Consider the following 121,896-nt stretch of genomic DNA (forward strand, 5'->3'; position numbering starts at 1 on the left):
GTCCCTATAAATTTTCCTAGTCTAAGTTCTTCATATAAGTGGAATCATACAGTATTTGTCCTTTTGTGCCTCTGATGGATTTTTGAAGGACGTGTTTTCTCAATCTGCCTTCCTGTAGAATCCATGCTCTGAATTTTGAAGTCTCTGAGGAGCTGGCTGTTATCCCTCTCCTTGGCCTGGACAGGAATTAGGTCTGAGGTGGTGGCCTTTTATGACATGCAAGCTCTGTAGGCTTCTGACTGTGTAATTAACAAAAGCAATCATCACTTTCATTCCCTGTGCGCCTGCTGCAGGCCAGCACTGTACTGCACACTGCCCTGTGAACTTGGAAAAATGGCCCCCATTTTACAGATACAGACACTGAAAATCGAGAGGCAAAATGACCTTTTTGCTTTTATTAGTTAGGGACAGAGGTGGGTTCTAGTTAGGTCTGACTCCAAAGCCCCTGCTGTTTCACTACCTAGTAGTCTGGCAAAGGAAAATGCAATCATTTCCAGTATTTTTTTAAAAACAACATTCCGATTAGTACAGGTAGAATTTAAACTAAGCACCCTGAAAATGGAAAATGCAGATCCATAGCCAAAATAACTGAGGTATTTGCTAAGCAAAAGAATTCATCACAGAACCTCTCTTGAGCACAAAAGCTTCTCATTTGTTACTTAGTTTCTCAGATGGGGGCATTTTCAACTGCTTGTGTGTTTGAGAGTAGATTTACACTGCCTGCTATTGTCCAGTCTCGTTTTAACAGAGTCTCATCCTCATCACAAGAGTATGTTGATTCAGGATGGCAGTTAAGCAAACAAAGGACTTCAGCAAACAGTTCTTTATGGAGCTAGCCCTATCCCCCCGCCAAAAAAAAGCTCTGTCCTGAAGCAGCCATTCCCCTCAGTGCTCCACGAGTAACAAGAATGCTGAGGCAACCTCTGAGTGATCCCTGACATACGGAACAAAAGTCAAAATGCTAGTTTGATTTCTAAAGATACTTCCTGGGCAACTAAATGAGCACGCATTTGTGTGTGTGTGTGTACACGTGTATCCAGTTACTTATGGAACTAGACTCAAATATTCCACTTGATGGGAAAATCCTTAAACATGGCTATTACTATTACATCTAAATATTCCCTTCCTCTTTCCTGCAGGGTGTCTTTTGTCTCTTGTTTTTGCCAAAAAGAAAGAGCGCGGTCTATGTTTTGCATCACCCTCTTCACGTGCTCAAGTTCAGGATCATCTTCACTGGCTCACATGCTGTTTTGGCAGCACACATGCATTCTTTCCTGCGGCCGCCCCTTAAAGGAGCCACATTCAGCCAAGAGGAACTGCGACTGTCCTCCCAGCGGCTGCCGACTGGATGTAATGTGTGTTGTGATTGTGTGATGTTATGCTCTAGGTCTGTTTTAACTAGCTGGATATTAGATTGGGGTGATTAGGGAAGGCTTGATAACATCACCTGAATGCAACTTGCAAGCTGAAGCCACTGTCTTATTATTCATTGTGAACACCAACAAGACAAAAAAACCCAAAATGGTAATATCCCCAATGACTTCAGAAAGAGATATTGGTCAAAAGGTCAAGATTTTCCAGATCTGATGCTTTTTTAACATTTTTTTTGAGACGTAGTCTTCCTCTGTCACCCAGGCTGGAGTGCAGTGGCGCCATCTCAGCTCACCGCAACCTCTGCCTCCCGGGTTCGAGCGATTCTTCTGCCCCACACTCCCGAGTACCTGGGATTACAGGCATGCGCCACCACACTCAGCTAATTTTTGTATTTTTAGTAGAGGTGGGGCTTTCCATGGTGGTCAGATTGGTCTCGAACTCCTGACCTCAGATGATCTGCCCGCCTCAGCCTCCCAAAGTGCTGGGATTATAGGCATGAGTCACCGTGCCTGGCCAATATTTAACATTTCTGTGACAATGATTGGTATCCAACCCCTACATAGTTACTAGGGATTTTGTAATTAGACAAACTTCTAAGTTGTTATTTAAATAAGTCTGAAATTCAAATCACATGTAGCTCCATACACTGGATACCTTTGAAGGATTTGTGAGAAACAATCCCCTCAAACACCCTGGCTGTGATACAGTAAGGGATTGAGGCTACTGAGCACACTAGGAAATCGGTCGTACTATTTTCTTATTGCAGTGAAGGTTGCTGCCCTTTTAAAGTTTGATGCTGTATCAGAACATAATCTTAATCTTTGATCCCTGTTTCAATGCTTTGTGGGAATAACTGTGCATTCACATTCAGCAAGATCCTCAAAATTACGGGGCTAGTATGATGCACAGGGTTCAGAAAAACAGGGATATAAATAAAGCCATCCCTCTAGTTTTATGTGCATGTCACTGATTATCTATTCGGGGTCACTGAAATATGTTGCACATGTATTCTGGGGTCCATGTGTTCTGGAGAAATCGTGGTTACTGTAAATGTTAAATTATAATTCAGCATGTATTTATTGAACGTCTCAGTGCTGTGCTTGCTCTCAAGTGAAGAGAGTGAGCTAAGCAAAGAAACAGATGAAATAGCTAGTGGCCACCGTTCTGAAAGGGTTTCCATCTTCCCCTCTTCCTGTCAATATCATATCACTCTGCAACAAGGGTAGTTTTCATCACTCAACAAGCACGTGAAACACACAATGGAGTGTATTTGTAAGGAACTTACTATCTAGCTTAGGAGAAAAAAATGTATATATGAAAAAGCTAGAGGCTGGGTGTGGTGGCTCATGCCTGTAATCGCAGCACTTTGGGAGGCCAAGGCAGGCAGATCATTTGAGTTCAGGCATTGGAGACCAGCCTGGCCAACATTGTGAAACCCCGTCTCTACTAAAAATACAAAAATTAGCCAGGTGCGGTGGTGCGCGCCTGAAATCCCAGCTATTCGGGAGGCTGAGGCAGGAGAATCACTTCAACCCGGGAGGTGGAGGTTGCAGTGAGCCGAGATTGCGCCACTGTACTCTACCCTGAGTGACAAGAATAAGACTCTGTCTCAAAAACAAAAAAAAAAAAAAAAAAAGGAAAAGAAAAAGCTAGAGACCAGTGCAAGTTCATATAGAATCAAGTACTAGAATGTGAGTGGCAAAGACTGAGAATGGGTTGGAATTTCAAAAGAGGAGAAAATAGCTGGGCTCAGGTTAGTGAGGGATTTCTGTGGAAGGAACCTTGAGAGCTGGCCCTTGAATGGAATGAGGAACTGAACTAATGCAAAGGAGAAAGAGTGGGCATCTCAGACTGGAAAGTAGCTGAGCTAGAGCAGAGCATGGAGGTGAAATGAAAACACTGTGCATGACTGTTTACATTTGTCCCTCCTTTATATTTTTCCCTGCTGCCTCACACAGGAGACTTCCTTCAACTCCAGCTAATAAGCTGCGAATTTATAGAATAGCCACTCGTACTTTACACCATCTGTTCAGGGAATGTTTTGTACCTTCTCTCTCATCTTTTGGGGGAGGGCAGGATAACTGTATTTAATAAGGAAAAATGGAAACATTAAAGGGAAATGTGTTTCTTCCTTTCTTATCCCTACCCTTTCTTCCTGAATGATTGAGTCCTGAAGTAATAGATGGGGCAGAATGAGGTGGGCATTCACAGAGAGAGGAGAGGCAGGGCTGCGGTGTGTCAGAGCCACACCAGGTAGAGGGGTCTCCATGCAAGCGGGGAGTCTGCCCGGGGAGTCAGAGCCTACACGATGAGGGGCATCCACTCACAGGTGTGCTTGATGTGTGTATCCGAGCATCCTTACCTGGGGGCAGCCTGACATGGGGCATCAGAGCCTGAGCGGAGAAAGAAAAGCATCCATAAGGGAGAAAAGACAACTGTGGAGTTTGGAGATTGATGCAATAAGAAATGTATTAAGGTTTCTGTTCGTGACCAGCCTGATCAATATAGTGAAACCCACCTCTACTAAAAATACAAAAGTTAGTTGGGTGTGGTGGCGGGTGCCTTCAGTCCCAGCTACTCGGGAGGCTGAGAAAGGAGAATTGCTTGAACCCAGGAGGCAGAGGTTGCAGTGAGCCGAGATCGCATCATTGCACTCCAGCCTGGGCGACAGAGTGAGACTATCTCAAAAAAAAAAAAAAAAAAAAAAAAAGTTTCTCTCTTTATATATATAAAGGTTTCTCACTTTCAGAAAGGGAAGTTAAAATTATGGAAAGGAAGAAAACTAAGATGAATATTGTGGTTTTGGTTTAGAATTGGGTGCATTAGTATGAATCAGAGTTTTCAAGATAGATAGATGAATAGATAGACTTATAAACATAAATGAACATCCATATATCTGTATTGTGGTGGGTATACTCTAAGATGGCCCCCAATTATTCACTTTGGGAGGCCTGAGTCTCCTCTTGCATCTACCATGTGTTAAAGATGCTTCTGAGATGGCCCAGAATGATCCGCACCCCCTGTATTCACCCCCAGTATTCATGCCTTCCCCTTGAGTGTGGGCAGAGCCTATGACTCACTTCTAGCCAAGAGAATATAGCAAATAGAATGGAATGTCATTTCTGTGAGTATGTTACATAAGATTATGATGTCCATCTTGCTTGGAGACTCTCTTTTGCTTTTTTTTTTTTCTCTTTTGAGATGGAGTCTCACTCTGTTGCCCAGTCTGGAGTGCAGTGGTGCGATCTCAACTAACTGCAACCTCCCCTCCCGAGTTCAAGTGATTCTCCTGCCCCAGCCTCCTGAGTAGCTGGGATTACAGGCACGCACCACCAAGTCTGGCTAATATTCGTATTTTTAGTAGAGATGGGGTTTCACCATGTTGGCCAGGCTGGTCTCGAAGTCCTGACCTCAGGTGATCCGCTCGCCTCAGCCTCCCAAAGTGCTGGGATTACAGGCATAAGTCACTGTGCCTGGCCTCTGCTTTTTTTTTTTTTTTTTTTTTTTGAGACAAAGTCTTGCTCTGTAGCCCAGCCTGGAGTGCAATGGCGCCATCATAGTTCACTGCAACCTCTGCCTTCTGGGCTCAAGTGATCCTCCTGCCTTAGCCTCCCAATTAGCTGGGACTACAGGCATGTGCCACCATGCCCAGCTAATTTTTTTGTATTTTTCGTAGAGATAGGATTTTGCCATGTTGACCAGGCTGGTCTCAAACTCTTGGGCTCAAGTCATCCTCCTGCCTCGGCTTCCCATAGTGCTGGGATTACAGGCGTGAGCCAGCTCATCTGGCCTTCTTGCTGACTTTGATGAAGCAAGTTGCTAGGTGATGAGTAGCCCTATGGAGAGGCCCATGTGGCAAGGAACTGAGGGTAGCCTTCAGCCAATAGCCAGTAAGAGCCTGAGGCCCTCAGTTTAGCACACCCAGAAAGACCTGAATCTTGCCACCACATGAGCTTGAAAGTGCGTCTTTCCTCACATGAACCCTGAGATAAGCCCATAGTGTCAGCTGACGTTTTGTGAGACTTTAAAGCAGAGGATTCCACTAAGCCATGCCAGGACACCTGAGCCACAAAAACTGTGAGGTAATGAATGTGTGTTGTTTTAAGATGCTAAATTTGTGGTGATTTGTTATACAGCAATCAATGCCTAACATACATATGTATGTATATTACTTAGCTTTCGCTGAAAAGGCCTAGAAGAACGACACTCCGATAGCAATAAGCACACTGAGCACCTAGATTTTGGCTTCAAACACCATTTGCAATTAAAAGGAATTATGGCTCCTTGGAGAAATGGCTGATTCCAGGGCTGCAGCATGGAAAGTACAAGATGAGTCTGGAACATCTTGCTGTGACTGAAAGTCAGGAAATGCTCAGAAATTGTTGGGGACATGTCAGAAGGCATGGAGGACAGGTAGAGGGGCTCCTACTAGCCTACCGATGGACATTCTGAGTATCAAAATAAATAATAGCAATGATGAATTCTAACCCTATTGAATAAAATTGGAAATCACATCCATAGAGGTAAAAATAAATAAATGAAAGTTTGATGAGGAATGGAATATTTGGATTATTTCAAAGCATCTCTCCACAAAATATTTATTAATTGCAAAGAGGAAAAGAATAAGTTTATAGTTGAGAAGACTGACAGATAGCACCTTTATTAAATGATAAAAGTTAGCATCATCAGAAATGCAACACATTACTATTATGTGGCACCCGATACACTGAGAAGAACACAGAGGCATTTCTATGATATTCCTGCCCAAGATTCATAACCTGAATCTACTCATGAGGAAATAGACAAGCCCAAATTAAGGGACACTGAAAAATAACTGGCCTGTAATATTCAAAAGTGTCGGGGTCAGGAAAGTCAAGGAGATACTGAGGAACTGTTTCATGGCTAGAGACATATGACAAGTAACTGCAATGCATGGTTTTGAACTGGATCATTAGGCTGTAAACAATGTTATTGGGGCAATTGGTAAAATTTGAATGGGTTGTGAAGATTAGATAGTACTAACGCATCAGTGTTTCTTTCCTGATTCTGATGGTTGTATTTCAGTTATGTAGAATATCTTGTTTGTAGAAATTCCACAAAGGTGATGTCAGCAATTTGCTCTCAAATGGCTCAGTAGAAAGAGTTCTTTGAATTGTATCTCTGATTTCCCTGTAATTTTGTGATTGTTTCAAAAATTAAAAAAAAAAAATTTCAAAGGAAGAAATGCTGGTCTCCCTCAGAACTTGTTGGAAATGTAGCTTCTTGAGCCCCACCCCAGATCAATTCCTCAGGTGATTCTGATGCACTGAGAACCACTGTACTAGCCCATTTATTCAAATTTTAACATCGAAAAACCATTTCTTAGCTGAGTGTGACTCTCACTGCTGGACACAAATAAGATTGGTCTTTTCAAATTTCTACTCCTGTTTCCATTGATAATTCATTATAAAGTTGAAAAGTTTGATACTAATAAAGTAGAATAATACATTTTAGAACTGTTTTGAAAAAAGAGGGAAGGAACTGGTATTTATTGAGAGCATGCCATATGCCAAGCTTCATGCTAGTTTCTTTCTTGTAGGAAAGTAAATCCATGGATTTTCAGGATAGCCTCCAGAAATTTAAATCAGAATCCTCCAGCTGAAACCCATTCACCATTCCTTCAACAAAAATCTATTGACGGCCTACTATGTGCCAGGAGTGAGCAAAGCATTGAAAGTTGTATGCAGTAAATTCATGTACATGGTATTTGGTGCTTATGACAAAAACCTTCATAGTGCACGTAATCTTTTTTAAAATAAGAGCTTTATTGAGATATAATTCACATACCACATAATTTATCCATTTAATATGTACAATTCAGCGGTTTTTAGTATATTCAGAAAGTTGTGTAACCATCACCATCATACCTTTTAGAACATTTCACCACCCCCAAAATAAATTTTCTACCCACTAGCAGTCACTCCTCACTCTCTCCTCCCCCCAACTCCTGGCAACCACTAATCTACTTTCTGTGTCTATGGATTTGCTTCTCCTGAACATTTCATATAAAATGAAACATAAAAAATATGTGGTCTTTTGTGATTGGCACCCTTCAATTAGCATAATATTATCAAGGCTCATCCGTGTTGTAACATTTATCAGAACCAGAACTCCATTCCTTTATACTGCTGAATAATGTTCCACTATATGAATAGACAACATTTTATTTTTAAATGTTTAATTTAATTTAATTAAAAAATTCTTGAGACAGGGTCTCCCTCTGTCACCAAGACTGGAGAGCAGTGGCAGGATCACAGCCCACTGCAGCCTTGACCTCACAGGCTCCAGAGATCCTTCCACCGCAGCCTTCCGAGTAGCTGGGACTACAGGTGTGCACCATCATAACTGGCTAACTTTTCTATTTTTTCTAGAGACAGAGTTTCTTCCCAGGCTGGTCTCAAACCCTTGGACTCAAGAGATCCGGCCTCCCAAAGTGCTGAGATTACAGGTGTGAGCCACTGTGCCTGGGCAACATTTTATTTATCCATTCATCCATTGATGGATATTTGGATTATTTCCACTTTTTTACTATTATGAATAATGCTGCTATGAACATTTGTGTGCAAGTTTTTATGTGAACATATGTTTTCCTTTCTGTTGGGTATATACCTAGGAGCAGAATTGCTGGGTCATATGGGAAATCTAAGTTTAAGCTTGGAGGAACTGCCATACTGTTTTCACACCTGCAGTGTCTGAGCGTATCAGGGCTTTGATTTCTCCACATCCTTGTCAACAGTTGGTATAGTATATGTAATCTTTGCATCATAAGTAAACTGCGAACACTTAATTCTTAGAATGAAGACCGTCGGATGGGTTATAAAGACTTGAAATCAAGCATTAGGAAAGTAGCTTGCTTGTGTCATTAAGAAGTATTTAAGGAGTGCCTCCTAGACATAGGGCACTACAATAGGAAATGGGTTCTTTGAAGGTGTTTTTTGTGGTTGTATTAAGTAAATTGGGCACCTATGACTCAGATTTCCCTGGCAAGCCAGGAAGTATCTCAAAATCTCCAGGTCTGGTTCTACAGGCAGGGCAGCATGACTGAAAAATCTGGTATTTCAGATCACCCACGGTAGGCAGGGACAAGTAATGATAGCTTTTGGCAAACGTAGGACAGATCCAGGACACCAGTAATTGGCCTGAGTTTCCGGCTTTGAGTTCAGACCTAGCCTTTAGGCCACTAACTGGTGAACCATTGGCCAGATCTGACCCACAGAGGTGTTTCATTTGGCCTGTGAAGTGTTTGGAACATTTTGATTTGAAATTCCTTTATGCTCTCCACTCTGTTATTATTTTATACCTGACCTGGTTCACTCTTTTACATTATCTGCCTGGCTCATGGAGGTATTTGAATTTGCAAGTCCTGCTCGGGATGATGCCTTAGTCATATGTTTAAGGCCTGGGCAATTATCAAATAGAATATCATTGCCCTAATAAAAAAGCAGAGTTACATCCCTACGTCAACAAGAAGCAGTTGTTAAACCCATAATTGTGCAACATGCTACATAGAGAACAATAAATAGTTGTGACCTGTACCTATGAGGACCTTATAAACTAAGGTAAACCATGCTGACACAGATAGACTTTCACATGGTCAACAGAGAATAGAAAAAGGCATATGGACCATGAAAATAAACATGATGAAGGTCAGTACTGAGCATGGTGGCAACAGCCAAACTTACGGGCTTGTGTTCCTACTTACACACGTATTCTAAAAATGGTTTCTTTATGAAAGACCCTCTTCCCAGATTAAACCCATTAAAATGTGAACGTATTTGATGAACACATTTGCAGGACTTGTGACATTCCAACATTGCTCAGTAATGCCAACATTCAGAGAGTTCTCTTAAGGCAGATGTAGTCATTGAAATGATTAGGTGTGTGATTAGAAATGTGACTTGAAGGCCAAGCACGGTGGCTCACGCCTGTAATCCCAGCACTTTGGGAGGTCGAGGCAGGTGGATCACCTGAGGTCAGAAGTTTGAGACTAGCCTAGCCATGGCAAACCCCATCTCCACTAAAAATACAAAAATTAGGCTGGTGTGGTGGCAGGAGCCTGTAATCCCAGCTACTCAGGAGGCTGAGGCATTAAAATCATCTGTATCTGGGAGGCAAAGGTTGCAGTGAGCTGAGATGGCACCACTGCACTCCAGCCTGGGTGACACAGCGAGATTCCATCTAAAATAATAATGATAATAATAAAATAAAAAAAGCATCCTTGGATGCTCTCGGTGCCCTGAGCACTTCCTGTCACCTGCTGGTGCACCCATCTCAGGCCACTGGGAATGTTGCCAGTGACTCATAGCCATACCCTCACCTCCTTACCCAGAGATCCCTGGGATGTTATACCACCCCAGGGAAGAACGTGGTCTGCAACTAATGAGTGGTTAATATAGGCTTTAAAAGCCCTGGACTCTTGCCTTAAGGTGGGATGATTGTGTGATGCACACACACTCCAGAGCTTCCTGTGGGGTTAGGCTGGAGCCAGACCTCACTGAGCCTACATCTTCGCCTGGCTTCTTCCCCTGTGCTAGTCTACTTCCCTTATTCCCCTACACATTTCACTTGAGAGCACGCTCTCTAAAGATCACATGTACCAGAAACCCCATCTCAGCCTCCGTTTCTAGGAAACCTGATCTGGGACACCTAACCTATCCTACAAAATTGTCCATTATGGGGTCAAATTTTTAAATGGTTATTAAAGCATAATACACATGACATTAGGCATGTAATAGTTAGATAGTAACAGCCCTGAGCTGTAGCAGTCATGGTGACCCTCTAATAGTCCCTTGAAGGCAGTTTTATGGCATTAATGCCTCTGCCCAGTGGAAGAGCCATTTCAGTTCATACTTCAATCATAAAATTACTTTTCCATCAAACCAGAGTGCTTATATAACCCCTTCCTTTACTGAAATGTGACCAGAACCCAGAGAGAGAGAGAGAGAGAGAGAGCGCTATAAAATTATGAAGACAAGCAGTGAGCCTAGATGCCTTATTGACGTACATAATTTATATAACCAAGCTCCATATCTTACAGAAAAATACTTTCAAATAGAAAGTGCTTTGATTTTGACGGGAGAACTGTGATTGTTATATCACTCTGGCTTCTACAATGCACAGTATACCTCATTTTCTTCACAACTTTGTGCAACGTTTTTCCCAAAACCTAAAAAGTTTGAAGTGTGTGTATGTGTGGATTCATTTCCAAGGGCTGCTGTAACAAACGGCCACAAATTTGGTGGCTTACAACAATGGAAGTTTATGCTCTGACACACTGGAGGCCAGAAGTCTGCAGTCAAGGTGTCATAGGGCTATATTTCCTCCAGCTCCACAGGGGAGGGTCCATTCTTTGCCTCTTCCAGGTTCTGGTGGCTGGTGGCATTCCTTGACTTGTGGCAGCATCTCTCTCGGCTCCATTTTCACACGGTCTTCCCTTCTCTGTGTGTCTTTTCTGTCTGTCTCAAATCTTCCTCTGCCTCTCTCTTATAAGGACACTTGTCATTGGATTTAGGGCCTGCAAGGATAATCCAGGATGATCTTATTCAAGATCCTTAACTTAATGACATTTGCAAGGACCCTTTTATCAAATAAAGTCACAGTCACAGATTCTAGGGATTTGAGGTGGACAGCTTTTTAGGGTGCTATTTTCCGATCTACCACAGTGTTTATAAATATCGGTGTGCACAACCACAGGAAGATCAAGATGAGTGTATACATTTGAAGAACCTGATCAGAGCAGTACTTGTACATTTAGACTCACATTGAACATCTGCAGTCTCACTCTGTTGCCCAGGCTTGACTGCAGTGGAGAGATCTGGGCTCACTGCAACCTCTGCTTCCCGGGTTCAAGCGATTCTCCTGCCTCGGCCTACCAAGTAGCTGGGATTACAGGCACCTGGCACCATGCCCAGCTAATTTTTTGTATTTTTAGTAGAGATGGGTTTTCACCATGTTGGCCAGGTTACAAACTCCTGACCTCAAGTGATCTGCCCACCTCAGTCTCCCTAAGTGCTGGGATTACAGGCATGAGCCACAGCGCCCAGCCAGTCTTGACTCTTTAGAAGCAATGCAGAAGGCCATTTTGCCATAATTTTACCAAGCGCTAATAGCATCCCATGTGTGTTAAGGTTAGTGCACTGCATGGAAACATGTAGCCTAGCCAACCACTCAAAATCCACATGTCAGTGTGGCTTTGTTGTTCTGCAATCATGTAGACTATTCAAATTATCCTCACTGAATGTTATGGGATGATATAGTATTGTTTCATGAGATTTACAGTTTAACGATTCAGAAAGATCTGGGCCTCTTAAGAATGTCAAAGATCTATTATCTATGAGAAGTTTTCATATGGACAATGGCATAAGGCACATAAGGGGGACTGTTGGTGATATTAGAGCCAGACTGGTAATTCCACAGACAGTGCTACCTCTCTCTAAATAATAGATGCTTGTTTCAAAGTTAAATATTTGCAAGATAGACTAATTGGAGCTGAAGCAGAAAAATACGAAAAAAGTCTTTTGAAGCCATTTTATTCTTTATGCTTCCTTTATTTTTTTATTTTTTTGAGACTGAGTCTCACCCTGTCACCCAGGCTGGAGTGCAATGGCGGGATCTCAGCTCATTGGAACCTCTGCCTCCCGGTTTCAAATGACTCTCCTGCCTCAGCATCCCGAGTAGCTTGGATTACAGGCACCCACCACCATGCTTAGCTATTTTTTGTATTTTTAGTAGATATGAGGTTTCACCATGTTGGCCAGGCCAGTCTCAAACTCCTGACCTCATGATCCGCCTGCCTCAGCTTCCCAAAGAGCTGGGATTACAGGAGTGAGCCACTGTGCCCAGTCTATGCTGCTTTTTAAGAGACAGATGTTCTGACATCTTTGAAATACTGTAATTTTGGAAAGTCTCACATATTGCTGAGCATATTTTTCCTGGCATATCTTTGGAGGCACTTAAGGAAAACAAATTAAAATGTTTTTTAAGAATTAATTACCAGGCATAAGAAAATATATGGCCATGGTGAAAGAAATAGTGATTTATGAAATAAATTGCTTTACTAAACAACTTTCTTTTTATGTTTACTTAGATTGCAAATTAGGCCTTGTACTTTCTTTGAGGACCATGATGATAAGAAAATATTTGTATCAATTATCTCCAAGCTGTAACCTAGATAGAAAGAAACTTAGATTGAAGAATTCATTTTACTGGTAAGAATGGGTTACATTCTTGCAATAGGCTGGACAATTACTTTTCCTAGAATATTAGAAAAAAACCTGACCAGGCCTGGTGGCTCATGCCCACACTTTGGGAGGCCAAGGTGGGCGGATCACCTGAAGTCAGGAATTATAGACCAGCCTGGCCAACATGGTCAAACCACATCTCTACTAAAAATACAAAAATTAGACAGGTGTGTGGCCGGCGCCTGTAGTCCCAGCTACTCTGGAGGCTGAGGCAGGAGAATCCCTTGAAGCCAGGAGGTGGAAGCTGTAGTGAGCTGAGATCATGCCATTGAACTCCAGCCTGGGCGACAAGAAAAAAAACCTATGGCACTTTTTGTCTCTCTTATAACACTTTTCATATTCTACCTTGAAAAACTGGTTGTGTGAGTAAATTTCCTACAAAACTATAAACCAGTTGAGGGTAAAGAAGTTAGTGTCCTTTAAAAAATGTTTTCCCCTATGCTTCCTAGCACTGTGTACACGCAATAGGCACATAGTAGGCACTCAGTAGATAATGAACGGAATGTAGCCTGCATCATGGGGAACTAGGAGGCTAACCCACAGTGGGTTATTCTCCTCAATATCTGGCACCTTGGGGAGCTATTTATCATTTTCTTACAGAATGATCATTTTCTTCTTTTTTATTTTTTCTATGCTTTCTATTTTTATCTTTCGTCTTCCTTTCTTCCTGTTTCTTCCCTCCAAACTATGCCTTTGGCTGCCTGCATGATATTTCAGCCACTGCACCCATAGGCATTTCCTAGGCCTGCAGATGGCATTCCCCGGAGTTCAGAGACATTCTGGGGCTTCCCATCCCATGATTCCATCAAGAACTTGATCACTATAGCACCAAGGGAGGAAATGAATTCCTGCTCTCTGTTCCCTATAGTTACTCTATTTTTACTTTTTTTTTTTTGGATGGAGTTTTGCTCTGTAGCCCAGGCTGCAGTGCAGTGGTACAATCTCGGCTCACTGCAACCCCCACCTTCCAGGTTTAAGCAGTTCTCCTGCTTCAGCCTCCTGAGTACCTGGAATTACAGGTGTGTGCCACCACGCCCAGCTAATTTTTATATTTTTAGTAGAGACAGGGTTTCACCATGTTGGTCAGACTGGTCTCGAACTCCTGACCTTGTGATCTGCCCGCCTCAGCCTCCCAAAATGCTGGGATTACAGGCATGAGCCACCGCGCCCAGCCTCTACTTTTACTATTTATTTATTTATTTATTTATTTATTTATAGTAGAGATGAGGTCTCCCTGTGTTGCCCAGGCTGGTCTCAAACTCCTGGCCTCAAATGATCCTCCCACCTCAGCCTCCCAAAGTACCAGGATTACAGGTGTGAGCCACCATGCCCTGCCATTACTGCATTTTGAATGCACTTTTAATGTCAACCATCAAGAAATGAGAAAGAGGATCAGGCTGGTGGCTCATGCCTGTAATCTCAGCACTTTGGAAGGCCAAGGCAGGAGGATCACTTGAGGCCAGGAGTTTGACAGCAGCCTGGGCAACATAGGGAGACCCTGTCTCTACAAAAAAAATTACAAAAAAAGTCAGCCAGGTGTGGTGGTGCATGCCTGTAGTTGCAGCTACTTGGGAGGCTGAGGTGGGAGGATCACTTGAGCCCAGGAGGCCAAGGCTGCAGTGAGCCATGATTGTGGCACTACATTCCAGCCTGGGTGACAAAGTGAGACTCTGTCTCAAGAAAACAAGAGGAGACATAGAGATCAGTATGGATGGAAGGATGTGAGTTCTGGCAAATGAGGAAGGACTACCGTGGACTAGAACAAGCAGAAGGAAAAATTAGGAGGAAAATCAGAAGGAGTTTGAGAGCCTATTAATTTGTCAAAAAGTCATTAACATAGGTTATTTCAGCCCAAATTGTAATTTTTGTACAAATTCTTCCAGAACAGATGATAAAAACAGTTTCCTCTAAATTTAACTTTTGGTTTTTCACATAGATTTTACTTAATGAACACTGAATTGTAACCACTTTTATTCACACACGAATATGAAATAGTGTATTTATGTTATTCCATGTGGTCCTGCAGAACCTTTTCACCCTGAACCCCAAACCCCAGGGATGCAGTCTCTTGGTTTGTGGTAAAACAGCCAGCACCCGCTTCGTGTTCTCTTCAAGACAGCACGCAAATTCTGATGCAGAGTCCTCCCTCACTAGACCTTTTTCTATCTGCCCATGGACTCTGGAACACTTGTTTCTAAAGAGCATCAACTGAGGCTGGGTGTGGTGGCTCCTGCCCATAATCCCAGCACTTTGGGAGACCAAGGCAGGAGGCTCCCTTGAGTCCAGGATTTCGAGACCAGCCTGGGCAACATTGTGAGACCCCTGTCTTACAAATTAAAAAAAAAAAAAGTAGCTGAGCACTGTAGCATGTGCCTGTAGTCCTAGCTACTTCAGCAGCTGACGTGGGATGATCCCTTGAGCCCAGGCTTTGGAGACTGCAGTGAGCTACAATCGGGCCACTCCAGCCTGCAGGACCGGTTCTCCCAGTCCTTACTATTCAGGGGCTAATCCATGGATCAGGAGCGGCAGAAGCCCCTGGAAGCTTGTTAGAAATGCAGAGTCTTAGGTCCCATTTGGCAAATCTCCACCTTCAAGTCTGAAAAGCACTGATCTTTAATTCATGTGTGCAGTCGGCCCTCCCGTGTCTGAAGGTTTGCAACCTTGGATTCAACCGAAGACCAAAGATGTAGTTAGACCTATGATTGTTCTGTCTGTCCTGAACAGACTTTTTGTCCTTGCCATGATTCCCTAAACAATACAGTATCACAACTACACAGGATCACATTATATTCAATATCGTAAGTAATTTAGAGGTGATTTCAGTATACAGGAGGATGTGGGTAAGTTACATGCAAATTCATTTTATTATCCAAATTCTTATATAACATCATGTTATATAAGAGACTTGAGCATCTGTGGATTTTGTTATCTACAGTTCTTGGAACCAATGCCCTATGGATACCCTAGGGACTACTGTATTAATCTTGCCACTCTGTATTAGTCTGTTCTCACGCTGCTAATAAAAACATACCTGAGACTGGGTAATTTATAAAGGAAAGAGGTTTATTTGACTCACAGTTCAGTATGGCTGAGGAGGCCTCAGGAAACTGACAATCATGGTGGAAGGGGACGCAAGCAAGTCCTTCTTCACATGGCGGCAGCAAAGAAAGGTGCAGAACAAAGGGCAAGGGAAGACCCTTATAAAAGCATCAGATCTGGTGAGAACTCACTCACTATCATGAGAACAGCATGAAGGTAGCTGCCCCATGAGCCAATTACCTCCCACTGGGTCCTTCCCATGACACGTGGGGATCATGGGAACTATAATTCAAAATGAGACGTGGGTGGGGACACAGTGAAATCTTATCACCCTCCAACTAGACTCTGTTCACTGAAGGAGTAGATTCCATACTGCTGTTTTTCTTTGTAATCCGTCTTGCCTCTTTTCCTTACTCCCTGCCCAGAGGAGAAGACAGGACCCACGGTTCCAACATAACAGGTGCTTAATAGATGCTGACTGAGAACTTTCCCAAATTTGGACCCTTTACTGCTATAGTTTCCTAACATTGTTCAGCCATTTGCCATCCATTTCAATTTGCCACACTCTAGCTGCAGAAATATCCTGACTCCACTCATGTGTGGCATCAGGCTGCCCAGGACACTGGAGTGCAGCAGCATTGTGGGTAATAAAATGAATTTGTTGACTCCTAGGATTTCATTGCTAGTGACTTGGCCTTGCTTTTTAGTGTTGAGAATGGTTTATAAGGAATGTTGATATGGTAGTCTAGAACAGGGATCACAAACTGAAGCCTGTAGGCCAAATCCAGGCTGCTCCCTGTGTTTATAACAAAGTTTTACTGGATCACAGCCATGCCCATTTGTTTATGTATCATCTATGGTTACTTTCAGCTACAATGGCAAAATTGAGTAGTTGTGACAGGTAACTATGTTCGGCAGAGCCTAAAATATTCACTATCTAACCTGTTACAGAAAAAGTTTGCTGATCCCTGGTCTAAAATCCATGTTTGATGTGAATGTGGAAAGTGCAGTTCCCCAGGGTCACTGGAAGTTATAATGACCCTGTATGAGTCAGATTCCAAAGATGGCCTTCAATGATCCTCACCCTCTCGTGTTCGTGGCCTTGTGTAATATGAGATGAAACTAATGACTCACTTCTAACAAACATAGGGCAAAAGTGATGGGATGTCACTTCCATAGTTGGGTTACAAAACACTGTAACTTTTGTCTTGCCACGATTGCCGCCTTGGCTTGCATGCTTTCATTAAGCAAGCTGCCATGTTGAAGGGGCCCACGTGGCAAGGCATCACGGGCCACTTCTGGCCAATAGCCAACAAGAAACTGAACCCCTTAGTCCAGTAGCCCTCAAGGAACTGCATCAATCAGTGCAATAACCACATCAGTGAGTGCGAAAGTGGATTCTTCCCCAGTCAAGTCTTGAGATGACTGCAGCCCCAACTGACACCTTGAATGCCCATGAGAGACCCTGAAGCAGAGGATCCAGTAAAGTTGTGCCAGATTCCTGACCCAAAGGAAATGTCTGATGATAAACGTTATTTTAAGCCACTAAGTTTGGGGATTATTTATTCTGCAGCAATAGATAACTAATCCAGACCCTAAAATCATACTATGGATCTTGGCACACATTGCCATAACATTTTCCAGTACCCAGAAGGATACTGTCATGGGCATTGACTGAAACAGGCTGGCCAGCATCTTACCTCTTTCCTGGTATCTTTCTTAGTATGGAAAATCCTCTACCGTGGGCACCAGTGGCCCTTTTCCACTAGGGCAATGTGTCCTAAACATTTTCATGTTATGCCATGCACAGAAAATAAGATGTGAATGCACAAGACTGCTCACTGTTGGAAGGGACCAGTTCTGGAGGCTGTAGCTACTCAAGGCCCACCCTGAGCTGAAGTTATCAATAACATAGCATCTCTGTAACCCAGTCACTGGATAAGCTGGGAATCTCTGCTCGCTGGTGTACTCTGGCATGGGCACACAATCTAGGCTTGGTGACTCTGAAACTTGAGTGAGTGGTGTAAAGGCTGGAGGTCAGAGAGATGAGAGTCTAGGTGGTGAAGGTGACATCTGGCAGTGATTTCTATGATCAGTGCTGGGGTCCAGGCCAGTCTATTTATGCAGCCTCTCCTCCTTTGGCCTTTGTTTTCAGGCCTGCTTGTCCAGCCTTCTGGTCAATTCTGAGAACCATCTAATATCTTTCCAGTAAGTTCCTTTTTGCTTAAGAGAGCCAGAATTGGTTCCTATTGTTCGATACTGAGAAACCCAGCAGATACAGATACTGAGTAATATTAGAGCAATACATGGTAAAGACTGAAAACATAGGTTCAAGAAGGGCATGGATATGTTCATGGCTAATGGATTTTCACCATTTACATCTCTATGTACAATTCTATTATTTTCATAATAAAATTTACTTTTATTATGCATTATAATAAAAGTACATTACTTTTAATAATGCATTATAATTGTCCATTATGGAAACATTTTACAATTTGTCCTTCATGTCTTTTTGGTAATGATTTTGGCAGTGCTGTAATTATTGTATTGCCTCTTTTCATTTAGCACATCATAATCATTTTTCTATGTCTTCAATAACATATTTTTAAGAGGCCATAAAATATTTGTTTCAGAGAGTAGGTCTGAAATTGGGCCCGAGATCCACTAAGTCAAGAGGAAGGGGTGCCTTTTTCTAATTGGTTGGCCTCTTTTTACACTTCCACTGCCCAGAAGGGATACCTTAAAAAAAAAAAAAAAATTGGCACGAATGTGCTATATGTGCTCCTGTAGCATAACTCCACTGAATAGGGTATGTGATAATTTCTTCGAGTCCCTTCAGGTTGGGCATTTGATTTACTTCTATATTTAATCTGCCATTAATACTTCTTGTTGAACATTTTTTGGCCTGAAGTATTTTCATATTTAGATTGTGTTGTTTGGCTTTTTTTGTTTTTGTTTTTGATAGATAAGTCAAAAGGTATGAATTCCTTTATGTCTCCTTATAAATATAACCAAGTATATAGCTTTCTAAAAGGACATTATCAATGTTCTCTATCTCCTTCTGAGTGAGAAAGTACCCATTTCACAGCATCCTCCCCCACAACTGAAATCATTAATTTCTTGATGGAGAACAACCAGTCCCCCTTATAAAATGCTTCCAACAAAATGTTAGACAATTCTATTCCTTGAGCTGTTCCTAAGATACGGAAAGTTCTAGATAGTTCCTAAGTGTACTGACAGAAAAAAAGTACATCTTCATAAATGTTTCAAGTAAGTTTAATGAGGCCTGGAGCCCATTTATTCTACCATGGCTATCGTACATTCAAATAGAGCTTGGCTTACATTGAACTCATTGTGACTGTAATATAAATGAAAGTGTTAGAACACTGTAAATACAGTGACATCATGTGATTTAAAGTGCAGTGGTTTTAAAAAGTCATCAAACAGGTTAAAATTAATGGATATTTCTATTAAAGTACAACAGAGGCCAGGCGTGGTGGCTCACACCTATAATCCCAGCACTTTGGGAGGTGGAGGTCGGTAGATCACTTGAGGTCAGGAGTTCGAGACCAGCCTGACCAACATGGTGAAACCCCGTCTCCACTAAAAGTACAAAAATTAGCCAGGTGTGAGCACAGGCCTGTAGGCCCAGCTACTTGGGAGGCTGAGGCGGGAGAATCGCTTGAACCCGGGAGGCGGAGGTTGTAGTGAGCTGAGACCACGCCACTGCACTCCAGCCTGGACAACAGAGCGAGACTCTCTCTCAAAAACAATAATAATAATAATAAAGTACAACAGAACATCTAGTTGTCTGGGTAACTGAGGGAGAAATTAGGCCGAATGACTGTTATTTGTTCTGGCCAGATAATGTTGGCCTTAAATTAAATCACCTTTGGCCTACCTTCTTCAAAACGAAATAATTTTCTCTTCGGCAAAACATTTATTTGACCAAATGATTACCATCGTATCTTTGGAAGCAAACAAAATATCAGAATTTACATCATATAATTTACACATGCAAAGCCCGATTTTGCCAGCTAGGGAGGGATACGCTAAACAAAGGGAAGTGGTGAAAACAAAGTAGTAATGTTATGATGGGTCAGAGAGCAACACTTGGCAAGTTGTGCCAAATTAGTCGACGAAGCACTCTATTGGGAATTGCAAAGTAGGAAGTCCTATTTTTGACTCTGCTGACCTCAGTAAATATTTCCTTGTTTTAAAAATGGGCATAATTTTCTGTTACCTAAGAACAGTTATGAAAATTAACGAGTCTATAAAATGTTCTGACGTCTCTAGAAGCCCTTCCTAAACACACACTATAATTGTGTATTCATACAGTGCCTGCTCCTGGTATTTGAAGATATGCCGGTTTTTATTAATGACACCTTCTACCACTAAGTTCACTGTGAGTCCTCGTAAAATTAATTAATGAAATAGCCACTATTTTAACTGGGAGACTGCCTTCAGAAGTGGTTTCCCCTGCCCATATGGTCAATGTTACGAAATTAAACACTGTGAAGTACCAAAGGCAGTGCGTTCCTCTTTGGAGGGAGGCGGCAAACGGGAACCGGACTGAGAAGAGAGCTAGCGGCAGTGCGCGGGGAGCCTCAGCCGCTCCGCACGCCCCGAGCCGACGGGTCCTAGAGCGACCCGGGGCCCGGGCTCGCGGCGGCCCCAGCGGGGCTCGATTACTCTCGCCTGGGCGAGAAGCGGCGTCTCGGCTCGGAGGAGCCCTACGGTGGGGAGGTGGGGCGACGACAACAAAAAGAAGTCAAGTGGGAGGGGATTCGCCGGCGAGGGGGGAGACGGCGGCCGCCTAGCGGGAGGAGGCGGACATCTCCGAAGGGACCTGCGGCGCCGGGAGCCCAGCGATCCTGCCCACGAGCGACTGGCGGGTCCGGGAGGGCGCCTCGCGGCGTGCAGCCGGGAGCCCCGCGGCCCGCCCCTCGCGCAGCTCGCGCCTCTCTCGCGCCTCCGTCCCGCCCCCTCGCCTAGCACCGCCCGCGCGCAGCGTCTCGCGCCGGCCGGGCCCGCCCGCCGGGAAACAGCCGCGAGAGCAGCGGCCGCGGCGGCCGCCAGCGCGCCTTCCCCTCCCGCGCTACCGCGTCGCCCCCGCCCTCGGCACCTCGTCCCCGGGCCGCGCGCCCGCGCTCCGGCCAACGTTCTCTCCCGGCCTCCCGGGCCCGCCGCCCACTCCCGCGTCTCCGAGCCCCTCAACCGCCGCGGTCTCCCTGGGCGCGCGGCCCGCCGCCTGCTTCCGGGGCGGGCGGACTGGGCGCCTGGTGCCGGCGGCCGCAGCGACAGCGCCCCCGGGAAGCAGAGGAGGAAGGAGAGAAGAGGTGGAGGTGGCCGCAGGCTGAGTCGCGGCCGGGATGTCCGGGCAGCCGCCGCCGCCGCCGCCGCCGCAGCAGCAGCAGCAACAACAGCAGCAGCAGTTGTCGCCGCCACCGCCGGCGGCCTTGGCTCCAGTGTCCGGAGTCGTCCTGCCGGCGCCCCCGGCCGTCAGCGCCGGCTCCTCTCCAGCCGGCTCGCCCGGCGGCGGCGCGGGCGGCGACGGCTTAGGGGCCGCGGCGGCCGCCCTGCTCCTCCACCCCCCGCCGCCGCCGCCCCCGGCCACCGCGGCCCCGCCGCCCCCGCCGCCGCCCCCGCCGCCACCTGCCTCAGCGGCCGCCCCCGCCAGCGGGCCCCCAGCGCCTCCGGGCCTCGCCGCGGGCCCCGGCCCGGCCGGAGGCGCCCCGGCCCCAGCTCTGGTGGCGGGCAGCAGCGCCGCGGCCCCCTTCCCGCACGGGGACTCGACCCTGAACGAGCAGGAGAAGGAGCTGCAGCGGCGGCTGAAGCGCCTCTACCCAGCCGTGGACGAGCAGGAGACGCCGCTGCCTCGGTCCTGGAGCCCGAAGGACAAGTTCAGCTACATCGGCCTCTCTCAGAACAACCTGCGGGTGCACTACAAAGGTACTGGGCTTGTGTCCTGCCGTGGGAGTGGGGCACTGACCCGACGTGGCCGGCCACCGCTGCGCCGCTCTCGACCCGCCCCCGACCTCCCCCGACCCCCGCCCTCGCGGGCTCTGCCCTCGGAGGCCACTCGCCGCTTGTTGTGCTGCTCCGGGTGGGCGCGGGGGTCGCGGTGAAGGATCCGAGGGTGAGGGGCGAGATTCTTGGAAGAGGAGGGTGAGTAGAATGCTCCAGGGTAGGAAGGAGCTGGTAATCTTAGGCCAGGAGCAGGACACCTTGAGGGAATCCGGGATGACAGGACAGAACTGGCTTTCTGATTTCCCTGGGAGATAAATCTTGGGGCTTGGGTAGAGGAATCCATGGACTCGGAGTTGGGTTACATTGTTCTCCAGGTGGTGGGTCAGGCGTTCTCCTCTTACAAGGAGGGAAGAGAGGCACGATTCTGAGGTATGATTTCTAATTAAGAGAGAGCAGGGATACGCAGGGGGAGGAGTAATCAAAATTAGGCCAGAGATTGTCTAGGGGGACTAAAGGACAAGGGACCCAAGTTTGCCATCAGTATATCTTAGTGAAAGCAACCGGGAGGGTAAGAGAAGGGAACCCCAGGAGCACCATTTTTCTTAGGGGAGCAGAAACCTACCTCTCCCGATTGGAAGTACTCTATACAGGTCCTTAGGTGTTGATGTTATATGAAGCCTTGTTGAAAACGAAGATGGAACAAAATGCAGCTTAGTATTTTGAAGAAAATTGGCTTATGTTTTCCACCTGCAGTTAAAAACAACAACCTTAGGTTTGTGCTTGCCCCCTTCCTTCCTCACCTACCTCTCCTAGGTTAAAACAAAGCTTGAAGCAAATCAGTTGTATATAAAATTATGAATTGCTATGGGAACTATTGAAATGTGGCCCAATTTAATAGCGTGTATCAAGTTTACTTGTGTGGAAGAAAAAAAAAAATCAATCTAACGTATCAGTCTGTCTGGAAACAAATCCAGGGTTTTAGGCCCCAAATCTAAAGCAGGAGCTTTTTACATTCACGGCAGCCTCACTTTGATTGGCTACAAAGGGGTCTGCTCAGATCCTAGTGACATGTATGTAGAGGGGATAAACAACCTTGTGGTTAAATTCTTATATGGGACTAAAATTTAAGAAGAAGCTTGATAAGTAAGTTACTATTTAACCAGAAAGGCGAATGGCAATACAAATCTACCAAATGATTTGGCTGCAAAGAATCACGCACAAAAATAGGCCTTGAACATTTTTTAATTCTTGCATACATCCAAAGAAGTACTTCTAAGTGTTATCTTCCTTAATCTAAACGTCTAAACATTTCATTCACAATATCAAATCTTTGTTTTATCTTAAGTTAGGACATTTTGTTAATTTCCTTGTGAAATATTTCTACTTTTATGTTTTAATTTGTGTGAACGGTGCTATGTTATGAAGTGTTTACTTCTGATCTGGCTGCCAGAAAGCTATTGTTAGATGTGACAGAATTTTATAATTTTAAATTTATGGTTGACAGTAATTTGCTCATAAAATCAGAGCCAGTATAGATGAACAAAGAATCCTAGATTTCCTGAGTTCTGCAGTCGTTTGTGGTTGTGGATATTTTACAAGACTGGGCCTCAGTTTCTTCCTCTGAGTGATGTGTAAGTTGAGCTGGAAGATTGGTAGGGAAATTTACAGCTCTGAATTTCCGTGATGTCTACGATTCGTGATTACTGTTTATTTAGTACTGTAAGGTGTCTTGATTAGTTTTAGTCTTTTACATAAGATTCATGATTTAGGTCAGAGAAAAATATATGTTTATGTGAAATTAGTTGGAGTTTGAAATATTTCTGACACTGCTACATTCCTGACACTGCTGTCTCAATTGTTTTTATTCTTGGCCTCTTTATTACTTTCTGTTGTGTAATACTAAGATTCACTTTCTGGGAACATAACTTTTATAAACATAAATCATTATTTCTTCCAGAACAGATTTTGTTCTTCCAGAAATTTTGTTATCCTTTTTATTTTCTTTCCCTTTCTTCTGTCTTCCTTTTGTCTCTCCCTTACCCCTTGTCAGAAAGTCTTTTTCTCTTTCTACTGCCTCTTCCTCTTGTCTTGTTACTGTAGATTGTGTGTGTGTGTGTGTGTGTGTGTGTTTTCTGTTGTTACTGTTGATTTTCTGTGTGTTATCTGAGAGAACCACACCGGTTGTAGTGGGCAACTCTGTCCCAGTAGCAGTAGCAAAGAAGTATCATAGATAGTGGATAATACTTTAAAGACACAGAATAAGAAGGGTGAATTTTTATTTAACCTATCATTGTGCTGCATTGATTTTATCTAAGTATTATAAGACACTTTTAACATTAAAAACTGTTATTCATATATTCATGTATTACAGAATTTCAAAAGAGTGATTTTATTTTCCAGAGTGATGAGAATTTTCCTTATCTTGAAATAGAAGTATTTTGCTTTCTTTTGCTCCAAAGGTATTCTGGTTTTTTTGTGGTTGTTCTGGTGTTTTTTTTTTTTTTTTTTTTTTTTTTGATAGGGTTTCAACTCTGTTGCCTTGTTGGAGTGCAGTGGTGCGATCATGGCTCACTGCAGTCTTGACCTCCTAGGCTCAAGGCATCCCCCTGCCTCAGTTGCCCAAGTAGCGGGGACCACAAGCTCCTGTCACTATGCTGGGCTAAGTTGTGATTTTTTCGTGTGGAGATGGGGTCTTACTGTGTTGCCCAGGCTGGTGTTGAACGTCTGGGCTCAAGTGATCCTCCCACCTTGGCTTCCCAAAGTACTGGAATTACAAGCCTGAACCACTGTGTCCAGCCTGTATTCTGTTTTTAAGATATTCTAAATTGAAATTACTGCTTTTGGAAGCAGTATTGTTCCTTAAATGATTTGAGGAGATTAATGTTGAATAATACTGGACATGCAGATAAGGTTGATTGGATTGCAGAGGAATAACTACAGGTTATGTGTAGTATATCTGAAATTTTTTGGAAGGCCTTTTGCTTCGCAGTCACACAACTGTTGAAAAACCCAGGGATAGCCCCTCTTATTTTTGAAATTGTTGTCAGTATTGGATAAGTACAAATGTGACAAGTTTAGACTTAGTTATGATGATAACTTTATTTTACTTTAAATAATTTTAATGAATATGACAATGAATTTAGTCTAAATGTTTCAACAACAGATTGCATTTTTATATTTTTTTAGTGATTACCACTATTTGGATATTTTATAGAGTGTTTTAGATATACACACACTAGTGGATCTGGACAAGATCCTGGAATTTTCATTTTAAATTTTAGAGAGCGGTAGAACCTGGAGGTTAGATCTTCCCAGTCATAAGTAAGTGAGGATTGAAAATTTTCACTAACTTCAGATCTAGTGTTCTTTTCACAAGACCATAGTATTGCCTGTTTTAGTTCATATGAGACTTAATTATCTCAAGTAGATAAAATCCTGTGATTACATTTAGAACTTTTAAAGAATAGTTGAGATTGAAAATGCTTACTCTGGGGGAAAAAGGTAACTGGAACACAGTGCTTCAAAAAAGTCCAGACACCTTGATTTTACTGATTTAGGACAGTTTAGGAGATATGTAAGATAAATGAAAGTTGGGAATTATAAGAAGCAATGAAATAGAGAATTTCAGTGAGTGTGGTGGCTTACACTTGTAATCCCAGCACTTTGGGAGGCCAAAGTAGAAGGATCGCGTGAGCCCAGGAGTTCTAGACCAGCCTGGGCAACATAGTGGTACCCCATCTCTACCCCTAAAAGCCGGACTAAGTGGCACATACCTGAAATCCCAGCTACTTAGTATTAGTAAGCTCAGGGAGGAGGATTGGTTGAGCCCAGGAGGTTGAGGCTTCAGTGAGCCATGATGGCCTGGGTGGCAGAGTGAGACCCAAAGAAAAAATAGTGAATTGCATTTTTTTTTTTTTTTGAGACAGAGTCTTACTCTATCGCCCAGGCTGGAGTGCAGTGGCACAATCTCTGCTCATTGCAACCTCTCCTGGGTTCATGCAGTTCTCCTGCCTCAGCCTCCTGAGTAGCTGGGATTACAGGCACTCACCACCATGCCTGGCTAATTCTTACATTTTTAGTAGAGACAGGGTTTCACCATGTTGGCCAGGCTGGTCTTGAACTCCTGACCTCAGATGATCCGCCCGCCTCGCCGCCCGAAGTGCTGGGATTACAGGCATGAGCCACTGCACCTGGCCTGAACTGTACTTTTTTTTTTTTTTTAAGATGGAGTCTCGCTCTGCTGTTGCTAGGCTGGAGTATGGTGGCGCCATCTTGGCTCGCTGCAACCTCAGCCTCCCGGGTTCAAGCAATTCTTCTGCCTTAGCTTCCTGAGTATCTGGGACTACAGGCTTGTGCTACCACACCTAGCTAATTTTTGTATTTTTAGTAGAGAGGAGGTTTCAACATGTTGGCCAGGATGGTCTCGATCTCTTGACCTCGTGATCCACCCGCCTCGGCCTCCCAAAGTGCTGGGATTACAGGCGTGAGCCACTGTGCCCGGCCAGAATTGCGCTTTTTAATTGAAATATTTTGAACAACATCTAACCAAATAGGTTGAACTTTTGTTATACTTACTCTGTCTTTCCCACCTGTACCCCCAGTCATTAGTCCTTGAACATTTCCTAAATATAATTGCTTATCTAATTTCCTGCACTTTTTAAGGTTGAACAAATATTTCAACATGCTTGCTTACAAGCTTACAAGTACAAATGTCTGTTAAGCATTATGGGGTCGATACAAAAAATGTTTCTTTTGTGTGTGTGGTTTTTTTTTTTTTTTTTTTTTTTTGAGTCGGAGTTTTGCCCTGTCGCCCAGGCTGGAGGGCAGTGGTGCGATCTCCACTCACTGCAGGCTCCGCCTCCTGGGTTCACACCGTTCTCCTGCCTCATCCTCCTGAGTAGCTGGGACTACAGGCGCCCGCTACTACGCCTGGCTTATTTTTTGTATTTTTAGTAGAGACAGGATTTCTCCATTAGTCAGGATGGTCTTGATCTCCTGACCTTGTGATCTGCCCACCTCCGCCTCCCAAAGTTCTGGGATTACAGGCGTGAGCCACTGTGCCTGGCCTAAAAATGTTCTTTAAAATGAAGGAATTGAATTATTACTTGCCAAATTTTGGGAAATTAGGTTTAAAAATGCCAGTTGGTAACTGCAAGAATCAAGTAAATCTAATAATCATGCAGAATGGTAGACAATAATGATGTATATTCTTTTTTTTTTTTGAGACGGAATCTTGCTCTGTTGCCCAGGCCGAAGTACAGTGGTGGTGCTGTCTCGGCTCACTGCAGCCTCCATCTCCTGGATTCAAGTGACTTTCCAGCCTCAGCCTCCCAAGTAGCCGGGATTACAAACGCCTGCTACCATGCCTGGCTAATTTTTGTATATTTAGTAGAGACGGGGTTTTGCCCTATTGGCCAGGCTGGTCTGAAACTCCTGACCTCAAGTGATCTGCCTGCCTCGGCTTCCCAAAGTGCTGGGATTATAGGCGTGAGCCACCACCCGGCCTGATGATGTATATTCTGCTAGAGTAGACAATTTATTTGTGTTTCTCACTGTTCATTTCTTCATTTATTTAATAAGGTTTTAGTGAATGTTTACTTTGTGCTAGGTTCTGACACGCAAAGGTGAAGAAGATACTGTCATTGAATTCAGAGAGCTCGGAGGACATAAAATAGAGTAGTAAGGGAAATATTATAAAGAGTACTGTGAAGATAGGAGGAGCGTCTAACCCAGACTGACACTGGAAAGAATGAAGGAAGTTCAGGTATCAGGGATAGCTTCTTGGAGGAGTCGAGGCTAGTGGTCAGTCTTAAAAGATGAGTAGGATATAGGAGAAAGGGAGGCTCGGTGTTGCAAATGAAGGAAGAGCAAAAACAGAATTACTTTATGCGTCTGGTTTTACAATTTTGGGTTAGCATTTAGAGTATGTGACAAGGAGCATCTGCGAAAAGATCAATTAGGAGATTTTTTTATTTTTTATTTTTTTGGGACGGGGTCTGACTCCTTCGTCCAGGCTGGAATGCAGTGGTGCGATCTAGGCCCACTGCCACCTCTGCCTCCTGGGCTCAAGTGATCCTTCTACCTCAGCATCCTGAATAGCTGCAACTACAGGCATGCGCCACCACACCCAGCTAATTTTTTGTATTTTTTTGTAGAGATGGGGATTTTGCCATGTTGCTCAGGCTGGTCTCGAATTCCTGAGCTCAAGCCATCTGCCTGCCTTAGCCTTCCAAAGTGCTAGGATTATAGGCAGGAGCCAGTGTACCTGGCCCAGTTAGGAGCCCTATGGAATATTTTGTTGAGTTTAGATCTTATTCTGTAGGAGATGGAGAATCATCAAAGGATTTTAAATGGGAAGGGACTGGCTCATATCTTCATTTTTGTCAGATTACACAGCTGATTGGAAGATAGATTCAAGAGGTTACACAAGAGTGGAAATAGCAAACTCATTTAGAAGACTGTTGCAGTAGACCATGTTAGAAATGACCTCAGCTGGGTCAGTGGTAGGGACAGAGAAAGGCAGATATATTTGTGAGATATTTAAAAGTAATACTGAGAGGATATGAGGAATGATGGTGAGAGAACTCAAGGAAAATGGGTTTCTACCTCTGTTAGGATGATGTTTGGGTTTTTAGCTGTTAGGCTCTTGCAGTGAACCATGAATAAAATAATGATTGTGAAGAAGACTGTATTACAGTATAGTTGGAGATAAGTAAGAATGGGAATCTCAGCCCTGTGATCTGACTTCAGGGAAACCTGAAGAAGCCAAAGGAACAAGCCTTACAGAAAGAACAGGAACAGGTCTTTTGAAGTTAAGGAGGCTCTGAATGGTCTTAACAGTTGGATTTCATGACTTCGTTCTATTCTATTAAACTGACTCAGCTCCAATCACTAGTTTCCGGTTGTTTTCTTATTTCTTTTTCCCCACTGACTGGCTTATCCTTTCCTTCCCATGTCAAATTCCTGAGAGACTTAACAGATTGGCCTGGCTAATTGCTATGATTGTTAGTTGGGCAGAGTTTTTCGTTACAGACTATGTTGTGAATTGGCGGCCTTCAAGTCAGGTGCTAACCTGTGTTGAATCAGCTGTAGGAGTGGTGGTAATTATAAAATAGAAAATACCCTTCTGGTACAAGGATAGTCTGGGTCTTACTTCTTTCAGTAGGGACAATGTGTGAGACAGTTTCTCCTAGGAAGGGTTGATAGTTAACTATAATTGACCTGAAGCTTGGGAGAGAAGTCTAGGTCATGACTGATTTAGGAGTCACTTGTAGGTGGTAGTTGAAACTCAGAGTATTTGAGAGAGAGAGGGAGAATATGTAATAGAGTGAGAAAAAGCAGTGGACCAAAGATGGGACCCTGAAAAACACCAACGTTGAAAGACTGGAGGGAGCCCAAAAGAAATGGTAGGTCCCTAGACATCAAGGAGATTGGTATCACAGAAGCTGAGCGTGGGAAGGTGCAGTGGCTCACACCTGTAATCCCAGCACTTTGGGAAGTCGAGTGGGAGGACTGCTTGAACCCGGGAAGTTGAGGCTGCAGCAAGCGGTGATCATGCCACTGCATTCTAACCTGGGCAACAGAATGAGACACTGTCTCAGACAGCCTCCCCACCCTTCCTAGTAGAAATGAGGAAGTGATAGTGTGTATTGCAACAGATAGGTTTAGTAGGATAGGCACAGATAGTTTTCCACTACATTTGGAAATTAGATCATTGTGACTTTAGGGAGAGCAGTTTGAATTGAGTGATGGGGCAAAAACCAGATTTTAGTGGGTTGAAAGAGTAAATGAAAGGACCAAGTAGAGAGGATAGTGGATAGAGATTATCCTTGAGAAATATAGATGAAGGAAGAGATTAGGCATTTCCTAGAGGAGGATAGAGGTTAAGGTGGAATTTTTTTTTTCCTCTAATTTTTAATAGCTGATAGCGGAGTTACATTTTACCTGGAGTTTAGCTTCTGATGTCAGTATAGAAGATGAAAATTACACATAACCAAAATTATCTTTAAAAATTCCTTTGGAGAGTATTGTGTTAGAGACCATTGTGTCATTTCTTAGTCAATCTTGTTTTATTGGTTATGTAGGTAAAACCGAAGCGACATAAATTAAATGAAAATACTATATTAGTCCAAGGTATGGTGTTCCAGTAAATGTATACAAAATTTAACATTTTAACAAATAAAATTGATTAGCCTACCTGGTTATTATTATTATTTTTTTTTCTTGAGACAGTCCCGCTTTGTTGCCCAGGCCGGATCCCAGGTTGAAGCAATTCTCCTGCCTCAGCCTCCTGAGTAGCTGAGATTACATGCACCCACCACGATGCCTGGCTAATTTTTATGTTTTTAGTAGAGATGGGGTTTCGCCATGTTGGCTAGGCTGGCCTCGAACTCCTGACCTCAAATGATCCACCCACATTGGCCTCTCCTGGGGATTTTTTTGTTTGTTTGTTTGTTTTTTTGAGATGGAGCCTCGCTCTTGTCGCCCAGGCTGGAGTGCAGTGGTACAATCTCGGCTCACTGCAACGTCTGCCTCCAGGGTTCAAGCCATTCTTCTGCCTTAGCCTCCCAAGTAGCTGGGAATACAGGTGGGCACTACCATGCCTGGCTACTTTTTGTATTTTTAGTGGAGATGTGGTTTTACGTTGGCCAGGCTGGTCTCAAACTCCTGACCTCAGGTGATCCACCTGCCTTCACCTCCCAAAGTGCTGGGATTACAGGTGTGAGCCACTGCACCCAACTGGACTCCTGTTTTCTTGATAAGAGGTAAGGTACTTTGCTTATGAATTTGAGTAGAGGATGTAAAGCTTAAAGTAATGATGAAAACGTGGACTAGCCATTGAGAGGAATAGGGAATGAACTGACTGAACATTTCTAAAAATATTGTTGGTAGCACTGAGAGTGCTCAGTTGACATCATTAGTTCATAGCAGTGACTGTTAGTAAGATTTTGAACTTTATTCAGTGGAAGTCAACTGTCCAGTGAGGAAGTAGTGAAGGTAGATTATAATATTGAGAGTGTTGTTTTGCTGGTTGGATATGATAGAAGGATGGGCATATGAGGGAAATCAAGGATATTTGAGAGCTTTAAGTGATTACCATGTAGCCTGTCCTGGAAGAGGAAAAAGGGAGAAAAAAACACGAAGAGTTTGAGGAATTAGAGGTCCCATGATGTTGAAGAGGAAGTATAGATGTGAAGGCTTTAGAAAGAGGATAGAACAGGATGGTGTATTCTGGAGGAAGATACCGGTGTTTCTGCAATAATGTCATGAATGCGTGGCTGGAAAACCATGTTTTCCACAAAATCAGTGCGCTAAAAGTAACAGGACTTACGTGAACTATAAATAAAGCTGGAGCAACCACTTAAAACCTTGGGAACTTTGTAAGCACTAATCAGAACACCACAAAAATTACAGTCCTAATAAAATAAAAGCGCAGTTAAATTTTCACTGTGCCCGATATTACAGGTGGCTTGGTCCATTGCAGCTTTAGACTCTGGGTCTTGGGCTTTTGCTTCTTCAAGAAGGAATGATTGTAGTTAGAGTGGAAGTTAGTGGGAATAAAGAGGTTCAGGAATTAAAACGCAGGGAAAAACTAATTACACATGAGTGTTAAGTGTGTGAATGTACAGGAGAGATAAATGTTTGAGGGCTTGTAAAAAGGAGCTTCAACCAAGTTGGAGAGATTAGAGAAAGAATATTTGAGGAAGTAAAGCTTGAGCTAAGATTTAAAGTGTGAGTAGGACCTACTCAGGCTAAGAAGGAAAGGTGGAGGGTATAGCATGTGTACAGACTCTGGCCTGATCAATGTGAAGAATCAAAATAGTGCTGATGTGACTAGAGCAGAAAGGAAGTGGAAAGTGCAGGTGGAGAGCAAGGTCAGACAAGGTGTTCAGGAAGCGTGTCTTTTTCTTAGGCCAAAGGGGAGGCTTTGGAAGGAATCTTCATTGTATTGAGAGCTGGTGATATAGAAGGACGACTGATTTATGTTTCCAGAAGGGCACTGGCTGGCTGCATGTTGGAGAAGGGATGGGAGTGGGAATGGGGTAGAATGGTTTATTCAAACTCTTTCCATCAGATTGTTTGAATAAAAAGAGCTAAACTTGCTAGCCTTAGAATTAGGACGTATTACATATGTTTTCTTCTAAAGCCACATAGAAAACAATACCGAGGACTTTGTAGTTTTAAAAGTTGAAACTTTGGTAGTATGAGGTTGTCTTTTGGTTACCACAGAATTTAAGGTAATAAACTTTCAGGTGATAAGCATTGTTAGAGATAGGCCCTTTGCTGCTGATATTACAAGTTTGAGCATCCCAAATCTTAAATTCAAAATGCTTTCAGAATTCAAAACTTGATTTTATGTATTTTTATTTTTGAGACAGAGTCTCACTCTGTTGCCCAGGCTGGAGTGCAGTGGCACTGTTGGGTCACTGCAAGCTCTGCCTCCCAAGTTCAAGTGATTCTTGTGTCTCAGCCTCCTGAGTAGCTGGGATTACAGGCGCACACTACCATGCCAGGCTAATTTTTGTATTTTTAGTACAGACAGGGTTTCACCATGTTGGCCAAGCTGGTCTTGAACTCCTGACCTCAAGTGATCCGCCCGCCTCAGCCTCCCAAAGTGCTGGAATTACAGGCATGAGCCACCACGCCCGGCTCAAAGGAAATGCTCATTGAAACATTTTAGATTTTGGATTTTTGGATTTAGGATGCTCAACTGGTAAGTATGTGCAAATATTGTAAAATCTGAAAAAATCTAAAACACTTGTGGTCCCAAGCATGTCAGATAAGGGATACTCAACTTGTACTGGTCTCATTTAAGAAATAGTATGAAACCTTTTAATCTTGCATTTAAACTTTTCCTTATACCTTTTACATCTAATTTAACTTTATGAAACAAATCTTTTTAGTTTTAACATTTACAGAATTTATCTGCAGTGAATCATAACAAATACAATGGATACTTGAAGATTTATAACTGGTACTTTATAGTAATTTTTGCATAATGGAAAAATGGGATTTTAATTCATGCATGGATTTAATATACGTTTCTTCCAGTTTGGGGCAGGGTGTATAATGTGTAAAAATTTTTATTATTTTTTTCTGTAGGCCCATGACAGATTAAAAATTTCTTCATTTCAAAAAGTGAGGTTAAATAATACCTATTTCATAAATGTTGAATGAGAAAAATCCATACAAAAGCACCTAAGTCTTTGAGAGACTGTTTACTTTCAAATATTAGTTTCTTTCTCTTTTCCCATCGAAGTAGCCAGAATAGAACATGGGGATATGTGAGGTGATCCCCGAAAGTTCATTGTAACTAAATCCTTCATGTGGGTTCAGAGCTCCCACTAGATCAGGTTTCTTGAATTTAAATCCCAGCATAAATCCTGCTTTGGAATTCTCATTAAGCAGTATGACTTTGGGCGAGTTTCCTTATCTTAGATTTAACTATGAAATGATAATAAATGGTACCTACCTCATGGGGTTGTTTTGGATATTGAATGAGTTAATAAACTTAATGCGTTAGAACAGTGCCTTTCACACAGTATTAAATATATGTAACTATTATTTGTTATTAAGAATACTTTGGGATTACTTTATCCCTAAAAGTTTGGGTCACTCCCCTTAAAAAAAATTAGTGGATTTAGGACTGCAGTTAGATTCTGTTTAGTTTTCTATAGATTTATTTGTAACTCTCTAATTTTTAAATATGTAGTTTCCATAGCCTTTTCTCAGGTAACTTATTGGAACATATTTTGACTAAAAAATGTGTTTTACTGCCACCATAATTAAATTTTATTAAAAAGTGACTAGGGCACAGATTTGTGCAGTTGTTTCTTTTCTGCTGCTTAGCTCAGTGTAAATCTATTACCTGCATCATATGTTAAAGTAGTTTTGATGCATGTAAATATTGTTGCTTCCATTTTTGTCTTCCTAGCCAAGCTTGTTGACTCCTTATGGTCACCAGGCTAAAAGAACTTCTGCCCATAATCCAAGTTTTCATGGTAATGGAAGGAGTGGCAGAATTCATTCTTTTTTTTGTAGGGGATTGGGGGGTGTGAACATGCACTAATTTGCATTGCAAGTGTAAACTTAAGTGTTAAATAATAATAAGGCATGTGTTGGAAATTTGGTAAATTTGGTGAAATGTATGGTAAGGGAGGATATGATCTCATTCATGTGTGATGGTTGTGTATCTTAAGATGCAATTTTTGACTTAAGGCATTTAGTTTTAAAACAATCACAATAAATTTGAGGAGAATTCTGCTACCCATGAAGATAATTTTATAGTATGACTGAAAGATTAATGCGAAGTTTGTATTGCGTGGAGCATATTTAACTAGAACACCCAAATAATGATTTAGAGTATTGTGTCTCATGCAGTCCTTTTGGGGATTATGGAGACTTGTCTCACTCATGCTCTTTGAGTACTTCTGACATGCTACTTCAACTTCTGTCTTTATTCTCCCATGGTTTTATGGACATATTTTCTCTTAATATTGTCCACATGCTAGCTTTCAAGGTAGTTTGTGTCTTGGGCAAGAGGCAGGGGAAGTGATTGTGAGTTTAGCAAACCCTATGGGATTAGAATTGAGGAATAGCTGGTTTAAAAAGTTTAAAAGGCATTATCTAACAGATTTTCTAAAATGTCAGCAGTGGCATGGTGTTATTTCTGTTGTTTAAAAAGAAAAAAAAAAAACGTTTAGAAATTAGATGTATTTCTCAATAGGCTGTTATTGGCCCAAGAGATTTTATGAATCAGCTTTAATTAATAAGACTATACCAAAGAACAAAATTGTAAATTCTTAAGAAAGCTGTTTTGCCAATTCAGTAAAGGTTTAACTTAGAAATATACGATATAGATGCTTCTGGTTTAAAGAGCAGGCCTTTGGCAAGAGTGTACAGAAATTATATAAGTTATATACAAATTTAGACCTGATAAAATTAAGATCTTATGTTCTTCATACAGCCTTTTTCCTCTTAAAAATATAGTGTACTCTATAACATCTTTTATTTAATTTGTATAAAAGGCTGCTAGGTTCAATTTACATATTCGGATTCTGCAATCTTAATAAAACTAATAATAGTGTGAAGAGTTCTGTGGTTAACTTGGGCTATTTTGCATATTGGGTTCATGGTGATGATAAACATTTTATTGAGTATTTGAACTGATAGCAGAAATTATACATCATTCCAAAAACCTGTATCTTCCTGAATTGTTTAAGGTTTTCATTTTTCAGTGAATATCTCATGTGACTTCTTTTTTCCTTCCTGTTTCATGTGCAGGTCATGGCAAAACCCCAAAAGATGCAGCGTCAGTTCGAGCCACGCATCCAATACCAGCAGCCTGTGGGATTTATTATTTTGAAGTAAAAATTGTCAGTAAGGGAAGAGATGGGTAAGTGTAAATTTTGGTGAGAAAAATCATTTGTTAGTTTTTTTGTTTTGATTTCATAATGTTTATGATGTAATTGGAAAGTTGGAATCCTGGAAATTTTGGTAATTGGAAAAGTGGAATCTGAATATTCCAGTATAACAGACTGGATCTGGTTATGCTTAAATACTAGTTGAAGTTAAAGCTTGAGTTAGTAATATTAACTGAGCTTTTCTGGTAGGTTTATTATTAAAATGGAGAATTGAAATTAAGGAATGGAGGGACAGTGACTCATTTTCCATGACTTTTCTTACACTGCTTTTTCCTGAATTCTGCTAAGAAGTTAAATCCTCTCAAAGCCAGTAATCATAGTCAGTTGGTGATTCATGGGTATTTTACAGATGTTGGGCTTAGAATTTTAGGTTTTAGCTGAGAAATATGTATTTGTATGCTGTCAACCAGAGGAGATTTTCAAGGTTTAGGATGTGGTTTAGAAAGTTCCAAATGAGAATTCCATGGTAGGGCCTGGAACCAAATTTAATATCATTGCTTTTCAGCTTGGGATTGGTGTGTGGTTTGTGTGGATATCAGAATCACTTATGAGACTATTAAAAATATAGTAATTTTTGGGCCTTACCCCAAAAGTTCCTAAATTAGAATTTTCGGAAGTAGAGCTTTGGGCAAGATAGGCATTTTGAGAAAGCACCACACTGAATTTTGGTGCCTATCCCTGGTTAAGCACTAATTACCTACAGTCATTGGATCTATCCTATAGTATTTCCTCATAACTTTATTGCATATCAGAGGTCTCTTAAAGCAGCCATAGGGTTGTTAGTTGAGTTACCAAGACAAAGCTATTGGGCTGTGTGGGTAAGTTGCTCCGTGAGGTCGGTCAGATGGACCTCAGATCAAACCCCTCTTAGTAGTCCTCCTGTGTTTAATTAACCAGTTAAGTGTATTCAGTAGATTACTCCTTTATCGACTGAATATTCTCGATGTCAACAGTATGAACAACAGAAAATAAAAACTTGGAATTCAGTGACAGCTTTTTATGTAACTGCCTCAGTTTTCTCAGGGTAATCAAGCCAAAGAGAAAATCAGAGATGCCAAGGATAGAGTGGTTGAGAGAGGCCCCATCATTGAAATAGGCACACGATTGTCACCATTTCTCACTTTACAAGCTGTATAATCAGTAAGCTGATACTTTTTATACTTCAAATTATATGAACTTGACCTCATATTTGCCTGCGAATACCTTGATGATTCTTGAATCTAGTGCTACATCTTGGTTTATTCCCTTGAGCTCCAGACAACGTGTCTAACCAAATGTTTGCATTTGAATGTCCCGCAGGCATTTAAATTTAGCTTGTTTAAAATCTTTTTCTAAAAAAAAACCATTTGGTTGGTGGTTTCACTATTGCTAGAAACTTGAGAATTTCTTGCTTTTAACTTTTCTGTTCATCTCTACTGCTTCTCCCTTAGTCAGATCTCAATTATTTATCTGCTGAATTACTCTGAGGTAGTTGGTTGATGGGCCTCCAGTTGCTCCCTGTTTTGCTCTTATTCTAGTCTATAACTGTTGTCAGGGTTCTTAATAATGTGGAACTGAATTGCCACTACCCATTTTTTGAGATCATTTGGGACATCTGTTGCTTCATTGTAGAGCTTCTTAACAGGACCCCTCAGATATGACTAGCTCTTACATCATTTTTCAGTCTCTTTGTAGCTAGGATCCCTTATCCTTTTTCTTTTGTTTTTAAATTTAGGTATATTTTACATATAGTAAACTTTATTCTTTTTAGTATATGGTTCTGTGAGTTTTGAGAAACATGTATAGTCATAAAACCACCATCACAGTTGATATGGGAGTCTCCCGTTATCTGTGGGGGATACATTCCAAGACCCTTTGTGGATGCCTGAAACTACAGGTAGTACTGAACTCTATATATACTATGTTTTTTTTCAGTCTGATAATTGAGAGGGCTAGTCAGTGACTGAAGGGCATGTGGTATATACAGCGTGGATATGCTAGACAAAGGAATGATTACCAGGTGGGGACAGGGCGGGACTGAGTCCAATGGCATGAGATTTTATCATGTTACTCAGAATGGCACACAATTTAAAACTTATGAATTGCTTATTTCTGGAATTGTCCAATTAATATTTTTGCACCTCAGTTGACTGTGGGTAACTGAAACACTGAGGAAAGCAAAACCACAGATAAGTGTGGACTGCTGCATATAGAACAGCTCAGTCACCCCCCAAAATTCCGCCATACCCTTTTGTAGAAAACCCTTCCCCATCTCTAGCTCCTGGTAACTGTTGACTGGTTTTGTGTCACTCTAGTTTGGCCATTTCAAGAATGGCATATAAATGGAATCATATAGTTTGTAGCCTTTTAAGTTTGGTATCTTTCACTTAGCATAACACATTGGAGATTCCTCCCTGTTGTATATATTCATAGAACAGTCCTTTTTAATCTAATTGTGTAGATGAGTGAACCAAAGTTTGCTTACCCACTCCCCAGTTGAAGAACTTCTCAGTTGTTTCTAGTTTTTTGGCTGGAACTGTAAACATGTATATACAGGTTTTTGTGTAAACATAAGTTTTCTTTTCACGAGTAAGTATCTAGGAGTGGAATTGCTGGATTGTAGTTAAGTGTATTTTTAACTTTATGAGAAGCTGCCAAATTGTTTCACAAAGTGGCTGTACTAGTTTGCGTTTTGTTTTTGTTTTTTTTTTTCTTGAGCCAGAGTCTCGCTCTGCTGCCCAGGCTGGAGTGCAGTGGCATGATCTTGGCTCACTGCAACCTCCGCTTCGTGGGTTCAGGCAGTTCTCCTGCCTCAGCCTCCCAAGTAGCTGGAATTACAGGCGCCCACCACCATGCCTGGCTAATTTTTGAATTTTTAGTAGAGACGGGGTTTCACTATGTTGGCCAGGCTGGTCTCGAGTGCCTGACCTCAAATGATCCACCTGTGTCAGCCTCCCAGAGTGCTGGCATTGCAGGCATGAGCCACAACACCTGGCCTCTAGCTTTTTCATATATACGTTTTTCATATATACATTTTTTTTCTCCTGAGCTAGATAGTAAGTTCCTTACAGATATACTTCGTGTGTTCCATGTGCTTGTTGAGTGATAGAAACCAGCAATACTGTGGAGGGATATGATATCCGCTGCCACCCCCGGCTAATCTTTTGTATTTTTAGTAGAGACGGGGTTTCACCGTGTTGCCCAGGCTGATGTCGAATTCCTGAGCTCAGGCGATCTGCCCGCCTCAGCCTCCGAAAGTTCTGGGATTACAGGTGTGAGCCACCCTGCCCGGCCCACTAGTTTGCATTTCTCCCAGCAATGTATGAGAGTTCCTGTTGATCTTAGCACTAGGTATTGTCATTTTTTTTTTTTAATTTTTAGCCATTATAATAGGTTTCTAGTGATTTCTTGCTGTAGTTTTAATTTATATTTCCCTAATGACTTATGATGTTGAAGAATCCCTAATCCTCACCTGCTCTTCACCTATAAGGTACCATTTGGAGTTCTCTGACTACGCACACTGGCTTATATTTCTAGTTCCTTATGCATGTCCTTCCTTCACCTTCTCTTACCCTTTTCTCTGTTTGCCTAGCTAATTAATTAGTCTTCAAGTCCTAGTGTAGGAGTACCTTTCTTACGGCATTTTCTTCCTAAAGTAGGAATATGCCTTTTCTATGCCTCCTTTACATTTTGGCCAGACTGTAATTATGATATTTATATTGTTTCAATTGTCTGCTTACTGCCAACATGACCCTACAGATTTAAGCGTAAGGGACTATTTTATTTTAATTTTGTAACTCTAGTGCTTAATTTATAGCTAGCTTTTAAAGGTATGAATAAATGAATGGATTAGAAGTACTATTTCTTGTATGTTCTTGGAGAAAACTGTTTGTTTGTTTGTTTTGAGACGGAGTCTTGCTCTGTCGCCCAGGCTGGAGTGCAGTGGCACGATCTGGACTCACTGCAACCTCCAACTCTTGGGTTCAAGCAATTCTGCCTATCTCAGCCTCCCAAGTAGCTGGGATTACAGGCGCGTACCACCATGCCTGGCTAAGTTTTGTATTTTTAGTAGAGATGGGGTTTCACCATGTTGCCCAGGCTGGTGTCAAACTCCTGACCTCAGGGATCCATCTGCCTCCGCCACCCAAAGTGCTGGGATTACAGGTGTAAGCTACTGCGCCCAGCCTTTTTTTTTTTTTTTTGAGACGGAGTTTGGCTCTTGTTGTCCAGGCTGGAGTGTGATGGCATGATTTCAGCTCACTGTAACTTCTGCCTCCCAGGCTCAAGTGATTCTCCTGCCTCTGCCTACCGAGTAGCTGGATTACAGGCATGTGCCACCATGCCCAGCTGATTTTGTGCTTTTAGTAGAGACGGGTTTTTGCCATGTTGGCCAGGCTAGTTTCGAACCCCTGACCTCAGGTGATCCACCCTCCTCAAAGTGCTGGGATTATAGATACGAGCCACTGCGCCACCAAACTATTGTATTTCTTTGGTCACATTCATTTCTCTCTCTGGTAAACGTGTCAAACAAAGTTCTAGGCCCAACCCATTGTTTTTGGAAGCAAAGAACAATTCATTTATGGAAAAAAGCAACTCCTATTGCTAATTTTTGCCAAGTGATGTTTTTCTGGAGAAAAGATGCTTTCCTGAAATCCCAACATCTTTGTAAAGCATGGACCAGAAAGAGCAGCCGTTAGTCACCTTTTGTTTGCAATGATGTGTGCCCATCTGAGAGTTTATTTCACTTAATTTAAAACTGAATTTTCTCCGGGCACGGTGGCTCTAGCCTGTAATCCTAGCACTTTGGGAGGCCGACGCCGGTAGATCACGAGGTCAGGAGTTCGAGACCAGCCTGGCCAACATAGTGAAACCCCGTCTCTACTAAAAATACAAAAAATTAGCCGGGCATGGTGGCAGGCACCTGTAATCCCAGCTACTTGCTGGACTGGGGCAGGAGAATCACTTAACACGGGAGGCACAGGTTGCAGTGAGCCGATATCGCACCTCTGTACTCCAGCCCAGGTGACTGTGCGAGACTCAGTCTCAAAAACAAACAAACAAACAAAACACTGAGTTTTCTTTTAAAGTGTTTATCCAAGATCTCAGTTTTTAAAATAAATTGTCCTTGGCAGCAAATTTTCTCATGAAATGCAAGAGTTGGGCGTGAATTGCCTCTTTCAATAGAGTAGAAAGAACTGGTGTTAATGTATTATGTGCTTGTAAAGACTTTTAATTTCTCCTGTGGTGTACGTTATTTCTAGGTCTGCCTTGGAAAATTAGGAATATGACTGTCATGATTGTTACTTGTATTTCTTTATTGCCTAGAAAATGAGACTTGAAGAAAGTTCCTTTTATTGAGTGAAAGAACATTTCATTTTCTGCCCTGAGTTTTCATTTAAAGTGAACCTAATTTTTGTACATATGCAGCTAAATAAATTTATTAGGACAAAATAGTCTTTAAATATTATTAATTTAAAAATAAATTCTAATGTATTTCACAACAAAAAATTAAATCACTTTATCTGTCATACTCTTGGGTCACATATCTGTCATGATTTATCAGTCATAAATCATGACTTTTTTTTTTTTTTTTGAGATGGAGTCTCTGTCTGTCACCCAGACTGGAGTTCAGTGGCGTAATCTTGGCTCACTGCAACCTCTGTCTCCTGGGTTCAAGGAATTCTCTTGTCTTAGTCTGTCCTAGTAGCTGGGATTACAGGTACGCCACACCACACTCAGCTAATTTTTGTATTTTCAGTAGAGATGGGGTTTCACCATCTTGGCCAGGCCAGTCTTGAACTCCTGACCTCAAATGATCCACCCACCTTGGCCTCCCAAAGTGCTGGGATTACAGATGTGAGCCACCATGCCTGGCCCTGCATAACTTCTTTAGGGCATATATTTAATGGGTATGTGTTTACTTTCCCTTCTTTTTAGTGATCATTGAGGTGAATTTCTTTAAGGAGTCTGTATCTTATGTACTTTCAGTTCAGGGATTTCATTCAGATTTTAAGTTATGCATATTAATAGAGGCAGTGGAGATACAGTTAATTCTAAATGTGAGAGATAAAATTTTTATTTGAAAGCTTTTAGAATTATAATTTATTATGAATGGTATTTTTAGCTCTTCAAACAAAATATTGATGCCACTCTTTGACAGTGTTTCAGTGAGAACTGGCAAGTAATGCAGTCTCTCTGTTCTGTTCCTAAATTCTTCTGCTGAGAATAACGTGCACTCTTCCAGAATGTTCCTTCTATGCTTGCTGACTTTCTAGATTATTTCTTGGGGGGAAGAGGAGAACAAAGGTCTTTCTTCCTGTCTAGCCTTAAAAGGCTTTGAAAACTAGAAGGATCTTTCTTACTAGGTTTGATTGGTTGTAAGCAGCAAATGGAAGCACAAGGTAAATGTGAACAAAGAATAAACAGTATATTATTATAAGTAAGCAATATATTTATTTAACAAATATATGTTGAACACCTATGATATATCACATTGTCAGCAGCTGAGTGAAGATAAGAAATTATTTTATTCATTTGTCTTATTCATAGTTCTTACTAGAGGACCTGACATTTAGTAGAAACTCAATTAATACAGTAAGTGAACTGAATATGGTCCCTGCCTTTGAGGAAGATCAAATTTAGTATAGTCATATGTCGCTTAACTATAGAAACATGTTCTAAGACATGAGTCATTGGGCGATGTTTTCTTATGAACGTAAAGGGTATTTATGTAAACCTAGGTGGTATAGCCTACTACATACCTGGCTGTACCATTGTATATATAGTCCTTTCTTGGTATATGGTGTTTGGAAGATATAGTGGGACAAGGCAGGAAGCAGAAATATGCAACTCTAGGACATAATATACTAAGTACTTAAGAATGAGACCATATATGGGAAAACTGAGGAGAGAGTAGTTAATTTTGGCTCAAGGAAACAGATTTATACAGGAAGTAGTAGTTGGTAGACCTTACAAAATGAGTAAGAATTTGAGAGGCCTTTTTGGGGAAGAACAGTACAGACTATGGTAAATGGCCAGAATAGTCTCACAGGAAGAGTGCAACTTTGTGGTCTTTGGCAGAGATACATGGTTCAGTGTTGTTGGGGACTTGGATTATAAGGAAGAGTTATAAAAGTGAGAATAGGCCAAATGTGGTGGTTCATGCCTGTAATCCCAATACTTTGGGAGCCCGAAGCAGGTGGATCACCTGAGATAAAGAGTTCCAGACCAGCCTGACCAACATATAGTGAAACCCCATCTCTACTAAAAAGTACAAAAATTAGCTGGGTGTGGTGGCACACGCCTGTAGTCCCATCTACTTGGGAAGTCAAGGCAGAAGAATCGCTTGAACCTGGGATACAAAGGTTGTAGTGAGCCGAGATTGCACCACTGTACTCCAGCCTGGTGACAGAGTGAGATTTCATCTCTCAAAAAAAAAGAAAAAAGTAAGAATGGAATCAGATATTATAGAGCGTTGATGATAGTTATAGGGTGAAATATACTCTATAGGTAGAAGGGAGCTTTCAGTTTTTGTTTTTGTTTTTGTTTTTGTGGCACAGTCTTGTCTGTCACCCAGGCTGGAGTTCAGTGGCACAATCATGGCTCTCTGTAGCCTTGACTTCCCTTGCTTAAGTGATCTTCCTGCTTCAGCTCAGCTTCCCAAATAGCTGGGACTATAGGTGTGCATCAGCATGCCCAGCTTCTTCTTTTTTTTTTTTTTTTTTGTAGAGATGGGTCTCAGTATGTTGCATAGGCTGGTCTTGAACTCCTAGCCTCAAGCTATCCTCCTGCCTCCCTAAGTGTTGGGATTACAGGCATGAGTCACTGCACCCAGACTGCCTTCAATCTTTTTGAGTAGGGAAGATATATGATGCCTGTTTTAGAAAGATGATACAAATTGGGGAGAGGATGAAGTGTGATGGCAGGTCTGCAAGATTGCTGGAGAGTGTAGGGGCTACAGCTAGGAGTTAGGTTGTGAGGCTGTTGCCTGAGGATAGAGAGTGTGATAAGAGATTAAAAAAAAAAAAAAAAGAAAACAAAACAGGAGGAAAATAACAGAAGAGGAGATTTAATTTGTCGAGTACCTGTTATGTGCCAGACACTCTGCTAAGAACCTAGGATTGACAAAGATGGAGACAGCGCTGTAAACATGGCTGAGAAATGGTACCTACTCTGTAGAAGTTTGCAGGTAAAAAGGGAAATGAACATGTAAATAAATAATAAAATCCGGCCGGGTGTAGTGGCTCACGCCTGTAATCCCAGCACTTTGGGAGGCTGAGGCAGGTGGATCACAAGGTCAAGAGATCGAGACCATGCTGGGTAATATGGTGAAACCCCGTCTCTATTAAAAATACAAAAAGTCAGTCAGGTGAGGTGGCGTGTGCCTGCAGTCCCAGATACTTGGGAGGCTGAGGCAGGAGAATGGCATGAACCCTGGAGGCGGAGCCTGCAGTGAGCTGAGATTGTGCCACTTCTCTCCAGCCTAGGGGACAGAGTGAGACTCCGTCTCAAAAAAAAAAAAAAAAAATCCAGTATGAGATACACAGCAGTAGACCTATAAACAAATTAGAGAAGTATATTGGAGGAAGTAACCAACGCTGTTGGAAGACGGTGGTGATCAGGGAAGTCTGTCTAGGAAGCTTACATAAAATTACAGAAGAGGAATACAGTTAAACATAAGCCTCTCTGTCCTTCAGTTGCTCAGGTATCCTTCACAAGATAGGATATGAACAGATTTTGAAGATTAGTAGCAGTTTTAGAAGCTGACTAGTTACTTTTTTTTTTTTTTTTTGAGACGGAGTCTTGCTCTGTCGCCCAGGCTGGGGTGCAGTGGCCGGATCTCAGCTCACTGCAAGCTCCACCTCCCGGGTTTACGCCATTCTCCTGCCTCAGCCTCCTGAGTAGCTGGGACTACAGGCGCCCGCCACCTCGCCCGGCTAGTTTTTTGTATTTTTTAGTAGAGATGGGGTTTCACCGTGTTAGCCAGGATGGTCTCGATCTCCTGACCTCGTGATCCACCCGTCTCGGCCTCCCAAAGTGCTGGGATTACAGGCTTGAGCCACCGCGCCCGGCCCTGACTAGTTACTTTTGTCGAGAAATATAGTGGAGATATAAATCTTGGCTCTGCTACTTAACTAGTTCTGTGATTTTGTATTTTTTGACAGACTCAGTCTTATCTGTGAAAAGGAAATAATAGTGCCAACCTCATAAGACTAAATTACGTAATTCACTTAAAGCACTTATTAGAGTACCTGGTGTGAAGCAAACTCAAGATAGCTTGATGCTGCTCTGAAAAACGATGCCTGGTGCACAGAAAACTCATGTCTTACCGCTGCTTGCTGCTGCTTGCTGCTGCTGCTGCTGCTGCTGGAGGAAGCTCAGCATAAAGTTTTGTGGGAGGAATGTGTCTGGAGATGATCATGAAGGGACTTCTCATGCTAGTGGGTGTTACCTTTTATCTTTCAGGTGGTAGTTTTTAAGCAAGGGAATTATATGGTTGGATTTGCTTTTTAGGTAGGTTATCTGAGGGTAATATAGAAAATAGATCTGAGACTGACTTCCAGAGATCAGTTGGGTTATTGTAATAATAAATTGAGGGTTTAATCTGTGTAGTGGGGTTGGAGAGGAAGGTAGACAGATTTGTTAACTAATTAGGACTTAATTTTTTTTACAAGAAATCTGTCTTTATTTCCTTGATTAGGAAGTAGGAGTGGTAAGTAGGTAAAGATAGTTGTTGAGAGAGTGTTAAGGATGACTCCCTGGCTTTTAGCTTAGAAGATTAAATGGATAGTGGTGTGACTAAACACATCAGAAAATACCAGAAGGTTTTTTTTTTTTTTTTTAAAGAGATAGGGCCTAACTTTGTTGCCCAGGCTGGAGTGCAGTTGTGTGATCATAGCTCAGTGCAGCCTCAAACTCCTGGGATCAAGGGATCCTCCTGCCTCAGCCTCCCAAAGTGCTGGGATTACAGTTGTGAGCCATCACAACTGGCCAGGAAGTGGATCTTTAAAGAAGACGATGATGAGAACAGTGTTTGAACTGTTAGGGGACTCCCAGAAAATTAATAGCAAAGACTTTGACTAAAAATAAATGGGATTTAGGAGAGTAGGGCTGAAGGTAGATTTTGGAGTTGTCAGAAGGTAAGTTGTTAAAGCCATGGGAATTGATAGGCTCACCCAAGCGTGTAGTGTAAAAAAAAGAAGGCGGCTAAGGCGGACACCTGAAACACCATATTTAAAGGACGTATAGAAGGAGAGAATTTATCTGAGATTCTTTTCATGTACTTACGAATTTTTTAAAAAAATGTCTTCCTTGTTACATAATCATCTAAGATTCTATAAAAGAATGGTCAGAGAATTAGAAGGCAGATCCTAGATGGTTTCAGAAGCCCTGGAAGTCAGTTCAAAGGAGGACTGCTAAGTCTCCACTGGTTTGTCATTTGGGATTGGGGTGATAGCAGGTGCAGTGTGTCGGAGAGTTAGAGGTAAGGAATGGAGATAATGTGCTAGTGGACTTAGTAGCTGTGTTGCTGTTGTGAGGAACAGTAATTTACAACCCATTTAGAAAAGTAATACACTGCCAATTTGATAATGTAAGGCCAGGCGTGGTGGCTCATGCCTGTAATCCCAGCACTTTTGGAGGCTGAGGTGGGAGGATTGCCTGAGCCCAGTAGTTTGTGACCAGCTTGGGCAACAAAGCGAGACCCTGTTTATTAGACTGGGCATGGTGGCTCACGCCTGTAATCCCAGCACTTTGGGAGGCCAAGGTGGGTGGATCACCTGAGGTCAGGAGTTCGAGACCAGCCTGGCCAACATGGTGAAACCCTGTCTTTACCAAATACAAAAAAATAGCTGGGCGTGGTGGCACATTCCTGTAATCGCAGCTACTCGGGAGGCTGAGGCAGGAGAATCCCTGGAACCTGGGAGGCAGAGGCTGCAGTCAGCCAAGATCGCACTGCTGCACTCCAGCTTGGGCAACAGAGCCAGACTCCATCTCAACTAACTAACTAACTAACTGAATAAATAAGTAAATAATAAAAATAATAAAATTAGCTAGGTGTAGTAGTATGCGCCTATGGTCCCAGCTATATGAGAGGCTGAGCCAGGAAGATCGCCTGAGCCCAGGAGGTCAAGGCTGCAGTGAACTGTGTTTCTGCCACTACACTCTAGCCTAGGCTACAGAGTGAGACACTATTTTGGGGAGGGGAGGGGAAAAGAAATTTTGGAAATTCAAGAAAAAAAAAAAGGTACAGAAAAATGTAAGGGGGAAAACTAAACCATAATTTTGTATGATTAATTGCTATCAATACTTCTGCTCATTTCTTTCCAAATTTTGTATATACACTTATGTTTTAAGCTTAGTTGTACTCTTTTTTTTTTTTTTTTGAGACAGTCTTGCTCTGTTGCCAGGCTGGAGTGCAGTGGTGCAATTTCAGTTCACTGCAATCTCTGCCTCCCAGGTTCAAGTGATTCTGCCACCTCAGCCCACCGCGCCCCCCCACCCCACCCCAGTAGCTGGTACTACAGGCTCACGCCACCACACCCAGCTAATTTTTGTATTTTCAGTAGACACAAGGTCGCACCATGTTGGCCAGGATGGTCTCTATCTCTTGACCACGTGATCCGCCCACCTCGGCCTCCCAAAGTGTTGGGATTACAGGCGTGAGCCACCGCGCCCGGCCTAGTTATCCTCTTTATACAGGTTTTTACATCCTGTGTTTATCATTTATTTAATATTTTTTGGGAGACAGGGTATTACTCTGTTGCCCAGGCTGTAGTGCAGTGGCACAATCATAGCTCACTTTAACCTCAAACTGTTGGGTTCAAGTGATCCTCCTGCCTCAGCCACTCAAGTAGCTAGGACTACAGAGATGTGTCACCATGCCTGGCCTATTTTTAAATTTTTTTGTAGAGGATTATTATTGATTTATTTCTGTGTAACAGTTACAGTGTATTTCTTACATAATTATAAGCATTTTTCTATGAGATTAAAAGCTCTGAATATCTTTTTATTTTTAGCTGTGGCATAGTCTGTTATAAGTTTATTAAGGCACATCCATAGCTCTTCTCCTGTTGCCAGTTATTTAGATTGTTTTAATTCTTTCACTATCCTAAATAATCTTTTTTGCATGAAACTTGTCTTTATTTCCTTAGGAAAGATTTCTTGAAGTTGAATTGTGGATCAAAAGAAGGGATATGCACATTTTTAAGGCTTACGATACGCATGGCCAAATTACTCTCCAGAAAAATTATTCCAATTTATGTTTGGGTGGGAGAGACTTTGTTGTATGTATATGCTGAGGAGAAGGAATCACTAGTGAGTCCAGGAGAAGACTGAGGAGGCGAATGAGGCAAGTTTCTTTGTCCAGCAGATGGGATACGGGGATTTAAGTATAAATTAGGAATGTGGGATGCTATATGGAATTTATTTGTTGGCACTTATCACTACTTCTGGAAGCCTGTCTTGACAACCATTTCACTTCCAAACGAGATTAGGCTCCTCTGTTAACGCCCTTTCGCGGCACCTTGTACTTCCCCTTCATAGCATTTAATCACATTCATAATTAATTATTTAAGATCTGTCCTGCCTGTTAGAGGATCCCCTGTAGGGAGGGCACAGACTTTTGTCTTTGCCACAGCTTTATACACAGAGATATTTAGTAAATGTTCATTGATCAGAGAAGTGGAAGTATTGAGGAACTATGAGATTGAAAACCACAAATTTGAGACAGCAGTTTATATACTTAAAATTTTTCACTATATACTCAGCTGGTTAGAGAGGAAAGTTGAATTGTATGATTGATGCAAAATGGGAAACTATAGGTTAGGTAAGTTGGAAGAACAGTCGTAGTAATTGAGGTTACTGGTGAGGGAATATCTAAATGGACCATTTTAGTTCAGGCTGGGTAAGGAAAAAATGAAATCAGCATGGAGCTGATAATACTCAGAATGAGAGATTTATATATTGGTGTTTTTAGTGAGTTTTAAGGAGATGCGGAGGAATTTCTGAGGTGGATTTGCTGCATTGGCTAAGTGTAGGGCATAACAATGAAAGACAACTTAAATGAAGAGGAGCAAAGCTTTATCAGAGAGGCTTTTTTGGTCTGTTTTGTTTACTGCTATATCCATGGTGCGTCGAACAATGCCAGACGCAAAATAGGTGCTGCATAAATATGTTAACTGAGTAGAGGTGGGTAGGGATAATAACATCTTTTCTTTTGTAAACCCCTAGTGCTTACTGTGCGTAGTACAGAGTACAGATATTCAATATTTATGGAATGAACAGAATATGAGTCTTGGATTTTGGATATGTTCTTTACCTACATTTTGAAACCATCAGGAATGGTAGGAGCCGCATTTTTGGTGGAAGGGAAAATTGGTTAAGAAGGTGTGAAACATGGGAAAAGTGACCTAAAGATATATAACCATCATGTTTCTCAAATTATTCTTGAGTTGGTTATCTTTAGTGCGGTTTAAATCCCAAATCACCCTTACCTCTTACTCTGTCTTACTCTGTTATTTTATACTTAACAAGTGTAGGTACTTTTTTTTTTCCTCCAAGAATTTTTTTTTCCAGTTACAAGGTAATGCATTCTTAATGCAAAAGGGAAAATCAAACAGACAAATCCTGTGAAATAGAAAAAAGCATGTATATTTTTAAAAGGATATGCAATACTACCACCCAGATTAATGGCAGTTGACATTTTGGAGTATATTCTCTCCAGCTTTTTTCCTCTATTCAGACTGCTTTCAACATTAGTCTAAGAAAGAAAAATTGGTTTAAGATGTATTCGAGTCACATGAGAGGTTAAAAAAAATATTCTCATGGGTACCAGTACTTTTACTTTCACTTCAATGTAAATTTAATTAAAAATTCAGGGAGAAAATTTCATTTTAATGTCTTAAAGACACCCATGTCATATAACTTTAAGATTGTATAGTTTTGTCCTGATGAATATATTACTTGAAAGTCAAGCAGGAAAACAGTTTATAACCATTCTATTTATGTTTATCTCAGATATATTGAGTTCTTGCTCTTTGCCTATTGCTGGAATCACTTAGGTTGATTAACATTCCAGGATAAGGAGAAATGATCTGTTGGTCCTAGACTTTTTGGCGTTGTGGATGATTTGGTAGTCTGGATAGTGTTTTTGGAGGAGTGGTTGAAATGTTTTAAAAATGGTCGTTGAGAACTAATTGTTGTCAGATGGAAAAACAGATTGGTTAAGAGTTGAGATTCATCCCAGTGCTTCTTCGTGATTTGTATAATACAGAATCTAAGGAGTTTTCCTTGCCAACATTTGCAGACATATAGAAGAGTTAATACAGTGAATACCCTTGTACACACCACCTAGATTTTAGAATTAGGATTTTGCTGTATACTTTGTTGCAGATCTGTTCATCCACACCCCACCTTTTTAAAATGCATTTCAAAGTGAGTTGCAGAGTTTTCAAATCAGTTTTAAAATCCTCATTTTATACTTCTTTCTTTTTTCTTACTCTGAGAATCTTTGATTCTAGTGATATTAACATATTTATTTGCCTTAGCCTAGGATATTTTGATACATTTTGAAATTAAAATACCAGTAATTTGGGAGACCAAGGCGGGTGGATCACCTGAGGTCAGGAATTTAAGACCAGCCTGGCCAACATGGTGAAACCCTGTCTCTACTAAAAGTAACAAAAATTAGCTGGGCCCAGTAGCGGGTGCCTGTAATCCCAGTGACTCGGGAGGCTGAGGCTGGAGAATTGCTTGAACCCAGGAGGTGGAGGTTGCAGTGAGCCGAGATCGCGCCATTACACTCCAACCTGGGCAACAAGAGGAAAACTCTGTCAATTAAAAAAAAAAAATCAGTATTAACAAGAACATTAAATACTGTATGATTTTTTGCATTTATTTATTTATTGTGCTTTGGTTTTTAAAATATATCCCATTAGGGATGGATATTCAAAATACTATGTTTTAAAGTCACTTGAAGTAATTCTTTTTTCTGTATTTCTGCCACCAACTTGATATATGCTAGTTTCACTTATTTAAAATTATCTTCCATTCATAGGGACTGATTTTTAAATTTTTGTTTTAACTATGTAAAACATTTACATTGTTCCAAAGTAAGACTGTTTAAGAAGGCACTTGGCGGCCGGGCGTGGTGGCTCAAGCCTGTAATCCCAGCACTTTGGGAGGCCGAGATGGGCGGATCACGAGGTCAGGAGATCGAGACCATCCTGGCTAACACGGTGAAACCCCGTCTCTACTAAAAATACAAAAAAAAAAAAAAAACTAGCCGGGCGCGGTGGCGGGCGCCTGTAGTCCCAGCTACTCGGGAGGCTGAGGCAGGAGAATGGCGTGAACCCGGGAGGCGGAGCTTGCAGTGAGCTGAGATCCGGCCACTGCACTTCAGCCTGGGCGACAGAGCGAGACTCCATCTCAAAAAAAAAAAAAAAAAAGAAGGCACTTGGCCCAGGCACGGTGGCTCACACCTGTAATCCCAGCACTTTGGGAGGCTGAGGTGGGAGGATCACCTGAGGTCAGGAGTTCGAGACCAGCCTGGCCAACATGGCGAAACCCCATCTCTACTAAAAATACAAAAATTAACCAGGTGTGGTGGCACGTGCCCGTAATCCCAGCTACTTACTACTCAGGAGGCTGAGGCAGGAGAACCGCCTGAACCTGGGAGATGGAGGTTGCAGTGAGCCAAGATTGTTCTACGCATTCTGGCCTGGGTGACAGCATGACTCTCAAAAAAAAAAAAAAGGAATTAAGGCACTAAACAGAAGGTTCACATCATCCTTCTCTCCCCCCCCACCCCAGGTAACCATTTTCATTAGTTCCTGGTTTATCCTTTTATTATTTCCTTTTGAAAATATAAGCAAATATGCCATCGAAAACTTTGAAGAGGTATCACAAGTAGCTGATGACACTAGTTGACTGTAGGTAGAGGAAGTGGTTAAATGGGGATGGGAGTGAAAGGAAACTTAACATTTTTGTTGCTTTTGAATATTTTTATTTTACCTATTTTCTTTGCTCTCTTTGAGAGGTTTAATATATTTTTACATTGAGAGAGGTACATTTATACTACTACCTATAGTCCACTCCTTTTAAGGTACTCTTGTATTGTGAGCAATAATGAAATTAGCTAATAAACTCTTCTGTACCTTTTCTTCCCTTTCCCCAGTGTCTCTGGGTTTTTTGCATTTAAAATTTATTATTGATTAACATGCAGTAAAATACATGTTTTTCAGTATACAGTTGTGAGTTTTGACAAATAGAATTACCTAACAACCACCACAACTAGAATTACATAACAACCACCACAATCAAGATAAAGAACAGTTCTCTCACCTCCCCAAACTTTCTCTTGTTGCCCCTTTATTTGAAACCCTTCTCCCACCCCTAACTTCTCACAACCATTGATCTGTCTTCTGTCCCTATAGCTTTGCCTTTTGAAGCCAGAATGTTATATAAATGTAACCTTTTGAGAATGGCTATTTTGTATTTACTTAGCATGATGCATGTGATACTCATCCAGGTAGTTGAGTGTATCAATAGGTGATTACTTTTTCTGCAAATTCTCTTCTTTGTGAATTGTTTTATATCTATGTTTTATGAGCATATAACATTTGCATATACCATGCTGTTATCTTTATTCTGATCAGGTAGTGTTAATTTTAAATTATATTCAATACTCTTCACCAGACCTTAACCCAAAGATACTTTTAGGATTTTTTGGTTGTTTGAAGCTCACATTCTACAAGTGAGCTCATGGGAACAATATTCTTTTAAGTCCTTTCGGTTCAGACTATTTGTATGTGACCATTATACTCATTATATTTGAAGCTTTGGTTGGATGTAAAATCCCTGGCACATGTTTTCTTTCTTTCTTTTCTTTCTTTCTTTCTTTTCTTTTTTTTTCCAAGACAGACTCTCACTTAGTTGCCCAGGTTGGAGGGTTGTGGCACAATCATGGCTCACTGCAGCCTCAACCTCCTGGGGCCAAGCGATCCTCCCGCCTCAGCCTCCTGAGTAGCTGGGACTGCAGGTGCACACCACTATGCTCAGCTAACTTTATTTTTTATTTTTATTTTTTGCTGGGACAGGGTCCCATTGTGTTGCTCAGGCTGGTCTTGAATTCTCGGGCTCAAGTGATGATCTTCCCACCTCAGCTTCCCAAAGTGCTGGGATTACATGCATGAGCCACTGCGCCCAGCTATGTTTTTTTTATGAGCTCCGTGGGTATTTTCAAAGTCTTCTGCCATTTTATTCTTCCAAGAAATTTGGTCATTTGCCTGGATACCTGAAAGATGTTTCTTTTTCTTTGAAGAGCCGTTACTTGAATATGTCTTGGTGTTGATCTTGCTATGGCCTTAAGTAGTAGGTTCAAGTATTTTATTTCAGAAAAGTTATTTTGTGTGATGGTTTTCAATATTTGTTCTGTTCTATTACATGGGTTTGTTTTTTAGGGACTCTAATTATGAATGTATGTTGGATCTATTTGACTAACTTCTTTTATTATTTTATTTTTTTGAAGGGTTTTTTGATAAAAACTGGAAAGCCTGCTAGAGAAAATCTAAAAAGGGCTGTAACACTTGACTAACTTTGTTATTTTGAAAATTTCCTCCATTCTCTTTCCGCTTTTCTTGTGGGGTCTGTTATTTTGTGCTCCATTTGGCTTGTCTTTATTTCTGAAATAATTTTCTTTTTTTTTCTTCTAATTCTTATGTTAATAAGAACACTTTTTTGACCAATTTATATTAAAAATTGGAGACTTCCTATGAAAAAGTCTTGAACATCCAGTGTAAATGTTAAGTTATAGCACTTGTGAAAAGAAATATTGTTGAAAAACTAAACAGTAAAATGCATCTCAGTCTCCATAGTTTTATAGGTACACCTCATTTGGTACAAGTAGAACCTGTAATGCTTATAAAATTGAAATGTAAATCACTTTCTTCTGAACTTATTTGTGTGATTTAAAGTTGCTACTTTTTATTGTTTATTAATCTTATAGGGATATGTTGAAAAACAAGATTTTAAATATGGATTACAATATAAATAATTTTATTAACCAAAAATGTCAGTTTATTAGAAACATAAGCAATTTCATGTCTATTGGGTAAAAAGTAGAATTTGTTGTTTTATGCGTATGATAATTTTCCTTTACATTTAACACTGTAACAGTTTAGCAGATCAGGAAACCAAGTTATTTTGTGTTTTGTTGTTGTCATAGGAGTTAACTACAGATGGAATTATTTGACAAAGAATTGTCAGAGGAACTCTCAAACTAATAGGCTTTTCTTGTTTATAGAGCCTTATTGTCGTAGTTATTAAAAGGCAGGAAAAATGAATAGGTCCTTGAAGTCCATCTTAGTAAATGTAGCCAGGCCTTAATTTAAGGTATTGTATATTTATATTTTTATAGCTCTTTGAGAGGTAATGGGAGAAAGATGCAGCCGAAGAAAGATGCAGCTTGCTGTATATTATTGTGAACTTTCCGAAGGCAAGAAATAATTTCTGTTATCCACGATTCTTTATGCTTTGGGAAGAATGTGGTGGAGAAGGTGCAGTGTAGAGAGAGAGATAAGTAGCAGCTTTACTGTCAGCATAGAATTAGAATTGGAACAAATTTTTTAAATCACGGATGATAAAGCGAAATGTTCTAGGTTGAAATAGTAATCTTGAAAAAGGACTTCTGTTACTTTAAAGTTTCTTACCTCAGTTCCATTGGTGCAGATAATCATCTGGTGATTAATATTTCACTTTGCAGTATTTTGAGCATGCATATACTTAAATTTCTTTTGTATATTAATAGCGGCTATTCTAAGAATGTAGGTGTTGGATACGGTGTGGTAAAGTCTGTGCAGCTGCAGGGGGATGTGCGAATAAGGCTTAGAAGGAAGAATTTTATTGTACTCACAGGTCTCAGGGAGGGTCACTGCATGCCGCACAGAGGAAGCACCAGGTTTTAGTCAGGAAGCAGAAGACAGGAGCCACGGAAAAGTCGGCCAGAGTCTTTATTGGTATTTCCTGGGAAAGGCAAGGGAGGGCAGAGTAAACAGTTAAGGATTGATGAGTTTGGATGATTCCTGCAAGCTTTGAGCTGTAGAGGTGTCTCTAATTGCCTGATACCTGACTCTGGAATGATTTAGGGCAGGAAATACTGGCTTCGTATGTGAGCGTTAGATAAGGAGGTGGGTTTGGCTGTAGACTCAGGATTGGTTGGTTTGTATATGGAAGACATGCTCCTGTGAGCTCTCTTATCTGTAAGAAAGTGCTAGCCCTGGTCAGCAAGCTTTTTAAGAAGCCAAAACATAATATAGTAAATAAAAAACATGATTTAAATACAATGGCCATCTGAAGTTCTGTTTACCCTGTCAAATAATTTCTGTGTTAATAATCTTTGAGAACCATAACTTTCTCAACAATTGCTTTCTTTTTGGTTCTTTATTATTTTTTATGAGTTCTCATTTCTTTTAGATAGTAATTGCCTTTTTTAAACCCTGAAATACATATCAGGTATGTAACCTGATTGAAATATTTTCACAGGAGCATCTGTAATTGTTTTTTGTTTGTTTGTTTTTTGAGATAACGTTTCTGTTGCCCAGACTGGAGTGCAGTGACGTGGTCAGTGTTCACTGCAGCCTTGAACTCCTGGGCTTAGATGATCCTCTCACCTCAGCTTCTTGAGTAGCTGGCACTACAGGCGTGTACCACTATGCCTGGCTAATTTTTTATATTTTTTATAGAGATGGGGTTTTGCCATGTTGTCCAATCCAGGCTAGTTTTCGAGCTACTGGGCTCACGTGATCTGCCCACCTCAGTCTCCTAAAGTGCTGGGATTATAGTCTTGAGCCACCATACCTGGCCTGCAATTGCTGATGGAATGTTTTTGGTTTAATTTTATAGCACTACTATGTGCATCACCAGTTGGTATATATCACTTTTAATATTATTTCACTTTTGATGGTTGAAAGATAGATGTTAAAGTTTGTTCTTTTACATGAGAAAAAAATAGGTATGTGTTCATAAGTTTAAATATTTAAGATTGGTAACTTGTGAGTTATAGACAAGTGCCCTGAGTTTCTTAATAGAAATAGATACATATACATATGCTAGTGCATCTTGCTGTAGTAATTAACTTTTGGTGCTCTTAAGTCTTACTATATTCATAATGACATTTGTCAGAAATAAAAGCATTTTATTTCAAAGGTATTAAGTAATTTTTAGGTCTTGTAAGATTAAAAAAAAAAAAAGATCCCTCTTACCATGTCAGTAACTTACATATGTGAATAAACTATTCAGAATTTGAAATTTTAAACATCAAGCAGGGAATTTGATAGATACCATTAGACCCATTAGATTAATGATTTAGTATAATTAGAATTTTCTTCTGAAATTAATAAACACTTGAGTAAAGAAATTACATTTATAAAAATGCTTTTGAGTTTCAAATAAGGCACTGGTCAACTAACTCCAATCCTACGGGACAAAAATATCTTTAGCTTACCAATCTTTTTGAAACTGCTAAAAATGGAATTATTTCACTCAAAAGGGTCATTATCTACCTTTTTGGAAAACATTGTTACTTTACATTTTCAATAAAAATTAGCACTGTACAAGCTGTTTTATAACATGCTTTCTAGCCCATTATTGTGTTATATCTTTTTGTTTTATTAAAAACTATTTTTATAGCAGGATTTATAATGACCTCATAGGCTTGTTTTGATTTTAAGACTTTGAGGATTCTAGCAGGACCTGGCCAGAGTTTGAGGGCTTCTCAGTTGCAGGGCCATGTCTTCCTCCATTGAGCCATTGAGTTTGTATAGTGGACAGGGCCTGGGTGGGACTATTTTAAGATGGAGGCAAAAGTACCACGTACTTTTAATGTATGCATATATAGTGATTTATTACCTGTCCTTTTTTGTTGCACATAAAGGTTAGTCTCAGTTTCATTTAGAATGAAAAGAATGTTTATTGAACATTCTTGTGTCTACCTTTGGATATGTCAATGATTATTTTCTTTAGAATATATTAGGTAAAAAGGATTTGCCATTTTAAGGATACTTTCTTTGAGGACTAGTGAGATCTAATATTTTTTATGTTTCTTTTCATGTGCCTGTGTGTGTTTTCCTGAAGCGCCTGTTCAATTATTACTCATGTTTTATTGGAATATTTACTTTTTAAAAACTTTATTTTTAATTAACATGCAGTAAAGTTAACTTTTTTTTTCGTTTGTACAGTTTTGTGAGTTTTGACAAATGCATAGGGTCCTGTAACCACTACCACAATTGAGATACAGAACAATTCCATCGCTCTCCAAACTTCCCTTTTATGCCCCTTCATTAATCCTCCCTCTACTTTTAACTCCTGGCAGCCACTGAATGACTCTCTTTTCCTATAGAGTTTCTTTTTCCAAAATGGCATGTAAATGGAATCATTGAGTATGTAACCTTTTTTTGGTGGGGAGAGGGGATGAAGTCTCGCTCTGTTGCCCAGGCTGGAGTGCAATGTGGTGTGATTTTGGCTCACTGCAACCTCCGCCTCTCGGGTTCAAGCGATTCTCCTGCCACAGCTTCCAAGGTAGTTGGGATTACTGGCATGCACCACCATGCCCAGCTAATTTTTGTATATTTAGTGGAGACGGAGTTTCACCATGTTAGCCAGGCTGGTCTCAAACTCCTGCCTTTAAGTGATCCTCCCACCTTGGCCTCCTGAAATGCTGGGATTACAGGCGTGAGCCACTGTGCCCAGCCAGGATGTAACCTTTCGAGACTGACTTCTTTCAGTTAGCATAATACCTGTTAGATTAATCCATATTGATGCTTGTACCAATAGTTCATTACTTTTTATTACTGAGTAGTATTCCACTTGTCAGGGTGTAAGTTTATTCATCTCTTCCCAGCAGAAGACTTTGGGTTTTTTGCAGTTTATGTAATTATGAGTGTAACTGCTGTAAACTTTCACAGGTTTTTGTGAGAACTTATTTTCTTAATATTTTTAAGCATACTGTATATTAAAGATATATTTTTTTGTTATATATGTTGGAATATTTCTCCTAACTTGTTTTCCCTTTATATTTGTTCATTTTGTTTTTATTCCCCTAATTAACAAGCTTTGGTTTTTAGTTTTAGGTTTACAGAGAAAGAAAACAGTAAGATAGTTCCCTCCCATATGTGCCCATCTTCCACACACAGTTTCTCTTAAGAACATCTTGCATTAGTATGGTACATTTGTTACAGTTGGTGAACCAATATTGTTACACTATTATTAACAAAAGTCTATTAGATTATATAAGGGTTCACTCTTTTGTTGTACATTTCTGTGAGTTTTGGCAAATGCATAATGTCACGTATCCAAATTGTCACATAGAACAGTTTGACTGACTGAAAATCCCCTGTGCTCTATTTATTCACCCTTTTCCCTTCTCTCCTCTCCCCCTACCTGCAGACTGATGACACCCACTGATCTTTTTGCTGTCTCCATAGTTTTGCTTTTCCTTTAAAGAGTGTCATATTTTGGAATCATACAGTACACGGTCTTTTCAGACTGGCTTCTTTCACTTAGCAGTGTACGTCTAAGACCCATATGTGTTTTTTCATGGCCTAATGGTTCATCACTTTTTGTCACTAAATAATACTCCATTGTATGGATGTACCATAGTTTGATAATCCAGTCACCTGTTGAGGGACTTCTTGGTTCCTTCCAGATTTTGTTATTTATGAATAAGTTGCCACAGACATTTGTGTGCAAGTTTTTGTGTGGTCGTAAATTTCCAGCTTGTTTGAGTAAATGTCTAGGAGTGTGATTGCTGAATCATATGGTAAGACTGTGTTTACCTTTGTAAGAAACTGGCAAACCATCTTCCAAAGTGGCTATACCATTTTGCATTCCCACCAACAATGAATGAAATTCCTATTACACCACATCCATCCTCACCAGCAATTGGTATGTCAGTTGTTTGAATTTTAGCCATTATAATAGGTGTGTAGGGGTATCTCATTATTGTTTTAATTTGCATTTCCCCAGTAATATATGCTAAGCATCTTTTCATATGTGTATTTGTCATTTGTAGATCATCTTTGGTGAAATGTCTATCCAGAGCTTTTGCCCAGTTTTTAATTGGTTGTTTTTCTTGTTGAGTTTTAAGAATTCTTTTTATATTTTGAATATACAAAGGTCGTTTATCAGATATTTGTTTTGCAAATACTTTTCTCCCAGTGTGTGGCTTATCTTTTTGTTCTCTTAATAGTGTCTTTCACAGAGCAGTAGTTTTTAATTATAATGAGCCCTATTTGCTCTTTCTTTCTTTTCATAGTCCTTGCTTTTGGTTTTGTATGTAAAAAGTCATTGCTGAACCAAAGGTCACCTAAATTTTCTGTGTTTGTATTTCTCCTATGTTTTCCTATGTTTATAGTTTTGTATTTTACTTTTGGGTCTGTGGTCCATTTTGAGTGGATTTTTTCTGAAAGGCGTAAAATCTAGATACATTTTCCCTGTTGTACTGCTTTTGCTGTTTTGTCAAAGATCAGTTGACAACTACAAGATCAGTAATTTTGTAGATCTATTTTTGTACTCTGTTCTGTTTCATTGATCTGTATGCACACTTTTGCCAATACCATGCTCTCTTGATACTGTAGCTTTACAGTAGGTCTTGAGGTTGAGTAGACTTGAAGTAAAATTCTCTAACTGTTCTTTAGCATTGTGTTTTCTATTCTGGATCTTTGCCTTTCTATCGAAACTTTAGAATCAGTTTCTTAATATTCATAAAATAACTTGCGGGGATTTTGAGTGGAATTATGCCAGATCTGTGGATCAAGTTGGAAAGAAGTGACATCTTAACAGTACTGAGTCTTCTTGTCCATGAACATAGGCTATTTTTCTATTCATTTAGATTTTCTTTGATTATTTCAGCAGTTTTATAGTTCTCATGGAATCAATTTTGTTCACATTTGTTAGATTTATGCCTAAGTATTTCCTTTTTTGTTGGTGCTAATATAAGTGATATTGTGTGTTTAAAATTCCAGTTCATTGCTGGTGCATAGGAAATCGACTTCTGCGTATTAACCTTGTATTCTGCCACCTTGCTATGGTTGCTTTTTTTCCCCAAGAGGCTTTTTTCTCCATTCTTTGATACTGTCTACATAAACAATCTTTTAAGCTACAAAAGTAGGTTTATTTTTTCTTTCTCAATCTATATACCTTTTATTTCCTTTTCTTGTCTCATTGCATTAGCTAGGACTTCCCCTATGATGTTGAATATGAGCTGTAAAAGGAAACATCTTTGCCTTTTTTCTGGTCTTAAAGAGAAAGTGTCTAGTTTCTAGCCATTAAGTATGAGACTAGCTGTAGGTTTTTTGTAGATGTTCTTTATCAAGTTGAGGAAGCTGCCCCTCTATTCCTAGTTTACTGAGGGTTTTTATCAAGAATGGTGTTGGATTTTGTCAGATACATTTTCTGCATCTGTTGGTCTGATCATGTGATTTTTCTTCTTTAGCTTCTTGATGTGATTGATTACATTGTTTTCTTTGAATGTTGAGCCAGCTTTGCATATCTGGGGTAAATCCCACTTAATCTTGGTGTATAGTTCTTTTAAAAAAAATTTTAATGTGATGTATTTATTTTAATACCCAGACTTCAAGGAGATATAGTTCTTTTTGTACATTGCTGGATTTGATTTGCTAATACTTTATTGAGGATATTTACATCTGTGTTCATGAGAGATATTTGCCTGTAGTTTTCCCTTCTTGTAATGTCTTTATTTGGTTTTGGCATTAGGGTAATGCTAGACTCAGAATGACTTAGGAAGTGTACCCTCTGAGTGTAATTTCTGGAAAAGATTGGAGACAGTTGTGTCATTTCTACCTTACGTGTTTAGTTGGAATTACCCTGAAGCCATCTGGGTCCAGTGTTTGGTTTTTTTGGGAAGGTTATTTATTGTTACTATTATTTTTTTCTGAGTATATATGTTTATTTAGCTTTTACAAACAGTAACCACAATTAAAAAAAAAGAATGAATGCAGATAACTTTTGAACACAATGTATCATACACCCTGATTGGATATATTCTGAGGACAAACATGCAACAAATATTCTTGAATTTTATTTAATAGATTTATTATGGGTGTGCTTGCTACTACTGGGTATCATTGCTTCTAGGCTCTTTCAGTGGATGGAGTTTATTTTGACACTACAATTCAATCTGGTTACCAGAGTTCTTCCTCTTCTTTCTCATTTCTGTAAAGGTTATTAATTATTGATGTAATTTTTTTAATCTATAGAGGCATATTCAGATTTTCAATTTCTCCTTGTGTGAGTTTTGATAAGTTATATCTTTCAAGGAATTGCCTTGAAATCCATTTCATCCAAATAGTCAAATTTGTGGGAATAAAGTTAGTTATAAATGTTTCTTTAATACTTTTTTAATGTCTGTGGGATTAGTATTGATATTATTACTGATAATGATAGTTTCTTATGTCTTTGATTTTGGTATTAATAATTTGTGTTTTTTCTCTTGGTTATCCTGGCTAGAGGTTTATCAATTTTACTGATCTTTTCAAAGAAATGGCTTTTAATTTTGTTGATTTTTTTATTTTATTTTATTCTTTTAAATTTCACTGCTGTCTCCTCTATTTCTCATTTCTTCCTCTTTCTCTTGGTTTATATTTATTGCTCCAGTTTCCTAAGGTGGAAAGGTAAATCATTGATTTTAGATCACTATTGCATTCAGTGCTATACATTTCTCTATAGGCATTGCTTTCACTGCATCCCACAAATTTTGATACGTTGTTTTCATTTAATTCAAAATATTTTAAAATTTCTCTTCAGACTTCTTTGACTGGTATGTTATTTTAAAATGTGTTGTTTAATCTCCAGATATTTGGGGATTTTCCAGCTATCTTTCTTTTATTGATTTCTAGCTTAATTCCATTAAAGTCTGAAAGCATAGTTTGTGTGACTTTAATTAAGGTGTGTCTTTTTTATGTCCCATAATGTGGTCTGTTTTGGTGAATGTTTTTGTGAGATTAAGAAGAATATGTATTCTGTGGTTACTGGATAAAGTATACTCTAAATGTCAATGAAATCCAGTTGATTGATGATACTTTTCAGTTTGACTATATCTTCACTGGTTTTCTGCCTGCTGTGTCTGCCAGTTCTGATATAGGGGTGTTGATGTCTTCAGTTATAGCTGTGGAGTTAACTGCTGCTTCTTGTAGCCCTATCGTTTTTGTCTCACCTCCTTTGACACTTTGTTGTGAGGCTCAGACACATTAAGTGTGGCTGACTGCCACAGTTACCACTTGAGACCATCACTAAGACAGTTACTACTGTTACTACTTGAGACCATCATTATGAGACTGAATCAAGGAGACAGAAGTAGAAATGAAAACTTAAGACAAAAGTAACTATTTCAAAGTAAGGGTAACATGGGGAAGAAGAAGAGAGAAGAAGAGAAGACAAGGGCTCCCTGCTTCTAGTGAGCAAAGGCAACTGCCTGAGACTCTACAGCCGTTAGTATTTATTGGGTAGAAAGAGCAGGGAGGAGGAGGTAGTGATTGGTCAGCTGCTTGATTGATCACAGGTTCACATTATTGCTAACAGGCTTCAGTTGTGCCTAATCACAAGAAACACTTGTGCCTGGGTGGTGGCTGCCCTCAGCCTTTCTTCTGGGCAGCAGACACAGTTTGTCAGTTTGCCAACATCCTGCTATTATGAGAAACACTTTGCTATTTAATTATATAGCCTCCAGTAATATACTGAGTTGATCATGGCCCTCAACAATTAAGGATTGTTACATCTTATTTGATAATTGATCCTTGATCATTATGTAATGCTCCTGTTTTTCTCTGATAATTTTTCTTGTTCTGAATTCTGCTTTGTTAGAAATTAATATAACTAGTCCAGCTGCCTTTTGATCAGTGTTGGCATTGTGTGTATTTCTCCATCACTTTAACCTATCTGTGTCTTTATATTTAGAGTGAGTTTCTTGTAGACAACATATATTTGGGTCTTACTTTTTATTCACTCTTGTCAGTTGTCTTTTAATTGGTATATTTAGACCATTCACATTGAAAGTATTGTTAAAGTTGGATTTTAGTGTCTACCATGTGTTTCTTTCTCATTATACTTGTTCCTTGTTGCTTATTTTAAAATTTACTTTTTTTCTTTTCTTTTTTTTTTTTTTTGAGACAAGGTCTCCCTCTGTCACCCAGGCTGGAGTGCAGTGGCGTGATGTTGGCTCACTGCAACCTTGACTTCCTGGACTCAAGTGATTCTCCCGCTTCAGGTTCCCAAGTGGCTGGAACTACAAGGGCACACCACCACACCTGGCTAATTTTTGTATTCTTTATGGAGATGGGATTTTGCCATGTAGGCCAGGCTGGTGTTGAACTCCTGGGCTCAAGTGATCCTCGCGGCTCGGCCTCCCAAAGGGATTACAGGCATGAGCTACTGTGCCTAGCCCATTGTCTGATTTTAATTGAACATTGTATATGATTCCATTTTTCTTTTCTATTTAAGATACCAATTGTACTTCTTTAAAAAGATTTTTTAGTAGTTTCCCTTAGAGCTCATCTAATTTCATTTTTAAATACCACTTACTCTACTTCACAGATAGTGCAGGTACCTTATAACAGAATATAACCAATTCCTCCCTCCTGACCCTTATAGCATTGCTGTTATTCATTTCACTTATCCATAAACAACAGTTACCCAAGATATTGTTACTATTTTAAATACTTATCTATGTGATCAGTTAAGCTTAAGAAAAATAAGAGTGTATCTTCATTTATTCCTTCTTGGACTCTTCCTTTCTTCATAAGGATTCTCTTTTCTCACCTATATTATTTTCCTTTTGTCTGAAGAACTTTTAACAAATCTTGCAAGGCAAGTTTGTTGGCGACAAGTTCCCCAGGTCTGAGAAAGTCTTTATTTTTCTTTTACTTTTGAGGGATACTTTCTCGGGATGCTAAATCCTAGCTTGGTGGGGTTTTTTTCCCAACGCTTAAATATTTCACTCCACTCTTGCTTACATGATTTCTGAAGAGAAATCTGATAAAATTCTTATTCTTCTTTCATATAGGGTATTTTTTCCCCTGATTTCTTTCAAGACTTACTCTTTGTTTGACCTAGGTTTGAAGATGAGGTGTTAATGTTTTGATGTTTATCCTGTTTAGTGTTCTCTGAGCTTTCTGGATTTGCCATTTGGGGTATCTGTCATTAATTTTGGAAAAGTATCAACTATTATTACTTCAAATACTTCATTTTCTTTGTTTCTTCTCATTCTAGCATTACTATTATGAATATTTTTCACCTTTTATAGTTGTCCTACATTCTAAAATATCATGTTCCAGTTTTTTTTAAGCTCACTGATTCTTTTTTTTTTGTTTCAGTCTGCTGATTGCCCATCAAAGGCATTCTTTGTGTTAATGTTTTTTATTTCTAGCATTTGGTTTTGATTCTTTCTTATAGCCCTTAGCATTTTAATGAGTTATTTAAAATTTCTAGTTTGATCATTCAAAATCTACCTTATCTGAGTTTGGTTTTGATGCTTGCTTTGTCTCTTCAGACCTTTTCCTTGCCTGTTACATGCCTTGCAATTTTTTGCTGAAATCTGGACATGACTTACTGAGTAGTAGAAACTCAGGTAAACATGTGTTTAATGTGCGATTTTAGGTTTATCTGGCTAGGAGTTAGGCTGTGTTTAATGTTCACTAGGTGTTTGTATTGTTTGTAGGTATAAGACGTTTCATTTTCCTCTACTTTCCTGGTTTTTGTCTTGTTGTTTTGGGTGTCCTTAGAAACTTTTATTAATAAAAAAAAGTCTGTTTCTTGTAATTTTCTCAGTTGTAGTCTGTTATATTGGAACCCTGTTTATGTGGTCATAAGGTAGTAGAGAGGAGAAGTGTTCTGTAATCATATGATGAAATCTGTTGGGTTTTTTAGTGGACTAGAGTTGCTGAACAGACCTTCAAAAGAATTTCTTAAGCCTTTTTTTCCCTCTTCTTGTCTCAGGAAGGTTAGAAGGGGCTGGAATTACTGCTCTTCCTCTAGGTCAGATTTCAAAATGGTTACTTTTCCCTTTTCCCTACCCAAAATGGAGGGGATTTTCCTCTAATAAAAACCCCGTGGAGCTCCTTTTCTCACCTATATTCTCTCCCTGAAGACTGAGCCCTCACGAGTTAAAGCTCAGGTTAGTTCACTCTCAGTCTCAAGCAGTTTGCTAATTACCTTTAAAGTGTTCCTTCCAGTTATTGGCTCCAGAGTAAATATAGCTCCATATGTCTATATTCACGTTTCTTCAGTTTTTCCGGAGGTGTTGTGACCTGTGAACTCAGTTTTCCAATGCATCTAAGAGTAGTTGATTTTCAGTTGTTCTGCTTTTTTCTTGTGAGGATGGGAGTAATGACTTCCAAGCTGTTTACATAATAGAGCTGAACATCGATGTCGTTATTTTTTTAATGAGAGTTTTTTTGAGATGTATAATTCATGTACATATTCACCCTTTAAAAATGCACAATTTGGTAATTTTTACTGTATTCACAGAGTTATGCAGCCCTTACTATTTAATTTTTAAACATTTCTGTCACCTGGAAAAGGAACCCCAAAACACTCCTCCCAGTTCCAGGCAGCAACTAACTATTTTGTTTTCATGGATTTACGTATTCTGGACATTTCATATAAATGGAATTATACAAAATGTGACCTCCTGTTTCTGACTTCTTTATCTTAACATAATGTTTTAAAGGTTTATTTATGCTGTATCATGCATCAACACTCCATTCCTTTTTGTTGCCAAATAATATTCCATTGTATTCATATATCACATTCTGTTTATCCATTAGTTGGTAGAAACACTTTCTGACTGTTATGAATATTGCTGTTATGAACAATTGTGTAACATTATAGTATGGCTGTATGTTTTCATTTTTATTGCAGAAAATGGGAGTATAATTTCTGGGTCATAGATACCCTATGACTAACTTTTTGAGGAGCTGCCAGACTGTTTTCCAAAGTGGCTATACCATTTTACTTACTACCAGCTATGATAGTTTCAGTTTCTCCACATTCTTGCCGACACATATCTTCTTGATTCTGGCCATCCTAGTGTATGTAAAATGAGAGCTCATTGTGTCTTTTGATTTGCATCTTTAATTACTAATGATTAGCGTAGTTTTACTTGCTTATTGGACATTTATATGTCTTTGAAGAAATGTCTATTCAGATCCTTTGCCCATTGTTGTAGTAGGGTTTTCTTTTTATTGAGCTGTAAGAGTTCTTTATATATGCTGGAAAAAGGTACCCTATCAGATATATGAGTTGCATATATTTTCTGCCATTCTGTGGATTGTCTTTTAGTTTCCTTGACAGTATCCTTTAAAGCACAAAAATTTTAAATTTTATGAAGTCTAGTTTGTCTAATTTTTCTTTTTCTTTCTTTCTTTTTTTTTGAGATGGAGTCTCGCTCTGTCTCCCAGGCTGGAGTACAGTGGCGTGATCTTGGCTCACTGCAAGCTCCGCCTCCCAGGTTCACACCATTCTCCCACCTCAGCCTCCCAAGTAGCTGGGACTACAGGCGCCTGCCACCACCCCCGGCTAATTTTATTTTTGTGTTTTTAGTGGAGATGGAGTTTCACCATGTTAGCCAGGATGGTCTCGATCTTCTGACCTCATGATCCTCCCGCCTCGGCCTCCCAAAGTGCTGAGATTATAGGCATGAGCCACCATGCCTATAATCTTATGTTTCTTCTGCTTCTGATGTCATATCTAAGAGACCATTGTCTTAAACCACTATCACAAAGACTTAAATCAGTGTTTTCATCTAAGAGTTTCATAGTTTTAGCTCTTCAGTTGGCTCTCTAATCCATTTTGTGTTAATTTTTGTATATGGTGTGAGATAGGGATCCAGCTGCATTCTTTTTGAATTTTTTTTTTTTTTTTAATTTTTGAGACAGAATCTTGCTCTGTCGCCCAGGCCAGAGTGCAGTGGCACAATCTCAGTTCACTGCAACCTTCACCTGCCAGGCTCAAGCAATTCTAATGCCGCAGCCTCCCGAGAAGGGCTAATTTTTGTATTTTTAATAGAGATGGGCTTTTGCTATGTTGGGTAGGCTGGTCTTGAACTCCTGACCTCAAATGATCACCCACCACTTTGGCCTTTCAAAGTGCGGGGATTATAGGCTTGAGCCACTGTGCCCAACCTCAGCTGCATTCATTTGCATGTATATGTTTTCCCAGTACAATTTGTTGAAAAAAACCAGTTCTTTCCCTGCTGGATTTTTCCTCCTTGTCAAAAATCAGTTGATCTACCAGATGCTGTGGCTCATGCCTGTAATCCCAACATTTTGGGAAGCTGAGGTGGGCAGTATTGCTTGAGCCTAGGGAGTTTGAGACTAGCCTGGGCAACATGAAGAAACCCTGTCTCCACAAAAAGTGCAAAAAAAAAGTTAGCCAGGCATAGTGGCATGCAACTGTAGTTCCAGCTACTGGGGTGCTGAGGTGTGAGGATCACCTAATCAGGGGAGAAAAGAGGCTGCAGTGAGCTGCCATCATGGCATTGCACTGCAGCCTGGGTAACAGAGTGAGACCTTACTTGTCGCAAAATGACAACAACAATAAAATTAATTGATCATAAATATAAGGGTTAGTTTCTGGACTCTCAATTATATGGCATTGATCTCCATGTCTGTTTTTAAGCCAGCAGCACACTCTCTTGGTTACTGTAGCTTTTTATTGAGTTTTAAAATTGGAATATGTGAGGCTTCCAACTTTGTTCTTCTTTTTCAAGATGATTTTGGCTCTACTGGGCCCTTGCATTTGTGTATGATTTCAGGATCAATTTGTCAATTTCTGCAGCAAAGCAAGTTAGGATTTTTATAGGGTTTGTATTGAATCTCTAGATTAATTTGGGGAGTATTGCTATTTTAACAATATTTAGTCTTCAAATCCATGAATATGGCATGGGGAGTCTTTTCATTTATTTAGGAGTTCTTTCATTTTTTCAACAATGTCGTTTTTAGTGTTCAGGTTTCGTACTTCTTTTGTTATATTTATTCCTAGGTGTTCTTTTTTTGTATTCTGTCCCAAATGAAAGTATTTTCTTAAATTCATTTTCAAATTATTTCTAGTGTATAGAAATACGACTGATTTTGGCATGTTAATCTTGTATCTTGTAGTCTTGTGGAACTTGATTACTTTTAATAATTTTGGGGGAGGAGATTCTTCAGGATTTTCTATATACAAGATTGTCCCATCTGTCTGTAGAGGATGTTTATTTCTTGCTTTCTGATCTGATGGCTTTTATGTCTTTTTTCTTGCCCCCTTGCCCAGGATAGAAACTTCAGTACTATGTTGAATAGAAGTGGTGAGAGAAGACATCCTTTTTTTCGTCCCTAATCTTAAAGTCAAAGTATTCAGTCTTTTACCACTAAGTATGCTATTAGCTGGGGATTTTTCATAGATGTTCTTTATCAGTTTGAGGAAGTTTTCTATTTCAAGCTTGCTGAGTCATGATTTTTCATAATTTGTTTTAAATCATGAAAGGGTGATGGGTTTTGTGAAATTATTTTTCTGTGCCTGTTGAGATGATTATATGGATTTTGTTCTTTATTTTTCTTAATATATTACATTGATTGATTTTTGTTTGTTAAACAAACTTCATGTTTTTGGGATAAATCCCATTCGGTTATGATTTATAATCTTTTTTATGTGTTGCTGGATTTGATTTCCTAGTAATTTGTTGAGGATTTTTGCATCTGTATTTAATGAAGGATATTTTTTTCTGTAGTTTTTTTGTGATTCCTTTATCTAGTTTTGGTAACAAGGTAGTACTGGCTTTGTAGAATGAGTTAGGAAGTATTTCTAGCTTTTTTGGAAGAGTCTGGGAAAGATTAATGTTAATTTTTATGTTTGGTAGATTTCCCCAGTGAAGCCATCTGAGCACGGGCTTGTCTTTGTGTTTTAAAATTACTCTGCATTTTCAGTAGTTTGTGTCTTTCTAGGAATTTGTCCGTTTAAAGGAGGTTGTGTCATTCATTGTTCATAGCATTTAATATTTGTTTTCTTACGATCCTTTTTAGTTTAGTAGTAATACTCCTTTAATTCCGAATGTTTAGTAATTTGAGTCTTTTATTTTTCTTACTTATTAGCACCTACTTTTGAATTTGTTGATTCTGTTGTTTTTCTAGTCTCTATGTCACTTATTTCTGCCCTAATCTTTAAAATTCCTTTTCTGCTACCTGCTTTGGGTTTAGTTCATTCTTAACGGTAGAAATTGGATTACTAATTAGAGATCTTTCTTTTTTATTTAATTTTAATTTTTGACAACAGTAACAAAAAATGCGTTGCATAAGAATGGGGATACATTCTGAAGAATGTGTTGTTAGGTGATTTTGTCATTGTAGGAACATCATAGACTGTACAGACCTAAATGGTATAGACCATACCACATGGCCTATTACCACCTAGGCCATGTGGTGTGGTCTATTGCTCCTCGGCTACAAAACTGAATAGCTTGTTATTGTACTGAATACTGTAGGGAATTGTAACACAATTGTTTTGTGTATCTAAATACATCACATAGAAAAGATACAGTAAAAATATGTGGTATAAAAGATTTAAAATGGTACACTTGTATAGAACAGCTCCATTATAATCTTACAGGACCATTGTACATGGGGTCTGTTGTTGACTGGAACATGACTGTAAATGGGTTTTTAAAAGTGTTTCTTGCATTGCCAGCATGTGATACATATACTAACTTAATCAGGGATATAATAGATCAAAGATGCATTAAAAACTTAATAAGGTACTCATTAATATACTGCCAAAAGGCATAGCAGAAAACTAATAATGGCCATAAAACAAAAATAAGTATTAAAAAGAACACAGAAAAAGATGGAGAGAACAGATGGACAAATAGCAAGATAGTAGGCTTAAGCCTATCGATAATAGGAATTAAACTAGAATGCTGTTAGTCTCCATTGTATGTTAGGCACAAACGTTACTTACATAACGTAATAAATATATAATTTGTGATGATCTACGTTGACATATTGGTCTGAAAAATCTTCATGTTCATTGCTCTTTGTAAACACATAGTACCACAGTAATAAATTTCTTGTTCACATAAATTTTGCCTGTCTGTTATTATTGGGTTGAGTTTGTTTTTGTATGTCAGACAGCCTTCATATTCAGTTTACTGTGAGTTACGAGCCACAGCCAGCCACACCTGGCGTTACAAATTTCCCTCTGTCAGATAACCCTCCTTTCATCACTTTACTATAACTCACAAGTGGTAACTCTTATGACACCCATTTCCCAAGTATAAACTTAGGTGTTTTTCAAGGTAAAATACTCACTTTCTTGTAGTATCTCTTCTGTAACAATTTTGTTGTTTTGAGACAAGGTCTGTGTCACCCAGTGCCATCACATCTTACTGCAGCCTCGACCTCTCAGGCTCAAGTGATCCTCCCAAGTAGCTGGGACTATAGGCAGTGCACCACCATGCTAATCTTTTTTTTTTTTTTTTTTTTTTTGGAGAGATGAAGTTCCACTGTGTTGCCCAGGCTGGTCTTGAACTCCTGGACTCGAGCGCTCCTCTCACCATGGCCTCCCAAAGTGCTAGGATTACAGGCATGAGCCACTGTGCCTGGTCTAGTCCTTAATAATTGAATAGGTGTAAAATTGTTTTTATTGTGTTCTTATCTTTTCAAAAATGTGTTATTGACAACGTTTTTGCATGCTGTGCTCCTAACCCCATTTTCTTTGTAAATCTTGCAGCTTTTATTGCATGATTTTGTATAATGTGGTGATTTTTTTGAAACTCGTATGTCATGATATAGCAGACCTGACTATAATTGTTTTATACGGTATCTCTTTATTCCTCTTTTCATCAGTTGATCCATCTTAACCTTTGATGCATTTCAGTGTAGGTATACTTCCCCCCAATCACTACAGCCTGTATATCAATAACTTGAGTTTGATGTCAGCTTACTTCTCTTTCTGTGTGTGTGTGTGGGGTACAGTTTACATTTGGTGAAATGCACATATCTTAAGTGTACTCTTTGATAAGTTTTGCAGATGGGTACGCCTATGAAATGCAAAACTCTATCATAAAGTATAGAACATGATCATTCCCAGAAATGTTCCCTCATGCTCCTTCCTAGTTAGGCCCTTGACCCACCCTTTCAGAGGCAGCCATTGTTTTGACTTGTTTGCTACCATAGATTGGTTTTTCCTGTTGCAAAATTTCATATAAAAGGAATTATATGGCATATGCTCTTCTTGTATGTAAAGCTTCCTTGAGTCAACATGACATTTTTGAGATAGATTCATTTGTGTTTATCAGTAATTGTTTTTGTTGTTGAGTAGAATATACCACAATTTGTGTATCTGTTCACTTGTTGATGGATACCCAGGCTGTTTCACGTTTTTCACTATTGTGAAGAAATCTGCCGTGAACCTATTTGTACGAATTTTTTTGGTAGACAAATCTTCATTTTTCTTATGAGTGATATTGCTGGGTCATAAGGTAGGCAGGTGTTGAGTCCTATGAGTAACTGCCAGTCTTTGTTTCAAAGAGGTTTTATTGTTTTAAATTCCTACCAAAAATATATGAAAATTCCTATTGTGCCATATGCTTGGCAACTGACGTGTTGGTTTTATAAATTTTACCTATTCTGGCAGGTATGCAGTTGTATCTCAGTGTGGTTTTAATTTGCATTTTCCTGATGACTGACAATTTGGAGCACTTTTTCATGTGCTTGTTGGCTATTTGCAGTATCTTATTTTGTGAAATATCTATTCAGATCTTTTGTTCATTTTTGAAAATTGAATCATCTATGTCTTTTGTTGAGAAGTTTTAAATTTTGCTAAAGTTTTATTTATGAGTTTACTCTTTTATGGGTCTTCCTTTTTGTGTCCTAATAAATCTTTGCCTTATCCTCAAGTCATTAAGATAGTTTTACATGTTTTCTTGTAGAAGCTTTATAGTTTTTAACATTTATATTTAGGACTGTGATTCATCTTTATTTGATTTTTTTTTTTTTTTTTAAGAGATGGAGTCTTTCTTGCTCGTCACCCAGGCTGGAGTGCAGTGGCGCGATCTCCGCTCACTGCAAGCTCTGCCTCCTGGGTTCACGCCATTCTCCTGCCTCAGCCTCCCGAGTAGCTGGGACTACAGGCGCCCGCCACCACGCCCGGCTTATTTTTGTATTTTTAGTAGAGATGGGGTTTCACTGTGTTAACCAGGATGGTCTTGATCTCCTGACCTCGTGATCTGCCCGTCTCAGCCTCCCAAAGTGCTGGGATTACAGGCGTGAGCACTGCGCCTGGCCTCTTCATTTGATTTTTGTGTATTGTGTGAGATAGAGATTAAGGCTCACTTTTTTCCACGTGGATGTCAGTTATCTTATTATTATTTGTTCACATGACTTTCCTTCCTCCTTTGGACTGTCTAGGCACTTTTGTAAAATATTAAATGACTATGAATGTGGGTCTCTTTCTAGACTCCTTAATCTGTCGCATTGATCTGTTTGTTGATCCTTAAGTCAGTACCATACTGTGTAGATTACTCAGCCCATGCTATGTTTTGAAGTCAGATTGTGTAAATTCTACAACTTTCCAAGTTTTTCAGAATGTTTTAGATCCTTCACATTTCCATGTAAATTTTACTTACTTAATTTTAATTTTTTATAGCTGCCTAATAGGTGTCCATGTCTTGGGCGTACAGTGATAATTTAATACATTCATATAATTGTAAAGATAAAATCGGAGTATTGGGGGTATCTATTACCTTAAATATTTGTCTTTATGCTGGAAACATTTGGCGTATTCTCTTCTAGCTATTTTGAAATGTGCAATAGAATATTGTCAACTATAGTCATCTTACTGATCTATCTAACACTAGGTCTTGTTTCTTCTATTAAGCTGTATATTTACATTCATTAATCAGCTTCTATATACACTTTAGAATCAGCTTTTCCGATTAAAAAAATAAAAGAAAAGCCTATTGTGGTTATGCTTTACATTGCGTTGAGTCTGTGATCAGTTTAAAGAGAATAGTAGCTGAGGTGCCCAGTACGTAGACATGATATGTTTTGCCATTTATTTATGTCTTTTAAAATTTCCCAAAATGATGTTTGGTAATTTTGAGTAGAGAGGCCTGCATGTCTTTTGTTCAGTGTTTTATGTTTTCTGATGCTGTTTTAGATAGAATTGGTTTTCAATATTTTGTTTTTCTAGTATTTCTTGCCAAATACAGTGGACTTTGTAATTAACTTTGTATCCTGCAACCTTCTTAAATTCACTTATTCCAGTTATTTTGTAGATTCCTTAGGATTTTCTTTATAAACAATCATCTGTACATAGAGCCAGCTTTATTTCTTTTTAATTTTTATGCATTTTATTTCTCTTTTTTTGCCGTGTTGAAATGGCTAGGATTTGTAGTATAGTGTTGAGTAGGAGTAGTGAGCACTGGCCTTCTTGCTTTTTTGTTGGTTTTCGGAGAATAGTGTTGAGTATTTCACTATTAAGCATGTTAATTGTAGGGTTTTTATAGATACAGGTTGGGGAAGTTCCCTTGTTAGTTTGCTAAGAGTATTTATTTTGAATGGTGTTAAATTGTATCAGGTGTTTTTACTGCAGCTATTTCATGATAGGAGTTTTCCCCTCATATAGTAAAATACATTGATTGGTTTTGAATGTTAAACCAATCTTGTGTTCTTGGGTTAAACACTGTCTAGTAATCATATGTTATTTTGATACATGATTACAATTTCTTTTTATTTACTGACCTTTAAACTATGTCTCTGCTCTTTTTAGCGATTATTCTAGATTTTAATATATATTTTTCATAACCTGTTGCGAATTAATAGTGACCCATTTTATGTAAAATATAGAAACTTGCATTTCTACATTTGTCACTTCCTCCTGTCCTCCTTGCTGTAATTGTCGTATGTATTACATCTATATATGTTATAAACTACACAATACGTGTTACCACTTTTGCTTTAAAGAGTCATGTTTTAGGCAAATTAAGAGCATTTTTTTAAGTGTAGGTTTGCTGGCAACACATTATGTTTTTATCTGAGAATGTTTTTGTTTCATTTTTATTAAGAATATTTTTCTTGAAAGACATTTTGCATATGGCAGGCTTTTGGTTTTTTTTTTTTCTTTTTAGCACTTTTAAAGATTTCATTCCACTGTCTTCTGGCCTTCATATTTTCTAATAAGTCAGTGGAAATTCAACTCATTGTTCCTGTGAAAGTAATATGTCATTTTTCTCTAGCTGTTTTCTGCATATTTTTTTTCTTTTTTGTTAGTTTTCAGCAGTTCAGTCGTGATTTGTGCCTAAGTGTGTTTTTCTTTTTATTTAATTAATGTTTGCTGAGCTTCTTGAATCTATACGTTTTTTTCTTTTACCAAATTTGGGGAATTATTTTCAATTTTTTTTCTGTCCTATTCTGTTTCTCCTTGGGATTGGTTACATGTATTTTGGTACTGTTCCAAGGACTCTTACCCCCAGTACCCTTATCTTTTTTTCTCTGTCCTTTAGATAAGATCTGTTTTCATGTTACTATTTATTTTGCCATCTTCAGTCCACCATTAAGTACATCAGAAATATTTATTCCATACAGTTTTCAGCTCCAGGATTTCTATTTGGTTCTTGTTTTTGTTTGGGCGCCTGTAACAAAACACCTTAGGCTGGGTAATTTATTATATAAACAGCATACATTTATTGCTCACAGTTCTGGAGACTGGGAAGTCCAAGATTAAAAGGCTCCAGCAGATTCAGTTTCTGGTGAGAAATCTCTGCTTCATAGAAAACACCTATGTGACGTCTGTGTGTCCTTACATGGCAGAAGGGGCAAACAGGCCTTCTCATGCCTCTTTTATAAGGGCAAAAATCCCATTCCTGAGGGTGCAGCCCTCATGACCTCCCAGAGGTCCCACCACATAATACCACCACATTAGGGACTGGGTTTCAACATAAGAATTTTGGGGGACACACACATTCAGACCATAGTAGTTCCTTTTTATTGATTCTTTTTCTTTTCTGGAATTTCCTTTCATTCAAAGCAAGAGTATTTCTCCCTACATCTTGTGCATTGTAACAGTACCTGGTTTAAATTTTTTTGTCTGCTGATTCTCACATCTGGATTGTCTCAGGGTCATTCCCTGTTTGTCCTTTCTTTTGAACATGGATATTTTTTGTTTATGTGTCAGGTAATTGTGTCCTAGCACATTATGTATGATGATTGATTTTAAAACTCTGAATAGTGTTTTTTAAATCAATAATGACTTTTAGTGATATATTTTGTCATTTTCTGTGCTGATCGTTTCCTTGTCCATGCCTTTCTTCTATTTTCACTTGTCTCCCTGCTGCTAAAGTATGTCCTCAGATAGTTCTTTTGGGACAGTCTGTGTATAGTAAACCATTAGCTTTTATGTGTTTTAAAATACCTTATTTTTCCCTCATTCTTGCTGCATTACCTGGGAACTAAGTTCTAGGTAGACAGTTACTTTACTTTCAATACTTTGAACATACTGTGTCATTGTTTTTTGTCATCAGTTGTTGCTGGGGAGAAGTCTGCAGTCAGTCTAATTGCCATTCCTTGCTAGGTAATCTACTTTTCTTTCTGGTAGCTTTTAAGATTATGACCGTGATTGATGTTCTACAGCATGTCTTATGTGTGACTTAATTTTTATCTTCCTCAGTATGTTGTGTATATTTTCAATTCAGCAACATGTTTTTCAGTTCTGGAAAATTATTATCTAAATTATTTCAACAAATACTGGTACACCACTGTCCTTACATCTTAGTGATTATGTTTTTTTTTCTTTTAGTATATTCCTAAGTATACTTATTTTTATGTTTTTTTAAAATCATACTATCCATTGAGTGATATCATCTAGAATGAATTCATGTTCCAGTCATTTATTTTATTGGTCTTTTTCTTTTTTCTCATTTTTTTCTACATGCCTGTTGTGTCAGATTTGTTGATCTTATATTTTAGAATTTTGCCCTTGCAACCTTATTTTGATTGGGAAGTTTAACATTTTTCTTCATTTTGCTCATCTATCTTTTTCTCTTGTTTGTTTTCTTTCTTACAGTTTGTACTTGCTTTTTAGTTCATTCCTCCTAATCCAAAACTAGGTTTGTATTAGAGTTTCCAGGTTCTTGCTTCAGCATGATGTTGAGAGTATTGCAGATTCTGTAATGGATCCATTCAATAACTAACTGGTTTAGATCCTGATTAAGAGGTTTCTCCTCTCTCTTTCCCCTTAACTACACCACAATGTCAAATAAGCTCTAGCTTAGGCAGCAGGTGATATCAGTATATTCTTAGCCTCCTTTCAAGAGGAGAAGCCTGTTCCAACCTTGGGCTTTAAGCAGTAAACATAGTTGATACTCTTATGGAACATTTTTAGTCCTTGTTTACCCAGAGGAGGGGGAACTTTGATCCACTGTTAAGTGCTCATGGACTCAGAGCTTTGCAGGTCCATAGCTTATATCCCCATTCACAGCCTTGTGTTTCTTCTCATTGTCTTATGACTTAGACTTTTTAAATAAAATATAATACTTACATTTTATATTGTACTTGTAGCAAAGGGGCTGAATCAAAATACAAACTTAATGAGCCTTCTTGACTAGACATCTATATGTTGTTTCCTAATGTTTTGTCACTCGTGTCTCACTTGGCATATGCTCGTAGTAGTAATATTGCTCTTCTGAATCTAATTAACTATGTGTTTTAATTTCTGGTAGGGAAAACTGAGTTTTCTTTTTTAAAATTTTGTCTTTTGATCAAAATTATGTGTTTTTCCATATGAACTTTGAAATAATTTTGCTCAGTTTTAAAACTTCTGTTGGAATAGGTATTGAAATGTATAAATGTATGTATACATCATTTTAGAAAGGTTGTCCTCCTTTTTTGTTTTTGCACTCCAGTCTGAGTGACAGAGTCCTGGTCTGTCACTCAGGGTGGAATGCAGTAGTGTGATTATTCACGGCTCACTGCAGCCTCAACCTCCTGGAGTCAAGCAATCCTCCCACTTCAGCCTCACACATAGCTAGGACCACAGGTGCGCACCACCACACACAACTGATGGTTTTGTTTTTTTTTTTTTTTTGAGACAAGGTCTCCCAGTGTTGCCCAGGCTGGTCTTCAATTCTTGGGCTCAAAAGATCCTCCTGCTTCAGTCTCTGAAAGTGCTGGGATTCCAGCTGTGAGCCTGTGTGCCTATCTGAAAGACTGCCATTTTTATGCTCTCAAGTTATCCAGATCTTTACTATATCCATTTATATACAGCTTTTAATATGTAATTTTGAGCCTTCCTTGAGAACCTTATTCCTGTTTTATGTTTTCTGTAGTTATTGTGGCTGTCCAGCTGGCTGTACTAGAAGAAATATTAAAATGTTCCTCTTATATGTAGTCACTTTGCCAAAATGCCTGAATAATTGTAAAAGGTTTTGGTAGATTCTGTGGTTTTCTATGTATGTAATCATACCCACTACAAATAAAGGTACTTTTGTATCTTTTACTTTTAATATCATTTAGTTTTTTTTTTATTAAGTTTTCTAAAGCCCCTAAAACAGTATTTAACAATTATAGGCATCTCTTGATTTTAGTGGAAATGCCTTCAGTGTGTTTTACTGTTGAATATCTTGCTTGCTGTATTTGGGGGAAAAGTCTCATAGTTAAATAATTTCCTTTTATTCTTATTTTATTGGAGTTCTTATTAGGAATGGTGGCTGAATTTTATCAAATGCCATTTAAAACCTTGATAACAATAATGGTCAATTATCCTTTTAACAAACTGGATTCAGTTTGCTTTTTATTTTGTTTTTCTTTTTGTGTTCATATTTACAAGTGTATTGTGTTATGTTTTCTTCCTTTGAACTATCTTTATCAGGTTTTGTTAATGTTTTATAAGCATTTGAAAAATGACTGAATACCTTAATAATCTTTCCTTGTGTATTGTGTGGAGATTATTTTGTTCTAATTTTATAAATTGATAATAAAGAACCCTCTGTTTAGGTAGATTTTGTCAATTTGCTCAGTTTTAGAAAGCCAGTATAGAAAATACATACCTTGGGGTAATTTTATTAAGATATTTTTATGTGAGTTTGAAATTTTTTCCAAATGAGAATCCATATTTCTGTGTGTGTGTGTGTGTGTGTGTGTGCGCGTGCGTGCGTTCATGGTCTAAATTTTTACTGTGCCCCTTGGGAAACATATTTGTTTCCTTAACATTTTTTTTCTTTCCACAATGCCTCTGTGCTTTTTTGTGAGAAATCTTAATCCCAAACATTTATCTGTAAATAAATTGGAGATATTTTTTATAGGTGTCAGTAGAGTGCATAGCTGTGTATTAATGCTTTGTGTATTTATGAATTATTACCGTATGAGTTTGCTGTGAAGTCTGAGTATTATTGGTACTTAATATTGCCCATTGTTGTTACGTAATAAATTGTAATAAAATTTTTGTAGCTACCTTAGGAGTTCGACCTTGGGCTTGGTTCTGATATTGTTTCAGAGTGTTTGGTAATTTATACATATATGACTATAATAATGTCCTTTTCTTCTCTCCCCTCACCCCCGCCAACAGTTACATGGGAATTGGTCTTTCTGCTCAAGGTGTGAACATGAATAGACTACCAGGTACACTTGTAATTGAATTACAGTATTATGTCTTATGAGTAGCTCTTTCTGGTTAAAATTTTCAAGTAAGAAATTATAATATTTAAAGATACTGATTTACTGTGTTTTTAATCATCAATATCATGAATTTTAAGTGAAAGCTGTGTGGGATTTTTTTTTTTTTTTTTTTTTTTTTTTTAAGACAGAGTCTCACTGTGTCACCCAGGTTGGATGGCGGTGGTGCAGTTTTGGCCCACTGCAACCTCTGCGTCCTGGGATCAGGCAGTTTTCCTGCCTCAGCCTCCCGAGTAGCTGGGATTACAGGCATGCGTCACCAGCCCCAGCTAATTTTTGGATTTTTAGTAGAGATGGGGTTTCACCATGTTGGCCAGGCTGGTCTGGAGCCCCTGACCTCAGGTGATCCACCTACCTCCGCCTCCCAAACCGTTAGGATTACAGGCATGAGCCACCGTGTCCGGCCTGTGAGTGGTTTTTAATAAATTTAAATTTCACACTGTTTAGTAAAACATATAGTATATATGTCATGCTTTTTTTGTATTTTGATATTTTTAAGTTTTAGTACATAGTAATATCAACTACTTTAAATATTTTAATGTGGCTGGTTATATTGGCTACCCATCACATTTTTTACTTTTAACCCATCTTCAGTTGTTTAATGTTCTGGGAATATCGACTAATACTTAAAGTAAACTCAGGAAGAGATGAATAGAGATGGCAGACCTGTTTCCCAGCACCACTTATCAGAGGGAAGTGATTCTTAAATTGTGTCTTTTAATACTCTCTTTGCCAAAGTTAAAAATTAATTTTGGCAAGACTTTTTGAAGTACAAGGCAAAACTATCAATGTAAAACTACATGAAGTGCCTGAAAGAAACAAACCAAGACAATGTAGTTGCATCTGATTGTAATCAGATATGTTACCTTGACATACTTTCTTTGTACCCTTTTGCTTAAAATTATACTTGAAAGAGGGTTTGAGGTTTTTATTATTTGAAAACTCCTTATAGAAGTAAATGATCAGGTAAAAATCTCTTAATGATGATATAAACATATTTGTAGTTTGGTAAGACCACACCTTGTTTGGCTTTTATATTTGGATCACAGCCTTGAGAAACTTGCGGTGGTTGAATAGGATGTAATCTCTTTATGTTATATGAAACGTGTGTGTGTTTCTTTAAATCAAAGCAAAATTATTTTTAGTATATTAGCAAAACGAATATGCACAGAAAATGTGTCCTCCTGTGGGTTAGCATTTATGTTGGTTTTTTCTGGTAGGGATTCTCTCTGTTTAATATTTTAGTGTTCTGTGTAGCTATTTTTCTTAAATTTGTAAACAGTATTTTAATATAGAATAAATTTTGTAATTGTTAAGAATTTAAATGTACATTGGAAATTTCACTTTTATATTATCTTGTACTGTTCTGATTTATCATAATCTTAGTGAATAAACCTAGTACAGAGGAACCTTACTTTTCATTGTAAATATGCCGGAACTTTCTCCATAGGTTGGGATAAACATTCATATGGTTACCATGGGGATGATGGACATTCGTTTTGTTCTTCCGGAACTGGACAACCTTATGGACCAACTTTCACTACTGGTGATGTCATTGGCTGTTGTGTTAATCTTATCAACAATACCTGCTTTTACACCAAGAATGGACATAGTTTAGGTACTGAGATAATATGTTGCATGCAAAATAACCAAATACTGAGATTATTATACTTCCAGGATGGTGGTTGTATTTATTATGTGATTCTCCTTTATAGATAGATGCCTCTGAAAATGATTTCTTCCTTTTTCCCCAGATAAAAGCTGAGGAAATGGTGAATATTTATATTCTGTGAAGGCCATCTATATGATACATATATGTATAGGAGTTACTGTAGAAATAATCCCTACACTGAGATATTTATTCTGGAAATAGAAATGCCACGAGTTTTCTGCTTTAAAAAAAACGCTACACAGTATAATCTAATTTTCTAAGTAACAGGTGCTAAGAAAAAGGAGCAGTCAGTTGTTAGGATAGTGTGGGGAATAGTAACAAAGGAAGGGAAAGCTTGATGCCACAAGCATATGAAGGGCATCAACACACTCAAAGGTCAGATCTGCTAACAAAGATGGCTAAGTTGGTAAATACAAGTTTGTTCTATGGAAGGGAGCAGAATTAAGCAAACAGTGACAAAACTTCTGAGAATAAAAAAACTTCTGAAAATAAAATAGGTTATGGACAACTTGAAACCCATACATTGTAAGACTAATAGTAAATTAAGATTTTCAGTGGAATATTCATTTACTCATAGCACTTCAAATTTGAAGTTGTATGTGGTCATTATATTCCTTTTTCTTAGAAGTTTTTTTTTTTTTTTTTTTAACTATAGAAAGTATAAAGGATAGTGACACTGATGCTTTTTGTTTCATAAAAAAGGATTTCACATTTTACTGCTGGAAAAATCTTTGACTCAAATTATTTTTAATGAGGTAAAACGAAAAGAAGCATAAACTAAGTAACCCTAGAAGGCAGAAACTCTGCTTATAAATAGTATTTAGAAATTAGACTTAAAGTAGTATGCTTAGACATATAATAGATGTTCTTTAACACAAAAGCTGTTTTTTCTGTTATTTCACAGTATAATAGAAAATTCTGAATTTCTGGCTGCACTGGCAGTACTCTTTTCAAAGTGTTTCAATGTATTTCTGATATAAAGTTAACTTTTTTCATATTTAGCTTAACATTTCTATTTCTGATTACTGATTTTAATTCTGAAGTCCTTCTGTATTATCTGACTTGAAAGTTTTTCTCAAGTCCACAACAGATCCTTTTCTCACTAGTACAATAATGTTAAGGACCCCAAGCAAATTATGTATATTTGTGTGTGATTTCATTGTTGTAGCCACCTGGTTTCCAAGAACAATACAGTCCTCTTGAATTTATTTGTTGTTGCTATTCTGACTGATCATATAATCTTAGTTGGCTTGACTGCTTAAGATGTTTGAAGTTTTGAATCCGGAGAAATCTGGTTTTAGGTATGATCTTTGGCTCAAAAACCAAAGAATACACTTTTAAAAAACCACAATCTCTTTAACATAAACTTTGAAAACTTTCCAGAGAAGAAATTTCATTTTGGGAGATAAGACAATCACAGGTGATATGATTTTATTTGTTCCCTGTTTTCACAAAGATTTAAATTAAATTTTTCTCTTGGCTGAGAAAGCTATTTTTTGAAATGTGTGATGTGTCTTTAAAAAGATGCACCTAATAATGGAGTCACATTATAAATTTTAATTAATTAATTAATTTAGTTTTGAGACAGTCTCCTTCTGTCGCCAAGGCAGGAGTACAGCGATGCGATCTCAGCTCAGAACCTCCACCTCCTAGTTTCAAGCAATTCTCCTTCCCCAACCTCCTGAATAGCTGAGATTATAGGCGCACCATCACCCCTAGCTAATGTTTGTATTTTTAGTGGAAATGGGGTTTCACCATGTTGTCTAGGTTGGTCTTGAACTTCTGACCTCAAGTGATACACCCGCCTCAGCCTTCCAAAGTGTTGGCATTACAGGCGTGAGCCACTGCGCCCAGACCACATTTTAAGTAAACCTGAATGTTTGGCATTATTCATTCTTAAATTTAATAAATATTAAACACATAGAGAGGTGGTATAACAATGGTTAATAACAGTTCTTTAGTCAGACTTGCATGGGTTTGACTCCTGGCTTATGCCATGTAACCATATATAAAGTACTTAACATTTCTTTGCCTTAGTTTTCTCACTTTGTCAATTAGGATCACTGTAATACCTATCTCACTAAGGTTGTTAGAGTAAACTGCTTAGTATGTGCACAGTTCTGGCATCTAGTGAATAATCATTAAATGTTATTTAGTATCATTGTTTGTCAGCCCTGAGCTAGGTTCCTGGGATCCACTGGTAAAACATTGATGAGCGGAAATGACTTCTCTAGAATAGGAGTCTACAAGCTATGGCCAAGTTAGCCTCCTGTGTATTTTAAAATAAAATTTCATTAGAAACCAGCCACACCCACTTACATATATTGTTCATGATTGCTTTCCTGTTACAATGGGAGAGTTGGGTATTTGTGTTAAAGACCATATGGCCTGGAAAGCAGAACATATTAGTAGTCCTTTGTAGGAAAGCTTTGCCTACCTCTGGTCTGGATTTGACATCTTAGAAGATAAAATACTGTTAAATATTTAGTTACTATTCCTTTGTACTTCCTAAATGGATAATCTGTACCCAAAACCTGATACATCTTTAGTTTCTGTCTCATGGAAGACTTTCAGAATATATATTTGCTTACTATATAAAGAAAAATAGAAAGGTTTTATTTAAGAAAATAAGAGAAAAACATTGCAGTATATAGGTTAACTTAATTTGATAATTTTTTACTTTGTTTTATTGAATAACATTCACCAATTGAAGATCACTTTTCAAAAAACCTGACAAATCAGGAAATTATGAATATAGAAAATTGCTTTCTATGTAAAATTCAAATAGTTACATCATCTTGTTAAAGTGGCATCTTTTCATGGTCTGAGCAAAAACGTGTGGTAACTTTATTTGGCAGTGTTAAAAAATGTTAACCTTTGGAATTAATTTTGAATTTTTCATTAGAGTTTTTGGTAAAGTGAAGATTTCAGTAATTACAGACACAAAGGATTTTTGCTAAGGATAGAATATACAGTCTTCATTATAACTAGACATCTTTGAGAAAAATAATTGATTAGCTTATGAAAAAATATTAGAAATATGTATATAGTATATTAAAATATTTATTCTCTGTTGCTTTCTGTATTCTTTTTACTTTTGTGAAATTTTGGGGGTAAATTTTTTATTTGGGCTGATAGTACTTTGCTGTCTGTGTTATTAATGAAGTTAAATGTAATGATAATGTTTTATATGGGGGAAACAGGAACCCTAACTTTGCTTTCCTTTTAAGAAGCCACCATGAATTTACTAGTTTTTAAAAATCGTGAAAACAGGGCTCTACTAACTACAAAACATTATTTTTACACATTATTTTAAAAGTGTAAAATTTATATTCAGTTTGTCTTTTAACTTTATTATCTTAATAAATAGTTAGATGGTTTCTGTTAGTACAGCACAATCATAGAAGAATAAAATGTCAAGTAGGAAGAGACCTTAAAAATAATTTAATGGAAATTCCCTCGGTTTTAAGATAGTAATCAAGACTGTAGAAACAGTGGTGCTGGTTTGGTTTTGATTTTGTTTTAGACTGGAAGAATTGAGATCAACTGACTGACTCACCAATACTGCTCTCCCATTATTCTAGCGCTAAATCTTTAAAAATATATCTACAGAAATACTTTATTATCTTATTTTCAGCTAAGTTGTGTATTTGAATATTTGAAAGGAGGTCGTTAAATTGTCAGGTTGGGTTGACAGTAGACTTGTTACAATGATATTGCCATTGCTCAAGTTGTATCTAGAACGTGACTGTTGTAATTACTGTGAAAAGGTATTCAAGAGAAATTCTCAACTGTGCAAAATCCTTTATCCTTTGAAGGAGGAATTGATTTTTCCCACGAGTAAATCATAAGTTAAAGAATTTACTTTCATAAGAAACATTTTTTAAAGAAGCAAAAATATACTGTATTTTCTCTTGTTTGCCTTTTATAACAGAAAAACTCCTTTCCTTCCACCTAAAATTACTTAAAAGCTAAATCTAGATGATAATTATTAAACGATGAGGCTACAAATGGCAACTTGGGGGTAAAAAATAAACTGTGACTGTTTTGCAACCAACTTTCTTAATGTGTTTTCTAATGTAGCTTTGAAGATATATCTAAAAGTATTTCAAAAATCCTGGAGACAATGGCAACATCTCAGAAATAAAATTTGTGTATGACTAGCAAGGCTGATTATCTTGAAGGGGAACAGCATTCATTCACCCAGACATATGGTAGTGTTATTGATGAAAAATTAGTCTTATTATTTTTTATTTAGGCTTTAATGTTTTTTCTTTTGCCATTTGTTTCCTTTTAGTTAGAAGTTCAGCTTGTCAGTATAGTCTGCTTTGAAAAACAGTTTCTAATGCCACTTTTTTTTTTCTTTTTAGGTATTGCTTTCACTGACCTACCGGTAAGACTTTTTTTAAAGGCAATTTTCTATTTTTAATTAAAGGAAGTATAAAGAACTGATACTGGGCATATTTAGAAAGTTTAAAATAGAGTCTTATTGATATTTATTAAGTTCATATGACATGCAAAGAAGAGGTCTTTTCTCTAACCACCTTGGGTGTAGACCCTCAGAAATCAAGCTCCAACTTGCGCTGGATTCATTGTATAAAGGAAAATAAATCAGAATTGATTCTCAGGTATCTTTTTAAATGTCACCATTCATTCATTTGAAATGTATTTCCTTGGACTTTTCAGCAGAAAGCTGTATAGCAGTTCTAATTATTTATTCATCCAAGCTATATAGAGGCCTACCGTGTGGCAGGTTAAGTGCTTGGAATATATGAGTCAACAAAACAGGTAGTAAAGGTCTCTGCCCTCTTGGACTTTATAGTATTCAAGCTGTGAAAGTTAGAGAATAAGCAGTACATGAAAAACAAATAAAGTAGAACATATTTTAAGGGTGTTAAGTATACTTTGGAAAGAAAGGGGAAAAAAAGAGAATGGGAATACCAATGGTAGGACATAAGGTTGTTCAAGTTGCTCCCCTTTGCTCAAGGTGAGACTTGAGCTAAGGCTTTGGAGGAGTGAGGGAGTCTGCCAAGTGTATATGTAGAGCAAGAGCTTTCCAGGCAGAGGGAAGTTAGGGAAAAGGTGCTTAGGCAGGAGCACACATGGCTTGTTTGAAGAAGGGTCTGAAGTGTGGGAGAGAGGAGTGAGGAGGGCAGAGCATGTGTAGTAGTAGATGATCAGAGATAATGATGGGGTGGGGGTAAGCTATTAATAGACCATCTAGACCTGGGCAAGCCATTGGGAGGGCTTGGACATTTACTCTGAGTGAAATACAAAGACATTGCAGACTTGTATTTGTCATGATATGACTTCAGTTTTTACAGGATCACTGTGATTGCTTAGTTGAAAAATAGACTAGGCTGGGCGCAGTGGCTCACGCCTGTAATCCCAGCACTTTGGGAGGCTGAGGTGGACTGATAACGAGGTCAGGAGATCGAGACCATCCTGGCTAACACCATGAAACCCCGTCTCTACTAAAAAAAACAAAAAAAAAACAAAAAATTAGCTGGGCGTGGTGGTTGGCGCCTATAGTCCCAGCTACTCGGGAGGCTGAGGCAGGAGAATGGCATAAACCTGGGAGGTGGAGCTAGCAGTGAGCCAAGATTGTGCCACTGCACTCCAGCCTGGGTGACGAAAGAGCGAGACTCTGCCTCAAAAAATAAATAAATAAATAAAGTTATATGGGAGTAAGGGTAGAAGCAAGGGGACCTGTGAGAAGACTATTGCAGAAATTTAAGCAAGGGATGACAGTAACTCTCTTCAGTAGTGGTTTGATTTCACAGATCTTATTTACCAAAGCCAAGTCACTGTCTGTTGTAATCTGCATCATCTATGACACCAAGGGGGAAAAAAGCTAACTCTGACATAATGCCTCCCTTATCACTTAGCATTTTTATCTTATACTCAATGATCTCTTAGGTTTATTTAAATGTAGATTTTTAATCTGTGTCTGTTTTTAGGTGTTGCATACCTAAAAAAGGATGAAATAAGCAATATAAATTGATTAAGGTATTCCTAAAATTTCATATTCAGACTCTAACCTTTTAAATCAGTTTTTTTTTTTAGAGTGGATGCCATGATTTTCTTTGATCTCACTCTGTCACCCAGGTTGGAGCGCAGTGATGTGATCTTGGCTCACTGCAACCTCTGCCTCCCAGGCTTGAGGGATCCTCCTATTTCAGACTCCCAAGTAGCTGGGACCACCAGCGCACACCAGCATGCCCGACTGGTATGCTGGGTAGAGATGGGGTTTCGCCAGGTTGCCCAGGCTGATGCCCATGATTTTCTTTGTGATACTATCTTCTCTGTCATCGAGAACATTTTTTAAGATTTCCGTGTTATGTCTCTGGGATTAATCTCCAAGCTGCGGATTATTCCATCGTGCACATTTGATGCTGTCACTTTCATGATATTAATCAATATCACGAAAATGAAAATTTCATCAGGAAAAGCAATTCAGTCCCAAGAACTTTTCAGTGAGCTCATTCCTTAACAAATTGCTCCTGTGCAGGCAGTGACAGCTGTATTGTGACAGCTGCCTGACCATAGTAAGGTGTCATCAATTATAAAACGCATTCCAATTTTCAGAGATGTTTTGAGAGAGATGGTGGAAGATTCAGAAGTAGAGAATAGATACCAAATCTGTAGATTATATCCGTTAAGAAAATCCTAGGAAAAAACAAATCAAAATTATAATAGAAAATAATTTTAAGCCAAGGAATATTTGAACCCTACCAATCAAAAGTACTCATGAAGAAGCATTGTTTAGATCTGGGAGTCTGAGGTGGGAGGACTGCTTGAGGCCAGGAGTTCAACACCACTTTGGGCAATATAATGAGATCTCACCTCTACCAAAAAAACAAAAAACAACAAAAAAAACCCTGCCACATTATTTAGTAAATAGTGATGGAATAAGTCTTTATTATTATTTTTTTAAATATGTAGATATTGTTAGGACAGAGTGTAAAGTAAGTTCTAGATGGATTAAAGAGTTAAATTTTTAAAAATCCCAAAATAATAATAACAAAAAATACGATTCTTTTAAAAATCCAACTGAAAACCAAGAGAATTGGCTAATGGATTGGATCTGAAAATTATGTAAGGTCTGAGAATTGACCATTGTACGTAGCAGAGTAGAGGTCACTGGTGACCTGGACAAGAAAGTTGCAGCTGTGGGATGGAGACATCCTGATTGTAATGGATTTTAGGAAGAGGTGAATTGTAGACAGTGGATAACTCTGGAGGACTTTGGCCACAGTGAGGAGTAAAGAAATGGAGTAGTAGCTGGTGGTGGAAGTGGGGGCAGCAGAAAAAAAAAATTAGGAGATTGAGCATGCTGACGAAAATGTTGATGTAACATAGAAAAAAAGTAGATGTAGCATAGAAAGAGGTAGACAGGTGTGTAATTGAGGGGATGGGCTTTTGAGAAGAGCATTGTGGGGACAGGCAGAGTGTGTAGGGGCAGATTCTGGTTGGTGGGTTGATTTGGTCTTTAACAGGTAAGAGACTCTGGTGAGAATGCTGTAAGTTTCATTTAGAGTTGGGTAAAGGGTTTAGTGACTTTTTTTATTTTTTTATTTTTTTCTGTTGCGGCACTAAGCATGTGAAACCAACTAGTCAGTGTGAGCTTTTGTTGTTGTTAGCTTTCATTTTCTTGTTCATAGATAGAGGTGATCATTTGGGAAAAGCTTGGTTGGTTGTAGACATGTTGATTATTTTCTCTCCCTCTTTTGAATCACCAGTTATGTTTTCTCCCTCAGGTAGCCAGTGATCATGTGCAACTTCCTTGTAACAGTGGTTACGGTGGTGGTTTTAGGTTTCCTTTTAGTATAGTAGTTTTCATTTTTAATACTGTAGATCTTCTGGGACTTCCACAGGCTTCATATCACTTTTCTTTTAAAGGAAGCATCAAGGAAGCGTTGATATATTTGTCTTCTACATCTGGGATCTCTCACAAGCTACCCATACCATTGAATCCTGAGAGAAAGTATATTTGCAGAAAATCCAGTTTACCTATATTGTTCTGCACCTGTTATGGAACATAAGTGTTTATACAGCTTTGAAAACCTTAGATTTTTTTCAAAATAGTCTTTTTCCTCAGCTTACCTCACCAGTTTGAGAAATGACATTAAATATAACTAATTCAGTTTGGGATTTAATTATACAATTAAATTATGATAGTTGCACAGTTCTGTGAACATACTAAAAAACATTGAAGGCTGTTGCTTTTTAAAGACTTTTGTTATAGTAACTGTTCTCGTTTTAAATGGCGTTGTTTTTGAATTCTGGGCACTGACTTGAAATCTACTTTTTGTGGATACATTATTTGTATAGTCATTTTTATTAGAAGAGATCTAATGTAGACCAAAGCTGTGCTATTGAGAATAGAAATTTATATTGTATACATTTAGCTTTTAAGCAATTTCTAGATTGAAAATACCTTTTGCAAGTTAATAGAAATGTTTTCCTATTGTTTTCATAAAGTACCTATTCTGTCTATGTACTATTCTACATGGGCGGGAGTATTTTTCTGGAAGACATTATTACATATAAATCTATAGTGACGGTGCACCTGCTGCATGGATGAACCTTGAAAACATGCTAAATAAAAGAAGCCAGTCATCTGGGTGCTGTGGCTCACGCCTGTAATTCCAGCACTTTGGGAGGCCGAGGCGGGCGAATGAGGAGGTCAAGAGATCGAGACCATCCTGGCCAACAGGGTGAAACCCCATCCCTACTAAAAATACAAAAATTAGCCAGGCGTGGTGGCATGCGGCTGTAGTCCCATACTTGGGAGGCTGAGGCAGGGGAATCGCTTGAACCCAGGAGGCAGAGGTTGCAGTGAACTGAGATCATGCCACTGTACTTCAGCCTGGGCCACAGAGCGAGACTCTGTCTCAAAAAAAAAAAAAAAAAGAAAAAGCCAGTCATAAAAGATCACATATTTTGTTGTTCCATTTATGCAAAATGTCCAGAATGGGCAAATCCATAGAGTTAGAAAGTAGATTAGTGGTTGCCGGGGGAATGGGGAAATGGGGAGTGGCTGCTAATGGGTACTGGGTTTCTTTCTGGGATGATGGGATTGTTATACAATTAAATTATAATAGCTGCACAGGTGAACATACTAAAAAACATTGAAGGCTGTTGTTTTTTAAAATCTGTAATATAGCAAGTTAAGGATTATGTCCTTAATCCTCTTCCCCCAAATTCTCCAGTTTTAAGGTTGAGTAAATGGTATAAAAATTATAGTTACTTTTCAGTGAGCCAAAACTGACTTAATATTACTAAAACTATTTTAAATATGTATCAGATTACAGAAGTAATGTATAGTATTAAATACTTAAATGAGAAATGTTTATATATACAGAAATGTACAAAAGAGAAGTTCTTCATAGTCCCAGTCTCTTTGGCTATAATGTTTGTTTTAACTTGAGTATATATCCTTTTAGACTTCTTTCTAAACACCATATAAGCCAGTATGTTCATTTTTTAAATGTTTATATGAAAGATAGGGTCATAACATATACAATATGTTATACCTTACTTTAATGTGTATAGGACATCTTTCTATGTCCATACATAACATTTTTCATTCTGTTCTTTTTGCCTGCTTTATGTTATGTTATTGTATTAACTTACTACCACAATCGATTAATTATAAAATGTACATTTTTTTCATATTTTAGTATTTCTGAAATGAGAATGCACTGTAGAATCAATGACTGGTCAGAGTTTAATTTGCATTATGTTTTCCTAGACACAAAATAGTGATATTTGATACTATTAGATTCTGAGATTTGATGAATGTGGTATAGTATCACCTATCTGTGAATATTTTAAAGTTTTGTTTGCGTTACAAATAATGCTACAGGACATATCTTTGTACATACTTATTTTTCTGTAAGAATACACTCTTCCAAGTGAAATTACTCAGTCAGTGTTAATAGATTTTTCCTGATTTATTTATTAAAAGATTATATCAGTTTATTTCTGTGTAAGTAGATGAGAGGGTTATTTCCACAACCCTTATCAACATTGGGTATTCTCAGCCTTTCAAGTCTTAATCTGATGTGCAAAAGTTTTTAAATCTTGAACTTTTAATTTAATTGATTTTATTTTTAAGTGCACATTAAAAATGTTCATCTAAAAAGTTGAGTGTGATTAAACTTCTCTTTGTGTTGTCATTTTTATTTCTTCTACAAATTGCCTTCATATTCGTTGCCATTTTTAAGAATTTGAACTTTGTCCTCCTAAATTTTTTCTATATTTGGAAAACACATTTTGCCATATGTGTGGCAGATTTTTTTTCTAGAAGGTCATTTATCTTTGTCATTTGTGGCATGTTTTGTCACAGGGAAGTTTTAAATTTTTATGAAATAGTTTTATCAGAGAATTCATGAATGTTGATTGTCTTTGATAGTGTTGATATAATTTTTTCTGAATTTATAAGAAAATTTAGATGAGCAGATCGTTTTAAAAGTGTCTTTATTTAGACAGTACTGAATATCATTATAAACTCTGCGTAATGAACATAATCGTCTCACTCTGGTTTTTGGCTTATATGCTTTTGTGTTAAAGTATTTCATAACTGTAGTGGGTTTTCTGTTCTTTTGTGTTTTGTTTTGTTTTGTTTTGTTTTAGACAGAGTTTCACTTTTATTGCCCAGGCTGGAGTGCAATGGCGCAATCTCGGCTCACCAAAACCTCCCTGTCCCAGGTTCAAGCAGTTGTCCTTCCTCAGCCTCCCGAGTAGCTGGGATTACAGGCATGCACCACCACACCCAGCTAATTTTGTATTTTTAGTAGAGGTGGGGTTTTACCATGTTGGTCAAGCTGGTCTGGTACTCCTGTCCTGAGGTGATCCACCCGCCTCAGCCTCACAAAGTACTGGGATTACAGGCATGAGCTGCCGCTCCTGGCCTGTTTCTATAAAGTCTTTAGGTCTCAGTTTTCTCACTGGTGAAATGAGAAGGCTGTACTATCTCACCTGTTTTTGGCTTAAAAGTTTATAAACTTGTTAGCTCTGTTGATTATTGAGAATCAGTACATTTGCATACTTTGCTTTAGCCATTTATTTCCATAATCCACTAGTACTTTATGTTTTTTGATATTTTGACACTATTTTGTTTCTATTTTGTTCTGCTTGATTGAACGGTTGTTTTTAAATACACCCTCTTTGCATTTTACTGTGAAATCTAACATCTTATCTTCACACAGAAATTATCTGTTCTTGATCTTTACCTTGTTTTGTACTAAAAATACTTGTTATAACTGTTAAAGATATAAGACATACACACAGAAAACGAAAATATGGTAGGATTTGGAGTTGCAAGAGGAAAAATCAGTTTTGAATGTGGTATCAGACAAACTTGTGTTCCAGTTCCATCTCTGCCATTTGTTAGCAGAACGACCATGAGCAAGTTATTTAACCTTGAATCCTCATTTTTCTCTATCTTTGTAGTAGAAATAATAATAGTGGCCTCACAGAATTATGATTAAACCCTGGCATTTTGTAGCCACTCAGAAACTCATTCTCCCTTTAGATGTAACAACCAATTAGTGACATAGCCAAAAGAATGACTCCTCTATTTTTTGTTTATTTGAAGTTACCAGCTTTTCATCTTGATTAACCTTGAAACCATGGAGTGTACCTGAATGCATTTCCTCCCTTGAAATACGTACATTTGAGTTTTTTTTTGTTTTTCTTTTTTTTTCTTTTTTTAATACAGAGAATCCCCACTCTTCATGGCACTGTGTTTTGCTTATATTAAGGTCGTATCCCCTTCCCTTTGTAAAGTTAGGCATCCCAAATGTACAGAATGAAAATAGTAAATTTAGGCCGGGCGCGGTGGCTCAAGCCTGTAATCCCAGCACTTTGGGAGGCCGAGACGGGCGGATCACGAGGTCAGGAGATCGAGACCATCCTGGCTAACACAGTGAAACCCCGTCTCTACTAAAAATACAAAAAATTAGCCGGGCGTGGTGGCGGCGCCTGTAGTCCCAGCTACACGGGAGGCTGAGGCAGGAGAATGGCGGGAACCCGGGAGGCGGAGCTTGCAGTGAGCTGAGATCCGGCCACTGCACTCCAGCCTGGGCGACAGAGCAAGACTCCGCCTCAAAAAAAAAAAAAAAAAAGAAAATAGTAAATTTAAGCTATTAAATGACAGACTGAGATTGTACTTTTATGATAACTAGCTTTAACATGCAGTTTATAGAAATGTATCATATATAAAATCTGGGATAAACCTGAGTTATGTGTTTATATTTGAATTTCTGTGACTACTGTATGACATAATCTTAGAACAAGAGTTACATCCACATATTATTAGTAGCATAATACCTCATGGTATAATACAACGTTGTCCCTGAATAAATAAAATAGAGATCTTCGTTCGCTTTGTTTTTTCTTGATGATTAAATTGCAAGAAGTGGTATTTTTTCATCTAACATATAATTGAGACCATTTGTTTTAGCCTTTTACTAATATTTTGATTGGAATTTTAAAATTTGAAGTAAATTTATAGTTCTGTTCTTTTAAATATAACATTAAAAAATTATTAAATCTAACATAAAATGGATAGATGTTTAATGAAATATGTTATCTTACAGCCAAATTTGTATCCTACCGTGGGGCTTCAAACACCAGGAGAAGTGGTCGATGCCAATTTTGGGCAACATCCTTTCGTGTTTGATATAGAAGACTATATGCGGGAGTGGAGAACCAAAATCCAGGCACAGATAGATCGATTTCCTATCGGAGATCGAGAAGGAGAATGGCAGACCATGATACAAAAGTAAGAGTGAAGATATTTGAATTTATGTTATTCAGAATCTATTTTTTATAAGATATTTATTCTTTTGGTATCCATGGAAGCTTTTTAATCCACTAATTTATATACTAACATATCTATTATATTATTGATTTTAATCTCTCAACAAAAAGTAATTTACTCCACTCTTTAAACAAATTAAAAACAACTGTTTGATCACACACATTCAGAATTGTATTTCAGTCTGAATTAATTTGACGAAGGAAATAAAATGATGTTAGGTCACCTAGGCTAGGTTAATTCATTTGCTATTCTTAGTAATAGTATTTAATGATTTCTGTAGGTTATACAATTTAACTTTTAATAGTGTTAATGCAAAAGAAAGTTGAGAGATCATCTAAATTTTATAATCGAGTTCTGTGGATTTTGGACACAAACTTGGCTGTGTTTAAGCTCTCAATATCTGAACTATCAGCAGTAGTGAAGTATAGACTTAAAATTTAAATAAATACCATTAAATTTAAAAAGTCATCTTCACTATTATAATCCAGGCCAAGAAAATAGCAGACTTTCAGATACAATTGGTCCAACACATTTCATCTTTAATGTCCTTATAATTGCCTTGAATATTCTTAACTTTAAAATTGTAATAAAATGTTGGGGGTATTTTTTAGAAAAGGTAGTGATTGGGAGACGTAATGATGACTCTGAAAGCACACTTCTTCCCTAGAGCTATTATCATCTGTATTACAGAGACTGGACACTAGTTTTTTTGTCCAGCCCAGTTGAGCATAGACAACCCTGATGCAGAATCTGGTGGTCACCATGAACTGAAGCTAGAATGGGTTGTTCTGGGACCACATTGTTTTAATGCCCTAAAAATGGTTACCACTGAGCATCATGGCAAAATAGTAGAAAACATTTATCTTAACCTTATAACCAGGATCCTCCCACCCACTTCTTCACTGAATTGATACTCACCATGAACTCTTGAAGAGTCCATTCTAAAAGGTCCCCTCCCCCTTTAATTAATTTGAACAGTTGGGTAAAGTAAGATGCACATCTGTTTCTTAGACATTTTCCCCGCTTTCCTCCACACTTCGCTTCAGTCTCCTCCTGGTGAACCACTGCTTCCCACCATTTTTTAACTGGCCCTTAGTAGTGTCAAGTGGAGGCAGGTTTAAAAGTTGAATGTTTGGAGATAACAGATACTTGGGTTAATATTGTTGCATCACCAGTTTTTCTAACCACATTTTGTGGATAGATGTAAGTATATGTTTTGACTAACTGGTACCTTTTTAAAAGATTATTGTATTGCAAATGTGTCACTCACATGTAAGTCATATTTGATAAATCTCTTGGGTAAAACCATAGTAATTGATTTAGACTAGAAGGCTGATTCTTTAATTAGTAGTACACTTATAGACATTGTTCTGGAAAATTGTCTCTCTGGATTCACCTTAGTATTCTGTACATACTGTGTGATCCCATTTCATATAACTGGTGTATAAAGAAGATGGTTGAATTCTGGAACATTAAGATTTAATCTTTTATTTTAAAGTTGGTTATTTTACACAATGCCAGCAATTACTGGACTAAGTCATATGATAAAGTGAAAATAGAAATTATGGTTAGAAGGGCTGAATAATAAGATAGGAAGGGACCTGGGGGTAATGAGAGTCCAAGAATCAAAGAAAAGGTCACTTAATGTCCTTGATTCTCAAGTAATATTTATTTTAGGGAGAGGAGTCTCAACATAGCATTTGCAGTTATCTTTTTGAAAATACTACATGAATAGAACAAAATGATGTTTTTCAAAAGCTTACTTTAAAGGTGAAGTTCTTAACGCCTTGTTTCAAGGAAATAGGTTCGTTTTTATAACACCAGAGTAGATTTTGTTTATGTAAATTGTAGTATGAAGCATGTATTCTCTTCACTAAAAGATGTATGTTTTTTCTTTTTATTTTAAGAATGGTTTCATCTTATTTAGTCCACCATGGGTACTGTGCCACAGCAGAGGCCTTTGCCAGATCTACAGACCAGACCGTTCTAGAAGAATTAGCTTCCATTAAGAATAGACAAAGTAAGGACACTGTGGTGCATGGCTAATATTTGTTTTCAGATTATAGATTTGGTTACTTTAATTTTTAGAAATTTAATTTTTTTAATTTAAAAAATTTCGAATATATTAATTTAAAATGGATGCCTCTGAATTTTATTTTCACTGACATTTTTGAAGATCAGTTTAAAAATTCACATAAGACTCTGTCAGAATTCTAATTCTAGAGAGATTTTACAGAAATTTTTGTAAGGAATGTCTTTACCATTTTTTTCTTAAAGGAATGTTTTCTTAAGCTTTCAGGAAATAAACATTTAATAAAAAGATTTAAAAAATAGTAAAGTAGTCTGATTAGTTGGAGGAGATAATGTGTGAAAGAAATGTAAATATCTTTTAATTTAAATGGCTATCTAATATAGTATTGATCATAAGTATTTATTATTTAGATCCTAGTGCTGGCGTGTGTGGCCAGAGATAAAACAGGTCCTATATAACAATGGCAAGTCAGCATTAACTGCTCCATAGTTAGCCATCCTAAAATGGGTGCTGTTTGTCCATCAGGGTGGGTATACTTGACAAGCGTATAGAGATGAAAACAAAACAGATGGGTGAAATTAATGGATGAAGACAACTGTTTCATAGGTCAAATTGCTGTAATAGCACTGATTACATTGTGTTGTAGTTAATTGTGTGCTGTCCTTTTCTACTATTTTAATAAGCTCTATTGAACAGAGATCACTCATTTTGTATCCTCATCATCTAATTTAACAGATAATCAGATCAAGTGAATGTTCAGTGAGTCTCTGTTAAATTGGAATCTTACTCAAAAGCTATCATTTTTTAGTCCTTTTTTCAGAAGGTCATCATGTTTGATAAGGCGTTTTATTATCTCTTTAAAACAGTCTTTTTAATCTCAGTGTTTGAAACTTCAATATTGCATAATAGATATTTTAACTATATTACTAGTATGTTTGTGATTTTTTTTAAAAAAATTTGTGACAGTACTTGTTTTTCTAATTTTTTAATAAATGTCTGAAATGTTTCCTGGATTGCTGAATGGAAACTATGATATTAGAAAAAGAAATTGAAATTAATCATAATTTATTTAAAGATTTCTTACTAACTGCCTTCTTTTTTGAGGATCCACTAAGTTTATGTTTTATCTACTTTTGTAAAAGTTAATCGTTTGCTTCCTTTTACTGAATAGGAATTCAGAAATTGGTATTAGCAGGAAGAATGGGAGAAGCCATTGAAACAACACAACAGTTATACCCAAGTTTACTTGAAAGAAATCCTAATCTCCTTTTCACATTAAAGTGAGTTTGCATAATAAAATGCTATATTTGTTATATATTATAAGTACTTGTCATATATGTTACATAATAAAAGACATTTTCATGCTTTTGTAATTTTTTTTTCTTTTTCAAATATAAATTTTGTAATGTAGTACATTTAAGGTAACATGTTATGAAAAATACTTTTGTGTTAAGGACCGTAAGCAGAAGGTGTCTTTTGCTATGTATTTGCTGTTACCATTCTATTTATGTTTTTAAAAATGTGAAAATCTTATTTAGAAGATGGGTGTCTATTTTTCCTTCTGAAAAGTACCTTACATTTAATCTCTCTGGCATTTTAAAAAATTGTGATAAAATATCCATAAAATTTACCATTTGTTACATTCACATCATTGTGTAACCATCACCACCATCCAACTCCAGAACTTCTCCATCTTCCCATACTGAAACTCTGTTAAACACTAACCATCCATTCCTCCCCCTAGCCCCGGAAACCACCATTCTACATTTTGCCTGTATGAATTTGACTACTCATATAAGTAGAATCAGAGTATTTGTTCTTCATGACTGGCTTATTTTAATTAGTGTAATAGCCTTAAGGTTCATCTTTATTGTAGCATGTATCAGAATTTTCTTCCTTTTAAAGGCTGAATTGTACTCCATTGTTTGGATAATACTGCATTTTGTTTATCCATTCATCCACTGATGGACACTTAGTTTGCTTCTACCTCTTGGCTATTATGAATAATTGTTATGAATATAGGTGTACAAATATCTGAGTCCCTGCATTTGATTTTTTCGGTTATATACCCAGAAGTGGACTTTCTGGATCATATGGTAATTCTGTGTTTAACTATTTTTTTTAATAATAGCTATCCTGATTTGACACTTTTAATTGGTTTTATGAATCTTTGTTACTTAAAAAATGAGATGTTACTGAGCTTTCGATTTCAACTTGTTAAGCAACAGGTATCCTTTGTAAGCCAAATGACACAATTGTTTTGCTTTAGAGTAAGTAGAATTTTAAATGAGGCCCATTTTGGTTAAGAAGTTGGAAATGGGACGGGTGGGGAGAAAGGCTATGCTTTAGATGTATCATATATACATAAAATCCTGTCCTTAGGCACAGTTTGATTTGCTACCAAGTGCATATGTTATTTTGATTAAATTACTTGTAGCCCAAAAAAAAAAAAAAAAGGGATTCATATCTTCTTATAGGTAAATTCCATTTAGTAAATCTTGATTAAAGGGGGAGTAATATTATTATAGTGTCTGATACATCACACTCTTCATTTTTCTGGAAATTCTAAAATTCTAAGCAATAAAGTATAGGACACCGTATTTAATATTTTTAGCTTACTATCTAAAGACCAATCCTACTGATAAATAAAAGTTTTAAAAATATTTTTAGAAATCTGTTGCTATTAAATAAACAAAAGGCCATTTGAAGTTTATGTCTAAGTAAATTTTTCTTTTTTCCTTTAGAGTGCGTCAGTTTATAGAAATGGTGAATGGTACAGATAGTGAAGTTCGATGTTTGGGAGGCCGAAGTCCAAAGTCTCAAGACAGTTATCCTGTTAGTCCTCGACCTTTTAGTAGTCCAAGTATGAGCCCCAGCCATGGAATGAATATCCACAATTTAGCATCAGGCAAAGGAAGCACCGCACATTTTTCAGGTGAGATTTAACTTACGACATTATTTTTAGATTTTTCCTCTTTATAATCTTAAACCGTTTTCCTTTTGAAAATCTGTATATTTCCAGCCGGGCGCGGTGGCTCACGCCTGTAATCCCAGCACTTTGGGAGGCCTAGGTGGGCAAATCACGAGGTCAGGAGTTCAAGATCAGCCTGGCCAACATGGTAAAAACCCTTTCTCTACTAAAAATACAAAAATCAGCTGGGTATTGTGGCAAGTGCCTGTAGTCCCAGCTACTCAGGAGGCTGAGGCAGGAGACTTGCTTGAACCTGGGAGGCAGAGGTTGCAGTGAGCTGAGATGACACCACTGCACTCCAGCCTGGGTGACAGAGTAACATTCCGTCTGTCTCAGAAAATCTGTATATTTCCTTTGTAGCTGTTTTCAAATGTGTATACTTAAGATTTTCTGGATTTTCTGGGTGAAAAATTGTAGGTTCAGATTCACATGTTCTCAGTACCAGGAAGTAACTTGAAGAACAGCTGTTTCTGAGAGTAGGTTATTAGCAGACCTTCATAAATGAAAGCATTCAAGTGAAAAGGTAATTGTGTGTTTTAATAAAATATAAATTTAAAGGTGATCCAGCTGTGATATCTTATGCCACTGGTTACCACACCTAGCTGGGCTGCCCCTGCCTCCCTCCCCTCTCCCCATCCCCAACCTTTCCCAACCAAGCCTCTTGCAAAAGTCAGCTCTGCCTAGTTCATTTTCTCCCATCTGTTTTTTGACTCGTCAGTCTTACGCTCTGTGACTTTGGGCCTTCTTGTAATTAAAATCCTCTCCTTTCTTGGCTTTTGTGACATCGCTTCTACAGGTTTTTTTGGTGTTTTTGTTTTTGTTTTTGTTTTTGTTTTGAGACGGAGTCTCGCTCTGTTGCCTAGGCTGGAGTGCAGTGGCGCTATCTGGGCTAACTGCAAGCTCTGCCTCCTGGGTTCACACCATTCTCCTGCCTCAGCCTGCCAAGTAGCTGGGACTACAGGCGCCCACCACCACGCCCGGCTAATTTTTTGTATTTTTAGTAGAGATGGGGTTTCACCATGTTGGCCAGGATGGTCTCGATCTCCTGACCTCGTGATCCACCCGCCTCGGCCTCCCAAAGTGCTGGGATTACAGGTGTGAGCCGCCGCGCCTGGCCTGTTTTTGTTTCTTTTAAAGAGTTGGAGTCTCGCAATGTTTCTGAGGCTGGTCTCAAAGTCCTGGCCTCAAGTGCTCCTCCTGCCTCAGCCTCCCAAAGTGCTGGGCTTACAGGTGTGGGCTTGCATGCCCAGCCAAAGATGTATATCTGATGCTTCTCAGTCTTCTGTTTGCCCATCTCTTTAATTCTGCATTTCCCAAGATGTTATATTTGTACATTTAACATTCTTTAAACAAGTCAGATAGTGTCTCCTTTCCTTTCATGAAGTAACATCATTGCTTTTTCTCACTTCAATTTATACTCTTTTCTGCATTACTTCCTCTCAGTTATTTATATCACCACTCTGTAAAACAAGTGTGATTCTCATGTCTATTCTTAGCCACTGCTCCTCTTGAATATCATACAGTCGCTTCAGGCTTGGACAAATTCTGAGCCTCAGTGTATTCATATGTAAAATGGGGATGATCATAATATTGCCATCTTAGGGGGATTTTGAGGATTAAATGAGATCTGTAACCCTTCAATAAATGTTAGATGAGGTAACATTTAAGATCTCACAGTTAAGTATTCTTAGTATCCTTTCAAAGAAATTACCTGTTTACATCATCCATTGACTCTCCTACATTCTAGAAGTCTTAAATACAAAATCAACATGGAGACTTGTTTACAACCGTATTAATAAATTAGTGTTTGTTTCTATTTCCATGTGGTATCTTTTTCTTCAGGTTTTGAAAGTTGTAGTAATGGTGTAATATCAAATAAAGCACATCAATCATATTGCCATAGTAATAAACACCAGTCATCCAATTTGAATGTACCAGAACTGAACAGTATAAATATGTCAAGATCACAGCAAGTTAATAACTTCACCAGGTAAGTAATTTCACTAACTTTTGCATTAATATAAGCAACCTAGTTATAGGTGTAATCACTGTAAAAATTTTGAAAGAACTTGAATTATGTGACCCACCGAGGGGCTCTGGGAGTTCCTAAGCCTCCAGAGAATAAAAGGGTAGGGACTCAGTTCCCCAAAGCCTTTTAGTCTCCTACTATGCACATGAGCTCTTTCTTTAGTTTCTTCTTCTTCTCTACTACCCTCTTCCCCCTAGTAAAGTTACAAGGACAAATTCAGGGCTTCATGCGTTGTCTTCCCGCCAGCCACAGAGCTATACAAATGATCACATAAATGCCATTTGTTATGTTTTCACAGTAGTTAAGACACAGTAGCATATTTAACCTTGAATGGTGACATAAGATAAATTTACAACTAATTTTCTGTGTGTGTGAGTTTTTTTTTGGTGTAAATGTGTAGAATGTTTTCCAAGTTCAAAACTCGCTTTACAAAGAATCTTTTTTGAAAGCCTTCCTTTAAGTAGCTTGCATATAGCAGATGGTTAAGTCATTTAGTAAACATTAGTGGGAGGATAGTTTTGAGGATTTGTTGGGCACCAAACATTCTGCTAGGTAGGGTGTCTGACTTCGAAGAGGTTTGAAAGACGATATCTCATTCAGTATACTATGACCCTTGACATACTCAGGTTTAATATTTACGAAACCTAAAAGTTCATGAAGTGAAATTATTTGAATTAAATACTACTGTGCAGTTGCAAATTATTGTGAATTCACCCTGCCCAAATCATCCAGGACTGGGTCAATTTAATGTTGATTTGGTCTATAACAAACCAGTTGGTTACATTGCATTTTCAGGAAATGGTCACCAGTGCAACATTTTCTTATTAAAGGAGAGAGAGCCTAACTTTTAGCATGGAATCTTAATGGAAATATGATTTTGCAGAAAGGAGTCTATGTTAAAAAAAAAATCTATATTTGAAAATTTGGAGATTAATCTCAATTTCTGGGTTGTCTGTCACACATGACAAAAATTTACTGAAGTAATGTTGTGTGTGATTGATAAAAGTTATAATGGAGAACCACAAAAGTGTATGAGAACAGCAGAAAAATCATCTTTCACAGCAGAGATGATATATTGGAAAATATAAAATCAAAATATAGTTTAAAAATAGATGGAAATTTAAAAAGTTAACTTCATCATGCTTTATAATAAATGCATTGGTACTTTATCATTGATCAAGGGTTCTGCCAGTGTTTGAGGGTAAGATTGCAGTCAATTGGTGAGTTTTTCTCTTAAATACTATCCTCACAGCAGGAAGTTGCTAAACAGATCTGTTATTACCTGAGTTCAGGGACGCAAGCTTAACGGAAGGTCTGATGACGCAACATCCTCCTTTGTCTGCAGTATAAAAGGGAAAGAAAGTAAACTTTTGAACTGCCTTAAACTATAACTTGTTTTGTAGTTGGTAATGACTTTCCTTACTGTGAAGTAGGCAAAGATGGTGTTAACTATTTAAACCATTTTACAGATGTAGAGCCGGATATCAGAAAAGTAAATGACTTTTTTTTTCCTTAAGGTCAATTAATAGTAGCTAGTAAGTCGCAGAGCTGAGGCTGCTTTTCAGGATTTGACTTGCAAACTTGTGCTTTTTCCCTGATACCGCCCACCATCTGAAATGCTCTTCTTCCTGCCCTCCCTCACCTCCAGTAGAACTCCTGTCCAGGCTGAGAAAATGCAAGTTCAGATGTCAGTTCTTCCAGGATGTTTTCCTTGATTTCCATCCCATCAAATGTGTCATGTTTTGTGATTAACTTTCGTCATAGTACTGATCATAATTACTCTGTAATATAATAACTTAATTAGCTTTTTATAGGTTGTTTCCTGCAGGAAGGCAGAGGCTGTTTCATAGTATCCTTAGCACCTAACAGGGATCATACCTCAGAGGCTCTTAAATGTGTGTTAAATGAATGAGTTCCTTTCAAATACTTAACTTGAGTTATCTCAAAAAAAAAAAAAAAGTTTAGTATTTTTTAAAAGGCCACTGAAAGCTGTCATGGTAAGGATTTTCTTATTTTTAAAGTTTGGTTTTTCGTATCAATTTCCGAAGTTTGTCAAGATTATAAACAAGCTTTCCTGGTTGAGTAAGTCTGCTCTGGAGTCCTAGGGCCATATCCCCCTTTTCCCTAGATCTCTTGTGTTTTTTTACCTTAACAGTTTTACTAACAGGAGTGTATGCATGCACACATGCCCCCAAGGTGTTAGAATTTGTTACCTCCCGTGGTATTACGCACAGTGGTTTTTGCTCATCTGTATTTTTTTTTCTACAAATGAATATATATTGCTTTTGTAATAAGAAATGTCATTTTTATCTAAGCATTACCTAAAATTTCATCTAATGTTTACTTCTAAATTGTATAATTATTACCTAGACCTTCATAGGATAAATCCTAAAGATTAGATATTTATTGTTGCTTATAAGAGTGCGGATGGTTCTGAAGGACATACATTGACAGCTTAAATATGTCCAAATGTAGTTATTGGCAGATAGATATTCACTGAGTGGAATGAGTGAAAACTGGAAACTATCTAGGACATCAGTTTAAAAATTAAGATTCAGCAATACTTTAGCCAATAAGATAGCCTGTGAGAGAGAAATAGTGTCATGTGGTGAAAAGGGATGAGAGAATGAAGCTCAGTCGGTTTTTAAGTGATCAGTTACCCTTGAAAGAGTGTATATTCTTAAGTAGTGAGGACAAATGCCAGAATGCCGACTATTTAAATATAGTCTAGGAGTGGATTGAGTATGAGGTCCGGTACGAGCTGAATTGGGTTCCAGGAGTGAGATGTATTTGTTTTGAGAGTAAGGTTTTCACCTTACATACTGGAAATCAGTGCTGGGAGTAGAGGGGAGAGGGGTGGCTAGGGAGTTGGCGGGGCCGCAGTTGATCAATGAAGACGTACAGATCTGAGTTTGAAAAATAATAGGATTGTGCAGAAATATGATTTCTCCATACTGATGTAAAGTCATAAAACTACTACATTTTAGCATATGTACTTTTTTCCCTCCCTTATCTCCAGGGGTACAAATTTGTTAAAAGTCAGCAACATGTTTGGCTTTGAATACATTCAAGATTTAACTAAATACCTTTTTTGCAGATTTCTATTGCCTCATGAAGTTAGTTTATTCATAGGCTATACAGTTCAGTAGTGATTTATTTTAAACTAAGCTGCAAGTATGATATTTCTAAAATTAGGTTTGTTTTTTCGTTTTCAGTAATGATGTAGACATGGAAACAGATCACTACTCCAATGGAGTTGGAGAAACTTCATCCAATGGTTTCCTAAATGGTAGCTCTAAACATGACCACGAAATGGAAGATTGTGACACCGAAATGGGTCTGCAGTGATATTTCTTACATTTTTAATAAAAAATGATGGCTACAAGGTTATGTTTTTACTTGTACTGATTCACAGCTGATGAGCATAAACCAGATTTAACGATGTATGTGCCGTAGGACTTGACAGTAATGCATAGCACTTAAACTCTTGTTTGAGTGGGCTGCTAGAGAAAATAGTTACCTTTCAGCTACAGGCAGTGTTCCTTGCTGAATTGCTTAGGCTCAGGTTTAGCGCTGTCACTAATGCAGCAGAACTGAATTACTGGTGTTGAGCCTCTAGGCTATTTTAGGTTAGAGATTATAAAACTTCTTATATTTATTTCAGTATAGTCAGTAAGGCCAAATGGGTAGGTAATTTTACAAATTCTAATCAGTATTTCTTAAATGGGTTTAATGTAAACGTGTGTGACTATGCATAGTACTATCCCTGATATATAGTAGATGCTTAAGTATGACCTCCCTCACCAAAAAAACTCCCACCACAAAAAACAAAATGATGTGGCTCCAAGACACATTAGCATGCATAATTTTATTTTGTAGACAACTTATGTAGTAAATTGCCTGTCCCATCAGCAAACTATCCCATCAAATGGAGAGTGAAAATTTGTTGGAATAAATTTTTTCATTTATTTGTTGGAATTCCATGGCAATGTTAGATTTCTTATTATTTTGAGATTGAGTGATATTACTAAAATTGTTTTTTAAAAAGAAATGCAGCTTTGTTTTTAATATCAGCCACCTCAGTTTCTGAAGAGTAATTTAAGTATAGTGATAAAGAGCAGGAGTTCTAGAGCCAGATTACATAGATTTGATTTCTGCAACTGCCACCTACTAGCTGTGTGACCTTGGAAAAATTACTTAACTGCTCTGCGTCTCAGTTTCTTCATCTGTAAAATGGGTATAATAATAACCTCATAAGTTATTGTGAAAAGTAAATGAATAATCCAAAAAGCTGATAGCACAGAGTGCTTAGGAAATATTAACCACCATCATCATCGTTACCTTCTTCATTATTAATGATTTATTTATTAGTAATTTATATAAATTATTTTATCAAGATATATAAAATTATTTTCTTGGCTGGGCAAGGTGGCTCATGCCTGTAATCCCAGCACTTTGGGAGGCCGAGGCAGGTGGATCACAAGGTCAGGAGTTTGAGACCAGCCTGACCAATAGAGTGAAACCCCGACTCTGCTAAAAATACAAAAATTAGTCAGGCATGGTGGCACATGCCTGTAATCCCAGCTACTCAGGAGGCCGAGGCAGGAGACTTCCTTGAACCCGGGAGGCAGAGGTTGCATTGAGCTGAGATCACACCACTGCACTCCAGCTTGGGCGACTGAGTGAGACTCCAAAAAAAAAAGTATTTTCTCAAAGTGGTATTTTTCAAAAAGTAGTGCATTTAATCTTTTCAATTAGTATAATATACTGTCTTCTGTATTTTTATTGTAGTCATTTAGGTTTTCTTAGCTTTCTTGAACATTTTATTACATCTCTACTATGTCAATTAAGGTAGCCCGAGTGGCATTATTACGGTTTTCTTTTTCTTTCTTTTTTTTTTTTTTGGTAAATGTTGCTTAATGTAGTTTGGGAATTACACTTTTTCTAAAATTTTTTTCTGACATAAGTACCCTCTAACACTGAAAGGTTGTCCCCTCTCAACTGCACGCTGAATACTGGATCCTAGACTCTTGAGAGCTAAATAGAGTATTATCTTTTTGCTGCAGTTTCATGTTAAATTAAAAATGAATTTTTAACAATCTGCATATTTAGATGAAATATTAGGGAATAGTTACTAAATGTACACAATGTTATAAGAAATGTATGTTGTCTTCATTATACTCCATTCCATAAGGTAGTAAAATACTTGTCTGTTTTTCTTACAGAAGTTGATTCAAGTCAGTTGAGACGCCAGTTGTGTGGAGGAAGTCAGGCCGCCATAGAAAGAATGATCCACTTTGGACGAGAGCTGCAAGCGATGAGTGAACAGCTAAGGAGAGACTGCGGCAAGAACACTGCAAATAAAAAAATGTTGAAGGTGAATATATTTTTTCTTGAAAAATTATAAATGTGTCGGCCAGGCGCGGTGGCTCAAGCCTGTAATCCCAGCACTTTGGGAGGCCGAGACGGGCGGATCACGAGGTCAGGAGATCGAGACCATCCTGGCTAACACAGTGAAACCCCGTCTCTACTAAAAATACAAAAACTTAGCCGGGCAAGGTGGCAGGCGCCTGTCCCAGCTACTCGGGAGGCTGAGGCAGGAGAATGGCGTGAACCCGGGAGGCGGAGCTTGCAGTGAGCTGAGATCCGGCCACTGCACTCCAGCCTGGGTGACAGAGCGAGACTCCGTCTAAAAAAAAAAAAAAAAAAAAAAAGAAAAATTATAAATGTGTCAAAGGAACTAAAATGTAGTTTTGCGAAACATTGAGCAGTGTACTAGAAATTCTTGTTAGGGAACTTGGACCTGACCTTCCCCCTGGCTCCTTGCCCATTTGAGAGTGGAAATGTTTGAAGAAGTTAGGCAGTTCAGTTCTGATCTGCTGGGAAGAGCATTGTACTAAAGCAAAAAAAAAAAAAAAAAAAAAAAAAAAAGGATTAAATCCCAGTACTAGTGCTTATCAACATTGTGTGTCCTTGTTAACTTAGTTTCTTAGTTTTATTTTCTCAGCTGTAAAATCAGCAGTTACTAGGAAAAATGTGGGTGTGCAGATAAAACTATAAATCTGAGATTTTATTTTAGTAAATATTGTTCAGGGTTATAGCAATTTGGATGTATAACACATGGTTCTCTCATTTTGATGAGGATTAGTGAAGAATTGGGTCACTTTTCATGGCCAGAACAGTTAAAATACATTTTAAAGTCTCTTCTGGATTGTTGTCCATGAGCTGGTAGGATGGATGTGATCTAATTCAGTAAAGTAGCCACAGTTTTGTCTACCAGTTGAAGGTGGAGGGGCTTTCTCCTAACTTAAGTCAGCATTGCAGTTGTAGAGATGTACAGCTCTTTAACAGTTGGTTCATTGTAAACATTTTCTTCTGAATATTTTGGAAGAAGATTGAAAAATTAAAGGGGAGATGAATGCAGTGGCCTTGGGACTGATGTTTAGGGATGGTAGGAAAGGGCAAAAGATTCCTTCTGCTTTCTCTTCCTGACCTGGACTGAGAGTTGGTACAGGTTGAGTATCCCTAATCTGAAAATCTGAAATGCTGCGGAATCTGATACTTAGAGTGCCAACATGATGCACAAGGATATGCTCATGGGAACATTTTGGATTTTTAGATTAGAGATGCTCAGTCAGTAACTATTTTAAAATTTGAAAAAATCTGAAATCTGAAACATAGCATACGTGTAGGACATAACATGCTTGCCTGGCCTAGGATGGGTTATAGAGCCACCTATAACACCTCAAGTTAAAGGCATGCAATCTTGTATTTTTCCCTAGCAGAGATGGGAAGACAGGTTTATTTATCATACTTCGTACTTCATCTACTCGATAGTATAAAAACTGCTATTTCTAGTGGTTACCTTGAGCTATCCAAAAAGTTAAATTATTATTTTTATGCTAGATAAAAAATAATTGGTGGATTATGCAATTGAAACAAGTTTAATTTAAAAAGTCAAATCAGGCCGGGCATGGTGGCTCATGCCTGTAATCCCAGCACTTTGGGAGGCCAAGGCGGGTGGATCACAAGGTCAAGAGATCGAGACCATCCTGGCTAACGTGGTGAAACCCCGTCTCTACTAAAAATACAAAAAATTAGCCGGGCATGGTGGCAGGCGCCTGTAGTCCCAGTTATTTGGGAGGCTGAGGCAGGAGAATGGCATGAACCCGAGAGGTGGAGATGGCAGTGAGCCAAGATTGCGCCACTGCACTCCAGCCTGGACGACAGAGCCAGACTCCCTCTCAAAAAAAAAAAAAAAAAAGTCAAATCAGACATTCATATATCTGGAAAATATCCGTATTTGCCTGAGGAGATTAAGATTTCCATGAACTCAGACTGCTAAAACTCCTCTTTTTTGTATTTATTTTTTTTTTATTTTTAAACTTTGTAGAGATGAGGTCTCACTGTGTTGCCAAGGCTGGTCTTGGACTCCAGGCCTCAAGCAATCCTCCTGCCTTGACCTCTGAAAATGCTGGTATTATAGGCATGAGCCACTGTGTCCAGCTTAACTCTTCCCCTTTTAAATATTTATCTTAATTGACTGCCTCCATTGTTTAGCACCAAGTTGGTCAATCTGTGTTTATTAAATTGAAGTAGAATTCATTTGAAAAGTAAAATAGATTTTTCCACATTGGGGATTTTCATTACTATGCAACTTGGTAGAACTTTTTCTGGTACTAGGAGTGCTAAGAAACTTAACATTTAGGCTCTTTATTAAGTTATTTTAGGTGTCTAAAATTACCCATTTGGAAACTGAGTACTACTTTGGTTGGTACTGAGGATGTCTTAGGGCAGTTGTTTTCAACATACTTGATGTCTGAATCCTTTAAAAATTATTAAGGGGCCAGGCACAGTGGCTCATGCCTGTAATCCCAGCACTTTGGAAGGCCGAGGCGGGTGGATCACCTAAGGTCGGGAGTTCGAGACCAGGCTGACCAACATGGAGAAACCCCGTCTCTACTAAAAATACAAAAAATTAGCCGGGTGTGGTGGCGCATGCCTGTAATCCCAGCTACTCGGGGGACTAAGGTAGGAGACTCGCTTGAACTGGGGAGGTGGAGGTTGCGGTGAGTCGAGATCGCCCCATTGCACTCCAGCCTGGGCAACAAGAGCGAAACTCTGTCTCAAAAAAAAAAATTAAGGATCCCCGAAGAGTTTTTGTTTATATAATGCGTTACATCTATTGATATTTACCTTATTAAAATTAAAACTATTCATTTTAAAATAAATCCATTAAATAAGAAGCAAGTTATTTTTATGAAAAATAATTATCTTCCCCAAACAAAAAGAAGAGCTGGCACAGTGGTGCATGGCTCTAATCCCAGCTACTCAGGAGGCTGAGGCAGGATGATCACTTGAGCCCAGGAGTTCAGGTTTAGCCTGTGCAACATAGTGAGACCTTGTCTCTTAAAAAAAAAGAAAAATGAGAAGAGTGGCATTGCTTTATATTTTTTTGTTAAGTCTCTTTATTGCTTGGTTTAATAGGTGAGCTGTATTCACATACAAGACCAGACTGCCTTTAGTCTGTTGTGATATCACATCATGTGCCCCTGGAAAATTCCACTGTATAGTCATGAGGAAATGAAAGAGAAAAGGGCAAGGAACATCTTAGTACTATTATAAAAATAATTTTGACTTCACAGACTGCCTGAAAGGTCCTTGGACCCAGGTATCCCTGAACCATACTTTGAGTACTGTTGTTTTAGGGCATATTTGGAAATAAGAATTTTTTTTTTTTTAAATTTAAGAATTCGTAGACTTTTTTTTACACTAGGCTATCTGACTTGGCTTTCTTGTTAAAACTTCATGCTAATTGAGCAGGATGAAGTACCTTTGAAACTTTAAGATTATACTCCATTAGCTTACTTTGTGTTTGATTCTTATTTACATGAAGCTCAGAAGATGGCATTATATGGCCAATTCCCAAAGATACTCCTTGGTTATAAACTGAAGGGTGTGAAGATATATCATCTTCTTCTAAAGAGTATAGATATCTTTGATTTTGCACCTCTAACTTCTAAGCAAATGCCAGCTACTTTCAGAGACTTTCTTAATACTCTGAGCTGCTTCCATCTCATTTCCCAAACTTACCTTGATCTAGATAGGGATAAGGTGAGTAACTGACCCACCTTATAAGTAGCCAAAGAACAAGGCCAGATGATTTGAGGGCAACATGAAGAGAAAACAGGTTTAGAAATCATTCCACCACTTTTTATTCGTCACTTTAGTTCACTTGTAATTGTAGCATTTTTAAAAAAATCTCATTTTTAGGTTTGCATAAACTTTGAGTCATGTGACTCAGAAGTTCATGCACATCCAGACACACACACACACGAGAGAGAGAGATTTGATTAATGTTGAAGGTCAGGTGGCACACTGTTTCTCTTGACCTTTTTCCTTTTAGTTTTTTCAGTCTTCTTTCCTCTTTTCCTGTTGTCTTTGTTCCTTATCTGCTACGTTTTCCAGTGGCTCCCAAAAGAACTCTTAAATTGTTTGTTGAGCAGCTGTTTATTGAATTTTTGCAGTGTGGAGAGGCATTGTTGTAGGGACTCTGGAAAGTCCAGTATGAATGAACAGCCCCAGCCTGCAAGGAGCCTTTAGTCTAGTAACTGAAATAGCAATAGAACCATTGAGAGTCACCCTATTTAGAAACTGCTCCAGATTCTAAACTAAATATGAGTACAATTTGAAAATCCTACCTAAATGATGTCATATTTCCCTCAGAAGTTATTCCACTGAGGTAATGTTTTTTGCTTTAAAATAACCCATAATGCTACATATTTCAGGTATTTTCAGTTTTGTGCCTTAATTCCCATGTGCATATATTTTAACTAGCTAATAACCGTAGTGGCACTATTTTGTATTATTTTGTTGTAAGAATTTATTTCCTCCCAGTTTTCTATGTATTATTTCTAATTATTTTTAAATGGCTACACAAGGCTGGGTGTGGCAGCTCACACCTCTAATCCCAACACTTTGGGAGGCTGAGGCAAGAGAATTGCTTGATCCTAGGAGTGCGAGGCTGCAGTGAGCTGTGATTGCACCACTGCACTCCAGCCTGGGTGACATAGTGAGACCCTGTCTCAAAAAACACAAAAGGCTCCATGATATTTTATTGTTGCTGTATAGGTTTATTTCAACATTGCTTTGTTGTTGGATTTTTCCATTTGCTTTTATGTCAGATGCTTTAGTGACATCTTTATACATGCATCTTTGTTTCTTCACATTATTCCACTGAGATAAAGTTCTAGAAATAGAATTGAGTCAAATAATATGAACATTATTGTGGCTCTCACTACGTGTTGCTATACTGGTTTTCAGAAACCCTCTACCAACTTTTACCAGCAGTAATAAAAGAACGTACCAATGGCACTACTACATTAATGCTACTTTAGTGGGTTTAACATATGTTAGTATCTTAAAATTGCTTATTTGCATTTCTTTGGTTATCATCACCAGTTAATTTTTACAGCAGGCTTTAAACCATTAGTATTGTTTTGCCAGTTTCATTCATTTTCCTTTGTGAAGAAAGAATAAAGTCCTAGATGTTTACTACTGTGAGTTCGATGGTATAAAACATTTTTTCTTTTTAAGTCTCTGTTAGTTTTGTTGCTTACAGCCTCACTCTAATTTCAAGCCATGTTTTATAGTGTTGTTGTGTGATCCTTCTAAAATGAAGTCTAATGCGTATCGGTTTCCTTCATTTTAAACCTTATTTCCTTATTGGAAAAACTTCAAGCTTTTTAGTATGTTTTTTGGGGTATTTTAGCATCTAACCGCTTATCCATGTTTCCAACCATGCTTTTTTCTCCTTTCTCTCAGCCTCAGTTTGCATGTATTAAGTCAATAGTGATGTACTGTGTGTTATTTATTTACATGTAAGCCTTCCCCAGGAGACTTGTGAGTTCCTTGAAGCAGTGCCTAGGTCCTGGTCATCAGTGTATCCTCAATATCTGGCAGCTGTATTCCGTAAACATATGTTGAATTGTACTGAAACTGAAATACCAGAGAAAAATTTTAGACTTTTTTTCTTCTTAACATTTAGATTGGTAACTAAAAGAATCTGCATCTTACTATTCACTGCCTCAGTTTGCTTCTGTAGATGACAGACATGATATTAACCTTAGATGATTATTGTAAGGATTAAATAGATGATCCATATTAGTGCTTAACACACTTCTTCATACAATATTAGTGCACAATATATTGTCATTTTAAAGAACTTTTTCTCTGAGTTTTTAAACACTACAGTGTAGTCTTTTTTTTCTTTAAGTGCCAGGGTACAGGAACTTAAAAGTTACATGTGCAGGATGTGCAGGTTTGTTACATAGGTAAACGTGTGCCATGGTGGTTTGCTGTACTGGACAGTGTAGTCTTAAGATTTGGGACTGCGACATTTCACATTTTCGGTGGCATGTTAGGTTTAGGCTGTGAATATAATTTTGTACTTGAAGTTTTTGTTTACCAAGTATTCCTTGGAAAAATTGTTCAATATTTCTTTTTAAATTTATTTCTATACTATGGGTATGGTACCCTCATCAGATGGTTGTGGGATAAGTCTTGAGCAAAGCTCAATCTTTAAAAATAACGTGTTTTTTTTTTTTTTTTTTTTTTTGAGTGGAGTCTCTCTCTATCATCCAGGCTGGAGTGCAGTGGCACGATCTTGGCTCACTGCAACCTCCGCTTCCTGGGTTCAAGCTATTCTCCTACCTCAGCCTCCCGAGTAGCTGGGATTAGAGGCATGCACCATCATGCCTAATTTTTGTATTTTTAGTAGAGATGGGGTTTCACCATGTTGGCCAGGTTGGTCCTGAACTCCTGGCCTCAAATAAGCCGCCCGCCTCTGCTTCCCAAAGTGCTGGGATAACAGGTGTGAGCCACCACACCCGGCCAAAAACAAACTAATGTGTTTGATTTGGGTTAGCTTTACAAGATAAAGGATCATATGTTCCTTCCATGGGTTGGGAAGTAGAACCAAGTAGCTTTGTGGGATGCATAAAACATCTTCAGTGCTGGAAGAAGCAGGTCTTGCTATCAACAGGCGTATGAATTATCTTCCTGTACCAAGCACCTGAGTAGCTTCAGGGGATTCAAAATAGTATGGTAAATAATTTTTATCTTCAAAGAACTTTTATTATAATTGGAGCAGAAAACTACCCAGAATGAAGTATTCAGCAATATAAAACAGTGGAGGAGTCATGTTTGTTTGCGTAGAGGCACGTGCATTCCATGCCTTGTCTCAGACTGACTTCACAGCATTTCTTCATGGGTTATTCTTCTCTAAATCCACAATGTTAGAGGCTCATTTGGATGAGAAAGGGCAAGAGTACAGTTGATCATGAGCCTCTCTCCCACCTCTGCTTTCATAACACTAGTAAGATAACTAGAGAAATGATGGAAAATGGGTGTGGAATCTAATTTTTTGAGCAGCGGAACCTAGGAGATGGTGCTCTTTAGGAATTTCAGTAGTCAGCATTTTGAAAGTGTTATGTTCCTGAGCTCACAAATCGACTGTTTCTGCAGCAACTCTCCATGTCTGCCTTCCGAATTGGGAAGTGTGTGTGAATTTCTGTATAATATTGCTCTGGATTAGGGTATTGACTTTTGGCATAATAATAAGACATCATTTATTGAAAGATTAGAATGAACTGATACTGCTAATTTCGTTTAGTTCTCATACAAATCTAGGAAATAGAGCCTCTTATCGTCCCCATTATGCAGATAATGAAACTGGCACTTAGATTGTTACTTGCCAAAGGCCACACAGCCAGTTAGTGGTGGGGCTTGGATTTGAAGCCAGTATCTGAAACCACCATTAGTATGTGCCTCTCATAGAAAGACGACAAAAATGTAAAGTAGTTGTTTGAAAAGAAGACTGTCAGTTATTTTAAGTTTTGAAGAGGAGTGGCTTGAAAGTAGCTGGAAATAACTGAATGCATAAAACAGGTGCTGAAGGGCAGCCTGTTCAATTTTTTCATAACTGAATTTGAGAAGTTGATATTCAGTGAGATGTGTCCAGTTCCTAAATCTGTTGAAAAAAGGAAATGCAGGCAGGCCCTCTCCTTTGACTGTCACATTCATATCAGTAGTAATAAATTGTGAAGTAAAACAACTGAATGTTTTGCCTTCCACTGTCCCTACACCTGTACTAGTTCATTCCTTTGAATTTTTTTATTTTTTTCTGTTTTGTTTAGGGATGGGAGGAAGATGAATGAGAATGGCTGTCCACAGGAAAAATGAAAATAAATTAGGCTTTGCTGCATAATTTAATTGTTCAAAAATGTAGAGCATCCCAGTGCTAGGAGTAAGTGGGTTTAAAGGTTACATTAGTCTAGTGCCTGGAAGCCATATTTTACCTCCCAACTTGGAAACATTTGTGAGCATAAGAGTTGAACTATTTGAATTAAAACCAAATTGGTGTGTTTTCAACAGGATGCATTCAGTTTACTAGCATATTCAGATCCCTGGAACAGCCCAGTTGGAAATCAGCTTGACCCGATTCAGAGAGAACCTGTGTGCTCAGCTCTTAACAGTGCAATATTAGGTAAGTAAAGCCAAATAAGGCACAATTTCAACTAGATTCTCTGAAAATTTAAGAGAGGGTGTTTGTACTGGCATTTATACTTTGGTAAAATCATAAGGAGAATGTTTTCTATATTTTTTAAATATAAAAATACCTAAAATACAGAAACCCCCCTCCTTTAATTCCAGATTCAAATGGATTTAAATAGAATAAAAACAGTAAAATGGGGTACAACTTGGGATGTTTGGGAAATAGAAGTTTTTTTGTGCATGTATGTAAGCATTTCTGGTAGCCACGAATGTCTACTCTCATTTGAATGAGAGATTTGGTGGTTCTTTTGTATAATTCAAACTATTGCCCTACCAGAGACATTCCTTACAGCCCTCTGTAGTGAAAGGCATTTTCTGCTACTGATTTCTAGGCTAGCAATTGCATGGCATTCTCTAGTTTGGCTGTTGTAGAAGGAATCGGAGAATGTTAACAAGAACATAGATTAATAATTGTCACAAGAGTTAGGCTAGAAGGGAACAGGGTACATTTGAAGAAAATCAAAGTCAAGAAATAGAGGTTTTGGTGGAGAATGAGAATGGAAATAAGGGAGTGAAGAGCTTGAGTATCAGAGAAGCTCAAACTGATCCAGTAGAAGGCAGGATTCCTACCTGGTGCTCCCCTGTTACCTTGTTCCCCACCATTTTGCTTGAGCTATTTGCAATGGGTAGCGGCAGCCTAAGCCACGGGTATTACAGCTCCCACCATGCTTATGAATACGAGCACAAGGGCCTTCCAGGTGACTTGTGAGTACCCTGCAGGACCAAGCCTTGATGTCAAATTCTATTTGCATTTATATTAGCCAGATTCAACTACGTACCCTCACCCAATAAAAAGGGTGGGTGAGGAAGAGAAAAGCAATTTAAAAGGTGAGGCTTAGCCAGGGGTGAGCATGAAGTGCGAAACTCTAATTCGATGTTCCTGTTTGGTTGCCATTCCTATGAGCAACTCACTGTAGAGTGTATGATTCTAGTATTTATATACTGAACAAATACTTTTTGTATGAATTGTGTAACTGCACATATTGTGCATTTCTATATAAATGTGGTATGGTCGATTGTTTACATAAAACAAATTTGAGTTTTGGGCAGTTCTCATCAAAGGTAATTTGCGTAAAGAGTGAGTTTTTATTTGACTTTGAGTCTTAATTCCCAGGTAATTGGGACTCCAGTCTAGTTTAGAAGTCTGTGCTGTGCTGTTTGGCCCTGCAAGGTTCAGAAACTTTTAGTCACATATTTCAAATTATTTTAGGAAGATGAGGGCAGTGCCACAAAAAGTAGATGAAAGAGTAGTTTAGATAAGGAGACTTGCAAACGAGGGCCAGGACTCTTATGGCAAGAATGTAAAGGAAGCAAGGAAAAGCATTCATATTTGAGCCTCAGTCTGTTTCTTTGCCCTTAGAAAATTTATTGATTTGTTAAGGATCAGTACTGAAGTTTGGGAATAGGAGTAGTGTCCTTAGTGCTGTAGTTCTCTGAAATTTAGGATTTGTATATAAATGTGAATTTTCTTTGGTTAATGTGTTATATTTTCATTGGTTCTACAAAATTCATTTAGCTCCATTGATAAAAGTAACTTAGTAATAATGCTGGAATTGTACAGAAAATTATGGTTTACTATAATTGTCTTTTCGAAGTTACCATATTGTAGGTAATCATTAAGACCTAATTATTAGATGATACTAATCTTGGAAAGAATTTGAGAAAAAGTGACCCGTTTTCTTTAAGTTTAATTTCTTGAGTTCTTCAAGGGAATTTAATTGAGCACCATTATCTATAGACACATGTACTCTGACATATTGTTCTATATTATGTAGAATCAGCTATAAATAGTGCTTAATCTTATTAATATAAATGCATGTGATTCCTATAAAATTAATGACACAATTATTAAATTGCTATAGATGGGTATGTATGTTTATAAATACCATGCTATTTATGTAGGGCTATCTGTATATAGTGTTATGAAAATTTCATATATCCAAAAAAGTTAAAGATGTATCACCAAATGCTTCCTTTGACCAAAATAAAATTTTAAAAATACTCCCTGTAGATGCTTGCCTTTGAGCACGGTCTTCCCTGTAAACCCTCAAGACACCATACTTTCTCACCAGTCTACATGCCTTTTTTGCACACTTTTATTCTTAATCCTGTTTTTGTTTTGTTTTCTAAGTCCTGAATTTGCTTATTTTTGATATTATGCTTTTTCCCTTTTGCAAATTTCCTCTTCTTTCTCCCACCATCAATTTGCATCCTCTGAACCAAGAGTGGAGTTAAACCATATGGAGCCTTCCTAGCCATGTGTCACTGTTTTTGCCCTTTGTTGTCAACTGTGCCTATAAAGAACTGATCAGTAGTTTTATTGATTAGTTGGACATTGCCTTCTCATAAAGAGAAACTACCAGCTTCTGAGTCTGGCTACTTTTACCATTAGTTCATGGTTTTTCATCTCTGGCAAGGAACAAATTTTGGTAATTATTGCATTTGTACTACAAATGTCTGACAAAGGACCCTGAAAACTTATTGGCATTTTTTAAAAATGTCTGAACTGTCCATTGTAAATTAGCACCTCCAAAACTGCAGGGTGGCTCTACTGTATGTTCTCTCACTGTCACCACCAACACCTACTCCCCACCAGCCCAAATAACATTACCTATATATGCCTTGGAGATGGCTAGGCAGCCTCAGTTTGGTCCCATCCACAGAGGTGGAAGAACCCATCAGTGGAAACTCATAATGAAAACCTGTTGCCTTTTTAGTTTTAGTATCAGCTGACTTTGATCAACCAGAAGGGAAATAATTCCTTACTCTCCACTCCAAATATCAAATAAAAAGTTGTACCTTTCCAAAACATCATAGTTAATATGGAAATCAGTTTTTTAGTATCTGATACTTTAAAAATCTGATTCTGCAAGAGTTTATCTTATCGCTGGATAGACAATACCCATACTACCTTGTCAGAATAGTATGTCCAAGGCATCTTTTGCTTAGGAACCTTCATTTGCTGATATTTCAGAGTGGTATGGGAGTGGTAGTTTTTAAAGTCATGCAGTATTCTCCTGATTGAAATGTTTTTTAAAATGTCTTGCTAATTGCTGTTTTCATTTTTAAATTATTTTTCTTCAGAAACCCACAATCTGCCAAAGCAACCTCCACTTGCCCTAGCAATGGGACAGGCCACACAATGTCTAGGACTGATGGCTCGATCAGGAATTGGATCCTGCGCATTTGCCACAGTGGAAGACTACCTACATTAGCTATGCATTTCAAGAGCTCACACTTATATTGTGGCATATAGTCAACATGGAAGTAGACCAGCTCTGCTGATTTGAAATTTAGATTTTTTAAATTATGTACTGGGGACAGGTTTTTGTCGCTTTACATTGCTTCCTAGTTTACAGCATGATGCAAATGATTTTCTAACTTAGTGTTAGGAGAAATTATTTTCCATCTTTAACCTCTTAGTTGTCTAAGAGTTAAATATTACTGAATTTCAGACGTTCAAATTGATCATCACAAATCCTTTAAAACAATTACCTAAAAGAAACCAAAAATCCTGCCTTCTTTGTGGGGGAGGGGGGAGAGAGGGGAAGGAAATGGAACAAGTTGTGTTTGTGTTAGCATGTGGGTGATGTAAACTTCAAATTGGGAGATGTTCCGACCCCCACTCCCATATAAGCATTCAATCAGTGTAACTTGCAAAATGCATAAACATCCGACAGTTTGAATTTATAGTGTTGATGGAAGAAATCATTTTTAATGTGTACTGTAAAACTTGAAATACTCAGGAGCTGAGTGAATATGTTTGTTGCTACTTACAATCCCAACCTGTTAGTCCCAGTAGTTTTGTTTTAACATGGTCTTTTTCAACTTTGTTTCCTGTTTAACTACAGATGACTTCTGTTGTAGACTCACAAGTTTAACTGTTGTATTATAACAGTATTACATGTCAACGGTGTGGTTATGACCTTTATTTATATAAAAACCAAATATTTAGTCAATTTACCGTGTCTTAATTTAATCTTTGTACACCTTCCATTTTTAAGTGCTTAAATGAGTACTATATTGCAATAAAATGTAGTGATATAATTAACCAGCCATTAAAAATTTACTTCTACAGATACAGTGTCAATTGAGTTTATATATTAGGTACTTGCATACTTTTTATGATTAATATGAAAATTAGAGCAATTAAAATTAATGGTTTCTACAATTAATCTGAGTTCTACAACCTAAAACTGCCTTCAGTTTACTGGCATCCCTGGATTAGGGTTAAACCTGATATTATGGGTGACACAGAAAGGCAACAGGAAATTAAATTCATTTTTTTCATATTCATAATATGGCATATGAGACTCACCAGGCAACCCCAGACTGGTTAAAAGTAAAAATTTAAACGCTGTTAGTTAGCTATATTTTGTCCACTGAATCTTTAACAGCAAATTGTCTAAGGGCTGCAGTTGGAGACTTTTCTGGAATGTCCATTTCTCCTTTTTGTCCGTGCCATTTTTGCCACCCCTCCCACCCCCCAGTCGGGGAGAGTAGACGAGGTGCTATTGCTGGTATGAGTATGGCTTGAATTCAGTTAAATACATTAAAAAGAAAATTCCTTCTTAAACCACTTTTTCCTCTAGGATTGCAAGGCACAATTCTACTCCAGAAGAATGAAATGTGGTTGAGTAATTCCTCAAATAGGTTTATGATTTTTATAATGATCCTTTAAAATTATCTACCAATAATTTATTAGATAAATTCTATACATACAAAGTACAGATTCTTCATTTAGCATTGATTTACTTCTTAGTTTTCATCTTTCTGACCATCCACCGTCTTTTAAACCTCTTGGCATTTTGTTTTTTCTGGATTCCTAGAATAGAAAGTTGTGCAGTAAGAGTATTAGAGAAACATAATTCAAAATTTTTATAATTCTCTACATGAATGTAATTACTAAAACTGGGTGGGCTTATTATACATTAGATGTATATACATACTACATTGACCTGTTTTTCACAAGTTATATAAGCCATTATAAGGGGCATATAATTATGAACTATCTCCTTCAAAAGAACATGATTCAACATATAAAGCTATTAAAAGACAGGAGAATAAAGCTGGATCTTACCCCAAGCATTATTCAAAAACTGGACAGCAGCCTTTTTCACTGGTGACCTCTTGTTGGCAAGAGACAGGAACTTATTTACTAGAAATGAAAGGTATTTATCATTTCATAGTTTTATTTGCAGTAAAAAGTGAGGAAAATAGTCCATAAAAAAATTACCAGTAGTCCTGTTGGTTCCTGGCCCATATAATGAATTATGTATGAAGGCTTGTGCCGCTTGTTGCCTTGAATCTCTCAGATCTTGGTCTTTTAGCCTGACGGCCAAGTAGCTTTTATTCTGGCTGTTCATCAATATAAAAGGTTAAAAAAGAATTAATACATGCTTGCTTTCTCTCCCCCCCACCCCCGCCCGAGACAGAGTCTCACTCTGTCACTCAGACTGCACGATCTCAGCTCATTGCAACCTCTGCCTCCCAGGTTCAAGCAACTTGCCTGCCTCAGCCTCCCAAAGTGCTGGGATTACGGGCATGGGCCACTGCACCCGGCCTACATGCTTGCTTTAATATATTTTTATCATTTGTCTCACTGTGATAAATGAAACTAATTTTGTATATGCACAGATAGAATAAAACTAAATTACAGGACTACAAGAAACAGACTAACACTCATATTTTAGTAGAGCACACCAGCACGCCCAGTTACTTTTTTTATTTTGTGTAGAGACTGGGCTTTACCATGTTGCCCAGGCTGGTCTTGAAATCCTGGACTCAAGCAATCCACCTGCTTCAGCCTCCCAAAGTGCTGGGATTACAAGTGTGAGCCACCGTGCCCAGCCCAAAACTGATTTTTCCACAGAGAATCCAATCTGAAATTACTACTAATTAAAATATTTCCCATGTTAGCCAATACTTTAACTCTCTTAGAGGTCTCCTTTATATCCCAAATAAAACAAAAGATTCATTACCTGACAGACTGTACTTTTTGTACTTTAACTTTTTTGGAGTCATTTCCTTTTTCACAGTCTTCATTTTTCTTTTGCAAATTAACTAAAAAATGGAGTTACATTTGCTAATTAGCATTCATGTAAAAATAAATCAGGAAATTTACTGGAGTTCACTTTAAGCATCCACTACACACCCATGTGGATGCAGTTTTTATTTGTATGAAATACAGGGAATAGGCCCCAGCTAACCTTGGCCAGGCCCGTGGCTTTCTAAGGGCCATTCATATTTGACTGGAAACATCTGCAAGTGCACTTGACACTTACGTGAAAAGTTATTTAAATTAGAATAGTCATACCTTCTTTGACCTTTCCTGGCGATTTCTTGACACTAAGGGAAAAAAACAAAACCACTGACTGGAATGGCAGATAGCAAAGGTTACTCAAAATATGTTATATTATTTCATCTGACTTTACAAGCAAGACACTCCCTTTCATTACCAACACCCTCAATTTCTACTCAGGAGCTCTCAGTTTGGAAAGCAACAGTCACTCCCCAGTACACTGCCACCAACTCTCAATCATTGGAAGATCTTCACAATGTAAATCTGAAAGCCTATTAGCAGGCTTCCAAAGCAGCAAAATGCTATGGGCAATGGAGTTCAAGTGAAACACTTAATAACAAGTTATATAGTATTTGAAATATGAAGTGAATGGTAGTAGGCCTGCCTCATTTCATTTGGAGAAATCACAAAGGATTAATTTAATAGTGTAGGCACAGGAGACAGTGAACAATGGAGAGAGAAATGTAAATGGACAGAATACAATACACAAGCATTTGCACAGGAGAAAGGCCACACAAAAGCGGAAGTGATGGGAGGCGGGCGGGCCAATTGAAAAGGTAAAGATGACACTTGAGCTTGGTTTTAAAAGATGAAAGGGAATTTGCCACCAAATAGATTTGCTCTTATGTTTAATGTATTCAGGATCTGAGTAACTCTTGGTAGTTTTTTTTACTGAAAATTTGAGAGCCACTGGCCTAAGCAAAAAGGGGCTAAATTTCTGAATTTAAAGCCTTAAGGAGAAAGAGGATAGAAACAAAAAATACAAATATTTAGAAGGCTAAATTTAGTAGGGTTTGACCGATTCTCAAGGACGACTATACCTTTTCGCTTTAAACCATAAAACACCAAAGATGCTAAATGAAGTGGGGAACAGGGAGGAAGGTCAGGTTGGTGGTAGGTAAGGCAAGTATGGGACAAATTGAGTTTTCAGAGCCTGTGGATAAGTGCCTGCTACCCCACTAAATGATTCAAAACACTCTGTATTCACCACCACCTACTCTGCCCTAGTACAATAACAGGCAATCAACAAAATGTACTGAATGAACACAATGGGATCAGGAATTCAAAAAATGGCAAAATAAGTGAAACATAAAGTTACCTCCTCCTTTCGCACCAAATTCATATACCAAGGTAGCTTTTAAATTTGGGTTCTACAATTCCTTCAGCTATATGGAGTCAAATAAATGTACCAGTATATAATTCAAAGATGAGTGTATATAAGCAAGTAATATAAGAAGATCCATTACTTACTTAAGAGTCTGTGAAGCTGTGGTTAACTTCTCTAAAATAGTGTCTGGAAGGAGTTTTCTTTTCTTTTGGAATGAAAACGTTTAAAATTAATAAAGTCATGTACACAGTATGTCCGGAGTTGCTTCTGAAGTTACTACTTCTAAGAATGCCCTACATCTAGGCAAAGAAATGAATTAGGTTGGAAACTGCCTCCACTCCAAGTTATGGGAAGATTGGGTCCACAAAACTCCATATTCTCTGAAAGACTTGATGAAAACTGGAAAAGGTGCCCACGGTATTCCAACCCTCAGGTCACTGTTACAAACTGAAAGCCGTTAAGTAATGTCCACCTGGAGCCAGTTCTCTGTGTCGAGTGTGTACCAGACAGCAAAGCAACCATACACCAAGTCTTGTACAGCCCTTACAGTTTACAAACCACCTAATTCTCACAGCAACCTCTTATTTTCAGTTGGTGGACACTAAAGGAGACGAGTTTTTTTTTTTTTTTTGAGACAGGGTCTCTCGCTCTGTCGCCCAGCCTGGAGCGCAGTGGTGTGATCTAGGCTCAAGGCAGCCTCGACATCCCGGGCTCCGCCCACCCAGTCCCCCTAAAGTACTGCCGCGCCCGGCCCAAGCATCTTTCTACCACTGTCAGAGAAAATCTTGGTGACTTTTTCCCCACTCAATATCCTACCAACCCAAATTACATCCACCACGAGAATTATCCGCAGGCCAGGTTGTTTTAATAAGACACCTCCCCCCTATCCTCTAACCTTCTGTTCGATGAACAGCTCCTCGCGTCGCTTCCTCTTCTCCTTCAGGAGCGTTTTATCCCTGGGAGGAAGGGTGACAAGTCAGCAAAGGGAAGGACAAGCGGGACGAGAAGGGGCGGTTCTCCCCGCCCGGCCGCGGGCTCCAAACCTGCGCACGGTCTCCCGCACTCGCCGCTCCTCTTCTCTCGCTTCCGCCTGGGCGCTGGCGAAAGTCAGCTCCTCCGGGGCTTCGTCGTCAAACTCATCGTCCCCTTCCTCGTCTTCCTCCAGCGGCTCGGCGGCCGCGCCGCTGCTGGGCTGACCGAGCAACAGCCCGTGCTCCGCCTCCTCCTCCTCCGAGGCCGGCTGGCCCTCGTCCACCATCGCCTCCGCCGACGCCGGGGCGCGAGACGCGCGCGGTCGCAGCTGCACCATGTCCCACGCAGCGCTAGACCGTCTGACCTCTGACTCGGAAGTAACTGCAAGCGAAGCGCAAGCGGACTTTCATCGCCCCCTGCAGGTTGGGAGGTCCTCAGGACGGGCGGGGCGCATGCGCGAAGCCAGGAAGGGCGTGGCCTATGGGCAGTGGGTGTGTTTCTTCCACATGGCTCGCCAAGGCCGCCGTAGGGTCGGTTGGACGCCACGGAAAATGCTCTGCGGGCGAGAGCGGCTGGCAGTGGGGCTG

At 38.5% G+C, this 121,896-nt stretch overlaps 2 protein-coding genes and 1 non-coding gene across 4 annotated transcripts; 1 reads left to right on the forward strand and 2 right to left on the reverse strand.

The window, feature by feature from the left end:
• The first annotated feature begins 20,737 nt into the window (after positions 1–20,737).
• On the forward strand, positions 20,738–117,005 carry RANBP9 (RAN binding protein 9). Its single transcript, XM_015135575.3, has 14 exons — positions 20,738–21,647; positions 34,950–35,061; positions 77,672–77,724; positions 79,229–79,396; positions 83,821–83,843; positions 92,059–92,243; positions 94,190–94,302; positions 95,486–95,594; positions 97,059–97,249; positions 99,128–99,275; positions 102,530–102,651; positions 104,540–104,691; positions 112,749–112,860; positions 116,013–117,005. The coding sequence occupies exons 1-14, from the start codon at positions 21,068–21,070 to the stop codon at positions 116,141–116,143; spliced, it is 2,199 nt and encodes a 732-aa protein (XP_014991061.2). The 5' UTR covers positions 20,738–21,067; the 3' UTR covers positions 116,144–117,005.
• On the reverse strand, positions 52,593–52,655 carry LOC114677859 (U7 small nuclear RNA). The gene has a single exon (XR_003729288.1). It is a non-coding gene; the product is annotated as a U7 small nuclear RNA (small nuclear RNA).
• NOL7 (nucleolar protein 7) lies at positions 109,427–121,666 on the reverse strand. Of its 2 annotated transcripts, XM_015135551.3 has the most exons (9): positions 121,381–121,666; positions 121,233–121,293; positions 120,481–120,542; positions 119,245–119,276; positions 118,910–118,991; positions 118,165–118,286; positions 118,009–118,086; positions 117,651–117,753; positions 109,427–110,312 (listed from the first exon to the last, which is right to left on the reverse strand). In XM_015135551.3, exons 1-8 carry the CDS (start codon positions 121,644–121,646, stop codon positions 117,680–117,682), a joined length of 777 nt encoding a protein of 258 aa, XP_014991037.1. In that variant the 5' UTR covers positions 121,647–121,666; the 3' UTR covers positions 109,427–110,312; positions 117,651–117,679. The 2 variants fall into 2 exon arrangements, with proteins under 2 accessions (XP_014991037.1, NP_001248604.1); NM_001261675.1 differs by lacking the exon at positions 109,427–110,312 and having other exon boundaries at positions 117,663–117,753; positions 121,381–121,663.
• Between the last annotated feature and the right edge of the window lie 230 nt (positions 121,667–121,896).

Source organism: Macaca mulatta, chromosome 4, assembly GCF_049350105.2.
Source record: "Macaca mulatta isolate MMU2019108-1 chromosome 4, T2T-MMU8v2.0, whole genome shotgun sequence".
NCBI lineage: Eukaryota > Metazoa > Chordata > Mammalia > Primates > Cercopithecidae > Macaca > Macaca mulatta.

What these genes read in the sequence shown, in the direction of transcription:
- RANBP9 (XM_015135575.3), top strand. Translation starts at nt 21,068, where the DNA reads ATGTCCGGGCAGCCGCCGCCGCCGCCGCCGCCGCAGCAGCAGCAGCAA. An exon ending in CCTGCGGGTGCACTACAAAG is followed by an intron (nt 21,648 to 34,949) that starts GTACTGGGCTTG and finishes TTTCATGTGCAG; the next exon opens with GTCATGGCAAAACCCCAAAA. An exon ending in CAAGTTAATAACTTCACCAG is followed by an intron (nt 99,276 to 102,529) that starts GTAAGTAATTTC and finishes TTTCGTTTTCAG; the next exon opens with TAATGATGTAGACATGGAAA.
- NOL7 (XM_015135551.3), bottom strand. Translation starts at nt 121,646, where the DNA reads ATGGTGCAGCTGCGACCGCGCGCGTCTCGCGCCCCGGCGTCGGCGGAG. An exon ending in ACAGCTTCACAGACTCTTAA is followed by an intron (nt 119,277 to 120,480) that starts GTAAGTAATGGA and finishes TTTTTCCCTTAG; the next exon opens with TGTCAAGAAATCGCCAGGAA. An exon ending in GCCAGGAAAGGTCAAAGAAG is followed by an intron (nt 118,992 to 119,244) that starts GTATGACTATTC and finishes TCCATTTTTTAG; the next exon opens with TTAATTTGCAAAAGAAAAAT.